The sequence below is a fragment of the Sphaeramia orbicularis genome, chromosome 4, assembly GCF_902148855.1.
Source record: "Sphaeramia orbicularis chromosome 4, fSphaOr1.1, whole genome shotgun sequence".
Taxonomy (NCBI): Eukaryota; Metazoa; Chordata; class Actinopteri; order Kurtiformes; family Apogonidae; genus Sphaeramia; species Sphaeramia orbicularis.
Genome location: NC_043960.1, coordinates 35407584 through 35512484, shown reverse-complemented (window position 1 = coordinate 35512484; position 104901 = coordinate 35407584). Strand labels below are relative to the sequence as shown.

The 104901-nt window shown below is 38.3% G+C and overlaps 6 protein-coding genes across 18 annotated transcripts; 3 read left to right on the top strand and 3 right to left on the bottom strand.

The window, feature by feature from the left end:
• Nucleotides 1–2898: 2898 nt before the first annotated feature.
• On the bottom strand, nt 2899–23258 carry nek1 (NIMA-related kinase 1). Of its 6 annotated transcripts, none has more exons than XM_030131506.1 (36): nt 23195–23258; nt 22643–22791; nt 22449–22545; nt 22231–22328; nt 22058–22141; nt 21899–21966; nt 21709–21795; nt 21190–21244; nt 20736–20936; nt 20567–20639; nt 18507–18658; nt 18247–18312; nt 17867–17926; nt 17202–17249; nt 16973–17053; nt 16684–16865; nt 14215–14334; nt 14000–14102; nt 12829–12915; nt 12240–12323; nt 12062–12139; nt 11486–11581; nt 11163–11369; nt 11027–11080; nt 10475–10712; nt 10259–10387; nt 9979–10146; nt 9128–9331; nt 8923–9028; nt 8649–8722; nt 8338–8555; nt 6810–6967; nt 5688–6076; nt 5431–5564; nt 5207–5339; nt 2899–3686 (listed from the first exon to the last, which is right to left on the bottom strand). In XM_030131506.1, exons 2-36 carry the CDS (start codon nt 22757–22759, stop codon nt 3673–3675), a joined length of 4263 nt encoding a protein of 1420 aa, XP_029987366.1. In that variant the 5' UTR covers nt 22760–22791; nt 23195–23258; the 3' UTR covers nt 2899–3672. The 6 variants fall into 6 exon arrangements, with proteins under 6 accessions (XP_029987366.1, XP_029987369.1, XP_029987368.1 ...); XM_030131509.1 differs by having other exon boundaries at nt 10259–10384; XM_030131508.1 differs by having other exon boundaries at nt 23190–23252.
• A 607-nt stretch (nt 23259–23865) lies between these two features.
• fbxl5 (F-box and leucine-rich repeat protein 5) lies at nt 23866–31933 on the top strand. 2 transcript variants are annotated; one of them, XM_030131520.1, is made up of 11 exons: nt 23866–24015; nt 24664–24879; nt 25710–25805; nt 25984–26179; nt 26416–26601; nt 27122–27247; nt 27671–27825; nt 27957–28039; nt 28439–29164; nt 30350–30498; nt 30853–31928. In XM_030131520.1, exons 1-11 carry the CDS (start codon nt 23932–23934, stop codon nt 30927–30929), a joined length of 2094 nt encoding a protein of 697 aa, XP_029987380.1. In that variant the 5' UTR covers nt 23866–23931; the 3' UTR covers nt 30930–31928. The 2 variants fall into 2 exon arrangements, with proteins under 2 accessions (XP_029987380.1, XP_029987379.1); XM_030131519.1 differs by having other exon boundaries at nt 30350–31933.
• Nucleotides 31603–47054, bottom strand: cc2d2a (coiled-coil and C2 domain containing 2A). Of its 4 annotated transcripts, XM_030131498.1 has the most exons (40): nt 46831–47054; nt 46615–46696; nt 46336–46389; nt 46054–46134; nt 45815–45959; nt 45390–45481; nt 45137–45238; nt 44967–45047; nt 44650–44859; nt 44266–44425; nt 44026–44162; nt 43803–43934; nt 43362–43571; nt 42543–42649; nt 42320–42460; nt 42039–42195; nt 41640–41911; nt 41267–41444; nt 41005–41158; nt 40685–40832; nt 40030–40168; nt 39714–39917; nt 39535–39627; nt 39360–39451; nt 38732–38746; nt 37990–38157; nt 37831–37888; nt 37088–37197; nt 36852–36948; nt 36631–36729; nt 36376–36540; nt 36073–36087; nt 35047–35250; nt 34837–34926; nt 34645–34758; nt 33629–33763; nt 33004–33126; nt 32865–32923; nt 32597–32774; nt 31603–32474 (listed from the first exon to the last, which is right to left on the bottom strand). In XM_030131498.1, the coding sequence occupies exons 1-40, from the start codon at nt 46845–46847 to the stop codon at nt 32289–32291; spliced, it is 5004 nt and encodes a 1667-aa protein (XP_029987358.1). In that variant the 5' UTR covers nt 46848–47054; the 3' UTR covers nt 31603–32288. The 4 variants fall into 4 exon arrangements, with proteins under 4 accessions (XP_029987358.1, XP_029987359.1, XP_029987360.1 ...); XM_030131499.1 differs by lacking the exon at nt 36073–36087; XM_030131500.1 differs by lacking the exon at nt 38732–38746.
• Nucleotides 47055–48393: 1339 nt separating this feature from the next.
• On the top strand, nt 48394–53268 carry c1qtnf7 (C1q and TNF related 7). Of its 2 annotated transcripts, none has more exons than XM_030131536.1 (3): nt 48394–48559; nt 50576–50674; nt 52458–53268. In XM_030131536.1, exons 1-3 carry the CDS (start codon nt 48538–48540, stop codon nt 53084–53086), a joined length of 750 nt encoding a protein of 249 aa, XP_029987396.1. In that variant the 5' UTR covers nt 48394–48537; the 3' UTR covers nt 53087–53268. The 2 variants fall into 2 exon arrangements, with proteins under 2 accessions (XP_029987396.1, XP_029987394.1); XM_030131534.1 differs by having other exon boundaries at nt 50517–50741.
• Nucleotides 53269–58748: 5480 nt separating this feature from the next.
• Nucleotides 58749–62250, top strand: LOC115418339 (coiled-coil and C2 domain-containing protein 2A-like). The gene is made up of 4 exons (XM_030132766.1): nt 58749–58871; nt 58980–59124; nt 59819–59966; nt 62156–62250. The coding sequence occupies exons 1-4, from the start codon at nt 58749–58751 to the stop codon at nt 62190–62192; spliced, it is 453 nt and encodes a 150-aa protein (XP_029988626.1). The 3' UTR covers nt 62193–62250.
• A 2896-nt stretch (nt 62251–65146) lies between these two features.
• Nucleotides 65147–85276, bottom strand: cpeb2 (cytoplasmic polyadenylation element binding protein 2). Of its 3 annotated transcripts, XM_030131516.1 has the most exons (11): nt 83923–85275; nt 81091–81360; nt 77784–77874; nt 75128–75178; nt 73500–73523; nt 72724–72897; nt 70938–71027; nt 70620–70738; nt 70396–70510; nt 69107–69288; nt 65147–68788 (listed from the first exon to the last, which is right to left on the bottom strand). In XM_030131516.1, exons 1-11 carry the CDS (start codon nt 84820–84822, stop codon nt 68561–68563), a joined length of 2244 nt encoding a protein of 747 aa, XP_029987376.1. In that variant the 5' UTR covers nt 84823–85275; the 3' UTR covers nt 65147–68560. The 3 variants fall into 3 exon arrangements, with proteins under 3 accessions (XP_029987376.1, XP_029987377.1, XP_029987378.1); XM_030131517.1 differs by lacking the exon at nt 73500–73523 and having other exon boundaries at nt 83923–85276; XM_030131518.1 differs by lacking the exon at nt 75128–75178 and having other exon boundaries at nt 83923–85276.
• Between the last annotated feature and the right edge of the window lie 19625 nt (nt 85277–104901).

The window sequence follows — 104901 nt, the reverse complement described above, 5'->3', positions numbered from 1 at the left end:
CAGTCCAAATGTAATTATTGTGATACAATTTGCAGGTAATGGTGCTCTGTTGCAGATTAAACTGAGCATTTTTTCTTTTCTGGAGGCAAAAGCAAACTGATGGACCTGTCATTGCCTGATATAAAAATAGACAGGAAGGCACACAGGGAGAGGGAGCACATTTCCAAAGGCACTGCTTTTATTACAGAAATACATTGGAAACAGACCTTTGACTCTCAATACCCTTCACAGCAAAGGCACAGCCACAAAACAACTTGAGGGAAGAAAGAGCAAGCAAGACGCAGGCAGACAATAAACATGTGATTTATTTTTATCTATTTGGTAGGACACTGCATATTGAGCAAGAGGGAGAGATGAGGGAGAGGGAGAAAGGAGCAATAAAGAAGGAGATTTATATGTAGGTGGCGCTCTTCTGTCACATGTGATCCCATGGGAGCTGGCAGAGGCCCTCAGGTCATATTTCCTCCTCACTATGAGGAGGCAGCGCTCCACCCCTCCACCTCTGCTCAGACAATGGCCCCTGCCCTCTTTTTCTGCTTGACCCCTATGTATTACCACCCACTCATGTTATGCAAAGTCTGTTTTCTGCTATTCAGACAGTCGGGGGGGTTATTATTATACTTTGACAGGCAATAATCTTTTATAATGACTGCACCTGAGGGCAAAAATCTGAAACGTTGCATATGCACACACACAAATATATACAGCCTCGCATATGATGGAGGTGACAGCTGTGTTACTGACTGTAAATGTGGATGAGAGAAGCAGAAGCAGACATATGTCCCAGTCTCCATGAAGGGATGAGCCTTGACTGCAATGCTGCTCTCTCTCACACAGTCCATTACTGTAAATGTACCCAAGAGAAGCACTGAGAGTAGAGGGTTTTGTTTACAATGTTTTTTTTTATTTTTTTCTTTTAAAGAAATGATGGCTTAATTGAAACCAGCCCAAGTTCTCTTTAGGCTCAATATGCTATTAAAATCAGGACACTCACATTCAGTGATCTCCATTTGTATTACTTTGATAAGGCTCTAAAAGTTACAAACTCAGCCCGAGGCAACCTCCTTTCAAATTAGATTAGGGACCATAGCTGAATGTCAATGAAGGCTGCCTGATAACGGTTGAATGCGTATATTTTCTCTGTGGGGTGATTTTTTTTTTTTTTTTTATAGGAGAGTTAGGATCAAGCCAAGCACAGGCCTTATGGAAAATTCAGCTCAAAAATTTAATTCATTTATCTCATGCTGAGCAGAGAAAAGGCGTGGGAGAGTATGATGTTGTATGTCACATCCTCATGTGTCTGATGTCCTCATAACCAGGCCTGGAGCATACGCCAAATCTAACACATTTCATGAACAACACATAAAACATGTACGTTGACTCTTTCCTTTGTCTTTAAGAAGTAAGAAACATCATTTAGCACATCACTTCAGATTCAAGGCTATGCAGATAACCAAGCAATATGTTTATAAGTCCAAACCTCTTGAAAACCAACCATGGTGTTATACTTTGACTCCAAACTGAGCCTGTGTACCCAATTACATACTTCAGAGAAAACCATAAACATTTTGGTGGAATCCCTAATGTTCTTAGCTTGATATTTGTACAAACACCTTGAGGTGCTCTACAATGTGTGCCTTTTACTGAGTAAAATGCAAATCACTTTCAACATAAAACACCATCCTAATGCATTATACAACTCGTATTTTGGGGCATAAAACAGAATTACTAAGTCAGAAATGAAACTACAAACAAACACGTGACCACAATGTCCCATAAATGTTGGATGATATGCTTTGATGTGTACAGTATATAAAAGTTGTGAAAATACTGTTCTTTGTGGCCTTTGATTAAAAGTTTGCATAAAGTTAGAGGGGAACCATATGCGAGAGCAGAACCAGATAGAGCCTATATGTGTATAATAAAAGTCCAATTCATTTTCACTATGTAGTAAAAATCACCGCTGAAGATCATTAAACCTTATTTTACATACACTCTCTATAGAAGGCACATATTTTACATGCAAATCAAACAGTTTGAAATGGCCCTCGGATTTGCATTATTAAATTATGCATACAATGTACAGCTGTAACTTAAAAATGTACCCCTTCAGATCCAGGCTGAATTATGGTCTGGCTTTTACATGAGTGAAAATGCATTTACAAAGTTGCATATGTATTTCAGTAACAATGGGTTGCCAGGTTTGTTGCCTGAAATCAGTGAATATCGTTCCACAGTAGTTTCCACTTTTTTTATTAAAACTTATAGCAACGGCAATGAAGACCTGCTACTAATTTATGTTTGTGTCAGTGATGATAAAAACAGATGAGGGGATGGGAAATCAATCCATTTCCGTGACATAATTTATTCCTAATGAAAGGTCTTTAGCTGCATGGGTTTAAGGAAACATTAACATTTTAATACTGCAGAATTATGCAACGAATCATGAAAGGCTGTAAGAATTAATTATTAAACGTTTGCATATTCTATTAACGGTTGTACAGTCAATCACTTGGTTATGGCCCAATTCAGTGGAAAACACGCCCACTTCTCCTGTCTTCCTAAATCAGACATGGTATTGACACGCTGGGGATTCTGGGTATATTATTCCACAGGGATTGAGTCTATAGATAAATCTTGTGAACTGACGGAGGGGTGAGTGGTCTGTTGAGGGGTTGTGCATGAAAACAGTCGTGTCCATTTACCAGTGGCACCACCAGTAAAAAGATAAAGAATAAATTTTAACCTTTTACCTTTTGAATTAAAGACCTTTAACACAATATGTTTTATGATTTAAGTCAGCTAATTCAAAAGAAATTAACATATTATGGGATGCCATACCTTACAGTCCTCCCAGTAGTGTAGGAAAAGACAATGAAAATGAACAGAGCCTTTATTTTCTTAGGAAAATGTTTATTCATATAAAGATTTACAATATTTAATTCATTATCAAATATGTTACCATATATGCCATTGCTTACACCGTCAGTACAACTCTCTGCACTGAATATCTACCTGAACTGGATCATCACCTCCTGCTACAGTACCATGGCAACATACAGCAGTCTCACAACAATCTTAACTGGATGAACTGAAACAGTAAGAAATGCATTAGGAAAAGGTGTCAGACAACATTTGACTACATGTTTGGTGAAAAGAGTTGTAAGAAAAAGAGGTTCAACTGGTTTTGAGCAGTCTTAGGAACTGTCTTTCTTTGAGGGTGACCTTGTTCTTTTGGAGCTATGTTGCTGAACGTGCGACAAATAGCACCGTAGCAGAAAAAATCTGTCTGCCAAATTAAATGGAACTGCAGCTTGTAAATTAACAAAGAAATGAAAAACAAACATTTGAACACACAGACTTCATTCATTTACAGACATGGACATTCATATAGATTAGACATAAACCTCATAATTAACTTTGGTTAATAAGAACACAGACGTCATAGTGCACTTCTGAATCAACACTGGTTAGAAAGTAGTGTCAGATGCTGATAGTCAAAGTATGAAATACAGCCGCTAGTTATTTATCATGCAAGTGTGCCTGAAACACTGTTGGATGCATGGCTGCAACATGTCATGCATAGATCCTTCTGCCAATAATGTGTGTCACGGGAAGACATTAAACAGCTAGCAGATTGTCGTTGCTGCCAGCAGCTCCATTGCACAAACCTTATTCATCGTTATCTAAAAGAAAAAGACAAGGGCAGGTGGATACGGAAGAGACAATCAGGTTGAGCCAAATAATTCATCTTATAAAAAGTGCTGTTCACACTCAGAAGCAATACTGGCATGAGGACATGATCATTTCTTTCTGAAATTATTCAAATAAACCCCAGAAAACTGCTGCAGTGCATGGGTTTGCTTTGTTATGCAGCCGTGAGATGCTTCTTTTGCACATCTTGAGATCAGTCCTCGAGGGAAAAATATGACATTTGAAGCCTCTATTTCTTCTACTGAAGACAGTAAAAATAGAAAACAAAAGAACAGACATGTAGAGATATTTCTGTTAGAGAATATATCTGACGACTGCTCTCCTCCTCAGGGAAACCTGTCAAAGACTAAAGAAATACGCTTCCCAACTCCTTCGACTGTGGCCCTTTTCTGACAACTGACTGGGCACAAGGTAAGATAAAAAAAATAGTGTTTCACATCTATTTAGTTCCCTTTTGATACAGTAAAGCTCTCTAACCATGAGGGGAGCAGCTTTCAGTGATTAAATTAAATGCTCACTGTACTGGTGCAGCTGTGTGAATGTTGGAAAACCAATGATAACAATCCAGCGCTGTTGCTGACAAAGACAACTGAACACAGTTGCTGACCAGAACAGTCGAAACAGATGCACACGCATTTCTGTGGTTTACACAAGTGCTCCAAAAAGTCAGCCAGAGATAAATAGAAACAGACTAAACAGACAGACTAATCTAACTGGCTGTAACGTGACATACTTTAGTCGCATTTCTGCCAAAATACCTGGGACTTCAGATAGTTTGTTCAGATAGGAAAAGAGGCAGCAGTTTTTACACTGCATTTTTGTGCATGACGATTTCTATTCCCAATAGATTTCATCCTCAGCACAGAAGCTCAGTAAGGCATAGACTGTCACATGCTTTTTTCTGTAACACCATAATAATGTAACAAAGCACAAAGAAAACCTGCAGAGTAAAGCTCATTGATAAACTGTGCATTCATTATTACAGAGGACTACCTGAAACACAATGAAAAAGAAAAATGAATTTATAGATTTTTTTTTTTGCATGCCATGAATCTACACTCAGCCTACCCTCAGATTAATTGGTGTTAATTTTGTACTGGCTGCGGGGTTAGTTTATATATTGTAATTGTAGCATATTGTCATCACAATACAGAATGTCATGTAGATTGTGTAGGCTTCATATGCAACTACAGCTTTTTACAAATGGCATCTAAAATAAAATACTAATCAATCAGAATCAAGCAGAATTGTTAAAAAAGTGAAAAAAAAAATAAAAAAAATTGTTGAACGCCACTATGCAAGTTCCTGAGTTCCTTTCAAGAGAAAGTACCATCTCCCAAGAAGACAGGATCTGGGGGTGTACAACAGACCCACCAGGACTACATCTAGCCCCTGGTTCCTACCATAGAAAACTGATCACGTTCCTCTGAAGGTTCCTAATTCCTGATATGGATAGAAAAGTAACTCAAATCAATAAATAAATGATGCTCACCTTCTTGGTATGCACCGTCTGCCATCACTAGATGAAGTATGTTGGGATACAGATGCTGGTGCTCCGTTCCCAAAATGCTCAGGACCAAACTGGAGCCCAGGTCAATGTTCTCATCTTCATCTTCATGTATAGCCTTGAACAGCACATAGACATCTATTTAATCAGTGCCATGTTATAGCACTTACAGGAGCAGTGAGGTTGCATTAGTACAAAACATTTTATACCTTAATCTTATTGTAGGCCTCAATGAATTTCTCAAAGCCCATCTGCTGCTCCAGGTTGAAGCGAAGTTCCTCCAACCGACTGAAGATGCTGTCGTGATGCTCAGCCTCACCGCCCTGATCCTCACCACTGCCATCTTCAAAGTGACAGGAGTATAATTTGAACAATAGCACTTCTACACTTGATTAAAGTGTGCAAAAATGAATTATTTATCATAGATTATGAACCATTTGCCATTAAATCTATTTCTTAATCTTACCTGAATGCCACTCTTCATTGAACTGGTGATTGTTTCCATGGTTCTCTTCGCCCACACCATTGCTGAGCAGCTCCCCCGCCTCCTCATCACCAGGACTTCCATTAGAGCATTCCTCATCCTCATCTTCATCCTCTTCATCCTCCTCTTCCTCCTCCTCCTCTTCTTCCTCACCATCATCATCGTCATCATCGTCATCATCGTCATCATCGACAGCCATCTCATTGTTTTGATTGATCTCTGCTGCTATCCTCTGGAATAGCTCTTGGTCTGGGGGATTTCCGTTGAAGTCTCCAGCTCCACCCTCTGGGGGGCTTCTCATCAGGTCACCATCTTGCAGCAGTCTCTCCATGGCCGCCCGGACATCGCGCAGGTCCTTGTCCTCATATGCACTGAGGAACATGGCATAGTCTTACAACTAGGGCTTCTACAGGTTTCAGTGAGTTGAATTCAACACATTTTAAGATCATTATGGCAGCATTTTACGAGATATTTGTCATTCCATTGCACTAAGGCTGGACATTGATGATGTAAATACAGAACAATATCAGGCAATGGAAGGTTATACTGGTGGCTTTATGTTTTTCTGACCTCCCAAATGACTCTAATGCCTTTATCCCCATGCTGTGAATGTGTTTCTTCCCACAGGGTTTAGCAGGATTCAAAAAAGAACTACATCAAAACTGATTAAATCCTGTGAGACATTCCAGATTATTTGATTTTTATGCAAGTCCCATATTAAGTAGTCTACACCAATTATCTGTATTTAAAAACACTTCAAAACAATGACAATGCTGCTTTTTATGTTGAGAAAATAATAAGAATGAGGTAAATGGTCGGTGATATTTATCCTTCATTTTACACTAACAGAGCTTGACATGAAGTTTGTTGGTTGTCATACTTACTCTTCTCACTGTGTGTGTGTTAGGGTTAGCACCACAAGAGACTAGTCTTTTAATTTCATTGTACTTGTGCATAATGACAATAAAAGCATTCTATTCTATTCTATTCTATTCTATTCTATTCTATTCTATTCTGACTGTAAGTACTTATAATTTGCAGAACCAGACAGTAGGGTATAAAGCCACCCCCCACCCCCATTTCCTGTGCATCTGTTTCTCTTACTCTTCAGTCTCTGATTGGTCATCGTCTTTAGCTGTCTCATCCAGGTCCTCAATTTCCAAGTTGTGGTCTGGGGCTGCATTCACAACATTAGTCACTGCAGAGCCCTGCTGAGAACTGAAGAGACGACTGAGGTCTGGTAGAGAGCAGGTTCGCAGCATCTGAAAGAATGGTGACACACAGGACTTTAATGCACCACAGACAAAAAGTCTTCACTGTTGAGACAGAAGTTAATTTAAAAGAAATGTAAACATTTGAGCTACAGCTGGATTTAACAAGTGATGTGACTTACCCTAACTGAAGAGAAGTTAATACAGTGTTACTGATATCATGCAGACAAAGTGAAGGAAAATCCTAATGAAGTGAACATTTTCAGGACGGCTATGTCCTCATCCAAAGGATGTGAGGGATGACTTATTGGTTTAATGTGCATTAAAATGATGCAGCTCATATGTTATGGCCTTTTCAGCAGGGTTATTATTGTTAAAGATGAAATAAAACTGGCAGTGAAAGAACAATGCGATTGATTGAAGTTAAAAAAAAACAAAACAACCCTACAGTTTACAATGTAACACAATATAATCGTAATGTAGTGTAAATGGAGTACAAGAATACAATGCCTGTGCAACATATAGGATTTTAAATAAACTAAGCTTCTGTCATAACACCTAAAAAACTAATACTAAACCTGAAATTTAAAAAAACAAAAGCTACAACTTTAACAACTCAAAAATCAAGTCTGAGCAAAAACTAAGGAAAATTTCAAAACTGTAATAACTCATGTTTGCGGCCTCAAGATTTTAACCTAGCAGAGCACGCACTGGAGATTTTGGACTGACATTTTACACAACGCTCTCTACCGTTATCCTCACCAGATAGAAAAAAGGAAATATTTTTGGAAGACTGACGTTCTTTCCTATAGCAGACCACAGAGACTTGTAGAATCAATGATAATGCACATTGAAGCAGCAGCAGGTGATGGCCCGAACACCTCATTATGGCACTTTGTTGGTTTTTTTTTTTCTTAAATTTGACACCCATTTATATGTGAAAAATCATTAAAACTCAGAAACTCAAGAAAACCAGCTGAAAACTCCTAACAAATTCATATTCTATGTATACTTTAGTCACACTAAGGGCCCAGGCTGAATTAAGTCTGGCGTGTCCCTGATGAAGGTTATGAAAGATATAGGTTGATGGATGCTCTTCGTGTCCTATCAGACCCACTGCATGTTCAGAATATCTGATTAATGACTTTGGCTCCATTCTGGACTCCCTCATTAATAAAGAAGACTGAGATTCTACCTAAAAATACCACACAAGCTTCCTCATATACGTCTGGAACGAGAACAATTTCCTCAACATCCGTCTGTAACAGCCCTTCACCAGGTAACTTTAACATTTTCATGGATCACATCATGTCATGTGATCTTTTAGGTACAGTAATTACTGTCCCTCTTTATGCATCTCATTTCCCTGACAAAAGAAAAATCAAAAGTGTGCTTATTATTTATGATCCGCTGGTAGTCACCTTGGGGTTGTTGGCATCAAACATGCCTGTGGAGAGGCCGATGAGGAGGGCGTCATGATGCTTGGAGCGCAGAGGTGACACAGAGCGTGAGCGAGAGGCCAGAGAGGAGGATGATTCATCCACAGAGGACTGGGCTGAGAGGATTGCAAGGGCGGCAGTGCGTCGGTGGGCTGGGGAACAGAGCTTCATAAACAGGGGCTCCTCGCTCTGTGCTAGTCCTAGGAGACGAGAGGGAGGGAAGGGCAGATTTAATTAAGATAATAACCACGTGGAAAAAAAAGTAGCACTGCCTCAACACACACTAATCTCACCAGATGCAGTTTGTTTCTCTACACTCTTCTCGGTGTCCTCGTTGCTTGATGGTCCTTTGATGCCCTCTGCTGGCCTAAAATGGAAGTATACAAGTATAACATTTGCGGAAATATTTAAGAAACCCTTCACGCCAAAATAAAAAGTCTGCTACAGTTGTAAAAAGCAGTGCTGTTAACTTGAATATATTTGCAGATATACTGTAGAGTGTAAATCACCACTACATGACAGTCAAAGGCAGCTTTCTATGTTAGTACAAGAGAAATAAAAATTCACATTGACTTGTGGGCTTCCTGCTCCCATGCCTGCTGCACACCAGCTGGCGCATGTTGGACCTGTGAAGCGTTTTCTTCCAAAACCAATGACTCCACATCTGCTGGATCTGAAACAATTTAGGCCAGATTGAATTAAATTTGACAGAAAATATACACGCAATGAGGAGAAACAGTGTAACCCCACATCAATATGAGGTCATACTAACCCTGAGTGTCTGTAAAATTTGTTGGCAGTTTTACTCTGTCCTCTGCACTGGCCACAGTTGTTTCCTGGTTCGAGACCTCCATTGCAGCTGCACTCTCCCTCTGAACTTCTGGGCTCTGTACCACAGCAGATGGTGTTGGCTCAGAGGTCAGCACTTCTTTTGGTGTCGTCGCAATCTCAGCCACTGCTGCCTGATTAAGGATACCTGTGGACCAGAGTTAGCAGTTTTGAAATTTTCATTAGTTTTTATTTCTCATTTTACAGTTTGTTCTTAATTTCAGTTTACTTTTCTGAGTGCATTAGTATTTTTATTTTGAGAAATTGATGTGTTCTTGTGTAGTTTCTATTTGGTTTTGGTGTTAGCCTCTGTCTTTCCATGTATCGGGAAAAGACGTAATATGTAGAAGATGATTTACGATGTAACAAGTTACACTGGGGTAGCATTTTATGTATATATTATTGTGTCATTTTCATTTTCAATATTCTTTTGGACAAGTATTTGGAAGTAGTATAGTGACCACAGTGCAAGGAGTGCAGAAATGAAACTGATTTTACCTGCAATTCTGTTTGTTTTAGTGTATCTATCATCTGTAACTTACGTTATAGATGATATGATTATAACTTTAAGTAATGAATTTATTTCCTCACTGTTTGTTTTAGTCATTGTTAGCAGTAATAACTTGACTATGGAAAGCAGAGGATTATTTGTGAGTAATTAAAGAGCACATTTTAATTATTAGATGCATTCTCTTCATTGTGACAATAACTGTGGTAGTTTAATTTCCCATATGGCCTCAATATAGAAGTTTTACATAGTGGCAAAAGTAATACAGAGAAATAATAAAGTCATACCGGAGACATCTCCACTGATGCTGACATTCTCCAGCTGCTGAGTTAGCGGCTGAAGCTCTGCCTCTTGAAGGACTTTAAGAACCTGAGAATCTGGATTTACTCCCCACATTTTCCTCTGAACATCTCCCTGCAGTGCACTTAATGGTAAAACATCCCCTACAGTTTGATCTGAGAAACACAGAAATAGACACAGAAGGACGACAAATACAACTTGACCAACTAGAGAATGATGCCCAGGAAATCTGCTAATGTATTCTCTCCAAAGGAAAGGAAAACTCACCAATGGTGGAGATGCATGTCTCCTCTAGAGTTTGTTGAGCGACAGAGAGGACCAGGGGAGCTCCAGGTTCCCACCTTTTTCTGTCTCCACCAGAGAACGGTCTTTCTTCTGGTCCTATTGAGGTAGCTACTGGGGAAACAAAACCTCAAGATTATTTTCAAAGCCTTTATACTAAAGTTTCAATTAAAGAAGTAAGACTGAACATGTTTCATTCACCAGCAGTGGTGGCACATGTTTCTACTGAGGTCTGAGCAACGGGGAGTACAGGTGGTTCTGCAGCATCCCCTTTATTTTGATCAGCAGTTGAAGTTGGATGTTTCTCTTTCTCAGAGCAACTCTGTTGGAGATCTGGATGTGGTTTGACTAAGGCTGGTTGTGTTTCCTCCACCTCCTCTACCGGGCTCTGGGCTTTGAGGTTCTGGTTTAGTCTGCGCAGGATCTGCTTTTTCTCACTCTAAAACACAAAAGGCAGTAGGAACATTTAGTGTGATTACAGCTTACCTGTCACAACAAAGTGCACTCTATTCATGGTGGATCTATATTTTTATCTATACTCTTTTTTCATATTTGTTTTCATTTTATTGTTTTTACTTCCTCACTTCTCACATCATTATATCTCATCTGCTTTGTCTGGTTTTATTTTGTTTTGCAAAGCACTTTGTTAAAAAAAAGGGCTATAAAATTATTTCACATAATCTAATCAGTCAAATAGAAGGAGCTCATTGTCACTTTTAACAAAATATGTTTTGTGATCACTTATTAACTCACCTGGGTGACAGTAGCAGTCTCTGGTTCAGGCATGCTTTCTTTTAGTGGAGTGATCTGCCAAACACACAAGGCAAAACCATAAATACTTAAACAAATATATGATGTGCAGTGCGATAAACTGTAAGTGTATACTAACGGCTCCAACATTCTTCAGGGCGGCAGTCATAGATATGGCCGGGGTTGAGGGTTTGGATGTGGGCAGGGCTGGAGCTCTGGCAGCTGGATCTGGCTGAGAGGATGCAGGTTGTGGAAGAGGACCGTCAGAGGCAGGTGACGGTGTTGCTGCTGCTGCCACCAAAACATTCCCTGCTGCCATGCCAACCTTCACCCCCTGGGCTGCAAGCTTTAACAATACACAGAACAATGCTTATGATTAGCCTATAATTAAACTAGGGCATCAGTAAAGCCCATTAAAGAACTAATTTAAAGAACATTAGAATGAAACATGGTTAAACATACATGCTCCTCCCACGCTTTCTTTTCTCTTTCATATGCTTCTTTTCTCTTCTTCTCCAGTTGCTCTTTCAGTACAGCAGCACGGGCATTGGCTTGGGCCTAGGAAAGAGAAAATGTAGAAATCCATCAAATGCTCTACAGCTATATTTGTGTATAGTAATTTTTCAACTTATTCCAGCCAAACTAAGCAGTTACTTTAATAATCCTAATTAAGTTTTTACTTTTATTTTTCCTGTCTCATAATCGTCTGCATGCAGAAGCAGCACATTAAAGTGTGTTCTCTTTTTCCTGAATTGGTTGTTGTCATTTTAGAATTAGTTATAGCACTCTTTGGACTGCATTAGTGTATCTGTGTGATCTGATACCATTTTCAGAACAAGTCATAAGGACCCAGGTAGGAAGGGCTGGTTGTTTTAAAATTAAGGGTGAGGTTGACTGACCTGATGGTTTTTGTAATCTAATACCCTGCTCTGTTTAAAGTACATCTGACATAGTTGTTGACATAACAGCACTACAAACAAGGTTAATATTTAGGTTTTGCACAAGTAACACTTGTAACAGTTTTCCAGACAGGCTTACTTTGAGAGCTTCTATCTTCTTTCTCCTGAGCTCTGCCTCCTCATTGGATTCCTGGCTGTCAGAACCATCACTGTCATACTGAAACAGAAACCAACAATAGTCAGGAGCCCAAATGTCAAGGAAGTTGAAAAGACTTTGATTTAAGGTGCTCTGAGGCTCTTAGATTGGAGGACTGTACCTTCTCTCCTCTGAGCCGGGCTTTGATCTGCTGACGCTCATTGAAGTTCTGTAAGCGGATCTGCCTCAGTCTTGCCAAGTACTCCTGAAAACAAATACAGAAGTGTTACAAACCTTCACATACATTAAGAGTGGGTACAGCATTAATAAAATGTATGCAGTGCACACGCAATCAGACATACAAAAATGTGGATATGTCGAGAGCAACTCTTCAAAGCAAAGCTTTACTTAAACAATATCATGTTACAATAACACATTAACAATTCAGCCAGACAAAAAAAATCAATGAATAAAACAATGAGTCACAGATTGTCAACATAATTATTCATCATTATTATCCACAGCAAAAAAAAAAAACTGTAATAGAAAACTTAAACTAAATGGGCATGGTTATTTATAATAAATGACAACAGCCATTACTGGGAATGAAACCAAACAGTGAAACACAACACACTGGGCAGGGACTGGTGCAAGTTGTTGGATTGAAATATGGATGCGACAAAGGTATTTTATGAAGGTAGACAAGCCAAGCCAGGCGTGCCATGAATGAAGTGGAGTGTGGGGCTGGGCATTCCGGCCTGGGCGCCTACCTCCTCCTCTTTGTTGACTCTCGGTCTCCTGCAGCGAACAGAACCAGCCCGGCTTCCATAGATGGCTGCCAGATTTTGCCGAGCACCCTGTTTACCGTTCAATTTAACCACACTTTAGAAGGATGCAGCCCTTAGATTTCATTGGAACAACAGTCATGACTTAGGGCCTTAAAGCTTATTAAAGAATTTGTTTGGATGTCTTGAAGTGAGTTCATATACAGGACTTATCAACAGTAAATGTATTGTCTGATTCAGTGCCAGCACCATCTGACTTTGGATAAGCAGATAGAAGTCACAGCAATGCACTGATGAGGCTAGAGCAGCAGTAAAATTTACATAAAGTCAGAATCAGTTTAAGTTTATGTACTCATAGAATATTTCCACTTATTCACCTTGTCATCAGAAAACCTAGTTTTGGCAGGGAACTGAAGCCTTGAAGGTGTTTTTAATCGCACAAAACACAGAAGTCACTAATCTGCTGTAGTACTGCTTTGATCAGTTAATTAGCTTGTTAGTCCAGTCTATCTGAAAAAAACCCAAAAAAAAACACTGGAGCCACACAATACAACACAACAAATTAAAAAAAACAAGACAGTAGTACACTACCAACCTCTGTATTCTCCAAGGGGAGGTTTTGTCAAAGGAGTTAGGTGGTTTTCAACACAGCAATACAATGATCTGAGTTCATTGTTAGAAAAGGCTTTATGACAGCAAGTGACAAAATAATATTGTGTATACTTAAAAGTGATGGTTTTTAAATGCACTTTTTCCTGTCATCTTCAAACTTGATTTGTGTTGCCTGCAATCTACTGCAGATTACAGATCTACATCAAATAATCAGAGCCTTATCCTTGAAAAACGAATTATATGAATGTGAAAGTGGTCTGTCATACTGATTACTGTGATGACAATTATCACCCCATGCTGCAGAACTTTTAGCCCATTGTGGCTCAATGTTTTAGTTTTAGAACCTGCTCAGGTTCATTTAATTGTGTATCAACAGCTTATTTTGTTCTCTGTCATCATACCATTTGCTATAGATAGATCAATGGCATTTTTCATGTCAGTTCATATAAACACAGATTCAGTGTGTATGGAGACATGACAGCGGTAGTATATTGGAAAAGGTTCAATTATTTTATTTGAGAACACAGCAAGCCACAATACATACCAGCTGTCCCTCAGCACGGACTTTGTTCAGCATGGCTTCTCTCTTACGCTGTAAAAACTCCTCAACCTGATAGGCCCGTTCAGGAGGCACCTGACCACGCTGCCTGAAAAAAGAATGCAGAATGAAAATGAACTACCTTCCACACAATAACAAAATAGATATTGATATAAAGTTTCCAAATCTGTAAAATGACTGGGGAATGCTGCTTGACTGACCTACTAATTTGAGCTTGTTTTGAAACGTGCTGGAGCCGCTGCAGTTCTCTTTTGATTGCATTGTGGTTTACAAGTCGGGAAGGACCATTGGGTAGCACTGGGCCAGCAGCAGCTGGAACACTGGTTACACACCATGACAGAGCATTAAATAAATATATTAAGACATAAACTTAATGAACAAATGAAACAAAGCAATAAAATACAAGTGAAAAAGTAAGCGGAGAATATTAAGACCCCTGCCCAGTCACACAACACTTTGCCCATCCTGCTCACAAATATATACAGTATGTGAGAATAAATAAATAAATAAATAAATAATAGCGCTGTCAAACAATTACAATTTTTAATCTGATTAATCACAGGGTTGCTGTGGATTAATTTCAATTAATCAGGATTAAATATCATTCATTTTGAATTTATATTAATTGCGTTTCTTTTTGCATGAGCAAAGAGACTCAAGAAAGAAGGGAATATATATGGACCTAATGGGTTTATTAAACACCTCCAACAAAACAACTTAACAACTTTTTGTCTCTTTTTTTTAAGCAAACTTTTATCCACATTAATGTGGCCCTGTTACTCCTCTTTCAGCCAGCTACTAAGACAAACTAACTTGTTAACACTGTCCGAGAGGAGAGCTGACTGCTTCTTATTTACAATGTTGCCTGCAACTGAGAACAGCCTCTCACATGGAACAGTGGTTGCAGGAGTGGTGAGATACACGGTATTTGAAGCTGGAAGTGCTTTGGTGAAAATAAAACTCCTTCCTGCAGAGTGTGTATAATACTTTATGTCGGTCGACTGTTCCGTCTTGGGTTAGAGGGCCAACGTGCTGTTTAGCGCCTTCCATCTTTATGGGTTGGTTCTGCTGCCTGTCAATACTGGATCAACTGCCCATTTGTTCATGCGCGACGGTAACTCTACTTGGACAAGCTGCCTCAAATACAATGGCAGGGACGTTCAGAGTCATTCTGGCTAATAAAGTTAAAATTTTTAAATCAGATTAATCATGATGATGGATTAATCTGCGTTAACGCATTAATTTTTCCTGCCCTAATATGTATATGTATATGTATATGTGTGTGTGTGTATATATATATATATATATATATATATATATATATATATATATATATATATATATATATAAATATATATATATAAATTTACTCATGGGGTCAAATGAGTGGCCATTTTTGTTAAAAAAAAAAAAAGTTGTAAGAAATGCATAGAACTGTGTTGAAATAATGCTAATACATTTGTGCACAGACTACTGATATTATTTGACAGTGGAAGCTATATTTTCAGAAATATTGGATTTTGAACAGCACGTGTATGTGAAAACTTTTGCTGGTGGACGGACGTGACATTACCCATGATGCTCTGGTCAGTACCAGTACTTTATTAGTAATAAACTTATATACTTACTATTATTGCTAATTATCCTCTTATTCATAAAAGTTAGTACTGTGGATCTAAAACAATAACAGCTTAACAAAAACACAAAATGTAGCAGTGGACGGATGTGACATGGTTGTTACGGATCCCATCATAGTGCTACTCGGCAGCCATGTCACCATTTCCAGAAATGATCCCTGTGCAAAAACTAGTATCATAATTATTTATTGTATGGTTTATCATCATACTAAAGAGTAAATAACAATATAGAATTGTTATTTCTTTATAAAAATGCTTATTAGAAAACTGTTGATTTAAAAAGTGACGTGACATTCTTAATGTATGTATTCACGTAACATAAACAGGATGGATCAGCACCATACTCCATATTGCAACCTGTAAAAATAAAATGTGATATGTAGTATATAATCTTGTAAGAACAATTGTGGAATCTAAAAGAATAGAATAGTTTTTCAGGTTAATTCAGTTAAAATATAACTTGGCCATTTGTGACATGAAAATATAGCATTAATTGTGATGAAATTGGACATTTTTGACCTGAAAACATAGTTCATATGACCATCAACATGTTGCAACAGAACTGAAATCCTGCAAATTTGCATAACTTGCATTTACCAACACAAAGTTCCTTTGGGGATTCACTTATATTGATTTCTTATGCACGAAGACATAAATAAGACCTCTAAGCAAATTTTAGCTGAAAAAAAAAAAAAAAAAAATTATATATATATATATATATATATATATATATATACACATACATACATACATACGTATATATGTATATAAAATTTATTTTTCTATTTTTTTGCTAGTATGTGCTCTATGCCTAATTCTACTTTCTTTTATTCTCATTTTTTCTGCGTCTACCATTTCCTTCCTGTTGCTTTTATGCATTATAAGTTTGACATGTGGAATAGTATTTTACGTGAAACTGCTTGTGCTGCCATTTCAACTGGAACTCTGAAAGAACTCAGTGGTTCTTTCCTGGTTAAATAAAGGATAAATAAAAAAACAAGTTGGCAAAAACAAGCTATCATCTGAACTTACTGATTAGGACTGCCTGCTCCAGCTGAAGATCCCTGTCTGCTGCTGTCTTTTGACTGTGGTTTAACTTTTTGGTCATGTGGAGCATGGTAGTGCTCATAGGGGTTTGGAGTCGGACCTGAAGCAGAGCTTGGGACATGGCATGGGCCAACACCTGCAGCTCTCTTTCCAACACCTACAAAGCACTAAGATTATAAAGTAAAAGGGTGTTAAAAACCACAACAAAACAAAACAGAATCAATAATCTTACAATGCCATGTAAAATTCAGAGATACTGAATAAATGATAATACCTTTCTTTCTGGGCTACTTCCTCCGCTTGAACTCAAAACGTGCTTCCAGCCTTGTTCTCTGGCTTGGTTAATTCTATTGATCTTTAAGAAATCACAGATTCATCATTTACCAAAGGACTTACGGGACAGCAAATAGTAAATTCATCAAATACGATGCTGTGGCCCCTAAACTAAGAATTCAAAGTAGAAAAATGCATCTAACTCCAACCAGGCAGATCTTAAAACTTACCTTTTCCTTTTCATATCTCTTCATTTGCTCTGCTTTCAAAAGGAACATCTGAGGGCAAAGCAGATCCGAAAAATATTGATACCAAGTCATCCACTTAACCTTTGTTCAATCAAAGAATGTATTGAGGCATTTGCAATATAGCTGAGAAAACAAAAGGAAAGTGTGGTGCTGAGAACAATACATCCAATGGACAAAAAACTCGTAATGAACGAATTAAAACAAGAAATTTGCTTAAATATTGGTAATAAAACATTAAAATAATAAAACCACCGAGAATAATTGAGGGAATTACAATACAATTGTGTATTATTTCAATGCTTGATTTATTGTTTATGGACATGCCAACATTTTTCTTAATATTTTTAACTGTACTGAATACTGACAATACATACTATGGATTACAAAGTGGTTTAGGATTACTAAAGGAAACTTATAAATCAGCAAAGAAGTGATGTATAGAAAGACAACATACAAGAGAGTGTCATCAGTATATTGATTTATATAACCTGAGTTTTAAAAATAACAATATCAACAATAACAAAAAAGGCCAAAAATTCAGCCTTATGGAAAACCCATTATAATTTACACAAAATCAGATTTAATGTTTCCAGTGACCACAAAGATTATGAGATATCTCTACAACCATCCATCTACAATGCACTCACCTGCTCTCTCTGTTTCCGCTCTTTCTCAATTAGCTCCATCCTTTTCTTTCTGATACCATCCTGTAAGATGAGGCAAACATATCTCAGTTTGAAATGTGAAGAAGAAACCCACTTTAAGGAAAGAGGCAGGACTGCTCTGTCACTGGGCGGGAAGGCAAGGAGGTAAAGTTTTGTTAAAATGGGAGAGCTAAAACAGAGGGAACACTCCAAATGGTCCAGGAGCAGAAAACGGGTGAAGATAGGGACCAAATACAGTGTAATGAGATGGAAAAAACACAAAAAATGTTGGAAGGAAGGGACCTTCATGTTTGAGTAAACTAGAAGGAAGAAGGGAAGGGAATTTAACAGTGAATAAAGTTTTATGGGGCTCTCAGTTGTACCTCGTGTTTTTTCCTCTCTTCTGCCACTTGACTCACTCTTCGCTGGGGGGCTGCTGGGAGAGGGGCCTGAACAACATACAACACTGTGGTTCAGAGGTGGCCAACACACTATGATGCAAAAACACACACTCACACAGATGGATGATGCCTTTGACATGTTAGAGTAGGAGCTCAACATCAAAAAGGACTCTTACACCCAGAACAACGACAAGGAGTCATGAGTGGAAGTGAGAAATCATATCAGTTTACTGTTTACTAACCGGTTTATGCTTCACAGCTGGTTTTTTCTCCACAGGCTTTTTGGCAGCATCTGACACCTTCCTCACTGTTAAAGGCACTCCGTATTTGGTGGCTGGTTTGGTAATCTTCTGGGCGGGAGCAAGTGATGTGGAACCAGGAGCAGGACGCTTGGCTAATTACACAAAATGAAAATAAATGAATGAAAACAAATACATAAGATAACATTCACAAGAAGATGCAATGTTTGGGTAACAATCATGAATAATGAGTATGGGACTCTAGGACTCTGCAGAAAGAAAAAGGAAAGAAAAACAGAAAAAAGAAGAAGAAAAAAAAAGACAGAAAAAAAAAAATCGCACAGTTGATTGACAAGTCAGATTGGCAGCAAAATTAATTTATTGTGGAAGTGCCAAAACACTGCAGAACAGCAAATAAACACTTCCAAATTCTGAGGTCATTGGTTCACATAAACCTTGACTGAATTAATTCCAATTCAGTTCACACAATTCTTAACATGGAATTTCAGTATATATTTACTTCAGTTCGCAACAGAAGAGGAAGAAAAAGAAATGGAAGAAGATAAAAATGAGGCAAATTAACATCATGACAAAGTCAGACTCACTGCTGTCTACGAAGGGAAACACAGAAAACACAGCTGATAACACCGGATGTGTTAGTCTGCTCCCAAAACTTGAGTGTGAATAAATAAACACAACAAATCTGAATAAAACACGTGTGTAGTCTGGACGCTTCTGTAAACTGATGCCATGCTTTCAAAAGTTCAGACTGGCTAATTGCCATTATTTGGAGTCAGCTGGGGGTACAACAATGTATATGGAGTATAGCATGAAGGGAAATTCACAAGAAATAATAAAAGATTTAAAAAGTTGCAGAAGTTCATGCAGGAGGAATGGCTCAAATTCCTGCATGACACTTGGTTAAGGCTACTACAAGCATTTGATACAAGTTACACCATTTAAAAGCACAGCTACCCAGTATCAGTGAGGTGTATGCAAACTTTTGAGCCTATGTGAAAGCCATTATACTTAATAAGCTGAACTGAAAAAGTCTCTTGCTCTTATTGCTCTTATTCTACAATTCTGCTTCATCAAGTAATTGGGTTAACTGAACTAACAGAGGGAATATATAAAAATGTTGCCCCCTGGATTTAACTGAGCAAATCCTTAAGAGCCTTCAATTAAATAATTCCTGCAGTTATTAATATGTTTCAGCTTCAGTTCTTTAATCCTAACTGATAAAGTGAATAGCTTCTCATTTCTTAACCATCACTTTGTGAGGGAGCATAAAAGACTTGTTTCTGGAAAAAGGGGAAAGGGGCATGTGGTCTGATGAGTCCAGATTGACCCTGTTCCAGAGTGATGGGTGCATTAGGGTGAAAAGAGAAGCAGAAGTGATTAGCCATCATGCCTAGTGCCTACAGTACAAGCCTGAGGGGGCAGTGTTAAGATCTGCGGTTGCTTCAGTTGGTCAGGTCTTAGGTTGAGTAATGTTATGTGTCCAAAAAATGAGGTCAGCTGACTAACTGAATGACCAGGTTTGAATATCAGTAGATTGTTTCTTTGTTTCCCTGATTGCACAGACAAATTATAATATGATAATGATAGGATTCATCAGCCTCATGAAAGAGTAGTTCAAGGAGCATGATACATCCATTTCACACATGGATTAGCAACCACAGAGTACAGACCTGAACCCCACTGAGAATATTTGAGATGTACTGGGAAAGACCTGGGGGAAAGTAGCGGACCAACTTTCCTATCATCAATACAAAATCTTGTTCCAAAATGAATGTTGTGGTGTAAAAAAATGTTGTGACATGTATTGTAACAATTTATAAACACTGCATAGTAAAATCACACAATGAATGTGTCCCATAATCAAAGCTAAAGACCATCCAATGAAATAGTGTATGAGACTTATTTTTGGCAAGGCAGTTTATGTATTGAAATAAAAACTTGTTTTAAGAAAACGCTTGAAGGCACTAGGCAAAGATGTAGGAATCTCTATTTAACAAAAGGTGTCCTTGAATATTTAAAGTCCTGCATTGCATTATACTTACCTGGTGGCCCCTGCACCCCACCCACTTTAGGCTGCTTGTGAAGAAAAGTATGGCGAAATTCCTGAGCGATAATCTGGAATATGGAAAAAAATATGTTTTGTTCAAACTAGAGCACTGTACAGATGATGTTAAATTAATTGCATCAAAGATAATTAATGATATGTTCTACCTGTGGTGTGAGGAACTTTTCTATCTTACAGGAGAGGAAAGGTTTGTCTAGTATGCTGCTGACTGACGGTCTTTCTCTGGGGTTGCGTTTAAACAGCTGGGCCAAGAGGGAACGCAGTTCTTGGGAATAGTGAACGGACACAGGGGGGTATGATCCACGGATGATTTTCAGAACCAGGTTTTTCATGTTGCCGGCTTCAAACTGAGAGAGCACATTAAGCATATTATTAAAAATCAGGGAAGAGAAACAATTGAAGATGATCATATCTGATCATTTAAAGTTAGGATAAAGCTGGGCAATTGAAGTTACAGACTAGATAGACATTTTTGACTGTCAATTACAATTTGCAAACAGCGCATTTAAAGAAATCAATACATCAAAGAGTACTTCAATGTTACGTAAGATACATTTGCATTCATCTGCATCATCACACACATACACACACAATACTTACTGCATGCTTAAGAGTGCACATTTCATATAGGACACACCCTAGGGCCCAAATATCACTGCAGAAGGAGGAAAAGTAGGGAAAGTGAGAGGTGGGTGGATACAAATGGGCTGGCAGGGATAGGTTCTGGGGTAGGATTACATTCATTCAATAAACTATCCACAGTTGTTGGAAAGACTTGCTTTTTCTCTGTCACAAACACAATAGAAAAAGACTTAAAACACCTGAGTGCACTGTTCTTTACACATCAGCTCTGTTTAATTTACTTCATTTGTTGTAACTTAAGTGGATTAGATTACTTGCATACATCAAATAATTAAAGAACAAATCAATAGCGCTTCCTGCTGTTGACATAAATAGGCAGTTTTAATCAATAAAGAGGAGACATGACACTGTTACATCTCCCAGAAACCACTACCCAATTCTGCATGAATCAGAAGTTTACTGAGGGATAATTACTCTCAAACACCACAGAGGAGACAAAAAGTGAAGTCACATCATCCTAAACTGTCAAGTTAGTACCTTTTGTTGTTATATGGTTTATTTTCGCAGATCTCTGGTGACAGGTAATATGGTGTTCCTATGCATGTTCTTGCCAGCTCTACAGTGCTGAAAATGAATAAAAAACAGAATGGAAATTGCATCATGCCTTTGTATTCCTAAATCTTGGCTTAAGTCATCGGGATATCTATAGAGATGACATTGCGCATACCTGTTCAGCACTCTAGCAATCCCAAAGTCCCCAAGTTGTACAGTCCCATCTTTTGTCAAAAATATGTTCTGTATAAATAATGAGAAGAAATTTGTCTTTCACAAATTAAAATCATCTCTCAGTAAAGTCAAATAATGTGGTGCAAGAACCAATTGATACCTGTGATTTGATGTCCCTGTGAAGAATTTTTCTATCATGTATGTGCTTCAGCGCCAAGCAAATTTGCACAAACCAGTTAAGGATCTACAACAGAACACATTAAAACCCATATATTATTACCTTCCATGATACACTTTATTTGTCATCAGAAATTAAGGCAACTGGCAACTTACTTGCTCTTCTGAGAAAAGCACTCCTTTCTGAGAATTGATCCTCTTGAAGAGGTCTCCACCCTCACAGTAGTCCATCACAATATACAGACAACCTCCCTCTAAAAATAATGTAATCAGTGTTGAATTCATAATCATTATTGTATGCCCTAATATAATCACAGTATGTTACTTCTTTCATAGTTGAATTTACAGCAAGATTCTACAGATGATACAAATACCTTCAAAAGACTCCTTATACTGGACAATGTTGGGATGGCTCATATTGGCAAGTACAGCAACTTCTTTTCGAGATTCCTGCCTCTCCTTACTTGACATCTGTCACAGAAAAAGGGAAAAAGAAGGTGGTTACAGAGAGAGACAGAAAGAACATCTCATACTACCAGTTCTATAGATTATTGTAAAAGTTTCTTACTCCAGATATGCCAATCTCCTTGATGACGTATTGACGCCCATCCTCTTTTGATGTGACCAGGATGGCTTTTCCAAATGAGCCTTCCCCAATTTTCTTCACCTTGTCGTACTTGTCCATGTTATTGGAATGACGGGCTTCTCATGCTGGGTCTGCAAGAGACACGCTGCAAAGCTAAGCTTTGATCATAAAGCTAAAAATTTCACAGTTTGAAGCTTGTTTGTATAAAAAAATGAATTAATCCATTATTGTTAACTTCCGTAGTAATGGATGTGTCTCCTTGTTAATATACGGTCGTCGTAGCTCCACTGACAATTTATGTAAAAAAGAAAAAAATGCCTCTTTTGTCAGACAGGCTGTGATGCTGAGAGATATCACATTTACACAACTGGTAGCATGACAGCTAACGTTACCGTTGCAGAGCAGCTAGACAAACCAAAATTAGCGACAAAGAAAACCTTAACGTTAGATATTTGCATGCTGTACACAACAACGAATAATACAGTTAACGTAGCTCACTAGGTGCCAGCGTGGAAATGTTCTTACTTGCCTTACCATTAGTCTTTTTCGTTGCTATCTCACAGAGGGTCTGGTACATGCTACTGACATCGCACTCTCTAGCTAACTAGAGACATGTTTCTGGAATTTTCATTGGCCGCCGCTTCATTTACTGATAGGTGATTGGTCTATATAGCTGTCCGTCTATCCTCCACAGGGCTGTTGCTGTGGACATTTTCCATAGCAACCATAAGCGGACCGTGGCGTGGAAGTGCACCGACGAACATATTTTTCGTGGTTTTGCCCAGCTTGAATAGTTTGCACTCTGTCATACAAAGGCATTTGAAATTGTCAAACCCTTAAAAACGTCGTTTTGATTTCCCCTCAGCCTAAACTTTTAAGTGCACTTGCGTTCAGTTTACAGGGTATATTTTATATTATAACCTTTAAAAGCGTCATTCCTTTGCCAGTGTTAAACACTGAGGTTAATGTAAGTCAACAGAGCTGTAGAATATGAAAATAAATGCGATAAGTAGTGGTTGAATATTCGTCAGTATTTTATGTTGAGTATTTTTTGTAATTGTTTTAATTTTTTTTATGTATTTAGAGCCTTTGTGGTTTATTTGCCTTATTTTATAAAATCGTTATTTTTATTAATCCCGGTGTGTTGGATTTTCTATCGTCTTTTTGAAACCTCGTTTATAAATTGTGGTCACGTGGTTCGATGGTCCACGCCTCCTGCTTGATTGTATCACCAGCAGTCCAGATGACGCACTGAGGATCAGTGTGTGAAGATGGCTCCTTTTCCTGATGAGGTGGATGTTTTTACTGGCCCACACTGGCGAATGAAGCAGCTCGTGGGTCTGTATTGTGAGAAGGTATGAATGTTAAACGAAGACCATTAAAATGTGGATTTACAGAGGAATATCTGGAGCTGTTTACTTAACTGACGAGTGACTACTAGCTAGCACTCCAGCTAGCTACTGCCCACAGCACTGAAGCCACAAACCTATCGGATGTTTGTCTCACGACTAGGCTGTGGAGGCGTTAGCTAACTTCGTGGTTAGGAATAAGTACTGCAGTTAATGCTATTTGGCACTATAATTAATGGGTTATTCCTTAGCATATTACACGTACATGTTAATGTGGCTATTGTTTTGAACTGGTTTGTCCCTATGAACTTTCTACCCAGCTAAAGCTAAAGGTGGCTAATTGTGTCGGTTGTTAGCAAACTAACTTTCATGTTTCTTATGCAACATTAGTCTGATATACTGTGTACATTGCTACTAATTCTCCGGCTCAGTGTTAAAATTCTGCTCGTTCGGTTAGCCATACATAACGGCTCAACACAGCGGGTGTGCTAGCGTAAGCTAAACTGCATTGTTAGTAAGATGAGTTTACTTAGACCACAGTCTGGGTTATTATTCTGCTCTAATGCCATTATATGTTGAAAGTTACATGTAAGGGCTCTGTAAAAGTACAAGCTACGTCTAATACATGCTTTGTTGTTGTCTTTGTCTTCACAGCTGTCAAAGACCAACTTCTCTAACAACAATGATTTCCGCTCATTTCTTCAGTCTCTGTGCGCCACCTTTAAGGAGTTTAAGATGCATGAACAAATTGAAAATGAGTATATTATCGGCCTCCTGCAGCAGCGGTGCTGCACTGTGTACAATGTGCACTCTGACAATAAACTCTCAGAGATGCTCTCCCTCTTTGAAAAAGGTCTGCACAGCGTTAAGGTAAATAGCAAGTGTTTTTTTTTTTTTTTTTTTTACATGTTTAAAAGACGTTTTGTCCTTTTATTTAGAAATGGGAATAGACATAAGGCACCTACCAAGAGCAATTCAAGAAAGTCATATAGGAGTCCAGCAGAGCACAGCCAAAACTCATGGCTTAATTATAGGTTAACAGCCTGTCATTGGAATAACGGCTATGGTAGCCACACAAACATTGCTTGACTAACATTACCTTGATAACTTATACTTTTCATGAAGAGGCATTAATTGTAAATAGGGTTAAATAATAAAAATGTAAGTCATTTGACAAATTGCAGTGTATGATTTCATAACATGAACACTTTGATATTTGCATCAAACTGCAGGAGTAAGTGGGATACTTTGTATAATAGTCAGGGCTGTTGTTTTTGTGATCTGCTTAACAGGAGGCGAGTGTTATTGTTCTCTCTCAAGCCACTGGTAAACTAAAAATGGGTTTTCCAAAATGATGTAATTGTGTTAAATCCTAACTTCCACTCTGCCCCAGTCACTCTGTGAAACAGAAAAGAACATTCTGTTTCAGTTGCGATCCTGCAGTTTCTTCTAGAAGAAAAATGTTTCTCTTGAGATGAATAATATTGTTTGGTGCTTTTTTTAATGGCTGAATTTATTTCAGTTTTTCATTTCAGTCTCATCAGAAAAAGTAATGCTGAGTTGTTTATAACTATACATTAAATGTTGTACTGTAAAAAAAAAAAATCTAATTATGTCACCAAAACACTTAACTAATAGCCATTGTAAAAGTCTCACTGTTTAAAGGGATCCAATAAATGAAGAATTGTCATTTGTTTTAGAGTGAATATGAGCAGCTTAACTATGCCCGGCAGCTGAAGGAAAGACTAGAAGCTTTTACTCAAGACTTTCTGCCCCACATGAAGGAGGAAGAAGAGGTATAATATGTTTAAATGTCATGTTCTTGTTTAACCATGATATTAATGTTTGGGTAAGACAAATGTGCTCAGAAATAGCAAATGTTGACACTTCCAAATACATTTGATGAGTTTTATTTAATGTTGTATATGTCTCTATGCATTGTTAGAAACTGTTAACAGTGGAGAATTATTGCAGGTGTTTCAGCCCATGCTTATGCAGTACTTCACCTACGAGGAGCTCAAGGACATCAAGAAACAGGTGATAGCACAGCACTGCAGCCAGCAGCAATGGGGCAGTGCTGCTGAGGTGCTGAAGGGTTTCAGTCTGTGGACACAAGCAGAGGAGCTGCAGAAAGCCTTCAAATATGCCGACCATGAGAAGACAGATTATGGTTAGTGAATATTTTAGTTAACATTAATCATGTCAGACACAAAACAAAAGGGTCAAACAAAAAATCTGTTGACCTCAACTGAAGCTTTTTGCAATTTGAGTGTAACTAATTAAACAAAGGCAGTTGTATGAAACAGTTTAAATAATTCAGTTCTCTTGGTCAGTGGAAAAATAGTTTATCATTTCAACAATCAGCTTGTTCTTCAAACAAAGTCATTGTGTTTATTTTTCCCTCAGAACTGGAGCAGAATGTGAATTCTTCAACCCACATCTCCCAACTTCCTTCAGAAATCATGCTGAGGCTTTTCCACTATTTGGGCCCTGAAGACCTGTGTCGCTGTAGTCAAGTGTGCTCTTCTTGGTCAGACCTAGCCAAAACTGGTTCTCTGTGGAGGCACCTCTACCCTGTGCGCTGGGCCAGAGGTAGGCCAGTTATGGCTGATGAAAACTCTGACAAAGGTTCACTATGCAAGATTTACAAGTGCTTATGTGAAGTTTGTTTTGGACTCTATGTTATGCTGGGAGCTGGACATCTGTTGACATTAGCTGGCTGCATTTTTAAACTAGCGCTATCCTGTGTTACACACTATTAGTGGCAGAAGAGAGGGTGAGAGTGAGAATTATTTTTTTTTTTTTAAATAGAAAATCTGACCATTACATAGTGTAGATATTAGTGTGAACAGGCTGATACCATGATATAATAGGCAACTAAGACCATCATTAGCACAGAAAAATGATCAGCTCCCAGTACGAACCAGACTCAATTACAAACTTCACATAACCACATCAGCATGTCTAAATCTTCCATAATGCACATTTAAAACAATATATTGTTTACAAATCTCTGTCATTATGTAAAATCACATTATATGGTAATTTTAAAACACTTTTGGAGCTTTGTGGTGGTTGACTGGTGGTAAGTGTTTGTGTTTCTTGTGCATAGGTGATTATTATAACGGTCCCCCTGGGGATCTTGACCAGGAGCCAGATGAGGAGTGGGTGAAGAGTCGTCAGAAGGAGGGTCGGGCCTATCAAGAGTGGGACGAGGATGCTGATGTTGATGAGTCTGGTGAGCTACTGACTTCAGTGCAGTCTATACATTGACAACATAAGAGTTTTTTTTTTTTTTTAAGAAAGTATGTTATATGTTTAATGTGGATGATTATATTGAGTCATTTTTGTATTTGGTTTTGAAAGGAGTATGAAGAGATGGTGCACAGGGTTCAGTGGGTCTTGTTAATATGGCAGTAATAAAAACATATAGCGGTGAACATCGAAATATGTCTGCATTGCATCCTGAGACATGGCATTCCTCTCTGTGTGGTGGTGAAAAGTCACCTTTTTTCACCTTTTTAATAGTCTGCACAAGGTTGAAAGGCTCTTATAATTCACTGATAATAAACTGCTTCACTAGAAAGCCATAGGTAGGTTATGTCTTAATAGTCATAAATAAAATGTTTATTTTATCCTGTCTTGTTCTTTGTCTTCCTAGATGAATCAGGGAATACAGAGGGCTACATGGCTATTAGCAACGCTCAGCGGGAGAAGAGACTTCTCCATGGAATTATCCAGAACCTGTTGCCAGCTGTGGGTGCCTCTGTGAAGTCTATTGTTCTGGCGTACAGTTCTACAGTGTCTAGTAAAATGGTATGTAGTGTAAGAAAACTGACATCACACTGTAATTACATATCACCTGACATAATTTGGCAACACTATGTCACATTGTAAATGTTTTAATCTTGTGGAAAAACTATAACTTATTTTTGTCCTCTTTTCAGGTCCGCCAGATCCTCAGTCTCTGCCCTAATATTACTCATCTGGATCTGACACAGACCAATGTTACAGATTTAGCATTTGACAGGTAACTATTAAAGGCTATAATATGAACAACTAGACTTATGTTAAATATTTGGTTGTGTTCTCACATTATGTCAAATGTTTGTTCATATTTGGATACCTGTAATTTTAGTCAATGTAATGGTTTCATTTGGTTGCCTATGGTATCATATCCTCTTTAGTAACCTAAATTTTCTCAGCAGCAGTAGTAAAAACATCTCTTGCCATCTTAAGCCATGTTGCAGTATCATCTACTACTCTGTCTTTTTTTAATTTTATGAAGAGCCTTAGCGGCAGAAATGATACACTGTGAACTGAAAGTGGCTTTTGAAAATACATAATTGTTACATAGTGGGACAATGAACCAGCCACAGGCTTATTCACTACTCATCAGTGTATTTTTGATATCCCTGTTGTCTTTCAGCTGGTTATCTCTTGGAGCATGTTGCTCTCTGGAGCACCTGGATCTGTCAGGCTGTGAGAAGATAACAGATTATACTCTAAAGAAATTGTCCATTGGCCTAGGTGACCTCACAAGCACAGAAAAACGCTCAGACCAGCGAGCCAAGCTTCTCAAAAATTCCGCTGTACAAATCACACTGGTGGATCGGAGTAACATTCATCAAGTGAGGAGGAAGCGCCAGGCCTTCATTTTCAAGCAGGGGACAGGCCGTTGGGGTGCTGCCTGCCCTCCTACACAAGTCTGGGTACTGGACTCTTCAGACCTTGCCGATATCGAAGATGCAGCAGACTGGAGTCGTCGCGGCGGGCTGTCTGTTCCTGAAGCAGATAGGTTCATAGAGACGCAGATTGTGGGAGATTCATGCTGTTGCAGAAGGAGCAGGAGGCGAGGGCACAGGACAGGCTCAAACGTCTCCTATTTGCAACAGCAGTATGCCATGTCCAGGGAAGTGTTTTGTGGTCACTCCACGTGCTGTACGAGTGATGTGGCTCTCAGGACTTTTACAGAGCCACAGTGCGAGTTGGCCAGCAGCAGAGGCAGCACTGCGGGGTTTCGGACTAAATGCTCCTCATTGGGGAGTCTGCAGTGTCTTGAGCATGAAAACAGGACTCACCAGTCAGAGGCAAAACGCTCACTGAGATTTCTCAGTCTCTCTGGATGTTATCAAGTCACTGATATGGGCTTGAGGTAAAGATCAGCCTTCACTTCATTTCAGTCAACTAAAATAACATTGTTTTAGACATTATGTAAGATTTGTATGTGCTTATGTGAAGTTTATTGTGATATGTGTTCTATTTTGTACTGAAAGCGGATCCTTCCATTAGCTGACTCCATGTTTAACAGTGTATAATGTTAGCCACTTTTACTATAGTAGAGAGGCACTGAAGAATCCAGGAGCAAGTTAATGATTTTCATGTAAAAACAGATGAGTCCTCTACATAGAAATCAATGTATAGATTGTCATGATGTATGTAAGCTATGAGACAGCTTAGAAGTAGATTTGGCTCGCATCAACAAATGACTGGCCCCCAGCACAACAGACTCCAACAACAGGCCCCTTAAGCAAACGCCCATCTTATTGAACTTTTAAAGTCTCCATGAAATTAAATACAATCTTTTAGTGTTTTTATGATTTATCTTGTGCAAAATGTCACCTATACACCAATACCTGATAAAATACAGAGGACAGGGATGGGTGATATGTAATTCTATATTTCACTGAAAAGTAATTTCTGTGTAAATTCAATCATAGTTAAATGTAATCATACTTTATTTCATCACATTTGATTATTTTTGCATTTTACCTCTTTAATAATTCTTTGCAAACATAAATAACTGCCTCATATGAGACAACACTTGGCCATAAATGTGCAAAAGTAAATACAATGCTGCAAGGTGTTTCACAGGGACTTTAAGTACCATGATTTCCCAGAAGAAACTGGATTAATGTGGATTTATTTGGAATGGTAGAATAAGCTGTAATGCAGTAGGATGAAACTAACTAAAACATTTTGTCAGGTTGCATTGATGTAGTTACAGAGCTCCTTTTTAGTGCCAAGTACCCGCTGAAAACAAAAGCCGGTGTAATAAACTGTGGGTGAGGTCAGCGGTACAAGCACTTTGTCACGTAGCTCAGTCAGCTCCACCCTGCAACCTTTCTCACATGTTCAGTGTGGATAAGACCACATTTCAGTGTTTATTACAGGCAGATAAAAGAAAAACAGAAGTGCAGGTGTGACTATTCCACTTAGTAATTAGGATCATTGAAGTAAAGAGCTTGTATTCCATTAGATCCAGTTGTCAGTATTTCCTCCACCACACTGTGCACATAGAACTGTATCTGTAATGAGAATTTGCTGCTCTGTGTTTCAGGGCTCTGTCTCAGTGTGGGGGGCTTCCTGTCCTGGAGCATCTGAACTTGTCGGGCTGCCTCTTCATCACTGAGGTGGGGCTGCAGGAGCTGGTGTCAGCTTGTCCTTCCCTCAATGATGAGCACTTCTATTACTGCGACAATATCAATGGTAACATCCACAAGGGAAACTTTAGGCCTTTTTTTCTCTTTGGAAACATTATACACCATTATGATGTCATAGTGTATTCCGTGTTGGTGAAGATAGTGGATGGAAATGTGTGAGCAATGTAACAAATATCATTAACCCCACCTACACAGCATGTGTCCTAGTGTAAGTAACCGATGATGCTGAGGTGGAAGGTAAGTAAGCATTATTGTAGCCAGTATGATGTACTCTATGAACTGCACTGCTTTGTCTGATTTATTCTTTATATTTTATTTTAGATGTATTATGTTAAATTTAGTTGTTTTTTTAAGACTCCTGTGGTTTTGTGGATGACCACCGTGTGGTGCTTCTCCCCAGGTCCTCATGCAGAGACGGCCAGCGGCTGCCAGAACCTGCAGTGTGGCTTCAGAGCCTGCTGTCGCTCTGGAGAGTGATCTTGACAAGCACCACTCTCATGAATTCTCCCATCTCTTTTTATTGCACTTTATGCTAGAAAAAAAACATTTGCTGTATTTTGTGTCACTTAAAAAGGTTTCTGATGAAACTGTAACTTTGCTCCTGTTATTTCCATTCCCATCTGTATTTAAATGGAAATAACCCTTTAGAAAAGGGGTGATATTGGATTTGAAGTGTCTGCAAATGTAAATTCTGGTTTTTGTTTTGTTTTTTTTTTTTTTTTGGTTTTGAAAAAGTGAGCTATAGAAATGTAAAAACCAAGAACTTTGTGTTTTCTGTAGTTAAAACATGTTTCCTCTGTCACTAAAACAATGCTTATTTACACAAGTCTGCTTCTCCCACAGCTGTTTAGTGACCCACTTATAATCACCATAATATATGTAAACTGATATTGTTTATGCAGGAAAAGGGTGATGTTGAAAATTAATTAAATTGAATTGATTGTTACCACCTTTTCTACTAGAGCTGAACAGCAGTCATGTTAGAAGGATAAGGTCACGTTTGTTGAATGGCCCACATCCTGCTCTATCCAGTTAGACATTAAAATCCTTCATACAGACACAGTAGCCCTTCAGGTACTGAGACATCAGTGAAGAGTGTCTAGGCATAGAGATTCATGTTGCTGTATAGTCTTTGCCATTTTTGTGATACTTGTTCGTATTCGCCAAACCCCTTTTATTTTTTTGTTATGCACTCCAATGTTGCAAGTAAAAAAAATACGGACCAATGTTCATACAGGAGAGACTATTTTGATATGACACTGAAGAGCTTTTAGTGTACAGTAGCTAAGAGGTGTCTGAATAGAGGAACCCTCGGAATGGGAACAGCCTACTGTGTAGTTGTTCAGCTTTCAGTACATTGTATTACATCTTTAATCAGTCTGGAGTAAGATTTGTTTGCTTGTTTCACAGGTTTTGCATGATGCTTTCTATTGGAAATGGGAAATTAAGAAGCAGAACAATAAAAGTATCTTGGGATTAAAGCTCTGTTCTTTTTAATTTTTATGTAAAAAAAAAAAAATCTTTAAAAAAATTGTACATTTGCAAATGTGACACATATTAATAACAGGATACTAAACTGTACATGAATATAAAACAGCCCAGTATGCTGAGCTCATCAGGTAATGAAAATATCTAGACACTTGCTCTCTGTTTCATCTAATTCATTAAAATCAGTGTAGTAAGTGCCAGTGATGTTTTTCCAGGTCTTGAGGCTGTGGCTCTATTATAGGCTCCTGTTTGGATTTAATATTTAAATTAAAGCATGTGGAAATGAATGTGTAAAAAATTAGTGAAATACAGGAATACAAAGGCCAGTGATGCAGAGTGCCTCTTGTTTTACATGCGGATAAGAGATGCCAGATACACCCACACAGACAGGACATTACTAGGATAGGGATGTACATACACAGCCAGGGCAAACTCAACGTTTGACGCCTGAACATTGTGAACTCCGGTGCTGTAGACTGCCTCTATGATGGGCCGGATTTCCGAGAATGGCAGGTGCAAGGGAAATCCTGAAATCTAAAATGAAAAAAAAAAAAAAAAACACTCCTATTGGTGTAGAGTCACAGAAATTTATTTAAGTGAGACCATGTGCTGAAATGACCTTAGAGGCTGGTTTTCAGTCACTCCCTCAGACTTACCCTGTGGTCTCCCAGCAGGCTCTGCAGCTCGTGCCGGTGCCCCTCAGCCAAGTCCTGCCCACCACTCATCTCCAGTTTGGGCAGAAATTGTTTCAGGGTGCTGGTGCAGTAGCGGTTCCAGCGGGTTGGATGGCGAGGGCGCCACTCCATGATCTTTTCCTTCAGGATCTTCTCAATTCTAGGAAATGTGAGATGTTTCTTATGTTTGTTATTATAGCCTAATAAATCAACAAGACACTGCTATAAGTACGTGCTAGTGCCGTTATACCTGTCCTGAAGCTCTGCTGCAGCTCCCTTGTCTATGCGACGATACACCAGCTGCTCTGGCTGAAGATGATCACATAGTAGAATACCAAATCATACTAAAGAACATACTGGAAGGTTATGAAAAAATGCTGAACACTCACCTGTACACTCGACAGGCCAGGGTTGGAGAAGGATCGTGAGAAAAAAGGCTTCCACAGATTGGCTTTTCCAGTGTCAAAACTCACCCGCATTGGGGAGGTGTATTGTTGAATGTTGAAATACACCTAAACATAGAGTGAAAGTGACTTAGAGTTTATTTTTTCCAGTCATATATGCCTTTCAAAACAGCAGAAGAAGAGAGAAATAATACAATTTGCCTGAAAAATGCCCAAGCAGAAGCAAAGCTTACTAATACCCACCTACTTTACAGCTTAAGCTACACAATACATGGAGTCAAGTAGAAAGAAAACAATATACCATATATATATATATATATATATACATACATTTTTTTTTTTTTCAATTACAGCCCTAACTCAAATATAAATGCATTTAATGCTTTTTTGAACATAAAGGAAGTACATTGCTTAAGTTTTAAATGAGCACTATTCCACAGTTTCCCTTTAAAAGAAATACATCTTCTCGCTCATATTCTCATATTTACTTTCAGACACTTTCAGACACTGTAAAAAACGTTTGCACACAATCTGGTAGTATTTTGTTTTTTGCTTATAAAAACTAAAGCCCTGCATTATAGTATCATGTAATTGCTCTTCCCATACATACATTGTCACTGGTGACCAGGCAGCCGATAGTTTGCAGTGGACAGAAGGTGTCATACTGGCTGTAGTACTGTCCACTGCTGGGATTCCAGATCAGGTACCGGTTCTGCTCATAGGTCAGAACGTATGCTGTTGGCCCCTACAGAAGTAAATCAGAAAATTTAGTTGTGCTACAGAAACATTTCTTTTTCCATTTCCATACCCAAATACACTAATAAATTGCTATTTCAACCAATCAGAATGAGGCCCAAGGACCCCCCCACACAACACAGATCCAAACCCAGATCAACTCAAGCAAACCACCCCCATGCAACTGAGACTCTTGTTTCTGAAGTGTGTCAAGAAAACATCCACAGGCTAGACTGAAATAGGTTTTACAGATTTTTAATTTTGTGAACAAAAGTATAAAATATTTGACTGTGTATCATTTTGATGTATGACACCAAAACGGAACTCAAATCATAGTGATTAACGCCAAACTCAACTATTTTACTAACTGAGCAACAACATGAGCCAATAAAATTTTTTTAAGGCTATATGTTATAGGACCACCACTGGTATAGTATCAAATGTATATTGTGGCTTTAAATTGTGATTTTTATCTAAATAAAAATATTCTACAGTGACATTAGGAGGTCATTTGTCTCAGTTACAGTGTTTATTGAAAAAAAAGCCACTATGCAATCAAACATCAGTATCATGTAACTTTGACAAATAATCATTTGACATCAGGATGACAAAACCATTCACTAGTGGGTTTTTCAGATTTTGTGGTTTTGATCAGAGACAGGGCCTAAATCAGATGATGCAGTCTCATAGGAACATATGGATATAAATCTTATGGATCTGTGATGTTTTCCTGTTACTCAACAAAACCTTTACACAATTATTCTAGCTTCCCCTTGTAGTTCACAGTATTGATTTTTTGCCCTGATGACCATTTTAAACCATATAAAAATTTCCCCTTTGCGTTGTGATAGGGTTCATTGATGCTTAGACTCCTAATTTACTAGAACCCACCTCTGGTATAGCAGTGCCAATTATCAGCGAGGGTGTCTTTCCCATGGACAGGAAGTAGTTGCATAACAGTACAGCGTGTTCTTCTTCATCTCCTGCCAGGAAGGTGAGAAATTGCTAAGAACAGAAAGAGAAAACTTGAGTTAAGTTTTACTGTTATATTTAGAAATATTCTATCACATAGTGTTCACTCACATCACAGGTGCTCCACAGGTCACAGGTACCAGAAAATGCAACTCTATCAGGCAGTGATGGGATAAGTGACACGAAACGAGCAACCAGGGCCTGTGTAGGGAAAGAATGGAACAGGATTTCGCTTTGTTTTTTAGGGTGGGCTAGGGTGATTAAATCCATTCACAAGTACATTTTATTTCAGAGTAGGGCATATACTTTAACCGGACTGACCATGGCTTCTTGGGGGTTATTGGGAAACATGTCCAGTAATTCCTGTGGGGGGTTGAGCGGACGGATATAGCGGGTGATGAAGACTGTCTTTCCATTGAGGTCTATGACGGTGGTAATGCAGGGTCGGTCAGGATAACTCTGTGATGCCTCCCTCTCAAATCTCTCTGAAGCCTGCAGTAACCGCTCATCCTCCTGACTGTCAAACTGATCATTTTTTAACAATTAGAAATACAGTAATATGTAAACAGCAATTACCGCAACAAAATTTTATGCAACTGCTAATTAGTCGAGCTGCAATTTACAATCATGTCTGTCCAGCTCATAATATACAGTATATGTTGTGAAGGTATTAACTGTAGTGGAAAATGAAAGCTGTCACTATAGCAACATGATTCAAGTGACTTAATTTCAGTGAAAAACATGCTGTCTTTACTGAAAGATAAGTTTTGTTTTACTGTATGAATTCCTTGAATGAAAAAAATAATATTTTTTTGGGATGTCACAGTGAGCTTTGACCACCTTATTCACAAGAAAGCAGTTCTCCTTGAATTTAAGTGGATGTTTGTGCCGAATCTGAAAAGAAAACCCTTATGTGTGTATGTGTAGATAGATAGATAGATAGATAGATAGATAAAATATCAAGGTTAATGAAGCTGCCATGTTGCTTTCAAGATGAGTCTGTGCAATAGAAACACATTTGACTGTGCTGCAAATACGCTAAGTCTTGACAGTGATTGGTCATTAAATCTGTCAATCATCCATTGTTATCAACTTTCCTTCTGAAAAGTCATGCAACTGGCCAAAGCTAGCTAGATTAGCTAGCTAGATTTTGAGACACCTGAAAACGGAACCAAGAGGAGGTACAGAAGTGTCTCTCAGAATTCATACACTGAAAGGTTATTGCTGTTTTTTTCCCCAATAATACAGCCTACTGAAAGTTTAACCACAAAGAGATCATAACTGGGTTATTTGGCTCAATAAAAAAAAAAAAAACTTGGAACAGTGAACAGAGAGCAGAGCAGTTACCTTCACATCCTTTATCTTGTATATGCAGCAGATTAAAGAAAACACATATATGACAAAAAAGTGACAAAACAAAATTAATGTAATGATGCTTGACAACAACATGAACCAAGAACAAATTGTGTCAAATCAAGGAATACTTTTGATTTCAGGCTGAGCAGATGTTGGCTTAAACTCTTTCCTGTCGAAAGGCTGTTCCTTGTTCTGGCACAATGTGAAATGGGAACTTGAAGGAAAATGGACAATGAATGCAAACAGAGGTGGCTAATCAGATAATCAGATCTAAACACACATAACTAACTGTACCTTTTCTCTGACTGGCTCTCCAGGCACAAGCTGAGGTTCAATTGTGATGAACAGTGTGATGAATGTTCCCTCACTTAGCCTCCATGTGTCATAACCACCATTGCCTCTTTCCTTACTGTACCCGAGCAACACTGCTGGTGTGTTCACCTTGAATGTCCCATCAATCTGCCAAATATAATGAACATAAAGCAGTCATAAGTGTTCAGAGACTCTGTGTGATTTGCTGTTACAACAATTAACAGTAAAGATGCTCACCTTGGACTGAGAATAAATGGTGCTAAAAGGAATCTTGATGGAGCCTAACCAATGCCTCTCTATCCGGGTATTGATCGACTTCCCTCTATCTTTGTCACTCTGTAAAGCAGAGGGTAACAATATGTTGCAAAAAAAAAAAAGAATTAATGTCATGAAAGGACTGAGTTAGAACAGGATAACTGATAGTTGTGAGAGGAAAATTAAAAAAGTCTTCAACTAACCACTCCAGTTTCATACACCATTTCATCAAATATGTTAATGAAGACCTCATCTTTGACTGACTGCAGGCTGGAAGTGCTGTAGTCACCATTTGGGGCACTGAAGAGAAAAAACATTAAAACATATGTTAGTTTTTATTATTATTATTATTATTATTATCATTATTATTATTATTATTATTATTAACTCAAGTATCTGACTGGAATTGTGTTGGAGATATTTTTACATCAGTTTTCACCTGAATGGCAGCTGCAGCTCCTCACTCCAGGATGGGTTTGGTCCATCAGCAGTGGTTGTTTGAAGAGTTGTGCGCTGAAAAGAAACCTCCACAAATGGCCTTACTTGTACCTAAAACAAAACAACATAATTGTAGATGTCACATGACAAAGAAGCCAATGAGCCTTCAAGGTGGCTTAAAGGAGTGACATTTTGCTTTTTTTTTTAAATGGAATTGTGCATTTTAAAACATTTCCCTGTGGTCTACATAAACTGTAAATGCTATGCTTGGGTCTGAATTCTTCATTAATTCAACTCCACAGGCCCACGCCCCACCTCTTCCAGGTTGTTGACTGTGCTGCTCTGTCCCGTTCAGCCACTTGTGTTCATTAATACAACCAACAACTGAACATTTTAGGGAATCGGCTCAAAATTTGGACATATTTTCAGCATGGACTACAACCGCTGCTGCTGACAAACAATTATGTCGTAATCAGAGAGATGTTCGTCGGAAGTTTTGACCTTATATGTGCAAATGTCGTGACGTAACTAGTTATAGACGTTACAAATTAAGCAGGAATTAAAACAGGTTCTAGAAATCCACTCGATTTTTGTCAAAATGAATATAAAGATAGCTTTGCAGCACCTGGAGGGTTCAAATTCAAACTTTTTGAACTATTATGGTCCCCAAATACACAAATAAATGTACCAAAGACTAATAAATGTGGGTTTAGCAAAATATGACACCTTTAAGATGTGTTATACCTGACCAAGGATCCAATCGCTGCTCTGGATGGCACTCTGAGATGACTGTCCTGGTTTACTGGAAACAAAAAGACACATTGAACCAAAGTTCAGGTGAATATTTCTGAAGAAAAGTAATGACTCCAATCTGTTGTGAGGTGTTCTATATTGCTCACTCACTTGTTCTGAGGCCTGCGGACGGGGATGTCATAGGCTCGGATGATGTTGACCAGCAGTTTGATGTCTCCATCAGACAGATTCTGAGCCGTCACTTTCTTTCGTTCTTTTCTCTGTGGTTTCAGAGGCCGCTTGGGCTCAGCCAGTTTGAAAATGTTTATACCCAGAATCCTGATTGACACGACAAACATTTGTTTAATAAAAGCCCACACAGTACTGCAAAAGGGTCTTTAAACTATTGAATTATTCATTTAATGCATATAGTAAGCTTTTATGTACACATGAAAAATGTGGGAAATCAATGGGATTTGATCATTTTTATCAACAATAAGTGCTCAGCCCTTCCAGGTATGTGCAAATGCCTCCCTAATATTACCTACTAATGTTTGATAATGTTATTAGAATGTTAATTTCCTGTTTATGAATTGTTAAATAAGAAGGAAAATCCATAATGTTTCCACATTACAGGGAAACTCTTCAAGTATCAGCCTTCCTTGAAAAGGGTCTTAGCATTTGAAGCTGTGGTTTAAAGAAATATGGTCAATATAAGCGCATAATTTGCCAGGATTTTTATATTCTAATGTTGAAGACAACCAAGAAGCTTTTGGTTGAACAACAGACTCTGCAAAATCCTGGGAGGACTGAACACTACTAAAGTCTAATTTCACTAAAGTACTGGTACATTGAACTAAACATAGAAAGGGGGACACAGAGGAAAGGAGAAAAAGAAACGCTAAAAACATACCCTGAACCTGCACCACTGAAACAAACGCATAGCAGAAGAATAGCAGAAAAAGTAGAAAAGAAAAAAAATATAGCATTCACTTTAAAGTATGATTAACATAGAAGCGATATCTGACAATGTGATTAGTGTTGACACTCATCATTATGTACCAATCTCCTTAACTGCCATCAAAGACAGAAATGAACTTGTAATTTTCTGTTATTATGTCCACATGTTGTGTGAAATGCTGTGAAAACCTCTTTTAACTGTTCCAGAGGAGACTAACACTCAGCCAAGGGAATGCTGAGATTAGTAAGATCAAATAAACCTTAGCAGCACTGGGCCAAAAAGCATACTTACATCAGACTGATTTATTAAAGCGCTGTCATTCTGTCTCACAGGTTGATTTGGCTCAAAGTAATCCAAGTTATCTAACCTCTTTTTGACATGGAAATCAGGCACACCTTGCAATGTTTTGTGAATAAAACATAAATTGTGAATTATGGAAAGCAGTACTTAGAATAGAGAAAGAAAAGATATATTTTTCCTTTAACACACAACATGCAGACAATGAATATAAAAGAATGTAAGTTGTAAAAGATGGCGGTTGAAAGTAAGACTATTTAGTCAGATAATATCTCGTATTTACCCAATGCTGGGTATCTCCTCTTCTATTACCACATCTGACAGAAGGTAGTGGTGCTTGGCAAGAAGAAATCTGTTGATAACAGATTCTCTGATCTGTAGGAAAGGGAGGTTTTATAACAGTTAACACTCTGGGCCAGAGATGAAAAAACGTGTTTACATAACATGGATCTACTAACTTTCTGAAGGTATGTGGCCACTAACGCCCTGTGTGAATCCAGATGTTCTTTGGTGTCAACTATGTTTCCTTCCTTCAGTCTCTTCTCATATTCCTGAAATCATTTTTAATCAAGATTACTGAATCCTAATTCTACCATTTGTAATATTTGACAAAATATTACACATTTGAAAGACTCACCTGGAACACCTTCTCAGTGACTTCCCTCTCAAAGGGAGGAACCATCTTGTAATTACGAAACTCGGGAACACCCTGATTCCTCAGCTTGAGTAGGCGAAACCTTTTGGAACTGTCCAACTCTTCATCAGTCACAAAGTTGAACTCTTCTTGCATTTGTTCAAGACGGAAGTAATCTGGTGCTGTCACCTCTCCACTACTGGCAACCTGTGGAATCAAAGATGGATATGCTTTGTAGGATGTTTTCATGACTTACATGACTTTAAGGTCTTGTGGATCATGGTAACCCCTTGGTAAACCACAGCGTGAAGATACATACTTGTAAAAGCTGCATGATGGAGGCATTATTGGGATCGTTGGGGTCCAGTCGTGATTGTGTGGCCCACTCCCCAATTTTTTTCATGTCATATAGTCCAGATGCTCCAATGTATGAGACAGCATCAAATCGGCCCATGCCACTGAAACACAGACACAAAGTGAATGAAAGTAGTGAAAGAACTTTATTTATTTAACCTTTAGTTGACCAGATAATATCCCACTGAGATCGAGATCTCTTTTATAAGGGTGACCTGGCCAAGATGTCAAGCAACACAAAATTCCATAGTGAAAAACAGGTTAAAGATTGGTGATAACAATAAATTAGAAAAAAAAGGCAATAATTTAGCAATAACACTAAATAATAACAACAGTTTGACATTTTTCAATGTACAAGGTAGTTTAGGTCACTGGCAATTTTTTAAAGTGCAAAATCTGGTCATGGTCAGCAAACAACTTAAAAACACAGGCACTGTCCAAAGGATTCTCCAAATAGCATCCTAAAATTTAGAAAACTATGCAGGAATAAATTACACTAAATAATGGAGAATACACCTTCAATATTATGCTTTGAAGAAGGTATATAGGGATGGATTTACAATTCATGACAAAAATTAATGCAAAATTTCCAGTTCTACATCAAACTGAGGTTCTACTACCTGTGTAAGCCTCCAGGTTGCTGAGACACAGGAGGAGCAAGCGGTACATCGTCCTCCCCGATCCCCCAGGAGACACAGCACGCCACCTTCCCAGAGGTCAGCAGGATCTGTTTGTTACTGCCATCAGCCTCCAGGGAGAGCGGTACATCTGACAGAGGGGGAGAAAAAACAATTAGACAGGTATACATGTAATGACAGTCCCTGTGCAACAACTGTGAGGGCGATGAGTCACATCAATGTCTACGACGTTCTTAAGGAGCAGCAGTTTATGTGGGTGACGTTACATGAGGTCTGTGCTACTGTCAGATCAGGACTTTTACCACTTCCAACTCCTTCATGGTCAAACATGACTCTGTGGTTGCTGCTGAACTCAAATTCCTCAATGACACCGCTGCCTGTCAAAACTGAGGGCTCTGGCACCGGAACAAACACTTGAGCCAAGAGGGAGCAGGATGAACCGATCTCCTCATACACCTGCCCGTAAACAGTAGACAAATAAAGATGGTCACTATCCCACTGTGGTCATTCATCAAGCAGATGAAGACATTTAGACAAGCAGTTGCACACTAGAGGTTCATGTACCTGTAAGCAGATACTCTGAGGACAGTTAACTATCTTGAGATTGAAAATCTGACCAAAGTGCACTCTGAAGTCACTGTTCAGGGACCGGCTGACTGTTCGAGTAACTTCTTTGTTGTTGTACAGGATCTTGATGAAAAGCGAGCGCCTTGCAACATCCTCTCTCCGAGCTACTTCAGGTCTACAGCAAAAAAAAAAAAAAAGAATCCAGATGAATCTTGATGTAGCGCACACATTTGACAGTCAGGTGAAGCGTCACAGTTCAATACACTTTTCAGCAGTGAGACAATACACAGGCTTTTGTCCCCAATGTTCTTATTCTGACAGTACACTTTCATAGCCTTCTCTGTGTTCTTTCTCTTCTCCCTGGGCGTACCTGGGGCAGACGTCACTGGTGGTGATGTTTCCTGATGCCGACAGCTCAGGAATCAGAATGGGCTCGCCTGGTTTTCTGCGTATCCTGGAGGCTTTTTCTCTGACTCCCTGCTCAGTGGAGTCCAAATCTGGCTTCTCAGGAGGTTCTGGCTTTGAAGGACCGTCTTCAACAGGTCCTTCTGATTCACTCACATCACGGTCTTCATCGTCATCTTCTGCGTCAGCCTGTGCCTGGGCTTTCTTCTTCTTTTTGGTCTTCTTTTTTTTACCTCTCTGGAAAAAATAGTAAAGAACATTTACAAACTGTAATTTTATATATAATTTGGACAATCTTCCTTCAGCTAAACCAAAGCTATGACAGACAAAGCACAGTTCTGGCAGGTAAATCCATGATGATCACCTGTTTCTTTCTCCACAGCTTCCACTCCTCCAGCTGTTTTTTGTACTCAGCCAGTTTTCTCTGGTATTCCTCTTCTTTCTCTGCCTCCAACTCCACAACCTCTGCCATGATTTCACGTTCATATTCCCTCTCATCTGACACACGATCTACATTCTCTCTGGAGTAAAAATTGAAAACACACCGTAGTAATAACAGACATACAAGTTGTACACATGTAGCATTGACAGTTTATCATCTATAGGTGAGAGTGTGTACTATATGCATCACACAAGGAGGTTTACCGTCTGAGGTAGAGTTTGTAGGGTGTGTTGGTAAACTTCTGAAAGTCTCTCAGGGCCTTGATCTCCTTCCACACTTTAATTATGTTCTTCAACAGAGTCCTGTCTTTTTCCTGCTCGCCATCTCGCAGCTGCCGAGTGTTCCTATAGCAACCAAAGGAAATATACCATGGAATATTGTTTGTCCTTTTAGACACATTTAAAAAAAGAAAGCCGAAGTACTTACTTAACCTCCAGACTGTACTCAGATATCCGGTGCTGCATGGCCTGAGTCATACTCTGCCCACCATGGATTTCAATCATATTATGCAATGCACTCCTCAGTCCATTTAACTACAGCAGACAGGACACACAAAAGAATTATTTCCTCTATGTGAATCAAAAAAATTAAAGTGGTAACACTTCACATTAAAGATCTGTATTTACCATGACTTAATAAGTACTAAGACCTTCATATGTGTAAAATCTTATAAGATGGTTTTTACCACTATGACTTTGAGGAATACTTAATTCTGAACAGCTTTCAAAGGCCTGTTACGTGTGTATAGTGGACTGTTGTGAGGTCAGGGTTTATATCTCACTGTTTATCATCTCTTGCTAATTAAAAGACTCATGAATTTCAGTTAAAAGTGCAATTATTAACAACCTTACCTAAAATACCAATATTTTGAAATAATTGTCTCATAAGTTATCAATTATGTTAATTCTCCTCTCACTACAAACACTGCTGATGAAGCTCTGGAGTTGGTCCCTGAGCACCTCCAGTGGCAGCTCACTGCTCCTAAAGTGTGAGAGCTATGTGCAAATATTAATGTTAATGCTAATGCTAGGTACCATGGGTATATATTAGGACTTTTAAAGACCAATTTTCCCTACTGAGATGATAAAGCAAGTTAACCTTTAACCTTTTATTTCAATAAATAAATGTGCATATTTAACATAAAGTCTTACATTTAAATTATATTCAGGAAAGTGAACCTCAACAAACCCATTCAGTAACAGGAGAATCATTGTTATAACAAGTAAACTTCATTGTTGGTGCTACCTTGTCTGTGAGGTGGCCTGTGAGATTGTTATTCTGCCTGGAGAGGTACTGATCATATAGCTGGACAAGACGGGACCCAAGGACATGTTCACGACTGAAGAGTGAATGATGGGAGAAGATCAGCCCAGATACATCAACATCAAGCTGGTAGTCTCCCTCAGGTTCTGTAGTGCCAGCAATGTATAGATTTGCATACTTGGACTTCACTGCCTAGAAGACAGAAAACATCGTATGGAAAATTAATTATCACTGGAACTACTGTATTGTAGTGAATTGTACTCTATATGTTCTATTATTCTGCCTATTCCACTGTTACAAATGCCTCTCCTTCAAAAAGGGCTCAGAGAATTCACACTCATTGTGTGAATGTGCACATAGTGCTTTAGATGTGGAAAATAGAAGGAGTGATCAAAGTGAGGTTGCAGTGGATGCGTATCTGACCTTCCTATACACAGTCTGCAGTCCAGAGTCCAGGTCCTCCTCCATGTGAAAAAGAGGTGGTCGTGTGGATGATTCCTTTATGGGGTTAGGTAAGGCCAGGATCCTGCCATCATCTCCAAACCACTTCTTTCCCTTCACAATAAAAAAATAATAAATGTTAACATATTCATCCTGGATGACTATTCAGAGACAGTGAGACATACAGCTTGTTAAATGATATCACCTCCTCCGCTTTTAAAATGCGGTTCTCCATAATGTTCTCATTTGTCCGGGACACAGGGGGCCTCTCCCCAACATATAGACCTTCGTCCTCCAAATAACGAGGCTTAATGTTTTCAGGAAGTTTAAGAGATGTTTGTACTGTGGCAACAAAACATAGTATACGGGCAGTTAGAAGATTTCAAATACATAATATAGAGAATATTGAAGTTGACATTGTAGTGTTTTGTCAATTAAAGGTCACCTGTTTGAAAACTTGGCGTAAAGAGCAGCTTTCTGTCTTTTTCAGCACGTTTGTGGTACCGAATATATTCAGCTTTCTTCACTTCCAAGAAGTCCTGGGATGATTGATCAATGACAAATAAATCCTCCTCTTCATCTTGTACAAGAGCAGCTTCTTCACTCTAATGGGGACAAGAATACGAGTTATTTTTAATCTACAAAAACTGTTTCCACTACAGTGTAGAATGAATCCTGTTTCATATATTGAGAATAAGGACATACAAAAGAGAAATTCCTTTACTTTTACTTCAGTGACAAAAGTATCAAAATGACTGTTGACAAATTTTCCCTCAAATAATCTATGACTTAATTGATAAACTGTTATTATGTTGTTATCTAGTCTTACAGGATCCTCATTTTCATCTTGGCTATCTTCATCTTCTTCATTATGTTCCTGTTCATCTGATTCTCCTTCTCCATCTCGGTCCTCTTCATCTTTTTTCCCCTGCTTTTTAATTTTCCTGGTTGTCTTCTCAGTCTTATCCTGAGGATCGGGTTCAAAGTTGAATGTGAAGAAATTATAAGCTTCCTCTGCAGTTGGTGGCCCTTTTTCTACCTACAGTTGCAAAAGAGTAAAAGATTAAGTAAAAATACAGGAATAATAAGCAAAATTATACATAGAATTTGAACACCACAGGACTGCAGTCTGGTTTTAAGCCTTACTCGTCTTGCTGCCTCTCTGAATTTGACCCTGGTACTGAGGGAAAGAGGGGCATCATGTCTTTCAGTCCTATCTGGAACAACCTGTAAGAAAATACACATGAAACCTCCACTTCCGGAATGTGTTACATGGGCAGAAAAATGATTAGAGAACACCACTGACAGTGGCTCACCTCTCTGTCAAACCTTGTAACAGCATCTCTGTCTTTGAGCCTCTGTAGGCGACTGGGTGGCTCGATAGAGGACTCCTGCTGCTGAAGGCTCTCACCTCTAGACTATACAACAAGACACAATACATGCTTTAGAAGCGGATTGCAATACCTTCATGTTGAATTTGCTATTTTACATTTTTGCAAAACAACATAAGATTAAAGGTCATGTCAGAATAAGTTTTAGATTTTTTCTGCACAAGAAAAAAGGGTTTACTCGGGCTGCTCTCAGCTTCTCCTCCAAATGCTGCGTCATGAAGTCATCTAACTGCTGTGAACCAGAAGTATGCTGAAGTCTTGAAGAAAAGCCTGAACAAACCAAGCAAATCAAACAAAAATTACATACATTCCTCAATACTGCATAACTTTGTACAATATATCTCAGTAACCTCTTTGTCCAGACTATCTGTGAATCTTCACCAATTCTTTAACTTAACAGAAAAAGCTGTTAGTTTATTTTTTTATGATATTCTTAGTTTTATGCTAATCTGTTAAAAAAAAAAGAGAGAGAGATTAATATTGACTTCAGAAACAATCAGTCAATGCCAGTACCAACAAACTGGATAACATGCTTCCGTAAAACTGTAAAGGCCAACAGTGCAGGTAGAAAGGCAGACATTTAGTTAGGATGTGGATGCTAACTTCTCTGAGAGCCTGTAGGAGGTCTTGACAAAGCCACTGGTTCATCTGCCTTTTCATCTGATCCAACATCTTCAGTGGGTTGAACTGCAGAGATTTCTTCCACGGTATCACCATGAGACTCTTGGGCTGAAGATTCTTCAAGCAACTGCAAATAAATGTAACAAAAAATCATACACAGTACACTGCTAGAACCGATTAAGTGTAAACGGCATACTGAAAATTAACCAAGCAGGATGTACCATTTTCTTTCGCCTCTCTCTGTGAGCCCTTATTGTCCGTTTCAGTGTCTCTCCTGGGTCTTCTTCGCTGCTTAGTGGTTCCTGGCATAACACAGGTATACAAAAAAATCACATCAAAACTACATATACAACTGTACCTCAATTTACACTGATTTTAGCACAGCAAAGCTGGAAGTGGGCTCATATGCAGGGGGTGAGAGAGAAGAGACTGGTGTTGAGCATCAAGCAACAGCACACGGGAGTCTACAAGCTGCAGTTATTCTACAGATCACACACACCAACCTGCATTGTCGTATGTCGTTTCCCCTTTTTCAACTTTGTAGATGGAACCAGAGCCTATCGAGTATAATTTTAATATATTGTTAGCACCTTTCTTAACTGTGTGTTTCTGGGAGTGTAAGTAGAGACACTCCTCCATGTCATGTCGAGTCTTGTCACCAAAGGAGGGGGGCACTAGTTCAGTCTGTGTGGGATGTACTGGATAGGCCAGTCGCCCAGTAACAAAATATGATGGCATTTCCATTTATAATGACATTTGCTTTGTAACTGTAATCACGTTACCTGAACGTCGTCCTCATTTTTTACTTTTGCCAAAGTTTCTTGAAAGGCACGCCGCTTCTTTCGGAGTTTATCACGAATATCACTAAAAAGAAAGAATGGCTGTTACTGCTTCAACGTAATCTGCTCCTGAGTGCTAGCTATTAATAGTATTTCCAGATTAACGATTTATTGAAACATTTTATGGCAGAAACCAAGAAAGGAACAAGTAGCTGTTACCTTGTGGAGGAAGCCATAGTGTTAGAGATGATGATGACAACCGTCTTTACAATAAATAGTGCAGAGAGCGGCTTGTCTGTGACTGTCGTAGTTTAGTGTGAACTAACAAACATTAACTCATTGCTGTCGTACTGTGGTAGGCCCATAGCTGGCAAATTATCACCAGAAAGTTAATTCTTCTTAACATAGTGAAATAAGCGGCACTATCGCTGCCTAGTAACGGGATAAACTACTTCGCTACCGACCTTGTCGGTGCAACCAAACCAGGTCAGCTATTTTAGCTTCCCATTTGTCAAATGAACTGTCAATCTGATAACATACTCGTTGAGATCCACCTACTACGGAAGCCAATAAGCAACAAATGTGTTACCGTGAATAAACTAATACAATCGCTGGCGTTTTTGATAGTTTTTCCTGTAACATTTGATACAAATTATACGACACAGTTTATTTTAAAACATGTATACAGCAACAGGAACTTTCCTCTGATATAAACATTAATTTTAATTAATATTGATCTAATTCCTCATAACTAATAAAAGCCATTAGGCTGTATCAAACCATGTAATGCCAAAAGAGTAGAAACACTAAGATAATTTCAAGACATCTTTTGAACATGTGACGTATGCTATGAGTGATAAATTTAAAATTTTGAGAGTCTTCAAAAGAGGGACGATTAAGGGAGACAGCCTCTATGGAAGTGCACCACAATTTTAAGCTATGTATTATATATTGTTCATTTCTGCCTCAGAATTTGTGCACAGATTCACTGAAGGTTGGTTGGATTTGCAATTATTAACGTGGCTTTTATCCTTTAGTGGGCTACAGCCTCTTCCTTTTAAATGAGAAATATATTGTGCCTTCCTATTAAACTGGAGAAGGGACGAACTGTGTTTAATGTAACCTGACAGGCCCATCTAGTAATTTGCAGAAGTAGTATTGAGGAAAACACCAAAATGGTGGGTGAATATCATGGTATAGTTATATATGTGATTATATGTATATATTCACAAGGGAGCTTCAAAAAATTTGAGGAAAAAAAGACAGTTGGAAAAAACGGTTTACGTTATTATTTTTATTTTTCAGTATTTCGTGAGAAAAAATTAAGACAAAAACTGGTTAATTATTGTGTTAATAATTCATGTCATCATGACAATAACTGGTGTTGATAAAACACCAGGGTGAAATGTGGGAGGCTAATAATCTTGTAACCCCCCTCAACACACCTCCATGTATTTGTTGTAGTGCCATCAAGGGGTAGAAATAAGAACTACAACACAGACCAATACAGAGGTCAACAACATACAAATGAGTAATCTCAAATTTAGAACCAAAGACTTACTTTACAGGATCCAAGTAAGTGATTTATGCACTGGCTGTGTGTCGACCCATGACATAATGGAGTTAACTGTGCAAAGACATACTGAACTTGCCTTGATGATGGTCGTTTGCCTTGGAAAGTTTATGAGGCAAAGAGGAGGGAGTGGATTAACTAGAGAAGAAGGGAGGGAGGGCTATGGAGTAAACCCAGACTACTGCTGCATTACAAGACACTGTCAGCAGTGAAGCAGCTGAACTCTGCACACAGCTGTCTGAGAGAAAAGGACCATTAACATGTTAACAAAGGACTCAAATCTTCAAACAGAACAGAATCTAACAGGATAGGACGAGGACAGCCAACACTGAAAACCTTGATAAGCTTTGCAGATGAACTGCTGCCAGCTGTGGGGTAAGAACCTAGGTTACTGTTGAGTTCACATCACAGAATATCCTTCATTCACAGAAGTGATCGGCACAATACAGCTGCTATGTTGAAGATTTGTTGTTTTTCAAGAGAACTTACAGATAAAGAATACCTACAAATGGAAATACCTGTTTGTGAGAGAGTGGGAGAGTGTAGAGTTCAAATAATGAGAGAATGCATGGCTTTAAAGAGTATATTTATATGTTCATTTATACATATCTGAAAATGACTAATGTTCTTAGTTAAAGTAAGTATGAAAATTTCTTGCATAATAACCAGTAACAATAACTCACCTCAGGAGAGCTGTACTTGATATCAATTAGAAACACCTAGGCCTAAATGCTGCAGGTGGACATTTTCAGTTAAGGACAGACAAACTTACTGCAATTTGTATCTCCAAAAAAATATTTCTTCCACCTGTTTTATGTATGCATAATGTCATTATCACAAAAAAAAAAAATCTGACACAGTTTCCCATCTTTAAAAACTGCTTCCTCAGATTAATTGTATGTATGCTACACTATTTTTGTGTGAGTGAACTGCAGCCCAAATTCATCAAATTCTGTTCCTGTGCACATGTTAACGTGCGTAAAACAAGGACGATTTCTGTAATAACTGCCATTTACCAATGCTGACATCATTGCTGCAGAGCGGAATCGGCAGGCGGGGTTTTTCTCTCTCAGGACCTCACACTGGCTCTGAGACCAGTTCATTACCCTCAAATCAAAACCATGCTACACTAACTGCATGGGTCTCCTTCAGCTGTATAACATCTATATTTCAGGGAGGGGCTGCGTGTTTCCCTGTCCAGGCTCTGTTTGTTCATGTTGAGTGTGTGTGTGTGTGTGTGTGTGTGTGTGCGTGTGCGTGCGTGCGTGCGTGTGTGTGTGTGTGTGTGTGTGTGTGTGTGTGTAAGTGTTTTGTCTTTTCTTCCTGTTTATTTCATGATGTTTACTGTTCTGTAATACACACATCATTTGTCTGAGGCAAGTCATCTTGCTGGGACATTTAAACCAAATGTGTAATGGGAACTAGAACATGTTGCTATAAAAATCCTTATTTTTAAGACAGGCAAGGGGATGAGCCTTCTCTCCAAACTTGACACACATGTTCCTACACCCCCACTGTTCAGAGACAGACGGCCGAAGAACAGATGCAGAAGCCATATTCTCACACCCACATAACAAGCATGCAATGAACAAGCAAGTGTTCATCTCATCCAAACATACAAGAAGTTCTCTTCTTTTTAAATAAGAACATATTTTGTCTGTATGCTCATGATGGAATTATTCCGGCCTGTTTGAGATCAATTAACATTTAGAAAAGTTCCTCGGACTCACTTGTGCCATACAGTGTGGAATTCTTCATTCACTACTGCATGGTCATCATCAATGTCATTAGTTTGAACTCTTTGAGCTATTTTCTGTTCCTGAAAGAGATTTAGTGACACGATGAGACTTTGCGACTTCATGTCTCAGTTACATACAGTAAATGTGTAATGTTTCTGTCTGCTCTTGTGCCATTGCTTCATGATTAGGTTCCCCTGACAGAAATTGTGCTGGATGTTATGTCATAACTTGGGAATGTTTTGGCAGGAAAGTACTTGGAACGGAGACAAAGGTTTCGTTTGAGGTCTCACATGCAATTCTGTTGTGGATAAGAACATCACCATGTGAGACAGTCAAAAAGCTATTGGTTCTCATTAGAGGGATCACATCTGGCCTTGTGCTGTGGCTGGTCACCCATTATAATCACTGATACTCTTTTGTTCTGTCTGCCCCCATGGCAACACCACTGTGTTTTACAGCACTGATGATAGGTTTCCATTTCTGATCTGAACCTGTTTGAGTGCCTGGTATTTATTAGCTTCAAATTTGGAAAATTTATTTGTGTCACATGTAAGTTCAATTCTTTTAAATGTGTTGCTTGTTGTCTTTCACAGATTTTAAGATGTGGATGTTAATGGGCGTGGTCTGTTTAAGTCACTGTGTCTCTGGACAGCTGCTGAAGGGAGGACCCCGTCTGATCTGCAGTGTCCCCGGGTCACCAGGCCTTCCTGGCAAACCTGGTCCCAGCGGACCCCCTGGAGGAGATGGGAATGTGGGTATCCCAGGAAGAGATGGCAGAGATGGCAGGAAGGGTGAAAAGGGAGAAAAGGGAGACACAGGTATAATATAAAACAGATACAGCATCAGTTTGCCAGTAAAACACCATCAGTATGTGTAAAAAGAAAAGCTGAATAGCTCTGGCACAGGAAAGGGTTTCCTTATCTCACAGCTGGCGTTAACAGGAGCTAGATCATGGGAGATGATGTCCACTTATTTGCAGAATGGAGAGGCCTCCATAAAGGTGGTCAGAAATCATTTTCATCAGGATCATCTGTGTTTGTTTCTGCTTTTATTTGCTGTTTCAATGCCATATGGATTGTCTTTCTGGCTTTGGTTTTATGCTGCACAATCATTTATTAATAGAGGCAGGATGGGCCTAAAAGTTGATAAGAGCCAGGGAGCCTGTGGTCACTGGTGTGTGTGTGTGTGTGTGTGTGTGTGTGTGTGTGTGTGTGTGTGTGTGTGTGTGTGAAGGATTATTCACCTGGACTCATGTGCCTTTATGTTTTACAGACCTCCTACCAAATTATGAGGCATTCTGCTCAGTTTCTCCATCAAAACAGCCAAGTTTTCATTTTCCCAGAATACAGATATTTAGTAATGAGAGCCTAGTTTTTGTCTTCATTTTACTTAATTAACCGCAGGGTAAATGTTACATGTTGGTGAAGTAAACTTTCTAAATTACTAAATGTATTAGTCATTCGACTGAAGCAGTGTCGATATCACCCACATGGTCTTAACTGTAGTAAATCTGTCACTATGTTGTAAATGCCATGAAACTGTTCCATTGTGTGCACAAATAGGAATTCAACCACGCATACACACCTTCATCTGAACATGAAACTGCAGATTAACACACTGTGGTTGCACAAATATGCAGTGTACTGTTCACAGTAGCTGGAGGATATTTACTGTGTAGATATAAATATATGGTCGTCTGGAGGGAATAGGAATAAATTCATGCCAAACTGTGTTGCTTATTCTTTTATTAGATGTATTTTGATGACAAAAATGTTAAACAGATAAAGGGAAGGGTGCAGTAGAAACCTGTAAAGACTTGTATGAAAATTACACTCAAGAAAATAAGAAGTTTAATAAAAACTCAAAATTACAGTACAATATAAATATTCAGCAATGCAAAAATAAAATAAAATAATTAGTCAAAAACTGCAGAAATTCAGGAGCAGTTGCCAAATTTTCAGTATGCACAGTTATTTCAATTGATCCAAGTAAAATGCTTGAATTATCTTTTTTATATCAAAAGTATTTGGACAGTGAAACAAACATTATTGCTGTATCAACAAAGTACTCAAATGTTCTTAATGCACAAAAGGAGAAAGACCAGTGTTCAAACAAAACTGTGCAGCTCTTAGAAAAAATAAAAGTATGTCACTGTCTAAATATATAGTATATTGACTTGACTGTACAGAATGAGAAACAGAGGAATCTATTAAATTAACATTTCATTCCACAGGCTAATGCCACAATATTTGATAGGAAAGTGACCACAAGATGTTTTTTAAATAGGAAGATAAAGATTCATTGCCTGTCTGTGTTCATATTTCTCACTTTAAAGGCAAATGAACACATTTGTACATTTAACAACATTTTTTAAAGTGACATGCAATTGTTTATTTGGGTTTCAAAAAGAATAAAATGTGAACTTGTTTGAATATATGTTTACACAGACATTTTTATTGTACAGAACAAAGATCACTTTAATCAATAACTGAATCTACATAAATTCTAATACCAATCTAATCTTTCTGTTTCAGGGTTAAAGGGCAGGGTTGGTCCAACAGGTAAGATTGGAGAGCGAGGGGACCGTGGCCCTCCTGGAAAACGAGGCCCTCCAGGGGAGGGTGGTGACGTAGGCCTACCTGGTGCTCCAGGCCGCGATGGAAAGAAAGGGGAGAAGGGCGAGCGAGGGCCGAGTGGAACGGCAGGAACATGCCGATGTGGCAGCCTGCTTCCTAAATCTGCCTTCTCTGTGGGAATCACCAGCAGCTACCCCACAGAGAACATCCCCATCAAATTCAACAAGGTCCTGTTTAATGAGGGCGGACACTACAACCCACAGACGGGCAAGTTCATCTGCGCCTACCCAGGTGTCTATTATTTCTCTTATGACATTACACTGGCCAACAAACATCTCGCAATTGGTCTGGTGCAGAATGGCCAGTATCGAATCAAAACCTTTGATGCCAACACGGGAAACCATGACGTGGCCTCTGGGTCCACGGTGATGTACCTGAACCCAGAAGATGAGGTGTGGCTAGAGATCTTCTACCATGACCAGAATGGATTATTTTCAGACCCAGGCTGGGCTGACAGTCTGTTCTCTGGCTTCCTTCTCTACGCTGACACAAACTACTTTGACACACTGGCAGAGGATTACGCATAGAGCTATGAAAACACAAAGCAAAAGGATCAAAACATCTTATTTTGGTTTTATTACACATATGGTATGACATGCTATATTTTTATAAAGATGTTTGTTCTGATACTTTCATTAGTGGTTCAGAGGTGTATCTACTGTTTTTAAATGTATATAAAATGTAGATAATTTCATAAAACTTTTATCAGTTTCTGGTTTAGTAATTTTAATGGGAGCATTAATATCTTAAATAAACTTTGATATCAGGGGAAGCTTGATCTGGGGATATCATTTGCATTTAACAAAATGTTTTTTGGTGTAAAAATTCACAACATGCTAATAATGGCAGCCAGTGAAGAAAAGTACATTTAATATTGGACATCCTCAGATTCTATAATTTATAATATAACATCACTGATTGATATTGATTAATAGTCAAATAATGTATTGAGAAAGTTTACATCATGAATGCATTATTAGAACTGAATTTCAGAGTAAAGCTAGGATTCTTTTTAAAAAAATTAAGATGTTATACATCATGGTAAACAGGTACACGGTAACGTAGGACACTCATAGAAACCATATATCATCTCACAAGGTGACTCAAGGTTTTATTAGTTTCCATATTATTTGCGTATAGTACTAGTGGATTTTCATTAAATTCAGTTAAATGGAAGGGCCTGGAAGAGGAAGTGGTTACATTTTGCTGGAGATCAGGAAAGGAGTGCTATTTTGGTCTTGTTTTTATTTCCAATTTTTTTTGCAGAAAAAGAGATTTACTCATCTTTTTCTGTAAACATAGTTGCAGAAAAACATATTTGCTTCAGAGATATGGCCAAGTCCTTTAGATCAACAGTTCAGCCCACATGCAGCGCTGTGTCCAGAGGACCTTCACTGGCCAAACTATTTTGTGAGTCACACTTAAAAGAGATGTAAACAAAAAGAATGTGACCTGGTGTTTGGTCATAGCGATTCTAGAGAGTCTAACAAATACCTTTTTTGCCAAGTTGGACAGATGTAGCCCTGAACTGAGAGGCTGATAAGTGGAGCTCATCATATACACATACATACAGTACATTAATGCAGGGCTTTGGAGTGCCCATTATGCTTAAATCTAAAATAACTGCACCACACACAATTTTTTCTCTATCACTCCATAATTTTCAATTTTATTCTGTGCACAGATCTTTCTAATGAGTAGCAACACACCACGTGAACATTTTCCAAACCTTCTTTAACTGTTGAAATGCAAATTTTTGGTGCTGGGTTGACATAAAAAGCAGGTTAATTCTCCCTACAAAAGTTTCATTAAAACACTAAAGTAAAAATATATTGTCTGTGCAACATTGTAAACTTCTATTGTGTGCTAGTTGTCTTACATTACAGCCACTGCTTGGACTTGTGGCTAATGCTAATGGCAGCCTGAAAACTGACAAATTAATGGTAAAAGATGTAAAAATAGGTGAAAAATAAGTTTAAAAAAATAAGTGGCAAAGCTATGATTTAACTGTATCTTAATAACATGACAATTGACTATATAACCGAAGACTGATACTTGGAAAACTCTGAAGTTAAAGGTTTAATAGGCAATTTTTTTGTGGCATCCAATGCTAGTGATAACATTGGTTATCAATACCCCTCACCTCAACTCTATCACAGTGGCTGTAGAAAATATGCAGAAGGCCCCTGGTTGACACTTAGTTTGTATTTTTTGTTCCTGAGCAGAAATCTTTTAGATGACATTGACAAAATTTCTCCGGTGATCAATCTTTTTTATTTGTTCTGTGTGTCTGTATTACATCAAAAAGGCTGGGGAGCCTCAAGACAGACACTGAAACAACCATTAAAGGACAGATTGATATATACTCTACTATTACCCAGAATGACCTGAGAGTAATTCTAGTGATATACAGCACATCCTCATAAAAAAAGTCACTCACTCTAATATTTTGTGTTGGACCACCTTTAACTTTCTATACAGCATGTATTCTCTGTAGCATGATTTATTTCCATCCATTAAGTTTTGGCCAAGATCTTATATTGATGATGGAGGAGTTGGAATGCTATGTGAAGTCTTCTCTGGCAAAGATTCTTAATGGGGGTCAGGTCTGGACTCTGTGGAGGCCAACCAGTGTGTTAAAATGATGTCTCATGCTCCCTGAACCACTCTTTCATTATGTGAGCCTGATGAATGATTGTGTCACATAACTTCTTTTTGTCTTATTTTTCCAAGACACATTTGTACAAAAATGCAAATATACTCTTAAGAGCCTCTTTATTAAATGCATTTGTTCAGCGACACATTAACACAAATATCTCATATTCCCGTCACATGGCACTGACTCATTGATTTGAGGTATGTAGACATGGTCAAGAGGATCGTTAAAGGTTGTTAATACCAGATAGGCTGACTGGAGTATTCCAGAAACTCCTGATCTGCTGAGATTTTGCACAACCATGTCTAGGGCTTACAGAGAATTGTCCAAAAGGGAGAACAGAACCAGTGAGCAGCTGTTATTGAACATTAGCCAGAGGGGTGGAGCTGATAGAAAGGCAGTAGTAATTCAAACAGTCATTGGTTACAACTCAGCAACTTCTCTAGACACACATTAAGACAAAACTGGAGGCAGCATACACACACACACACACACACACACACACACACACACACACACACACACACACACACACACACACACACACACACACACACACACACACACACACACACACCAGCCACCTTTATTGGTAAAGCCAGAACTAGTAGGGTGTACCTAATAAAGTGGCCAGTGATTGTGATTTCTTCAAAAACCAGAATTTCATTGTAGAGGGTCATATTTGCATGGTCATCCAAGAACATGTTTTTTTTTTTACATATTTTTTTAAATTCAGTGATCGCATACACAGCTGTCTTGATGCATCATAGATTTTTAGGGAACATTGTTGTCGTTCATTTCATCACTCCCAGATGGTGCTATGAGTCTTGCCAACTATTCAGTGTTTATTTAAGGCATGCATGCACACATACATAGCATAAAAACACTGAAAACATTTCCCGGTGTCACTATTTCCATGCAGGTATTTATGTTCTACATTTTTTATGCTCTAGGTATTCATGGCTGGTGCAGCCAACCTTGACTGCCAGTTTAATGTTGATATATTTGGGTTGAACTTCTCCCACTGTTGTCTCTTGAGTCCTGGACATGTCCTCAGGTCCCATCTTTTCCAGTTGCATGATCAGTGCAGTAATCTCACAGGACGCCTGTTTGGTCACACACATGATCAGTGATGTCCCTGTTACTGAATTACTTTCACATGTGATGACATTTGACGACTGAAATAACATCTATTTTGTATGTCCTGTCTGCTGTAGTTAAATGGACTGAGGAGTGCATTTCAGAATATGGTGGGCATAGTATGACTTGGGCCATGCAGCAGATATCTGAGTACAGAATAGAGGTTAGGTAAATATTCTGATTTAACCCATTTCAAGTCCTGCTTAGTCTGTGTAGGACAAGCTAAATTCCTTGGTATGTTTTCTTTGCTTGCTGTAGGAACACTCGGCAGCTGCGAGACGGCGAGCAGGAGGAAGACCGGACTCTGTTGAAGAACATACTTAAAGTGTGGAAGGAGATCATGGCCCTGAGAGACTTTCAGAAGTTCATCAACACACCCTACAAACTCAACCTCTTTGTGTTATTATGATGCATATAGTTTTAATATATAGTACACACTCTCACCTATAGATGATAAACTGTCCATGCTACTTGTGTACAACTGACATGTCTGTTATCACCACGGTGTGTTTTCCATGTTTGCTAAAGAGAGAATGTAGATGTGAACATGGTGGCAGAAGATGTGGAGTTGGAGGCAGAGAGTGAGGAGGAATAGAGGAAACTGGCTGAGTACAGGAAACAGCTGGAGGAATGGGTGATCACCTAGTATTTACCAGCCACAATTTCACCTTTTCAGTTGTAGAGACATGTACACTGTCTGGGCAAAAAAAATCACACACAATATTTTGTGGGAAGCATTTGCTGTGGCATCATTCATGCAATGTCAACATTAATTTCCAATCAGTGTTGCATTTGTTCTTCAGTGTGACGTTGTGTTGATGATGGTAGAGTTGGACCGCAGCTTAAAGTCTTCTCTAGAACATCCCAGATTCTCAATGGGGTTCAGGTCTTGACTTATGCTTCATGCACCACTTTTTTTTTTTATAATTTGAGCATGATGAATCATGGCATTATTGTCTCGGAATATATCTGTGTCATCAGGGAAGAAAAAAATCCATCATTCAGTGTATTCAGGTAGTCAGCTGACACAGTATATGTCACATTTATTTTGTACTATTATCTCGTACTGATGATAAGACAGTCAGTCCGCTACATTAAGTCTTCTCCATCACATTCCAAATATTCTTTTTGGGGTTCAGGTTTGGACTCTATGGTGGCCGATCCATGCGTGAAAATGACATCTCATGTTCCCTGAACCATTTTATCATGTGGCTGATGAATCCTGTTTTTATCATATTGGACTTTATCTATGCAATCAGGGACAAAACCATCCACAAATGTTCAATTCTGATTATTCAGTATATTCAGGTTAAGCTAACCTTATTTTTTGGACACATTACGTTTTTGAGTCTAGACCTGACCAACTGAACCAACCCCAGATCATAACACTGCCCCTACAGGCTTGTACTGTAGGCACTAGGCATGATGGGTACTTTCTTTTTTTTTTTCTTCTTTTTTTCTTTTTTTTCTTCTCTCTTTTTTTCTTTCTTTCTTTCTTTATCTCTTTTTTCTTCTTCTTCTTTTTTTTTTTGATGGGTACTCTCTTCATCTTCTCCCTTTTCACCTTGAAATGCCCATCTGGGTCAATCTGGACTCATCAGACCTCACACTTCATGCACTCTATCCATGTTTGAGTGTAAATCAATTGTTATTTGTTAGACAAGAAGGTTTGTTTTTGCATATTATCTCTATGAAGTGAGTAATTACTAGCATTAGAACATGTTAAAATGTGAGAAGACATCAGATTAGCAGCATTAAAAATGTTTTTATTTCATTGTTTTCATATCACTCTCTGATATTGGGTTTTAAACACGTTTCGTTACTTCAAAAATTAAATGCATGGATATTTTTGTAACTCCATAGAAAAAAAAACTTGATCGCATTGTTTTTTTCATGGCTAAACACTGAAGAAAAAAATCTTGACTAAGGTTCTCATAATTTGTGCATGAAAGGGTTAAGAATGAAGCTAAAACATACTGATCACTGCAGTAATTAACCTATGGATGGTTCTTACCTATTTGCTGAGTCAAATCCATGCAAGGACTTTTTTTTGGTCAAGCAGTGAAGAAGCCAGATTTGGAAGAAAAAGCCTACAGGATACATCAAAAACAGGAGCTATCCTGATCCCTGAGCTGTCTGTACTGTGAAACATCACTACTGCCAGTGAACTCTGCACTGGGTAAGGACAGGGAGAAAGTTATTTTAGTACAAATACAATGGAGACAATGATAAAAAACAGACAGAAAACAAAAAACTGGCTAATATTATCTCGCTTACTGCTGAAAAACAGTGATGTTCCACTGTCTGTCAGGTGTGTGAATTATACTTTGACTCTGAAACTGGAGTAATTTTCATCAGTATTGTTCATTTCTTTTGTTGCGGGCATGAAGTAGATGACTGCAACTACTAAAAAGTTATTCAATGTCAGCTGCTCCCTGAACAGTGACTTCAGAGTGCACTTTGGTCAGATTTTCAATCTCAAGATAGTTAACTGTCCTCAGAGTATCTGCTTACAGGTACATGAACCTCTAGTGTGCAGCTGCTTGTCTAAATGTCTTCATCTGCTTGATGAATGACCACAGTGGGATAGTGACCATCTTTATTTGTCTACTGTTTACGGGCAGGTGTATGAGGAGATCGGTTCATCGTGCTCCCTCTTGGCTCAAGTGTTTGTTCCGGTGCCAGAGCCCTCAGTTTTGACAGGCAGTGGTGTCATTGAGGAATTTGAGTTCAGCAGCAACCACAGAGTCATGTTTGACCACGAAGGAGGTGGAAGTAAAAGTCCTGATCTGACAGTAGCACAGACCTCATGTGACATCCCCCACATAAACTGCTGCTCCTTAACCCTTTATAAGACACTCATAGAAATACTCACTACCTTTGTGTGTTATTGGAGGACCTAACAAGACGTTATTACTTTTGTGACATTTTTCAACATTTTTTATTGCTATGTACAAAATCAAGGTCAATGAAGTTACCATATTTGAAAAAAACAAAACAACCCCCCCCCCAAAAAAACAAAAAAACAAAACAAAAACAAAACAAAACAAGAAAACACATGTAAGGTGAAAAGAACATGTATTTTAGAACATTAGAACATCACAACCCCACAAGTGTTGATCCAGACATCTGTCCACATCCACATTATCCCTGTGAACATCATTCCTCACATTAGTACCATTACTTCATGGTACCTAACAAAGCAGGTACACTCACTGTTCATGCAGAGGTGGACCTTACAGACCCTGTAGACCACATTGGACCTGAGACTGTTGCCTCACTGTCCTCACTATAACTGTTGCTGTCTTGAAATGTATTCAGTAATTACCAAAAATAGCTACTTGCCTGATAAAGGGTCAAGGACGTCGTAGACATTGATGTGACTCATCGCCCTCACAGTTGTTGCACAGGGACTGTCATTACATGTATACCTGTCTAATTGTTTTTTCTCCCCCTCTGTCAGATGTACCGCTCTCCCTGGAGGCTGATGGCAGTAACAAACAGATCCTGCTGACCTCTGGGAAGGTGGTGTGCTGTGTCTCCTGGGCGATTCAGGAGCTCGATGTACCACTCGCTCCTCCCGTGTCTCAGCAACCTGGAGGCTTACACAGGTAATAGAACCTCAGTTTGATGTAGAACTGGCAGGTTTAGTGTGGATTTTGCCCGTGAACTTTCAATAAATCACTACTTACCTTTTTCCAAAGCATAACACTGATCTTCCAAATTCACCAGTAGCATTTACTGGGTCTGATCAAGCGAAAGTGAACATCAACATAAAAAAGTAAATTAGCACACATCATTTATCAAGTGGGCTCATTTTTAGCTAAAGATCTCTACTTTATGGAACTGTTATTCTTTTTAAAATACCACTTGTAGAAAAAAAAGTTACAACCAATTTTATTGATTGTACTTTTTACACCATAGCCGGAGCTTGAATTTGACGCTAAAATTACATCTAAAAAATTTGAAAATGTATTCAGTCTGTTGATTATATAGATGATTGTTAAGTTCCAAGTATTATATTTTCATTATTATGTGAATATTATTGATATTTATGAGTGTGAACATTTGTGAGTTGCTTAAAAGGCCCTTTCCACGTGTCACCATAGGTGTTACTTCTATTTCAGATGTTTGAGTAAAACTTTCAGAAAGTAATGATCTTTTGATACATTTTGGCTGATGCATACAATGGTAAAGAGTCATCCATGTGCTACTATGACAGCCTGTCCACGAGTTACTATATTCTCATGTCAATATAACTGAGGCCTTTCAGTATTTTACTTCAAAACTTATTTTCAGCATAGTTGAAAATAATATCTAAAAGGTTTTGTCTTAGTTGATACCAATTTCTGTTGAGAACCGCATGTTTTGAATGTTTGCGTAAAGCTTAAAAAACTGATGTCCGTTTCAAGTCCATGTGTTACCGAGCAGTAAATTTTGTCTCCCCAGATTTTGTTATACATAATGTTAAAGTGCTTATAAATACCTACTCAAATATGTATAATACAAGTTCCTCTGCTTATATGACAGAGACTATTGAACCTGAAATGTGTCCACGTGTTACAGCTTGATCAGACAATACAATATATTAGGGTGGTATTGAAACTGTAACAATGTGTTTCAGGATTTTTTCTTCCAACATCAGTGTTGAGTGACTTTCATTTCTTTATGGTAAAAACTACCAAAAGACGACTACATTATTTATGACTGTCTGTCTCTGTTTAAGTGCACTGGACTAATTTAATGCTGTTATATACACCGGGGCATCTGGACTATATGATGTGAAAAAAATCTGAAAGTGGGCCCCACAAGAACAACAGTCCCAAGAGTCCCAGGAAGAGGTTTTGTAATCATAAGATACTTCCTGCCTTTGAGGGAAGTCACTTGTTCTCTAATATGTGCCACATTTTGCAACTTACTACATTATTTAAATCTGCATATCTCACACATGAACTATCACAAAACATGCTTGAACTATTGTCCTCACTTGTAAATGAAAAGTTAGATAAACTACATTATTCCGAGCCGAATCAGCCTATAAGACAGAATGACAGGGCTTTAATAAATCACAGCCTGATGTAAGTATGTTTTTTGGCCTGATGCTGTTACGGCTTATTTGATCTTACTCAACTCTGCATTCCCTTGGCTGAGTGTTTGTCTCCTCTGGAACTGGTAAAAACTGTGTTCGAGCATTTTTCAACATGTGGACATAATAAAAGAAAATTACATGTTAATATCAATATTTCATGGCATTTGAGGTGATTTGTAGATAATTATGCACATCACAACTAATCATAGACTTCAGTTTTGCTTATTTTATGCTGAATATTCCATTTTTCTGCCATGTATTTACTGAGGTAACAGGTAGAGGTTATGTGTCATTTTTTGTCCCCCCCTTTGTTCACTCCTCCCAGGACTTTGCAGAGATTTTGTTAAATTTTTTTTTGAACAAATGTAATTTTTCTTAATTGCTAAAACACTTGCTAGGGTGCTTCTATGTGGATTGTCTCTAGATGGATTTTCTTTGGGTACCGTGACTCCCTCCTGCAATCCAAAATATGTACTTTACTAGGTTAACTGCTCACTCTAAATAACCTATAGGTATAAAAGAATGGTTGTTCATCTGTCATATATCCAGGGTGCATCCCGCCTCCCCCCGTGGTCAGCCGGGATAGGCTCCAGCCCCCATGACCTTCCAGAAGATTAAGCAGTTACAGAAAATGAATGAATTCATTTCCTGGTGACCTTTACATACCTACTGTTGCACATAAGAATAATTTTCTTGATGGTCTATTTGCAGTCCGTCTGATATATTCAGAAACTTGTGGATTTTCTGAGAAACGTCTCTTCAATCTGCCAGAGCCCAAACATCCACTGACAAAATAGAGGAAAGAATGAAAGACGACAGCTCAGAATGTGTCTGACAGAGACATCAAACTGCTGGTAAACATCATCCCAGTCTGTGTCATCCTCCACCGCAGGCCTCAGAGCATGTGGATGAGCAAACTGAGCTGACAAATTCAGTTTATTTCAGCTCAGTGTCAAACTCCGATAGATGATGACTTGAACTTTCTTTCTTTCTTTCTTTTTTTTTCAGTAACCCAGGACAACCATTTCAGAACACCATATAGGGCATCAACTGGATCCTTGTCCAGGTACAACAGATCTTAACATGACTTGAAGGTTAATTGGGGCACATAGATCTTCACTGTAACATTATATCTTTCTTTTTGGTACTTTTTTGTAAAATAAAATAATTTGTAATAAAGTGTGTTTGCAGCAGCGTATATTTTCATAGTATACTGTTGTATGAAAACTGATGTTTGTCAGACTGTGGGTGTTTGCTGAAAAAGTTTTCATGTGTTTTAAGTTCATTCCTCTAAGGGTCACTGCAGCTGATAATGATAATAACAATAGGGCGACTGTTGTAATAACTCACAGGTTTTAGTTATGATATCATCAGCACACATTGGCCAAAAGTATGCCAGTGGAAATGATTTCCGGAAGAATAGTTAAAATGCTTCAAGCAGCTCTAAAACTGCTGATGTCAATGTTTTCATTTGTTAATTTCCTGTCTGTCTTTGGCATTTCTCAGTTTTGGATCTGAAGTGGTCTGACGCTCCTGCCAAATTCATAGAATCTGAAATGTAATTCCATATCTGGGAAGTTTATAAGAGGATGAGGATTTGAATCGATGATACCCTGCCTTCGAAGTTCTCATATTAAAGATGATGAATACAGTTTTTAGGTGTGTCCCCTTCAAGTTTATAAAAAGTCATGTGTTTGAAAGCTGAGGGAAAAGCTGACATGACATGAAGCAGTACATTTAAGTGACACAGTCTATAGAGTCATGTCTTTGCTGTATGGTTTTATTTAAATGTTATTTGACAGGGACAGTATATCTATATATATATAACCATTGTTACATTTAACAGTATGTATAGAGGTAGCCAAAATTATTCCAAATCATTAGAACTCTTAGAACACTTGGCATATTTGAGTGGTTTGTCTGTTTTTTGTTGATTTTTTTTTTTTTTTTGAACTGGCCATTGAAATACCCATAAAACAAGTGAAATATCTACAAAGTCATCATTCTGCTCTATGAACCATAAAATAGAGCCATCATAATGAGATTTGGGTCATTTTCCTTAAAAAAATTTGCCTGGCCTATTTCACTGTAAACAGCACACAACCATGTTCCTTCAGAAGAAGCCAAATTCCATGTGTAATCATTGTCTGGTTCGATCATGGTTAAACCAATGGTGATGCAAGAGTCTAAGGACACAGCTGTGTGAGTCTGTTGAATGTACAAGGCCAATCCTGCTTATTTTCATGACTTACAAGTAAGAACCATTTGGATGTTTCATGAACATTATAAAATGAAATCATATCTTGGAGGCAAAAAAGATCAGTGTCTTCAAATCTGGGAGGTGTTTTAGTCATTTTGGCCACCACTGTATACAGGACTTGTAGCCATAGTAGTTAATTTGCAAACTGATTTAAAACAAAACTATATGACAGAACAACATTATTTAACACAGTGTTACAGAAATTTGATTATTATATGCTATAATATTAATATCTAATACCCCCCTCTGAAAAAAAAAAAAAAAAAAAAAAAAATCTAATTAAAAATAAACATACATGAGTACTGTCAGCTTTCTTCCAGCAAATAATGCTGATAAACACAATCAGGTGGTACTAAATCAAACAAAACAACAACAACAACAACAACAACAAAAAAACACCCAAGGACCCATTCAAAAATGAGATATATTTATATGACTGTATAAAGTCATTTAGAGTATTAATCATAATAATCCCTTCATTTCATGAAAGCAACATGGATGAGTCAGGGACTTAGCCCTCTTTGTGCAATTATTTTTTATTTTGGATGTGTTGTTCTGTTTTTGCAGAGTCCAGGATCAAAACTTGTGCTGTCAGTTTCCAAGTTAGATTTTTAAATTACAGTATATATATATATATATATATTTTTTTTCCCAACCATATAAAACTAGAGCCTACATTTGGCTCTACTTGACAGCAATCTATGCTCACCCACACAAGCGTCCTTCTCTAGTTAATCCACTCCCTCCCCTTTGTCTCATAAACGTCTCAAAGCAAACAACTATCATCAAGGCGAGTTCATTTATGTGTTTGCATTATTAAATCCACATGGATAAGAACACATCCAGCGCATAAATCAATTACATAGAATCTGAAAAGTAAAAGAAAAAACAAGTTTCTGTTGTAGTTCTGACCTTTACCCCTAGATGGCACTAAAACCAATATATGGCGATGTATTAGGGATTTATTGGATTATTTCCTCTGTGTGTTTGGTTTTATGTTGGTCTGTGTGGTTTGATCAGGATCATAGAGATGTATTAACATTATCAGTTATTGTGTTGATGTTATTTGTACTTAAGTCACTGATTAACATGTATGTGTCTTCATATTTCCTCATAAAACACAACTATTTCTGTATATACTGGGGGTAACTGTAGACATATGCTGACATATGTTATGAACAGAGGGATTAAATGATAATACTAAAGTAAGATTTGTATCTAAAGAGCACATTCTGCTCCTTTCAACCACTATCGTACATATTTTCTTCAGCAGTACTTGGAATTCTGCAAATAATTATGGTGGGACTAGTCAGGTTACATGAAGCACAGTGTGTCCATTCTTCACCATAATGTGAAGGCACACTGCATATCTCATTTGGCAGCACATGAGGAGGCTGAAGATGAATAACCAACAAAAGAAAACACGTGCAACAACAGCCATGTTGTGTCCAAACAAAATGGGTCTTTATTCAGGAAGTGAAAGAAAAAAAGATTGAAATCAACACCCCATTTAAATACAAAACCAACAAAAATAAAAATAAACATGATATTCATTTTGCATATCAAAGAACCATTCATTAATAATAATTACAATCCAAACACCCCATAAACCACTTTTGTGAATTTATACACAAACTCTGATTTAGAAATTAGTCAATTTAACAATAAAATTACAAATATTTAGCTTTAAAAATAATTAAACTCAAAATAATATATTAGCAGTTAGCATCTTAAAATTACATATAGTGTATTTCCACATAAAAATACAAAATAATACCAATGACATTTAAACTGAAAAATTATTCCAAGAATTCTGCTACTAATAAATGAAATAAAAATGTGGGATAAAACAAGATGAAAAGAAATAGAAATATGCATGAAAAAGTCTTTCCTTTTGTTAGCAAAACACTATCCAAAATAACTACAATCATTTACATCAGTACAAAGATATCTGGATTTAAAAATAGTTGCAATGAAAAAACGGGGTTTATTTTCTGACAGTAAAAAATGACACTGTGGATCAGAAATCTGCAAAATATGCAATGAAAAAAATAAATCTGCATTAAAAAGGTTTACACTGTAATTCTTACTTTTATACAAACATTAGAAACAGTATTGCACATCACAACACAGATTCGAGGTTAGTCAGCCTTTCAAAATGTGTTATATTCAAGTTTCAGAGCATCTACGAGGACAGGCAGTCGAGGCCTCGATGCAACAGGGGAGAATCTCAAGTGTCTTCCAAGAAAATAATAAAACCTTCATGTTTCCTTCCTTCAAATTAAATGTGTAATGTGTATGAAAATAAGAATCAGTTCGACTGTATATCAAAAACTCTGATGTTGCTACTAATGACGTGATTCTTTGTCTTTGAACGGAACTTGGGTTTCTGACATAATTAGCACAAGGGCGGGGGGGGGGAAATAAATCGTATAATATTTAAATAGAAAAATACAATCAAAATCAAGTAGTTTTTTTTTTGTCTACAAAAATAGTGAAATAAATATGATTTTTACAAAAACAAAGACACGTACAGAACAAAGTAACAGTGTTCAACATAGAAAATAGAACCTCACAAAACAGCACGAGTCAAGTGTTACAGGTGACGATATTCAAACATGTTATCATCTGACACCATGAGAACTAAAGCCACTGGGACGACGGGAGCCTTCGCTAACTCACATCTGGTTATTGTAAAGTCAGTTGTTTAACACGGTGCTGACTCCCAGTCCTCAACATCCAGACTACATTAGAATATATTAGAAAATATTGTATTCCTGCTCTACTCTTACAGAACACAGATAACTTAAGACCACTGCTTCACGCTACATCCTACACAAGTAATCATGAAAAAATAAAACTTTATAAAGCATCTGTAGAATTATAAATAGGTGGAAGTTTCTGAGAATCCACATTACTGAAATCACTTAGGGGGTGAAGAAGAAGAAAAACGAGTGGGATATAGAAAAGTAGTGCATAATATATATTATAAAAACTAGGGATATCGAAGGGCCAGTGACAGGTAAGTAGTTCACACAAACAAGTTAAATTATAGTAGCCGGCTATAAGTAAATCAACCTTAAGTCTCAGTTTCATTAAGGTTTTGTAACAGTATACACTTGACGCCTGAACACTGATACACCAGGGTGTGGAACACAAAACCACAACGACACAAGAGCGACACACGGGTACAGTACCAAAAAGGACGGCAGGAGTGCCAGTCCTCACATAAAGATTGTCCCAAAATAGTTTTTAAAGAGTATTTCAAGGTGTAAATCAGACCAGAAAAAGAAAACAAAACATTTATCTTAAGCATGCCAACAGACCAAGCATCATCATCCTCGGGCTCGACGAGGAGATGCGTCGCTTTATGTTCAATAAAAGGGCGACCCACGGCCTAAACATCACTCAGGCTGCTCTCTGAGCTGATCAAGTCTTTAGTTTTGCATTTGGTCTGCCAGGGACGATGCAAAATCAGATTAACCTTTGGAAACATACAGGGATACGTTACAGGAAGGTTGAAGGCAGAGTCATCAGATGTTTTCTTTCTCCTCTAGGTAATCTGTTGGTAACTAAACTAGAGCCTCAGTCTACAATAACAGGACTCACACAGCACAGGGACGACACAAACACAAACCACTGAACACCACTCTGCTTCTCAACAGGATATATTTTTTTTGCCATACAAGCCACCACTTCAAAAATTGATGGCATCCACTAAGTCTACAGTAGAACCAATATCACTTTTTGTATTGTTTAGTATGTAAATGGATCAAACAACAGATAAACATCAATGCATGCAAGTTTAAATAGTTTTAATATTTAAATCTGTCAAATTTTTTTCTTTCCCTCTAAACATCTGTAATAGATGGTCATGCTACTCACTAAAGAATTAAATGTCTTTAATTATTGTTTCAGTGGTTTGTTTTTTGTTTTTTATTTTTATTTTTGCAGTGTTTTTTTAAAATCACATCTAACCTGCATGCTTTTTGTGTATCTAAGCCTATTGTCAAAACATGCACTTTCCATGGCAATGGGGGCCATTAGTGGTTGAGTGCATACTGCATTTCATTTGACATGATTCTGGTTTATTAATGGCATTAAATATAATTCCTACACATCTATTCATATATATGTATATATAGCAGCAAAGCTTCTAAAATAGCTTGTTACGTATAAATGTAATTGTTTAATACAGTTAGCATAAACCAGATTTTGGATTTTGAGGTAATTACTCTATTGTCAGTATGAGCGCAGAATTTGTAATAAACTCTCTAACAAGATAAAAGAGTCCATGGCAACATTAAAAAAAACAACTTTGTTTCGCGGCAGAAATGTGTCAATTTTTAATGTTTCCTATCATTTTTGCTACCTTTGGTTAATGACCTGGGGCAGGCGTCAACATTATAGAATCGAGGTTTTCCCAGAAACAAGTGTGCACTACACGCACTGTAGGGTGGCTAGCAGCAGACAAACAGACAGACAAGCTGCCCCCATGCAAAAACATTCCCGTATCTACTTTAAATCTCACATACAAAAATAATGGTAATAAAAAAACCTACAAAAATCAATCTCTTTTTAAATCTCCTCTTAGAAAAGATGAAAGTACCACAAAAGAGTTGTAGAGTTGTCAGAGCCTGAGATGTGAGGGGGGTTTTGGTGAAAAACTGAGGCTTGTGGTGTTTGGCTGCTACAAAAGATATATAGATATATATAGTATATACTGTTTAGTGTTACGTACACGATTATACTGATAGTTAGGAAAGCAGGAGAGGCAGAGCGATGCTCTTTTTCCTGTTAGACAGTGTTTCATTTCCCTTCCCTCTAACTGTGTCACCATGGCTGTGGTCACATCTCTAGTTCCAGCGGAAGTGGATCTGGCGTGGGCGGTCGGCGCCTTCTTTGACCAGGGGCTTGTGAAACTCTCGTCCAGCGCGGGAGTGGATGTTGGCCCAGCAGAACTCACAGTAGTACTGCAGACAGGTAACGTTAGCGCAGAAAAAGGGAGCAAATTTCCCTCCACAGCGTGCACCCTGGCACTCATCACACAGCTGATCATCCAGGACGTAGGGCTTCACTTCCACCTGCACACACACACACACACACACACACACACACACACACACACACACACACACGGAAAAAAACATGAATACATTTATGAAAAGCAGCAAAGACAATTATGAAGCTAATTCAGTCAGCCCTAATAAGCTCACCATAGCAACAGGCTGCTGCTTGCTATACTGTGATGCCAACAAAACACACACACACACAAAAACACACACACACAAAAAAACACACACACACAAAAACACACACACTCACAAGTTACAAGTTGTGTGAATGATGCATCCATTTTATGATGGATGACAATGGATTGATAATAAAGAGGGAGCATGTACCCGTTTGTCAATGTCTCCATGCTGCAGCTGGACGAATCTGGCGCTGATGGCGGCGATGTAGCTCTGCTGATTGGAGAACGCCACTCGCCCCGCCCCCTTGGGGTACTTGAGCTCCGGATCGGTATCAATTCCTGCGTAACAGACTCCACCATAGAGACGATCCATGATCATGGCCAGCTCAACTGGGCACAGAGGGAAAAGAAAGGCAGACAAAAGAAGACAATCAGATGAGTGGACAGATAATGAATGATGTGGGAGGAAATGAGGAAGTTACACATCAGGTGTGACACAGTGGGAGATAAGCTGACAGGGGATTTCTATTCCCTGGGGCTTTAACTGTTGTTTTATGTATGAGACAGTTCAAATGTCTGAATCAGTGACCACCAACCACATTATCTGTAATGAATTAAAGATCACTAGTCAGTTGTTATATGTTATATTAATTATTTCATCAGTGTAATATAACTTTGACATTTAACAGATAATTTAAAGTTAAGTGACAAGAAAAACCTTAATTTTAACCAGGCTGTATAACCCTCAATACTAGAGGTTAACCAGTATTGGAATTCTAAAAGCAGAAATAATGACAGTTTAAAGAAAGAAAAACCTGATAAATGGAAATATACTATCTTTAATTTTTACAACTGTTATATCAGACATCTAAGTCAAAGCATTCAATCAATAAATCTGAAAATGAACATCAACCTGAACTATATTGTTATTTTAAGCCCTCACAGTTTGTATTGCATATTTTTTCTCAGTATTCATTCATTATCTGAACCCGCTTTATCCTCACTAGGGTCACGGGGGTCGCATGGAGCCTATCCCAGCTACTTGCGGGCGAAGGCGGGGCACACCCTGGACATTTCGCCAGTTCATCACAGGGCTGACATATAGAGACAAACAATCACTCTCACATTCACACCTATGGGCAATTTAGATTAACCAATTAACCTATCAGTGCATGTCTTTGGATGGTGGGAGGAAGCCGGAGTACCCGGACAGAACCCACGCAGACACGGGGAGAACATGCAAACTCCACACAGAAAGGTCCCACCCCCCATCGACTGGTGTTGGAGTCGAACCCAGGACCTTCTTGCTGTGAGGCACGATCGCTATCCACTGCACCACCGTGTTGCCCACATTTTTTTTTTCTCAGTATGTATAACAAATTACAGTTACATTTATTTTGTAGTAGTAATTTTGTAGTTGTAAGGTTGTTGCATGGATGTAGTCATCAGCCGACCATGACGAAACCAGACGTGAAGTGTAACAAACTGTACAATTACTTGCTCTCAGAGGACGGGGGACACCTCCCACAAAGATGGTCTTGCGGGGGTCAAGGGGCTGAGACCCATCCATGACAAAATCACTGTCGCTAAGGTTCCAAGGTCGAATCTGCACCTGTAGACAGAGTCAAATGTAAGATTAAACCAACTCTGTCGAGACTCTGCAAATACAAGTCATGTGTTGTGTGTTTGTTGTGTGTTTGAGACGGAGCCGTGGAACTCACAGGCTTATCTTTGATGGTGGGGCTGGAGACACACAGGTAGAGTTTGCCATCTTCCTCCATGCAGGCTTCAATCAGAGCCTGCACCGAGCTCTCCTCCTGAAACAGCAGGAATGCGTATCCTAGGAAACACACACCGCCTTAGTGAATACCTTAAACACAACAAACACCGCACAGTGTGTTCTCCTCTGGGTTTATCATCCCTCAAATGAATATGGATTTATGATCATCCATGAAGATCACCATTAAAGGTCAATGTAAAGCTGGGTTTAGTAACCACAAATCTGTGTTTAATATAAAACCAGCTGCTTTAGCCAATACCTTTAGGCGGAAAGTAGGATTTACTCTCTGCTTTGTGTGGCCAGTCCACCACCAGGTGACCAAATCGACGAAAGCTTGAGGTTATTTCATCTGTAAAAGAATAAGAGACAGATTAAGAAAGAGAAAAAAGGTTCAGGTATTCATCTCCTTAAAAAAAAAGATCAAATAGAAAAATTTAAAAATACTAGGAGCAGAAGTGCTGCGTAGAAAATTCAACTTATCTAGAAGTATCCAAGTATTAGCACCAAAATAACCATAATTACCTTTTAACATATTGTAATTCAAGTGGGCTGAGACAAAACTAGACTTCTGCAGCTATGTGACTGATACCTGTTAATCATACTCATGCACACATGCAACCTGGACCCCATTCTACACTTTGTTTCAATATGGAAGGTGTATATGTTCTAATTCTTACACCCCCCCCCAGATTTCAGCACCTGTAGTTTTAAGTAAAGGTGTTTGTTCGGTCCCTCTAGCTCAGCATTTCTCAAACTGTGGGGTGGGCCCCCTAGGAGGTACGAGGAGGCGTGCTGGGGGTGTGCAAGATTGCTCCTAGATGTTTTTTTTTCCTCAGGTCAGAACATGTAGCAGGCAGAACTACTGTTTTGGCTTCGGAGCACCCCGAACTCATTTTAGGGATGTACAACAAACAAATCCACTGTCATGGTGATCTCTTACTTGACTACACAAAGAGTGTAGGTTTGGAGAATGGACAAGTATTTTACTGAGGCCAAAAGAAAATCATGCGACCTTTCTGTGTTTGCACAGTTTGTACAGTTTGCACTTTATTGTTCTAAGAACACGTGCAATGGGCTCATTGCAGTCACTGACACTGTTAAAATATTCATCTTTGTTGCAGTAAAAATTTGTTTGGTGTTCTAAAAGAAATGAACTTAATTGTTATAGATATAACAATACAATTGCACATTTCATATTTTTATTTGGAAAAATATTGTCTCAGGGAGCAGTCATGTGGAGTGTTTTCATTGTTCAAGCTAAATTTGAAATTGTTTTTAATGAAGCACAGGAAATTATTCAGAGAAAAGTACAACAAATGGTTATAATATTGATGTTTCTTTCAATAAAAGTTGTACTTGAACTACTGTTACAATTTTGTTTGTTATTGGGGGGCCTGGATAATTTTCTTCCTCCAAAGGGTGGGTCAGATAGAAAAAGTTTGAGAACCACTGCCGTAGCTGAAGTTAGAATATTAATACAGAAACATCAGTGTAAAACCAGTGCATTAGTGTTATATCTGCTTTATGTCCAGTTAATAAACAGGGAAGAATCCCATAATTAAAAAGAAGAGGGAAGAAAATAAAGTCTGATATACTCATTTCTTTACAGTGTTTTGGTTAATCTTTGATTTTTGTTATTACAATTTAGTAGATCTGTACCAACCTTTAAGAGATTTAAGTGAGTTCTTTATATCCTCCACAGACCCAGGACAGTAAAGGTTTACTCTTATATTTGCATTAAATAATTAGAATGCTGCAACAGGTTTTTCAGACACTTTTTTTCCCGTGAAACTCTTGTCCCCTTGGCAATAATGCATTTCTGGGTCTAAGGAGGATATTATCAAGTGTGTAAAATGAAAACTACTAATGCTATCAGAGCAGCAGAAAGTACAACATTTAACTCTGAGATGTAGTGGAGTATAAGTATGAAGTGGAAAAGTACAGATACCTTAAAATAAATACCCTCGTTTCATTCCATCAATGTCAATAACACATATAGAAATAAGAAACCAAACACCAACAGTGTCATGAGCGCGTCCTCTAACCTTCATCTATGTCAGGGGGTAAACCTCCCACAAACACTTTACGAGAGAAGCGCTCGATGCGTTCTCCGTTCTGGTGGGGGTAACAGTTGGGGGAGCCGAGCACTCCTGGAACACCCTGGTTGCCGTGGCCATCATCGAGGAGATTGTCATCAATAGGGAAAAGGGAGGAACGCCCTATTGGAGGAAAAAAAGTTAAAAATAATTAAGATTATATATTGAGATTAAGCATTCAAACAAAACACACAGAAAGCAGCAGCACTCACAAACACAACTCCAAACCTTCAAATCATCTGCCTTTTCTTTATGGGATGTTAAATCTGTGCTATGAGAGGGAACCAAACACTAACTGGGGATAGAGGAAGACTGAAATCTAATGCTTTTATTTCCATTTTACACTTGGTGGTTACAAGATAAAGCACTGGTTTAAAGTGAAGATTACGTGCAATTTACTGTGTGTCGCTCTGTGGTGGAGCAGATAAGGCAGGTGTGGAAAAGCAGGCTGTGTGGAACAAAGCTGTTAACAAAATAGATGAGCTGATTCAGGTAAACAGGACCAAACCTGAGACCCCTGACACCATGCACGTCTGGATTCTCAGACAATTCTTGATTTATATATATGTATAATGGCAGTTATTTTTCAGCCAAACACTGTATTTTACAAGTATTTTAATTACAAACAAACGCAGGCCTCAGTTTGGTTTCCCTTCAAGCAGTGAAGCATGCGACTGGAGAATAAGCCACAAGAGAACAGACATGTTGTAGAAAGCTGAGTTTACCTCGACGTCTCCCAAAGCTCCTGGCTGCATGTAGAAAAGTAAAGAGTGCAGGTTTCAGCTGACATGTAACCTCAACAGTCTCACATCTACACAGATACTTCATCATGTCTCTGTTTTTTACCAGAAACAAGATAAATAGAATTATTTTCATCTCTGTGTTGACAAAGGTGTCCAATTTATGGCTCACAATAGCTTAAAAAGCTGAAATATTGCAGATGCAGGTGATTAGTACAGATGAATATGTCGAGGTCCAACTCTGCCGTGTGTTAAAAACACTGAACAGGCTGAGCGTCTCAACAGTTAAAGACATGAGCCAAAAACAGTTTCCTTTCTGACTGCTTGGTCTTACGAGAAAAAGACTAGGAAAAAAAAGCACTTTCACTGTTATTTGCAAATGCTATCTGACCCAGATTTACATTCCGCTGAGACTGTTATAAAACATGATTTTATTTTTGACATCAACAAGATGTGTGTCCATATGCAAAGAAAACGCAAAAAGAAAAAAAGGTCACAGTGCTATGTTGTTTTTCTAATAGCGAGTGGAAATGTACCAGAGTTATCATAGTTTACCAGAAGTTATAAAATGACTTTATTATTTTATAGAAAATAAAAAATAACACAGTCTGTCTGAACTGCAGCCTTCAGGCAGGTAGGACATGACGATAAAATCACAGAAAAACAGACTTAAAAACAACTTTTATCCAAATGCAGACACAATAGTTAATACTGTTAAGATATGAACTGAATCATTTAGCAAGATTTCATATTGTGAAATAGTGGAATCATGCAATTATGACTTTTTTCATGTTTTCACTGACAGACTATGTGTGTTTTGGCTTTTACTTACTAGTTTTTGTAGAGTTTAACAGGTTGTTTTTTTTTTTACTTTAAATTTCATTGTAGTGTTCTATTCTATTCTATTCTATTCTATTCTATTCTATTCTATTCTATTCTATTCTATTCTATCAGCTTTATTTTAACACAAGCCGATAATCCAGTGGACATCCTAGTGGACATTTAGTAAAATGCAGCTTCTATAAATCAAGTGTTTTCTCACAATACCTGGAAAACTAAAACTATTTGAACACTAAAACAACATTTATCAATTTATAAAACAGGCTTAAACAAAATGATCTGTACAAAAATAAAAGTGTGATGAAAATCCCAAAACTATAATAACTAACTGTAATGTATAACTTAACAAGAGCCTGGAACAAAGTCCTGTTTGTGATTGTGTGTGTGTTAAAACTCTTCATGTGACTTTTGTATGATGATGGAAACATTGCTCATCATGTGAGCGCTAAGCAACACAACATTAGTCTGATGTGTTTTGGTGTGAATTAAGCAACAGTGATGGGAATGTAACAATATAACACATATGTTCATGTTCATTTGGATAATGTCTCTCTGCAACATCAAATTACAATTTACGGTAATTGAAACATGTTTGTTTTGATAAGATCTATGATAGCAATTGTGAAAAAGTGTTAAATACCATAGAAACACCTGATGTACCACATGTCACCTACTGTGACCCTGCTGAGTGTGTCCAATGAGGCTAAGCAGTAACTGTGGATGCATCATGGGAACAGTACACACAGAGGGGGAGGGTGCTAAAAGATAATTACCATTGAGCATGAGTAGGCCGTCAGCCCCGGGGTTAGGGCATCCCACACGGCCTGACATGAGAAACAGACACACAAGTCATGAGCGAGCACAGACACACATATAACGATGAGACCTGGAGCAGATGGAGAGGACAGGGTGAGACCGATGTGAGTACAGAAACACACACACACGAAAACACACAGATACAGCGACAATGCCTGTCTGTGGATGAACTACAACAGCTCTGTCACATGTCTGCAGCGAGCACTGCGGTCGGCACAAATAGAATAAAAGCTCTCTTTATCCCCAAAGATAAATGGAGCCGACGTGACAAGACGACCCAAGGAACTGTTGAATATTTTATCGATAAAACGTAACAGTTATAACGTCCTTCAGCCACAGGTAAAGGTCAGATCTACAGCATAAAGAGTCACGGTGTGGAGCATTAGCACATGAAACACTGTTCACCGTCTTGAATGTATTTGTCACATTTTACAAAGTTTTTCTTTCTTACAAAATGCTACATGGACTAAAACAGTTGTCCTTGTGATCATTCTTTAACAGATACACTATATAGACACAAACTATTTACAATAATACCAATTCCCATTCCCAATGAATTGAGATATTATCAATTATGATACATGTCAAATCAATATTTTATTTTCAAGTTTAAAGACTGATTTATCCTCTTGAACGTGAGTTGAATAAACCACATAGTTACATGTGGTTTAAAATGATTACTTATGTTCAAAATATGACAAATATTTCAGAAATCTAGATTAAAACAATTATAATGATTTTAAAAAATCAATGATGAGTAAAATTAATACAAATTGAAGCGTTATGTAAGCCTTTTAGATGACACTGTAAATATAGACAAAAGTAGAAAAACACTTGGAGAGCGCAGACCTCATCCCCCCCGATCACCACCAAAATTGAATCATTCGTTCCTTGTACCAGTATCAACATTTCCTGAAAATTTTATCAAAATCCGTCCATAACTTTTTGAGTTATCTTGCTAACAAACAAACAGACAAACAGACAGACAAACCCCGATGAAAACATAATCTCCACCGTTCCTTGGTGGAGGTAATAAAAGACAAAATAAAACCATTTATTGTGATATGTCATAATATGTAAAATATAAAATTATTGTATGACATCTGTAATTATCATTTTGTAGCCCAGACCCCTGTTAGCCATGAAAGACCTGAGTTCACTGTGTCCCGATTATATTCATATAGTGTTTGAACAAAGCAAAATTCAGTAAATTATCTTGTACTGAATTTGTCTTTTTTTCAACCACGTATTTTTCCTGCATGATTATATCCTTTAAATAAGAATGGTTTCAAGAACAACTGCTTCAGTTGTCACTTTTGGGGTATTTTATTGATATGCATATTTAAAAGGATGCATTACGTGTGTCAGGTCTGTTCTTTATGCGTTAATTGTACAGTCTGCAATCCTTTTTTTTCTCATCTGTTTTACCTCCTACAGTTTCATTCGTTGTATATTTTAGTATATAATTCTTTTGTTACCTTTACTTTGTGTGTATAACTCTGATAAAGGACTTTTTATCTGCGAAGAGTGCTAAAAAAATCCATTTTATTTACTTACAGTACTTTTTCAACAAGCAAATGCTATTTTTACAATCCTGCCTGCAGCACTACCATGTCGGTTTAGCAGCTCCTGTATTTTGAAGCCTCTCACAGAGGCCTATACGCTGTTGTGTCCGCCACGGCTGTGCTATAAATGGCAGAGCCCACCCTTGCGAGCCCTCCTTCGCTCTCATCTCCACTCTTGGCCGTCATACACAGTGTGTGAAAGTGTGATCACAGCTAAAATTAGTCTAGATCCCCCTCTCTCTCTCTCTCTCTCTGCTGTGCACACTGGCCCATGTCCTCTCCATCTGCTCCTGATGAAAAAACAAAACATCTCGGCCCAGAAATACGAGCACAGGTCGAGTCCAGGTTTTAGTCTTAAGAAACAGGACATGCAACAAATCCTGATTTGTATTCATTTATTTATTCTGTTACACAATGCCAGCGTTAATACTACTGCTGCTACGTTAATACTACTGCTTCTAAAGGCAATACACCTAGAGTTTATTTGTGGGTCATAGTATAAAGTGAAGGTGTAACCAGTCTGCAAGGCTGTAAATGAGCCTCAAACAGCCGTCTCTAGGAGAGGGGGAGGACGGAGCAGTTATCTGACACTGCTCCTCTGATGTCCAGCAGCTGAGCCTTTGAGGACAGGCCAGTGTCAGAATACAGTCACTGCTTGCTGTTGCCAGTCTATAAGAAATACTGCTAATAAACTAGGACTTATTAAATTTTATTTCAATTTAGTTGATTAGAAAAAATTACGTGCCTTATGAGTGTGGTGCACATTTCATTAAACATCAATGAGGAATAACAATTTGCCACACTGACACTCCTGTCTCTCCTCTCTTTTCTCTGCCCGGGTTAAGTAGCAACAGGATCAGAGCTCTAAGGTCATGTAAATGTGCAGTGCAGCTGGTGGCAGAAGTATTAAGCTCTCAGCGGGAGGAAAATAAGCTGGTGCGTAGAAAAACAACACAACTCTCTGGGAGCGGTCACTTTTTGCTCGCGCGAACACGATCGCTTCCCTTTGACCCCAAAAACGTAGATAGAAAGGGAAAGGCAATCCTACCTTTCATCGGATCCTGCTCGGCTCTCATGATGTCGATCAGAGAACTCTCCAGGGAGTGCATGTTCAGACTGTCGTACATTCTGGAGCGGTCCTGAAAAACACAGGTGCAAAGAGTCAGAGCCGACAAAACAAACACACACATCATGACATGCATGAGTAATTACTCATGATTATAACTCACTTTAGTGATTGGGATTATGAACAATAAAGCCAATAATAATAACAATGAAATGTGGGTATGTGGCTTAACATGTATGAGGCTTAAGAATGTGAGTAGCTCACGCTTGGATTAACATTCTTTCCGTATTTATTCACTTTAGGAGTCAAAGGTATGTTTTGCGAGCAGCCTATGCAACAAATTCCCCGGGATTTCTGGACTTGTTCCCAGAGAACAACAGAATGGAAACCAAAACCAGGAGTGGCATTTAGCTGCAAAGCTCAGATGGAGGTTATGAGCTCATCAGCAGTGAGATAGTTATCCATAATGATGAACTATGACAGACTCGTATGGTAATATTGGGGTGACTAAGACACCAAAGTGCTGTACTATGTGCTTGTGTTCAATAGAACAGAATGAGGGAGTGCATTAACAGAATGTATTTCATCCTATCATCCTGTGTGTGACGCTGAAATCATTACACAGCCAGAGATGTGTCACTGAGGGCTAAACATTAAACAGAAAGGAAGGAAGGAAAAGACTTGGAATCTGAAAAATTCTGAGTCCCAACACTGTTTATGGAAATTAACAATCCACGGAGTCGGGCCTGTTTCCTGGAATAGGAAGCCTTGTACTTCTTGGCAATGATAGTAGTAATAATTTGAGCTCATAGCAAGTTGGTGACACCATTATCTCACCTCTAAAGAGTGACATTAATAAGAACATTTTTGTTGAGAAGTATTTACATGTGGTATGTATTATTTCCCCAAGAACAATAACATACAAGCCATCATCTCACCATACAAGGTCTAAGTATTTCCTGACTGTTACTCTGATATCAGTGGTAAAACGTAAAACGAAATGCAACTGGGTCAGTGCAGTCCTCTTTTATGCGTCATGTGCCTGAAGAACACCAAACTTCTATGGAATAATTTCTAAATAACTGTAAACATTATAACTAATAATACTAATTTAATACATTTGGCTATAAAAAATACTAAATTAAGTAAAAGTCATGAAGAGTTATGACACACACAGTATGTAATTTTTGAATCACAACCAGAAATAAAGACTAAAGTAGAATTAGGTGATGAAGTGAAGTAGCATGTGATCAAGAGAATAGTTTTTACCACGAAATCTACTGTGATGACTCAAGCAGAAATTATGTTAACAGATGAGGTTATGTATTGAACATTTGTTCATGTTACATTTTGTGAATATTCACGTTCATTCTTAGAGAATAACAGTGAGTAATGCAACCAAAAAGCCATTAATAACACTGTACAAAATAAGATTTTTCTGAATTTGAGCACTGTTGGACACATCTGAATGTCAAGTCAACCAAATTTTTATCTGTATAAGGAGTGGTTAACAGCAAAGGAAAGCAGATTTTTGCAATAATTAATGTGCATTTTGTGAAAGAAAATGCAGAAAAGTTCTATTTTTCAGTGAAAGATTCCGACCTCCTTCTGAATCTAATATTCAGACCCAACAAGGATGTTACTGGCAGCACAGTAGGAAAAAGAAGTGAGATATGATCTAAACATGTCCAAACGTCAACCAGTTTGAGATCTCAGTGCGGCTGGGCCTGAGCAGAGTAATGAGACACAAATTATAGATATGTCATCCAGAATACAAGCCAGCAGCATCTGATGACCACTAGTGGACTTCTGTGACACTGTTAGCCACGGGCATTTTTTCTGTGACAGGCAAAAACAGGCACATATGAGGAAAGAGATTATCTTGTCCTCCTCCCTGACAGAGCTTCAGCAGGCTCAGTATCTCAAACAGATCTCATCTACAAGAAGACAGGGATTCAGCCCAACCCCCATGTTATTACACCTTTGGAAAAACCTGCTGAGTGCGTTAGTTAAAGCTCCCCCTGTCTGATTGAAATGCTAAATGTACTTCAGTAGAGCTATTCGTCAGCACAGGGACAGACGCTGAAGCCCCTCCTTCAAAACACTCTGTGATACTGGCATTGGAGCGGCTGCATCCATTAATACCTGTAATACCACACAGCAAAGACCCTCACATCCTTACCCACAACAGAGTGAGCATTTTGCCAGCTATTTCTCATGTTATGTCAACAAAGGAACACCCAGTGATGACTGTCTTCACCATCAAGTGTTGCTGTTTGGATAACAGTTTTGTGCAATTACTACACACTTGTTGATGAAGTTGGCTCACTTTACCAAAACCTTAAACACAAATCCAATAACACACAGCACTTGGAAGTAAATAACCTCAGATAAATGTCAAAATAAAATTTCTTACTCCTTTGTTAAAATAGCACTTTGGTAATAAAATGATAAATGCATGCACTGTATTAATGGCTATTTCAAGCAGCAACAACACACTTGTGTGTTTTATATAAATCACTGCTGTCTGAGGTACTTTGTTCACATTTTAAGCTTTTCAGGCAACAGTGAAAATATCACTTAATAAGGCTCTATTTCCTGGTTCCGTTCTTTGTTTTTGTGCCCATCCTCATCTTGATCCACTTCCTCCAAAGTCTTCACAAGTAATGTGATGTTGCCTGAGGTCTAACAATTTAGTTTATATGTGTTTTCAATGTGTGAGTGTTGCCAATTTAAAGTATGTTTCGCATTTGGAATAGTGCATTCCCAGTGACCAGAATTATCTAGTATGTAGCGTTTTGTGTTGCAGAAATGCGCAGAGCAAAGCAAAAAATATGCTTGTACTTTCAGTGCCTTAGTTACATTAATGTTTTGACACTTGTGTCAAAGTATTAACTTCACTAAAAAAACTGTAGTAACATTCTAAAACTACTTATTTTTGAGTAAGCCTCTACTTTAATTATCCTGTTCTATTTCTAGACAATTATACCCACTCTGTTTCAGTTCCTTTTCCTCACTATATTAAAGCGTCTCCTTTCCATTTTTACAGTGAATCTTCATTAAAGCTCCCTCTCCTGCTCTCACACCTCTACTATCTCATTCATCCAATGTTGAAATCAAATTATCACTATGCCTTTGTTCGTAGTTCTTTCCCATCATAAAGCCAGTGATTCTCACTGGAACACAAAAACAAAAACCTCCCTTTTCCCACTCTCAGACACACACACTTAGCCAACAATCCAAACAAAACCCTGAACCAGTCAATGTGGGGTGAGCCCAAAATACTCACCTGCAGAGGCAACAAGGTGTTGCTGTTGCTGTCTGTGCGAAACATGTTCTCCTCTATCCAGGACTTAGGCCCCAGTGATCCGCCAGAGCGTGGGAACTTAGGTGGAGCGATGACGTTGCTTGAGAAGGGCTTCTTGAGGGGTGAGACATGACTGACTGAGCCAGGTACTCCCATGCCACTCCCTCTGCGGTGGTCTCGACCCCAGGACATCCCACCGGAGCCCCAGCCGTTCCCCTGGTGACTGCTCCAGGGAGATGGCTTCACCATAGGCTGCACAGTGGAAACAGACAGATGTATTTATTTGGAACATGCAAAATTACAAAGAGCATGTGCATCCTTTTATTACATATTTGAGTATTATTCTAACATTATCCTATCCTGCTGTCTCTACATCCTTTCTTTCGTCTCCGTCAGCCACAGCCTAGCTTGATCTGCTGCTGTAACGGGTGGGAAGATAAGAAGATTTAGGGCTTTAAGACTAATACTAAGCATCTCGTGCACTTCAGCACTGCTAGTGTAAGTTACACACTCACTCTGCACCTGGACCTTGTGTCCACTCTTAAGCATATCATACATCTGATCGCATCATGCTCAATCGTGCGTGCTTTCACATGAAAATCGCAGTGAACACAAAAACCTTACTGTTTCCTCTTTGCTCAATGCACAATGTGATCTAAATCCCTGTCCTGTTTTTTAACACTGCAAATAGCTCTATGTAATCTCAGATGGTGGTGTGATTATGAATAGTCTTTATTATACTAGAAGATAAAGACTGCACAAGTGGTGAGTTTGGAATCTTAAGAGCAATTGATATGTTCGTATTAGGGTTGTGTATATGCAAGGATCTATTGATATAAAATCTATACAGTATATAAATATATGGCACAATTCAATATATAGCAGGATATTAAAATACAATGGGCAAGGTTCTAAAATGATATTTTGGAAAAGCTGTCTTAATACAAAGATTACACCAACATATGAATAAAATCTGAGTCAAGCAATGTGCATGAAAACTATTGATTACAAATTGATCACACAGTGTCACAAAACATGATGAACATGATGAAACAATATAAATCTTTCTTCCAAGGGCAAACATACAAATGCGCCTAGGGCTGTGGAGTATGATATTCACAATATGACAGGTGATGACTGGAAATGTTTCATATTATCCACTGACATTTATTTTCTTGTGCTGCAAATTCCACTCTTTACACCAATACTATTGTCATTTGACATTGCTTTGCATCCTTCCCCCTAGCAGAGGTGTAGGTCAGAATTTTGCATGAAAGCAAAACAAACACGGAGGAGAACAAACGTGACACGGAACAGGATCATCTTGAACAGGAGATGGACTCTAACCGGCTGAGACAAAATGACGAGCTCATACCTGAAGGAGGGGCTACTTCTGTCACATGACTGAGCTATAGGCATAAAAAACCTGACGTGAACCAGAACACTGTAGCTTGGAAATGATGCCACAGACCAGTCCCAATGACAAACACAAACATGAGTAACATCTTTTATCACCTAGGCCACAACAATGATACAGTTGACAGAGAATCTATGGAGCCAGTTTACATTTTTATACTTTGGAAAGCGTATATTTTTTCATTCGATTACATACTGAGTTGAAAATTCACACAAAGGCCAAAAAATTAAGATAAAATATGAGCATATTATATTTGTATTTGTCAAGTATGTAATAAAATGGGATCAGATATGGGCTTTTCCATGAAGTAAACTTAGATGTACAATTTAATCAGTGAATTTACAGATAGGACAGCATATTCTGATATATATGATTATCTGTAAATGAAGTGACCCTTATAATTTGAGATTTTGTCTGTGCATTCCCTCAGAATGTCCCCCATTCAAGGTTTGATCCTTTGAACGCAGTTGAATAATAGTGAGATAAGCATGGATATTGTGAAAATGTATTTGCATAGACTCTAATAAAAATAAGGGGTTAAAGGTCAGTGAAATGCAACACTGCAGATGCAGCCATATGAGCATACACACCCTATGTGCAAATCACATGAGAAACCTAAAGCTGCGGGCTAGCAAACAGGCCTGGAGACTACTGCATAATCTGATCCTGCATTTAAGGCCCAGCGCTAGACTTTGCACAGAGCCCCTGGACTGTGCACCACCTTTAACACACACACACACACACACACACACACACACACACACACACACACACACACACACACACACACCTACACTTACACACACACACACACACACACACACCTACACACACACACACACACACACACACACACACACACGCCTACTAGATGTCTTCATTTCAACCAAATAAGCATCCATTTAGGACACCATTTAGGACCCTGCAGGCCTTTGTATTCCCACTGAGTGAACCACAAGACAGGGATGGTCCAGTGTCATGTGACTGCATCCCACTGCCAGCTTCCAGGAGAGAACAACAGCTAGATTCAGTGATGCTGTCTTATTCCCTTGTTCACCCCTCCCTTCATTTGCCTCAAGAGCAGTGATTTAGACCCTTACAAAGGACATGTCAAATGGATTATGGAGAAAAAACAGGACCATTTAGTCTTCAAAGACCATAGCTTTAGATTATAACACAAACAGGGACTAATAAGGTTATGCTTAATCTCTGCAGGGTGTCACAAGATGCTGACTGACCTAAGGGCACAAAAACATGGGTATTTTGAACAAACTGATTCTGTTTTCATATATCTGGAGTATATATTTTGTCATATGTAGATAGAAATACTAACAGGCAGTGTATGTAAATGGGGCCATCCTGTGTAAGTGCATGTGATTGATGGTGTGGCAGCTCACCTGATGTTGGTTGTAGTTGTTTCTCTGCTGGAGGAAGGCACCCTGCTGAGGATGCATTTGAGGACTGACTGGGGACCTGCGACTCTGAGGCTGCTGAGGGACGTTTATCTGGGGTGAGAACGGACCGCTGAAGCCCTGCACATTAATCCCGGCGCACGGATTAGCTGACACCGGCGAAAAACTCTGGAAGAAGGCCGGGTTGATGGAGGAGGGGATACCTGGGTAGAAGCTGTTGTCAGAGTCCGTATTGGGGATCTGGTTAATGGCGTTGGGGTGGGTGGGATTGATGGAGTTGGGTGCGGGAGGGGGCGACGAGCTAGTTTGGACCGACCAGGGGGTGCCGAACCCGGGGAGTGAAGGTGAACACGAGCCGCCGCTGGCGCTCTGCATCTCCTGGGCCGGGAGGTTCGGGAAAGCGGCACCAAGACCTCCGGACAACATGTTGCCGGTACTGCTGCTGCCATTATGGTGGACGATGGGGGAGTCCATTTGGATCTTGTTTGGTTTTACGGAAGTGGGCGATGGCGACGCAGCATCTGCTTCAGTCTCTTCCAGGGAAGAGTCGCAGGGGTCGGCGGCGCTGGGGAAGGGGCTGAACGGTCCCTCGGTCCGGTTCGACTCTGGGGGGCTGAAATGTGGGTGCTGACCTAATTGCTGATGTATTTTTCTGCTGTGCTGAAGGTCACTGATAGACTGCGTCGGGCAGAACTGATCTCGGTGGAAACTAGTCCTGTGGTTGGGAAGGTTAAACACGGGCGTCAGTGCGCACAGCTGACCGTCGTGGGTGTCGGTGTGGTTCGGTCGGTTCCCGGTTTTACTGATCGTGTTGCCTTCACTGTCCTTTTCCTCGGTTGACGGGGGTAATTGCGTGGTTGTCACCCCCACAGGCTCATCCTGCATGTTTTGCTGATGCGCAGCAGCTGACAGAGACAGCGGGGACGCGGCTGAAGGGCGAACCGGGACGCAGGAAACCGGACCAGACTAGTCGAAGGCTCCGTCCGTCGGCTCAGAGCTACCGAACTGTACGTCTGTTAGGATATTTAAAGCAGCGTTTCAGAAGTGTAGCCTCATGAACAGGCTTGCGTCTGTCTGTCTGTCTGTCTGTCTGTCTGTGTGTGAATAGGCTGTCGGCTACAGGCAGATAGAGGAGGGGGTCTGGCCTACACTGAGTCGGCTCGTTCCGGTCCTATTCTCGGTTTTCCTCCGTGATATTATCATGTACGTAAAGACCGAGCTGTGAAGGCCTTGTAGCAGGCTAGCCTAGCCTGTGAGGTCCATTCCCGTCCGGCCGTGCTACCCCCTCCTCTGGTTACCGGCTGTGCTGCTGCGGCAGAGGATTAAAGATCCCCGACTCAATCTACGTCACGACCGCATCACGCCTCGGTGCGCCCGCCTCGAGCCTCGAGCCCGAGCCGCAAAGAGGACCGCATTGTTTACGTCATGTTTTCATTATTCATAAAGTGCAGTAGGCCTACACCCTCCGACAGAGCACACAGGACCTACAGACCCCCCCCCACCCCCCCATGTACACACCAAAACTACACACACCAGTCAGATAGTAGTTAGTATGAACCTGTAGTTAACACACAACGAGGTTTAGTTTAGTTTAGTAGGCTAATTTAATTCAGTTAGTCTGTGCATTGGCCTAATAGTGTGAAGTACTTAAGACAGTTATTATTACTGTTAATATTATCCCTAAGCTAAAAGTAGTAGCAGTGATATTATCAATATCACCATCATCATTATTATTACACTATAAGTAATAGCAGTGATATTATCATTATCACCATCATCATCATTATAAGTAGTAGCAATGATATTATCATTATCACCATCATCATCATTATAAGTAGTAGCAATGATATTATCATTATTACCATCATCATTATTTTTACACTATAAGTAATAGCAGTGACACTACTACTAGTAGTAGTAGCAGGTGTAGGACCTAGTAGTAGTAGCCCAGAGTTAACCTGGGATAATGTACTTCACATTTACATATTTCTTCAGCCATTCCAGAAAGCAGATTGTGTCATATACAGTTATTATTATTATTATTATTATTATTATTATTATTATTATTATTATTGGTAGTAGTAGTAGTAGTAGTGGGGTAGTCCTGGGTTAGATTGTGTCACTGCTAAGTTATTATTATTATTATTATTATTATTATTATTATTATTATTATTATTATTATTATTTTTTTTTTTAATTATCATCAGGCTAGAAGTAGTGATAGAAGCAGTAAAGGTAGTAGTAGTAATAGAAGTAGCCCTAGTCACTTGTAGTAGTGTCCTCTTGTTAACCTGGGATAACAGTTGAATAATATTTGTGGATCTTATTGAAATATAAATGTTTCATGTCACATCTTAATATCAGGACATTATATCTTAAACTCTGATTTATGAATGTCACATTAAAATATTTCTTTCTTAAGTCCTTCCAGAAAGCAGACTCTTTCATAACCAAGTTATTATCATTGTTATTATTAGGTTAGATGTAGCAGTGATAGTAGAGGTAGCTGTCATAGTAGTAATAGTAGTAGGCCTAGGAACTAGTAGTAGTATCCCTTTGTTAACCTAGGATAGTGTAACCTAGGTGAAGACATTAGGCCCTACACTCATACATCATATTAACATATTTCTTTCTCCTTCAGCTCTTCCAGAAAGCCGACCGTGTCATAGCCCACTTTGCTTTGTGCTATGACTAGTATCTGTATTCAGTCCACAATCATTGTGTGTGCGCCTGCTCCAGCGTCACTTTACGCACGGACGCCAAGAGCTAAATATAGTTTTCTATGTCAGCGCATGTCAGGGGAGATGAATCTTCAGCGCCTGTGTTGAAATCAAAGCAGACAAGCAACCCTACCATATAATCTGTCTCATAAATGGTCAACAGCAGCACCATGGTGTCTGGTTTTTCTACTGCCTTTTTCATTATGTCAGTGGGAAATACTAGTTTTGTGTTTGTTACCTCTGCATAGTTCATATTGCCATCTGATTTTATTCACTTGTATTTGAGGACTGAAGAGAAAAAAGTTGAGGAGTTAAGGATGCCTCATCACAGGAACAGTTGGTGTTGATTCACTGAAGACAGAAAACAAGTATCAGCTGTGAACTGAGGAGATGCAAATGAGCAACACTTCAGCTTCAGTTTCTTGTTAGTACAAAAGGACCAGGTGAAGCAGCAGCCATTGTAGGCACATTGTGCCTTTGGTGTTGTCACAAAGGCTGGTTTATTTTATGATATACACAGACAGGGTTCATCTCTCTTCAGAGTTTAAGCAGAATAAATCAGTCTGTGGTATGTGAATGTGGTTTCTAATGAGGAAGACGGATACGAGAGGAGCGAAGCAATGTGCATGATCAACCTGCCATCTGGTCTCTGCTAATGATGATGGCTTATCTCAGCACAAAGTACACACAGCCTTCCGCCCTGCATTGTCACCTACACAATGCTACAAAATCAAAAGCACTAAAGCATCATCAGTTTCATAACATTATCCAAATCCTTAGAGTACATTGGTATTTTAAGACTTAATGTTACAAAGTTCTTCATGTACTCAAGGAGGGTGTAAACAGGCAACTCTTGCTCTTCACCTACATTGTGATTATCACTGGTTTATTGTCATTCATGGGCAGAGCTGCAGAGCATTTCCTGTTTTGTACATTTCATGATGAGCTGAACTTTAAATTCCTATAGTTTTAACACAACATGGAACTAATCAGTGACAGAAATGGGCTGCCGTCCCAGATGTCCTGATTTTCTTGACCCTTTTCACTGTACCTTGAACTGTTTTGGGAAGTAAGAGGACACCACCCGCCCCTAGAGTTCACCATCATAAGGTCCCAGATGGGACAGTCCCACCAGTGAGGGGGCAGGTGTGGTGGCCATGGTTGGTGCTGAGCGCCAGTGATTAGCCAGGCCCAGTAAGTGCTGGAGGGAGTTAAATGGGCCAGGCTGCCAGCTGCTGGTGTCTGATGATGATGGGCTGGGGGAGGGGGTCAGTCCAAGTGGGTGGGGTGGTGTCGAGGGTTGAGAGAAAAGGGGGGTCCATTCTCTTCCAACTGCCCTGACACTGACTGTGACATATCAATCCAAAAACAAACCAGAGCAATTTGAAACCTCTGTATTTTGGTTATTTCTGAGCCTATGCAAACACAGGTGCACTATATATAAATAAATAAATAAATACATACATACATACATACATACATACATACATACATACACACACACACACATACATACATACATACATACATGCATACACATACATACATACATACATACATACATACATACATACATACACACACACACACACACATACATACATACATACATACATACATACATACACACACATACATACATACATACATACATACATACAAACATACATACATACATATCCTCTATATGCATCCTCTATAGTGGCTTAAAGTTGAATAGAACTGAATGAATGAGGCAGGTGTGTTCAGTTTGACTTGGTTATGCATTTACTGCTGGTTTTTGGGAAGCACCTGGCCAACTAAACAATATCTCGTTTCACTGTGTTTGTAAAGCTAGCTGTATTTAGGTCTCTGTCAGACTAAATGACTGTTACATTGCAGCTGCAGTTGTCATGGCAACAGGTAATCTACATTTTCTTTTGTGTGGTTGATCACTGTGTTTGGCTCAGGACTGACTCCACGTCTCACTCTGTGTGTTTGAAGACTGGGCGGGGGGGCATTGATCAGCTTGTCCTGTTTGACAGACCTATCCATCAACAGTAAACACTCTATTCTGGGATGGATGGGCTGTGTTCTGTGTCTTATAATTCTGTTTCAGCATACAGAAGGTCTGCGTCTTGTGTGCCACTCAACACGGGAGTCATATTTCAAATCACTAAACCTATTTTCTCTGTGGGGATGATGAGAAGTAAAAAGAGAAGAGAAATCAGGTTTTTAACAATAAGAGACTTATACTCAAAGTTAGAAATCTCCAGAGTATTAGTAACACTGATTTATTAATAAGATAAATGAAAGAGAGTTTTAATGAACTGTATAAAAATAATTTCTGTTTCTATGGATCATAGATCAAAACAACAGTAAAATATAAAGTATTTATGGGCTAATGGGAGTGAAACTAATTTAATGTCATTAATAGGCAACCAAATGAAACACTTACCTTGAATAAATTATGGATTTTTAAGACTTTGAGCATTCTTGGAAACATTCGATATTATGGAAGAACAAAAGTCAGCAAAATATAGTTGATATAATGTCAATTATATCTGAAAACTACAAAAAAAACAACAATAAAACATCCATTGAGTTTATTTGTGGGACCTGATGCTTTAACTTTGTCTCTTCAGATATTGAAGAGAAACACTGTCAGTAAAAAATAATTTTGCTCACTGCAGAAAAAAAGAGATAATTTTGTTGATTGAAAAAAAAAAAAACAACAATGAAAAAAGAAACTAAATCAGCTTTGTTCCCTTTTTTTGCACTGTGATTGTTGTACCATTGAAGATTCAATATGTAAGATATGTGTCTGCTGTGCTTGTTGATGTGTCTTTGTATTTTATTTCTGTTATATTGATTGATTGATTAATTGACTGAGTTGAGTTCTTGAGTTCGTCTATCAACATGTTTGAAATAACTATCTAACTAACTGGTGCTCACATGAAGCTTTAGCTGGAGACCATTTTTTTGTTGTTAGCTGACTCCATGTCTAAGTTAACGTGGCTAAAATTGCACATAAAAGAGAGAGGCTATGCAGAATTTGGGAGTGGACATTAGGAATTATCACAGAAAACCAAACTGAGTTGTCATATGGATGGAGGAAACTTATACAGTCAGTAGCTTAGAAACCAAGTTAGTGACCACCGTCTAGCACAAAACACTCAAAAAAACTTAACTGCACAGAAATTATCACAAAAAAATTACAAATCCTTCTTTTTTCCAATTCTATAAACCAAGGCTTTTTTTCACACCTACAAAAACACACAACACAGAAAACTAAATAATGTAAATTTGTGATACAAAATAAAACAAAAAACTATTTTCAAAAAAGTAGTAAAAAAAACAAAACAAAATTTATTAAATGAAACTAACTGAAATACAAAACTAAACTCCAAGATCAAATTAAAATAACAAATCAAAATGTCATAACCAGCTGACTTATGTTTACAATATCAGCAGCATTTCTACCTGAGGTTATAGTTTTCCACTTCTGTGTGCAGTTTTTATGGCACATAATGGCAGGGGGTGTTGTTCAGGTTTTCACCCGACATGGCCTCTAGGACGGAGGTGTCTTTGTTGCAGTAAATTGTCCCTTTGTTGTGTTTCTCTGTGCACTGAATAGCTCTTTGTGTTGCTGACTGATAAAGCCTCTGCAAACAGTCGGATGCACACACACAAACACAGACAGCAACCAGAGGTGTCAGTAACGATGTTATATCCACATTAAATCACACACATCCATACAAACTGACTTACAGAACAACAGTAGATTTTTGGATAAGGTTATCTCTTATCCAAACCAGGCTTCATCCCCCTCAGGTCTACAACACACCTTCCCCTTTAATGACGAAACGGCCTCTGCTGCTTTAAAATCAATCAAGGGAACCCTCCCATTTGTGATTGGCATTATTCTGAGAGGGAGCATAAGCAGTCAGTCGGTATCAGAGTGGCACGTATTTGCATTTTATAGCCCGCTGCAGAGGGCTTGAGGGAGAGATTAAGTGGTTGGTTTCTCCAAAAATATAGAACAGGGACCAGGCAGGAACATCTGTGCGGTGTGTTCCTTGTTTATCAAACTAGGCTTAAATGACCCTAAAGTAAGAGAGTTGAGTCTAAAGATCAGCTCCTCTGCTCATGCTGTTATCATAGCTTTCATCATCTTTAATCAACTTCATCCCGTTTTTCTTTGTCGTACTCCTTCCCTGACTAGTGGCTCATGTCTCTAATCCTATTCCCAGTATTCCCAAGTGTGCTTTCTGGGGATTGCGTCTGCATCACATCTGCCTACTCTCCTGGTTTTATCCTATGTGTGTGTGTGTGTGTGTGTGTGTGTGTGTGTGTGTGTGTGTGTGTAGGTGTGTGTGTGTGTGTGTGTGTGCACACATGTGAGAGAGTATGAGACGTGTTATCTTAATGTCAGAGTACATTTCCTTGGGTTGTTGCACAGAAGCCAGAGCTCTGTTGTAACAGCAAACATTCACATGAACAGATAACAGCCTCCAGCCTCTTGCTTTCCATAGGCCATTTATTTGCACACAAATACATGAGTGGCACACAAACACACACATAGACCATAATGTCAGACAACAACAGGGATGGCAGACATATGGGGATGTCTTTAATGCTGTTTGAAGGAGAAACAAAGCAACCTTCCTGGCTGCTGTCTCTCTCTCTCTCTCTCACACACACACACACACACACACACGCACACACACACACACACACACACGCACACACACACACACACACGCCTACACACACACACACACACACACACACACACACACACACACACACACACAGAAATACAGAAGCAGCATTCTTTCTATTTTAATCTGTGAAAGCACCTGTCTGTCCCTGTATTACATTATCACAGGTAATGCAATTAGACATCTGCCTTTCTGTGTGAAGACATACATCTGCATGCATTTTCTGTACATACGCAAAGGGCATTTCAAGTGTCCCCAGAACAGAGCTCCAGCTGGGGGTCAAAGGTCAATAATGACAGGTGTCCCTTGTCTCCAGATGCATTTTGGAAAACAAGCAGGTGTATGAAGAACATTGAAATTAAAGATAATAGTTTCAGATTTTACAATATTTTTAGTCCGAAACTGATCATTAGTTAAAGGCTGTAATTGTTTTAGATGATGTTCTATTGAGAGTGTCTATTGAGCTCTTAAATATCATGACTGAGTGGTGACAAATCACACCCGAATACGTCAAGGCTAATTTATGCAGTGAAAATTATTTTCTGTCAGTAGTCATTACTTGTAAACTAGAGTTTGATTGTGTCAGTCCACTGGTGATTGATTGTGTCATGGGTATGTGCTCCCATCTGTACAGTGAGTTCATAATTAAATGCACACAGCTACAGTTTTAGTTTCAATTTACAATCAATACAGGGTGAATGTTCATAACAAGCATAAAGCTTATCCAGATACAGTACAATAGACAAGTGATATAGAATATTTTTACTCTGAGATACAAGAATAAAGAGACAAAATTATAACAGCAATATTATGCTAATATGTTGTTGTGTGTTTTTCTTTTAGCACCTCATATAATTAAGAATTTAACCATGAGAACAAGATTCTGCCGTATTAATTCAAGCCTGAATCCACCATAGAAAAACAGGACTCCTTTGTTGAATGTTTCACAGTGTTAAGTTGTTTTTTTGCGTCTGTAATTCCTACATATCAGTGCAACTGTAGTTTATGTACAGTATGTTGACTTACTGATGTTTGCAGTTTTTGTTAGCTGGATGAGCAGCAATAGAAACCACACACAAATATGTGTTAAAAATAAAGTTTAACTACATGTTTCTTGAATGTCTTTCCGTTGAAGGGCAAATAAAGACATCTTCTATCATCTTCTTGACACTGCTTGTGGGTTTGTTGAATTTATAGTATAAACAAAATACAGAAGAAAAGACCAGGGAGTCAATGAGGCATATTCATAGACCTCACAGTGTTTCCTTCTATGGGACAGGATTACTTCCTCTGACGTCAACATTTTTGACCTTATACATGCATAAAAATCTATGTGACACACAAATGGAAAGAGAACATGAGAAAAGAATAACATGTCCTCTTGTTAATGGTCATTGTCTCACTATACCAGGTACTCAGTTACTAGTCAACTTCATTTCATTAGCTCCTTCCTTCAGTCTTGCAGAAACTTTTTTTTTTTTTTTGTTAATCATGTTGATATAGATAAAACTGGCCTCTTCTGACTGGCTCTTCAGTGGCACATATGTTATACAGTATGTTTTTAGCTGCTGTGTTGGTGATTTTCTCTATGAATCCATCTACACTAGTTGTTTTCAGCCCAAATAATGATGCCTCTTCCTCATTTCAGCTACAGTGATGGAACAGCGAACTTTTGCACCTTACTGCCATCCAGTGGTGGAAGTATGTGCACTTGTTTATAATATTAAAATGTGCATCATGTCTTTTTTTTTGTTTTTGTTTTTCAGCTTTTTGTTAAGGCAAAAATTTTAAAAATAGTATGTTAAATAGTAAGTGGTTAATAGTCTTAACAGTTGTGCTGTTTGCACCTTTGAGCATTCACCCCAGACACAAACAGAGATCATTGACGTGTTACAATTAGAGCCAATGTACTTCTGCAGTAAGTAAAAATATAGGGTTTTCCTTCAAATTCTGCAGAAACAAAAACCATTGCTATACTGAAATATATTCATTTCTCAATCTCTGTATCAAGATAAAATCTGGATATATGAAAAACATGTAAGGCATTAAAAGTTTCATAAAAAAAACAGCTTCTACATTTAGTGTGACCTCCCTTTACACTTAACATGTTTATTGGCATGTTCGTTTGACTTATTGCATGGATTTTCTGATGTTTTATACCAGGTTTCATTGTTTTGTTTGTTTGTTTGTTTGTTTCAAATATAACATTAAAACCAAGCAACAAAAGGATTTCTATGAAAAAAAGGAAAACATTTGAAAAGGAGCGGGATCATTCAATCCATGTCAGATGTTTCTGTTTGTGCTCTGTCTTGTCATGGGGTCAGAGGTCACACTAAATAGTGACTCAGTAGAACCCATTTAATTCAATTTTGTGTGTCTTTTAAGGCTGTGAACATATTGCCTGTATTTTCTTCTTGTATCTGAAGAAAAGAGAATGAGAAATAAATATGTATGCTAATGTCAACCCATGCAAAAACCACAAAACTAAAAGTGTCTTTAACCCAGTGCTGTATTAGTTTTACTGAGGTGGAAGTAACACTTTGATGAAAAAAAAAAGTAGGATTAAAAGTAGGAAATGTACCAAAAAATGTATTATAGACATAAGGGAAAGGGGAAAAAAGAATCAGGAAATTTTTAACATATCAAGAACACACTCATTACTTAAATGCCAGTTTAAACAAAAAGAATGTAGTATAGACGTGTACAACATTTTTTAATTTTTTTTTTTTTTTTGCAGTATAACCATGTCATTTTTTTGTGTCACCAGATGAAATACCCTCAAAGTAGCAAAACTAAAACAGATTTTACAATCATAAAGGGTATAATGCAGAAAAAACATTTACATGAATTAACATTAAAATGGTTAAAGTGATGAATTGGGCTCGGTCTGTTCAGTTAATATCGATTACAATAACAGCTTTTGCATCTGTAGAAGCATTTTGGGATGCCTTTTCATGTTTACATTTTTGTTGTGCATGCTTCTTTATAAAGTAATATAAAGTACACTGTAATTCACTGCATGTCACTCTAAAGCCTTAAATAATAAAGACATGCTGTCAATTAAAGACCTTAAACACCTAGAACTATTTTTTGTTGGGACTTCCAATTTATTTATTTTTTTTTCAATATTTAACCTTTCCTGAGTGATTTATCACTGTGTATCATTTTATCCACTGCATTATTTGAGTGAAATCAGATATTTTCCTACATTTAATTTACTGGTCATACAGATGTTCGTAAAAGCTCTGAATAATCAAAAAAATGACTACATCAAAACACGGAAAAACTGAAAAACCATGACTTGTTAAACAAAATGTATCATCAACTGAACATAAAAACAACCATCTACAACATTTGTCTTTTGTCAAACTACATGAGATTTATTGGTGAATTGATGTCGTAGAAGATGACGGTGTTTCCATGTTCACTATGGAGCCTCTGAACATCCAAATGGGTCATATCTGATGACCATGAAAAGATGATAAACAGCATTTTACTTGAATTATTTTATGTATCAATAGTTTTTAGTGGTTAAAAAGTTGTTAAAAATTTTAGATCAGTTGATGCTTTAAGTCACCTGTGGGTGCTTAGGCCTTTTAGGGTTAACTACATTATCAGGGTAATTAATATAAAGTGAAATTCAATCTTTTTGTCAATGTGCTTTTAGAGTGTTTCATCTTCCTCTTTAGACATATGTATTTATACGTACATTGACGAGCTCAGCCTTGAATATTCTCCATCCAGGTGACAGACATGGAACAGCAAACAGAAAAAGCAGCATTAATGTGATATATAAACAGCCCCTTCCCCCGACGGACCCTTCTCTGGCTTTGTTGACATGTCTACTGCCCAGCTTGACAGTTTATCCACTGAAAGCTGAGAAAAGATTGCACAAGGTAGAGAAAGGCAGCTGGTCCAGATGGCGTCCTGTGCAGGTTTGCTGAGGGGTTTGATTCAGACGGTCAGACAGAGTGAGTCAGAACTCGCTCAGTTTTACACTAATTAGATACTTATGAGGTGAGCAGTCGAGGAATATTATATAACATTTATGCTTGCCAAGCTTCATCATGAAAAACAATTAGCACCTCTCCTCTTAACACTGTAACTAGTATTTAATGAAATAGGTGTTACTCTTAAGTGCAACAATCACTGTCATAATTAATGCTACTCATTTAATCACATCCCATCCTCCTGCCTGCTTTACTAATGCAATAATTAGCATATGCATGATGGACAAGAAGGTTTTCATTGTGTGTTTTTTTTTTTTTTTTTTTTTTTTTACTTTCCTGGTATTGTACATTAGAAGAAATTAATGCATAAGGGAGGGGAAATCTGAAAGACTGTATTTTCATTAACACAATAACTTTAGATTTATTCAGCTCATCAACTGCAAGAAATAGAAATCCATCCCTTTTGTTCGTGATTGTGCCATGAAATTAAGTGTAGAAAAAGAAATCAAAATGAACAAAACAAAGCCATGATGTACATATATGCAAATGTGAAGACCTGAGCAAAGGGCAAACGTTAGATCAGCTTAATTTGTGTATTGTTAAGGTGTATGCACAAGTGTGTGTTGGTAATGAAAATAACACTGGTCTATGAGTAAAAAAAAACTCCTGAATTAAAGTAATGAAACTTTGCCAAGTATGAGTCACTAATAAAGGAAATTTAAGTCAAAAATGCTGATTGGCTGTAGTTTCCAAGACACAGTCATGGGTCAAAATGTGAAATTCAGAGAATTAATGAGAGAATGGGTTTTACTGAACAGGAATGTTTGTCTCAGAGCTACAGATCTACTTCAAAACACTGTCTGAACTTTACGATACATTCACTTTACAGGTTCATTCTAGTGAAAGATTTATAAATCTATTCTGCAAATGTACATAGACCAATATATACTGTATGTGTAATAAGACTTTATCATATATATTGAAAACATCAGCTAACCAGCACTTTAGTCATTTATTTTCCATTTCATCTTCAGTCTTCATCTTCATCTTCCACTTTCATCTAAAGTACAAAAGATTTAACACATTTAATGTTGGATGCAGATCATTTCAAAAAAAAACAACAACTGTAAAGCAGTGAAGTGAAATGAAATGAAATGTGATGCAAAAGGGAGGATAAAAAAAATCTGTTTCTGTTCATTATAATCTTACAACATTAACTCTAAAAAAGTAAGGATGCTGTTTGAAAAGCATAAAACAGCAGCTAAAATCCTCTATCAGACAATAACTGAGCAACTTGCCTCTGCCAAAAACCCATCAATTAGTCTCCTCAGTTCTCATTTCTGTAAAACTTAAAAGAAAAGGAGATACTACATTTTTTAAAAAAAATTTTATATTTCTGTTGTCAAATACAAAATCACCTTAATTTTTCTTAAAATAGTACACTTCGTCAGTTTAAGCATTCCTTAATATACTCTATGGGGAATTAAATATGAGCTGAGGACAGATCTAAATCACTGCATTCTGTTTCTAATCAAATTTTACCCAACTTTTTGAAATTAGTTTTACACATTAGGTGCATTCTGTTTAAAACCACGCATTTTCATGATTAAACACATACAGTATATGGGTTAGTACAAATGATTACATTATTTTTACATTTCATGCGTTATGTAGAGTTTTATAAGGACCTAAAAGCTGTAATTCTGCATCCCTCGCTCCCTTTTAACTTTATAGTCACTTATTCACTGAGCCCTAAAACTCAGCCCCTTATTCAGATTGGACATTAAATCTAACTGCACTCGAACTGTACTTTAATCATATTAACATTTCTCCGGTTATATTACTCTTTTTTTATTATAATTTTATGCACTCTGCGCTCTCTTTTAATTATATGGTTCCAGTAATTCTATTAGTTTAATGTATGTGTCTTTTATTGTTTAAGCACTTTGGTTTTTCTGCTTTTTGGCTGAAGGTCAATGAAACAAATGAAAAACTAAAAAAAATACCACCAGTGCGTGTTGTGTTCAATTAAACTGATATCTATGAAATACAAATAACATCAGCTGGCCTAAATCTTTCTGTTTGTCATATATTAGTCTACTTCTAACAAAATCAGATAGAAGACCTGAGTGCAGTTCATGAGAAGATGAAGTCACTTAGATATATATCGCAAGGCTTTAAACAACTAATAGACCCCAAAATTACAAAGTTATAACATGTAACATATAGTTTATATAGTTTATAGCTAGTGCTCTCAAACAATTAAAATTTTTAATCAGATTAATCACAGGGTTGTGGTGGATTAATTTTGATTAATCACGATTAAATAACATTCATTTTTAGTCTATATTAATCGTGTTTTATTTTGCAGGAGCAAACAGACTCAAGAAAGAAGGGAATATATATGCACTTAACGGGTTTATTAAACACCTTCAACAGTTTCAACAAAACAAACGTAAACAACTGTTTTGTCATGGGTTTTTTTTGTCCTCATATTTCCATCCAGAGGGCCAACGTTCTGTTCAGTGTCTTCCATCTTCATGGGTTGGTTCTGCTGCCTGTCACCACAGGATCGACTGCCTATCTGCGCATGCGCCACGGTAACTCTACTTGGACAAACTGCCCCAAACGCTTTACCAGAGATGTTCAGAGGCAGTCTATGTTGCAGATGGTTAACTGTGTTAAAATTCTTTATCGGATTAATCGTGATGATGGATTAATCTGCTTTAATTTTGACAGCCCTATTTATAACATACAGTTTTGTATATCTACAAGGAAATTACACATAAAAACTGATATTTAGCGACATTATTTTGAAGTTAATCCAAAAATGAATTAAAAAAAATAAAAGTAAAATAATACCTGTCTTATTACATGATAATACACACTTTGCATTGCAGTGTATGTCAGTGTCCAGGAGGGTGCAGTGTTTCCATTCCTATCACTCACACATCTACATATCAGTCCCGTTTATTGCCTTTAACTGTCACAGCAGTTGGGGTCGACAGACTGAATATTTGCAGTAACTCTAATTCTACTCTGACCGTTTTGTGCACATATTAAAGTCAGTGAAACATGATTTTATAATGCATTTAATTCAAATGTGTTGCAGACTAATAAACTGGGTTTTTATGTTCAAAATGTTTCTCCAGGGCTGTGTACATGTGTGCTGGTTAAATTCGTTCATCTCTACCATTTCATATCAGAGCTATAAACGTGGTTTGCTCCAGCAGACTGTGATATTGTTGCTGGAATGTTCTCAGAAAGGATTTTATGGTCTTTTCCTGTAAAGTCTCTTTTGGGACCGACTGAAAATCCTCCTCAACAGACAGTCAGGACGTTCAGTATTTTTGCAGAAATTCCCCTTGACAACCACAGAACAAATCTAATAAAGTCTGAGCACCTCGCTGGGCTTTCTCGTCTCTCTGTGATGATTGCAACATTCTCTCTCCGTGTGACAGAAAATGTGTGAGATTCTGTGGTTCTTGCATTAATGAGCCTCATGCAACGTCATGATTTGTTAAAAAGAAGTTGATTTCCCAGCATTAAATGAAGGTATTATGTGGAAAAACCCACATTTAAATGCATGATTTACAGCTGACATGAGTTTTTGCCGTGCATTTTTGCTGGACCATAAAATATTACAATAAATCTGTATCTTTGAAACTTAGTCTGTGAAATGAGAAATGCAGGCTTTACACAGCAATGTCACAAAAAGGATCATCTCTTTGTTTGTAGGAATATCGGAGGACCCTAAGAATGGAAACTCAAAACCTAGGAGGCTGAAATCTGGAAGGAGGATTTCCTCTGTCAGAGTCTGGACTCACTGTGTGTTGCAATATTTTGCACCTAATCCTTGCACCTGCATTTGTTTGAATACCAGTACAACAGTCGACTTAATGGTTCCTATTAAAAACCTAAGGTTCTTCTTGCATTTTTTCATCTGAACAACACTATAGACGTTCATTCTTGTAATTCATGTGCTAAATGTGACATTAGTATTATCAGTTTCACTCATTATAATCCTTGATGATAATACTCACTCAAGAATAAATTACAAGAAATAAAAAAGTTCTTGCACAAACTAATGAAAGTTTGCCGAAGGAAACACATGTAAATTCTCATTTTTGAATATGTGCAGAAGTGTAACCCTTCAATGAAAGAAAAAAAAAACTTAATCATAACAAAACTCCTTAAGTTTACTTCCATTTATGACATAACTTAGAGTTCCCTTTTTCTTCAAAATTTTGGCAGAAGATCAGAGCAGTATGTGTCTAAAGTCTGTGCACAACTATAGAAACTTGAAGAACACATTGAAAATGGACATTTGTGACAGCAGAAGCAAATCAGTGCCATAGATCTGCCTTCATATTTAACCCATAAAAACCAAACAACCACTGTCAACCAAAAGCATCCACTGATCTGACATGTTTATTACCTGTTGATCCTTTAATCCTCTCAATCCAGCTGGCGTAAAATGCAGTTCATGGTCATCAGATATGACCCATTTGGACATTCAGAGGCTCCTTTAGTGAACGTGGAAACACCATCGTCTTCTACAACACTGATTCAGCAATAAGACCCATGGAGTTGGATCAGTGACAGTGGAAGGAGACACTGGGTTTATGTTTAGTTAATGATAGATTGTATGAGTAAGTAAATTTTTCTTCATTTTCTCTGTTTCTGATGTAATAACCTTTGAATTTACTCTGAGCTTTAATGAACATCTAAATTAAGTATAGGAAATGAAATATAGGAAAAATCGTGTTTTGCAGTGTAAAGTGAAAAAGAAATAGGATAATAACAGAATAAATTGTGATAAATCACTTTAGAAAGGTTGTATAGAGAAAAAATTTCATTTGGGAACCGTCACAAAATTCTCACTGGGTCTTTATGGGTTAAAGTGGCAATTCATAATATTACAGTTTTCAACACTGAACTTAAACCATAAAGACCCAGTGTTACTTTTCTGGCAGTTCCCAAATGAATTTTTGTCTCTATTTAACCTTTCTTAAGTGATTTATCACCATTTATTAGAACATTTTCCTCTGTATTTTGCATTTTTCCACTGTAAATCACTTATTTTGTTGTATTTAATTTCCTACATTAAATTTAGATGTTCATAAAAACTCAGAATTCAAAGGTTATTACATCAAAACAGAGAAAACTGAAGAAAACGTGACTTCTTCAGCAAATATATAAATAACTGAACATAAAACAAGTGTGTCTATCCACTGTCGATTATCAAACTCCATGGGTTTACTGATGACTCAATGTTGTGGAAGATGATGGTGTTTCCACGGTAACTACGGAGCCTCTGAATGTCCAAATGGGTCATATCTGATGAGCATGAAAAGATGACAAACTGCATTTTACACCAATTATTTACATGTATTAGTAGGATTAGTGGATCAACAGGTATTAAACAGTTTAGATCAGTAGATGCTTTTTGTTGCCAGTAGTGCTTTGGGTCTTTATGGGTTAAACAAAGAACACAACGTGAAGAAATAACAGTTCTGATGTGACAGAACACATTCTCCGTCAGTCATGACAGGTTAAAGGGTTTAACATGACGTTGGTGTTTCTGCCAAAGCCTGAATATGTCCCTGACTGTCTGAGGTGGATCAGGGTGTTGATCCCATTTGTTGTGCTGTCATGATATACATGCAGCTGTTATGTCCTGGAGCACACCTCATTGTCTCACAATAGGACTACTGTTGGTCTAGAATTACGTTATAAAACCACTGGGTCTTTTCGACATTTTGCTGTGTTTTACTATTAGCAATAACTGATCCCTCAATAAGAAGAAGCATTAAAAGAACTAAACTTATTTTCAGGTGGAGTCCTTTTTCTAGCTGTTTTTGGAGGTCTGATGACTTGTCTAATATATTACAGATGATGTAATGCTCCTTCTAGTTTGTCCTCCTTTAGCTTGTAGATAGAAAGCAGAGTGGAGATCATTGCCTCCTCCACTTGTCTCTTCCCCTCATGGCTGTGTTTACAATGGGCATACCACGCCTGGAGCTGCTCTGCTCTAAAGTTTCACCAAAAAGCCCAGGACAGACTCCTGTTTGGGTCCGCCTGTGTGTGATTGTGAATCTAAACTTTGCTCTTTGTTTACATCTCCAGTCCCCTGAGTATTTCAGGCAGCGCTGACATGCAGCTTCCCTCGCAGGATAATAGGATGAAGTTGGGCGCTGACACACTGCTCTCTTATTGGGTAATTAGAGGAAGTTAGACGCTGACACGACATGCGCCCTTCGCTTGTGTCCTCTTTCATCTGGTTTCAATTGTGGGTTTTGGTCTTTTTTTTTTTTATCCTATCAAGAGGCAGAGGATCCTTTGAAGAAGAAAAGAGGATGAGTGAATGAGTGAGAGTGAGTTAAAGGATGACCTATGGAGTCATTTTAGAAAGACTCATCCACTCATGTCACCCGAGCACCCTGCGTGTTTATCAGCGTTTATCCCTGCAACATGATGTTTCTCCCTCCTCGAGCAGACAGAAGAACAGGTTTCCGGTAACACACCCCTCAGGCCTGCCTTATCTCCGCTCACAGGTTCATTCTGTATTAGCTGACAGGGGTATCAGTGAAAGGCCAGGTGGGTACACGGTGGAAGAAAACTTGCTGTCCTGAACACAATCACTATCCTTTCCTCCCTCATTCTTTCCTTGAACTGTAACCTTCTGTCCCTCCTCCCACAGATGCCTTTTCTTCAACGATGATGCCTTCAGTGTCACTCAGAGAGGAAACAGCACAGCACATGCTATGATCACTGCAATCTATTAGCAGTTTGTATACTCTAAAAGCACTTGATGAAGCTTTTAGTCATCATTATTTCATTTAATAATAACATTAATAATAAGAATAAGGAAACAGATAAGAAGCAGCTGCTGTCTGCTGTGTCCTTCAGTACAGAACTGTTCATTTTAGTAATAATAGAAGTGCACTTTATTACTGATGCTAAATATGATCACACATTCAAGTTTAGTTTTAAAAAGGCAAAAGGAAAAATTACACGGTTTAAAATGAACTCTCTAACAGCTCAATTTGTTAGTGAAACTGAGAATGGGTTTTTTTTTTTGCTCCGAATGCACTTTTTAGTAAAACATCCTCCATTTATACTGATTTCCTTTGGTTAGATGATAATGAGAAGCTTGAGTTGTGCTTTAAGGACAGAAGCTTTTATTGTGGCAAATTGTATTTGCCAAAGCTTGGAAAAGAAGACAAAATAGTTTCATTGAGGCTGAAGTATAAAAGAATTGTAATGAATTGAAATGTAATGTGACCACTGCAGCTTTGTTTTGTGGTGTCCTTAAACCCATGGGAAGTATTTTGTCCATGCCACTAAAAGAAGAGAAGAAAAGTCTATCAATATGCTGAAAATAAATGTTTTATCTGTGGTTTCCAACTGGGAAAATCAAAGAATACTCTTTAATTTGTGGATTTTGAAATGAAATCACCAATTCCATTCACTATCTCTTTTCTTGTTGTTTTTGTTTTGTTGCAGTTGGTATTAAAGAGAAAAGGTGAAGTTTATGGTGTTGTCCCACCAAGGTTCCACAGATGCATTCACACATTATACATCTGTAAAAGTCTAATTCAACACATGGACACAGAAAGTTAGAGCTAGGATTTTATCAATTTTAGAGACCCTGTCCGTTGGAAAACATCAACCATCTCCCAGCGAGGTCAGAGTTCACAGTTGTTTCTCTCCTCAAGAGGAAACAACAGAGAAAAATGATAGGGGGGGGAAATGTTTACAGAGTGGATGTTTGCCTGGAGTAGGCTTTTAGCTCTGCTGAGTTAATGATAAACTCAGGATAGACAGAACGCTAAAAGGCAGACATCATCCTCATTTCTTTTTCTTTTTTTTTTTTTTTTTTTTTGTGCTCCACGGCTGTGCTGAAAAAGCCTTCCAGACAACTTTAAATGGATGTGAGGTGCGTGATGTACAGAGATTACACCTTCCAGGCTCATATGAATGCATTTTCATGTTATAAGATATTACTTTCCATCCTCCCTGCATTAATGGATTACCTGAGCCATTGGGGAAGTGTAAGGAGATCAGTTAGGTGAGGCCACACTCGATGACAGCATTATCCCCCAGAGCACACAGACTGAGGCCAGGGCAGAATGACACTAATCTCAGCAAACATACACTACTTGTTCAGCACAGCGACCATACTGAGGCTCTTTTATATATTTCCTGAAAAAACACACAAAAAGGATTTCTGTGGCAAAATTACTAAACATAATTATAACACAATTTGCTGCAAATGCAAGAAAACACCAACTGCTCATAGTTTAATTAGAGCTGGAATTAATACTCAGCAATAAGGAAAACACATCTGACCTAATGTCCATGCATAATCTCTACGTCTCACACTGATAATAAACTGTAAATTGTGGTTTTAGATTTAATCATTGCTAAGCTTTGGCTTCATTAAAACTTCTGTCTTCCAGCAGTATGTTGATGTTATTGATCAGCGATCAAGATTTATACAAATAAAATACAAGTGGAATTCTGTTTTGTAGATTTAATGTGCATAGAGGCTATATTTTAAAAATTAACATTAACATCTGTTTCCAGAGTCAGTGTTTTTACAGTGTATAATGCATGACACTGTTTCACCAGTTGAAAGCAGTCGTAACGAAGACTGATGCAAATCTAATTTTTTGGACTTCAGTCTTGAAACTTATGAGGTGGACCTGAAGATGCGAAACATGTGTCCTGACTTGACAGTTATTAAAATGACCTTATCGTGCATTTCATCTCGTCCATGCTCTGCTACATCTCCGCAGTGACTAATAACGGCTTAGTTTGGTCAGTGTGTAACTCTGAAACTGCATGTTGCTACAAAAGCACCATGTGTGGCTTGGCTTGCTATAATGTCTCAAAATGTGTAATTTGTGTGAATTTAATTCCATTAATCTGTTACACTGAGGTTCTTTTTGTCTCGATACTGTAGTGAAAATGGTGCAGAGGGATTAGCATTACAGGAGCGTTTCCACCTCCTCCCTTCATCTGTATTAAACTGTCCCTGGTGTGGATACGTTTTCAAGTATTCTGGCATGTAGCTGGGTCAGTCTTTGTGTACATGTGTGTGTGTCTGCATGTGTGTATGTGTATATGTGTGTGTGTGTGTGTGTGTGTGTTTGTGTGTGTGTGTATGTGTATGTCTGGGGTATTGTGAGTGTACATGTCCCCAGAGTGGATTCATTTTCACAGTTTGCTGGTGTGGCTAATAGCATCTATTTTAATCCCAAGGATGTGAAAGTCACAGCAGCACCAATCAGACCCCCACCCTAACACACACACAGACGCACGCACGCACGCACGCACACACACACACACACACACAGATGCCCACCTGCATTGTACAGTGCCCTGTGTTGCACAACACAAATAAACTGATGTGCCTTCTGATGGGAACTGAAAAGTAGATGAGTTATAGGTGAGTTTTAATGCATCTGCGGTGATCCAGTCAGTTATTTTGACTCATTTGAGAAAAACCTGTTTGCAGAATAAACTTTTTCTTCACAGCTGCAGTCAGTCCTCTGTGGTGTTGTCCCAGAAGCCGCTAGATGA

Coding starts and splice junctions, on each gene's coding strand:
- cpeb2 (XM_030131516.1), bottom strand. CDS start 84,822: ATGCAGGATGAGCCTGTGGGGGTGACAACCACGCAATTACCCCCGTCA. Junction 73,524..75,127: donor CGGCCTACTCATGCTCAATG/GTAATTATCTTT, acceptor TTCTACATGCAG/CCAGGAGCTTTGGGAGACGT. Junction 70,511..70,619: donor CCACCATCAAAGATAAGCCT/GTGAGTTCCACG, acceptor CTCTGTCTACAG/GTGCAGATTCGACCTTGGAA.
- nek1 (XM_030131506.1), bottom strand. CDS start 22,759: ATGGACAAGTACGACAAGGTGAAGAAAATTGGGGAAGGCTCATTTGGA. Junction 22,329..22,448: donor GTATAAGGAGTCTTTTGAAG/GTATTTGTATCA, acceptor CATTATTTTTAG/AGGGAGGTTGTCTGTATATT. Junction 20,640..20,735: donor AAAAGTTCCTCACACCACAG/GTAGAACATATC, acceptor TCCATATTCCAG/ATTATCGCTCAGGAATTTCG.
- LOC115418339 (XM_030132766.1), top strand. CDS start 58,749: ATGACTGCAACTACTAAAAAGTTATTCAATGTCAGCTGCTCCCTGAAC. Junction 58,872..58,979: donor CTCAGAGTATCTGCTTACAG/GTACATGAACCT, acceptor GTTTACGGGCAG/GTGTATGAGGAGATCGGTTC. Junction 59,967..62,155: donor CAACCTGGAGGCTTACACAG/GTAATAGAACCT, acceptor GTCTATTTGCAG/TCCGTCTGATATATTCAGAA.
- fbxl5 (XM_030131519.1), top strand. CDS start 23,932: ATGGCTCCTTTTCCTGATGAGGTGGATGTTTTTACTGGCCCACACTGG. Junction 26,180..26,415: donor CCATGAGAAGACAGATTATG/GTTAGTGAATAT, acceptor TTTTTCCCTCAG/AACTGGAGCAGAATGTGAAT. Junction 27,248..27,670: donor TGCTGATGTTGATGAGTCTG/GTGAGCTACTGA, acceptor TTGTCTTCCTAG/ATGAATCAGGGAATACAGAG.
- cc2d2a (XM_030131498.1), bottom strand. Junction 41,159..41,266: donor CTCAGAGTATCTGCTTACAG/GTACATGAACCT, acceptor GTTTACGGGCAG/GTGTATGAGGAGATCGGTTC. Junction 40,169..40,684: donor CAACCTGGAGGCTTACACAG/GTAGTAGAACCT, acceptor TCTGTGTTTCAG/TGGCATGGGCCGATTTGATG.
- c1qtnf7 (XM_030131534.1), top strand. CDS start 48,538: ATGAACTGCTGCCAGCTGTGGG. Junction 48,560..50,516: donor GAACTGCTGCCAGCTGTGGG/GTAAGAACCTAG, acceptor TGTCTTTCACAG/ATTTTAAGATGTGGATGTTA. Junction 50,742..52,457: donor GGGAGAAAAGGGAGACACAG/GTATAATATAAA, acceptor TTTCTGTTTCAG/GGTTAAAGGGCAGGGTTGGT.